Here is a 141,157-nt window from a genome sequence, read left to right on the forward strand (position 1 = left end):
GCGGACAGTGGAGGGTGGCGTTACAAACCCGGTGGATTTGGGGAAATAGCCGAGTGGTAGATGGTAAGCAGGGTGGGATGTGAAAGCTTTTGAAAATGAAGAGAAAGGACCTCATTTTTAACACGGTAAGAGGCAGTGAAGAGCTACTCGGGGAAGAGAAATCTGGGATTAGAGAATTTCCTGCTTCGGCAGGGGAGTTGGACTAGATGATCTTTATGGTCCCTTCCAACTCTAAAAATTCAGTGAAATTCAGTGAAAACGATGAAAGGAAAACGGATGGATATAATCAGGGCATTGGAGAAGGGTTTTGCAGCGACTGAGGAGCAGTGTGTGACAGCCTGGGTGAGTTGTCTATTTGATCGAGAGGAAAGCTGTGGTGTTAGGTATTTTACACAGCCGCTACCGTCCTTCCTGACGAAAGGGGGGTATATTCCATGGTAGAATTCTGCCCAGAATCTGTTGATAAGTCTCCACATCAGTGGGTTCTTACATCAGTGGTGCAAATTAAACTGTGTTTGGCTCAGAAAACATTTTTGAACTTCTAAATAGTCACCGGGAGCAGGGTTCAGATGCAGAGAGGAGAATTCAAGCTGGCGTGAGAAGGGGGGTGGTCGAGACAGGGATGCGGGTGGCAGTGGTGGCACTGGGTGAGAGGGGGCTGGTGGCCACCCCATGGCGACTGCCGACTGCAGGCAGTGAGGGGGGCAGCTGACGGCCCTGGCTGCCATGGGGTGGGTGACTGGGGCTGAAGGAGCCGTTGGTAGCAGCGGGAGAGCTGGTGGCGGTGAGCAGGCGGGATCGCTGTCGCCGGGGAGGCCACCGTGGCGGCCGAGGGTGAAGGAAAAGGGGGAGAACCGGCCTGAAGACACCCCGCCGCCATTTTCCTCTCAGGCGGACGGGGGGGGGGGGGGAAGGGAGGCGAGGGCGGGACCACGCCCTTTGGCAGCCACGGCGGGGCGGGGACTGCGCATGCGCCGGGGTGGGCGGGGCCGGCCCCCTCCCCGCCGCCCGTACAGTAGGTGGAGTCACGCGGGCGGGGTCACATGACCGGGGCCCTTTACAGTAGGATCCCAATATGGCAGCGGCGGCGGGCGCAGGGGCCGCCGCCGTCGGGGCTCTCCGCGCTTAGGGCCCCCCCCCCCCCCCCGCCTTTCCCCGCCTCCCCTCCCGGGCGGACGGAACCCCCCCCAGGGTACCTCGGAGTCAGCTGCGCCCCGTCGCGTCCGACATGAGGGAGAAGGGCCGCAGGAAGAAGGGCAGGACCTGGGCAGAGGCCGCCCGGACGGTACGCGGGGCCTGGAGGCCGGGGGAGGCCGCTGGGGCGGGTCAGAGGCCTCCAGGCCGCTCCGGGTGGTGCCGGCTCCCTCCTGCCGCGAGGGGAACGGCCGCTTCCGTGGTGCCCGGCCCCTCTGGGAGCCTGGGGCAGGCGCGGGGTGGGCGCAGGCCGGGCCTGCGGGGCCGCAGGGGCAGGCGGCGGGGTGGGAAGGGGCGAGGTGCCGCCCGGGGTGTACCCGCTGCTGGCCTGGCTCTGCCGGCAGCTTTGGTCCCACGCTGTGCACTCGCATAGGTGGGTTTTGGATATTTTTTTTAATTTATTTTTGACCTGTTCTCCAGTTGCTTAATGTGTCTGGGCACAAATTTATATGGGAAGGTTTGTGGGGGAGGGATTACCTCTTCGTGTCTGCAAAACGCTGTGCTTAATGAGGGTGTAAATGGTATTAGCAAACAGATGCAATGGTTTTTTTCAGTATTCTCAGTGTATTGATATCTTTCATGCAGCAGAACTTGTTGCAGTAGGAGGTGCTGAATTGTCTCAGGTCAGGGAGCGAGTTGTGAACCCTAAAAGGAGAATTTTTATTCTCCTAGTCCGGCAGTCTTTGTTACTGTAGTGTTTTCAAGATGTACTTACAGTAGTTTCTGTGTGGGGCAGGCACGTTAGAAGGTGGATAACAGAAAAGGGAAGTTGAGTAGCGGGAGAAGTGTGAGAGAGAGGAAACTAACAACTAAAACAAGTGCAACCTGTCGAAGCTGAGCAAAGCGTTGAGTTGTGAAAGTACAGCACATGCTCCTGCGAGATCTGCGTTTGCAGCACAGATTCAAATCCACCTAATGGAGAGGGGGAGGAGTTGGGGTTCTATCGTAACCGTTCTGAGAGGGGTATCTGTTAAAACAAGACTTGAAAAGTCTGGCTGGAAAGCAAATGTAAATAGGCAACTGCGGCAGAGACTTGCAAGCAGTATTTTCATAAATAGTAATTTATTTGAACTTTGTATTTACAGTTTGAAAGGCATCAAAATAGTTGCTCTTCTTTTGGGAGACATGCTGCAGTCAACTATTTTAAGAATATAAGATGCTGTTCTGCAGGTCGACACTCTGGTTTCTCTGTATATGGTTTTCTGTTTCTCTTTTTTTTTAACAATTTGTTTTGAAAAAAGAATGGCAGAGTCTCCAGTGTAGGGTGGAAGTGGGACCAGCTCTTTTCCAGCCTGTGTGCACTGCTGTTCATCCACTGATCTCTTCCAGAATCCACTTACAGGCTAAAACACTTACTGAGAAAAGCTACACTGAAAAGTGTCAAAACCGAAGGCTGTGCATTGCCCTGGGTTGCACACCTGGATTCGTGGCACAGGCAGCCCAAACTAGGAAAAGATGAACAAATGCTTACCAAAACCACAGTTTTGGCAAATATTTCTATTTGTGTATTCAGCGGGAATGTTAAAATATTCTGGTCCAAGTCCAACTCCAATCTTCAAAAAGCTTCCCTGCGTTTTTTGGTTTGAAATAATGCCTTTTGATTCCTGTCCCAGCCTGTGTGCTCATGTTGGCTTCTCAGCTGCCAGTGGCTGAAGTTTGTAGGGTTTATTATAAAGCCGTGCTAAGAAATGGCAGCAGCTCTCAGGTGCCCTATTCTGCTGCTCCTGAAAGGTAACGTAAACCTTCCCTCAAGCTGGAGAAGCCTTCTGTCTTGTCTCCAGCATGGTCTTGCATCTCTGCGCCCTTCTGCAGAGTTGGTTCATTGCTTGCTGTGGGGTGGAGTGGGCCCGGTAGTCACGGGTCAGCACAGAGCTGCAGGGGAAGGGGCTTGGGGCTGTGGGCTTTGGCTGTGGGACCTGTTTGTCCTGGCAAACTGCCCCGAACAGCAGCGTGAGGTCATCGTGGCTGAAGTTTCTGTGGCGATTCTGTCCCCTCTCTGCCTCCTTGCTGTCCCTGTCACCTCTCTGCTGGTGCTCCTGGGTAGGTCAGGGAGTCAAACCAGCAAAAAAACCATCGTTGTTATTAGGGTGCTGGTCTGGCTTTGTGCCAGTTCAGCCTTCCTTACCAGGAGTTTGGCATCGGGCGTCCCCCAGTGCAAGGGAGGCGATGGGAACGTGGGGAGGGGAGAGCACCAAGGTAATATCTACTAGAATTGGCTGAGTCTGGTGTAGCAGTTCAGCGTTCACTCACCACCTTGTTTCCAGCCTCAGAAACACGGCCTTTCTGTTTGCTGGAAGGACCTCGGGTAGGTACATGGGGGAAGGTGGATGCAGTGGGACACAAGCTGGGCTTGCTCTTGGATGTCTGGTAGTAATTGGAGCAGAATTGCAGTGTGAGGTAAGGAAAGGGTGCCCCATGCGGGCAGCGCGCTCAGGGAGGAAGTTACTGTTGATAAACAACCTTTTTCTTATTTCCTGGCTCATTCAGTAAATTTGCAGCTGCAGATGGCTGTTAACTAGTGACTTTTCTTGGGACAACGGCTGGGTGTCCCTACTGTTAAAGTAAAAAGCTTCATTGAGGTAAGAAGCTGAGACTATACACAAGTTTTAAGATAATAGTACACCATTTTAAGGTAAATACACTGTAGGTGTCTGCAACACGGAGTAAACTCTTCAGATACAGTTTGGAGCAACCGAACTGCAGAGACCCACCAATGGGACAGTGTGTCTAGAGAAAAGAGATGATTTATCTGTTCTGCTGAAGACTGGAACAGGCAGATCACGTCTGTGCTGGTAAACTCAAGTTTTAGGGCTTGTTTTCTGGCCCTGTGGCCACCTGGCAGAATCCATGTGTGCCTGTGCTGCTGGACCTCCCTCCGTTGAGCGGGGTGAGGGGTTTGCAGTGCCTTTGGCACACTGGCCCGTGCTCGTTCTGGAGCCGGTGTCAGGGCTCAGGTTGTGATGTCACATTCGGATCCGTGCCAGCGACCTTGTACTAACCCAGCGGTGGGGACAGCCGGGCTGGTGCTTCTGCAGAGTGAAACACGCGGCTGTGGCCGTCCAGGGGTTGTCAGACAACTGTAACCGATGCCTGTTCAGCTGCTGCAGGCGGGTGAGAATAAATATTCAGTGGTTCTTGCATTAGCCTGATTTGGGTGAACGCTGTCGTTGTAGCACTGAGCTTCCCAGGGGCTGCGGGTGAAGGGGGTAGATGCCACGTTACGTGTGGCATCAGGACTTTGGTTGTGCAGCAGAGAAGTTCTGCCCTTCTTGCCTGCTCAGGTCTCGGAGGCGTTATTAGGTGTTGCTTTTCCTCTTGCTTGTGTTCAACACAGTCTTTGCAAAACCAAGCGGGACGGGAGCATGGTGGCTCTGTGGTGGAGTGTGGCAGCAAACGGGCTGTTGTGCTACGTTAGTGGCCTTTTTAGACCCAGACAAGAAGCCCCGTCGCTGGACAGGAGCCACACACAGGCTGTCTTTGTGCTTTGTTTGCGGGGAGGAAAATGTATGCTGTCACGTGCCAAGTTTGAAGACATTTGGTGTTTGTTTTTCATGGGAAGTCCCCATGTGTGACCTGATGAAACAGTTTTCTGCTGTACAGCTGCCGAGGAGTGAGGTGGATGGTGGGGCTGGAGGTGGTGGCACCATGCCCGGGTCATCCAGGAACACAAAACACAGTCCTTAAATGCTACCTGTTTGTGAGAGGGAGCTGCTGCGGCTGTGTTTTTTCCTGTGTGCTGATTTCCTGTTGGGTCAAACCGACTTTGTTGGTTTTGGAGGGGGGAAATGCAGTGCGAGAATGCCCTTGGGAAGGCTCAGAGCCTGAACCTGGTGTGGTGGACATCCCTGAAGGTGCAGATGTCCCATGATGATGCTGGGGGCTGCTGGGCGGCTCTTGTGATGTGAACTCAGCTCCTCTCTTGCTGTAGGGGTTTGTTTGCATCCCTTGTGTCATCTGAGGAATTAAAATGAAAAGACGTGTCACTTCTGAAACCAATAGTGCAGAACACACCATCCCATCTGGTGTTGGCGGGCCCGTCTGTGTGGCCAACAGGAGCTGCTGTAGTGAGGTCAAAAGCTGAAATAGAGTAGAAGGGTTATTTGTTAGGGAAACAAACGGCCTGCTCTTGGAAGCTGACTTTATTAAGACTGTCCTTCCCATTAAGGTGCAGTTTTTGGGGAGGTGATGGGGTGAGGTGTCTGAGGGATGCCGTTTTTCCCTGCTTTCTGTTAAAAGATGTTCGCAGAAGAGCGGGTGGAAGGATCCAAGCTGTAGAAGCCGCCCGTTTGTCTACAAGTACCTGAGTCCACTTGCTCACCGTACAGACAAACTTCAAAATCTGCAAAGGTTCCAAGACTGCTGCAAAAATATGCAGAAATTCAGAGGATTCTGTAAGCCATCAGTTTGAGTGCCTGACCAGCCTAGTAGACGATGCTGTTATTTTTTGCTACTGCATATTTTGTGTTTCAAGTGTCCTGCTGCAGCTGTTCAGTGTCTAGGCTGGCGGAGCTGAGTGGTGTGTGCTGGCAGATACTTGGGTTAACTGGGTACCAAGTGCACGGGATCTCCCAGACGGGTTTCTTCATGTCACCAGTCCTTCAGGGGTCTGATGGCTCAGTCTGGAGGCTGATTTGGAGCACGGCAGACCCTTCCTGGTGAATCCCAGAACTGGCCGGTCATTTTTTGGCAAGGTATTGAATAAGGTGGCACTGTAGAAGGTTAAATGACTAATCAAAGCTTGTGAAATGAGCTGAGAGTTGAAGCTGGTAAGGCATCTTGTATTCTTTTTTTTTTTTTTCAGAGGGGTTTGTTGTTGTGTGTTAAGTGTTTTTTGGTGGTGGTTGTGGTTTTTTTTTTTTTTAAATCCCCAAAGTATTATCACAGCTTCCTGCACGGTTCTCAGCCTGTGTCCAGGTACAAGACCTGCTCTCACCGCAGAGACTCCTGCGGGCCAGGCGCAGTGCAGTTGGTAGCCACGGCTCTGGTGACCAAGCCATCGCCCAGCGTCCCCCTGCCACGTGAGGCATCTACGTGTCTGCCAGCCAGGAAAGCACCCTGGCAGGGTTTCCAGGGAGAGAGACTCACGGCTGCACAAAACCAAACAAAAGTTGGCACAAACTTTGTCACATGGTGATAGAGAACTGCATTTTTCTTCCCTACTTACTCATACACATCTCTTATTGACCACAGCGCTTGGATGTATTTTTCCTGCGTTTTTTCAAGGGTGTGGTTTTTTTTTTTTTTAAAGGACTTCATAGGAAATTCAGTAATTGCTTTGCAAATGTGAACTCTGTTTTGGCCCAGCACAGGCTGTATCCTCTGATGTCTGCTCTCCTGGATGCTAGAACTTCCAGTGAACTGAAAGTTGCCTTAAACTCCTCTTGGGAATCTCTAGGAGACAAACGGAGGCTTAAAAAATTCCTTCTGATACGGCAATAGAAGTTGGAAAGGCTGAGGTGGAAGAGAAATCCACTTCAATTACTGTAGCCAACCAGCAGACTACAGACTCTGCCCTTCTTCCAACCACAGTAATCCAATTATTTGCTTGCCATTTTAAAAGCGATTTCCCGAGTCCCAGCCCGTGTTCCTGCTTGGAGCCGGAGCCTTGGGTGATTGTTCCCCTTGTTCTCTGTTCCCGCAGGAAATTTCAGTGGTGCTGGAGGATCTTGAACGTGTTTTCTTTATTCTTGTTTAAAATAATAAATGCAGTTTAGATGTTAATTTTAATACAGAGCTTAGATATACTTTTGCTTGGTCTCTCTCGTTAATGTTGTTTTAGCAGGGAGAGGTTTGAAGGTGTTGTGCAGACTGCCTTGAGTGAGCTCGTCTCTACAGCTGCGAGAGCTTTGACATGGCTTCTCTGCAAAACCTGTGGTCTCCGTTTGAAGCTGCTGAGAACTGCAGATGTGCAAGCAGGTCTTGAGCGCTTCTTGTGCAAGGCTTTTCCAAGCGAGAACCTTCTCAAACAAAAGCCCGTTTTGTTTCCCGGATATAGTCTTTGTGGCATCTGCAGAAGGTGGTTAAGATGAAGGTAACCACTGTGTAACCAACGCCTTGTCTGGTGTCCTAAAGAAATGCAAGGATCATCTTTTACTGAAGTGCAGTTGGACTCTGGGCATCACACAAGCTTTTGCTACAAAAAGAGGGCAGTTCAAATACTTTGTGCTTAAACCCCGTGCTCTGCAGTCTGCGTTCCTGTGCACCAAGCGCTGTTCGCGTTAGCCAGTAACACGCAGCGATAAAATCGCCCTGCGGAGGGAAGTCAGTGGCGAGGAGGAGTCGATGTCAGCGCTGGGTCTGCTGCAGGGTTTTACATCGAAGTGGCTCTGCTTTGACCCACGGGGCTGGGCTTCTGCTGCTGTCTGTCCTGTGCTGGGTCTGCTCGGAACCCAAAGGCTTTTCACCCAAAGAGAACCCGTTGCCTTCTCTAGCAGCCGCTCTGCAGTGAGCCGGAGCACGGGGATGGAGCCAGCTGAGAGCCAGCATCATGAGTCCTCTCCCGAGCAGAGCTAGAAAGCTAGAATAACGTGGGTGTTACTGCCCAAATACGCCAATGCTGAATGAAGATCATCTGTCACTTTTTGGTTCAGTTCTGCATGTCCATCCGTTGTTTACAGTCCATCTTAAAACACACCAGAAACGGATGCTTGATATATTTGGTTTTTTTTTCTGTGATTGTCAGGTTCCCGGGTTATGTGGTTAGCTTAAACTATTTGGAGGGCTAAAACTAAAAATAACTAAATATTATAACTAAATATATAAATAAAAAATAACTAAATATATAAAACTAAAAATAACTAAAAATAGAGGGCCAAGAACAGCCAAGACATTCAGTGTAATTCTTCCTGTGCTTCTAAAACATCACTGCTGTCACCAGCCAGGGGATCTTCTCAGGGTCCATTTGCCAGCTCTGCAGGAGGTTCCCTGGGCTCTTGTCTCCAGGTACATTTAACTGCAAGAGCCTGAGAGCACGAGAGAGCTCAGTCAGACCAAGGAACAGCTCGTACCTGTGTGTGATGCTTTGATGGGAGCATGAGCTCTGCCTCACATATGGACGATATTCTGATTTGTGTGTGATTCCACAGGAGTTCCATCTATAAGTATGTCCTTGCTTAAGTGCATTTTTGTTCACTCCAGGCCAAAGTGATGTGGTGACTGGCTGCTTCCAGCCAGGAAGCCCTACTGATGCCATTGCAATGATGCAACTTTGGGGCAGGAACTGACCTTCTGAACTTCTCTCTTTGGAGCGGGTTAAATCTTTATTTTTAAAGCCACAAAATACTGCAATGCCACTGCAGATAATGATATGCTTTCCTAAAACTGTTTGCAGTGTGGCTTATGGATATTAGACACTGTCTTTCCTTCTAACGCCTGCACTGGCTCTGCTGGAGTCTGAGCACGCTTACTTGTGTTTTACTGCATTCTGAATTCAGAATTAATTTGATAAGATCACTTTGTAATAATGTCCTTGTACTTTTTCTGGCAGGTGATGCCATTTGTGTTCTGCTGGGAAGAATTCTTTCTTCTCTACTTTCTGTGTGGGGAAACTTGAATTCGCTCTTAACCCTTTTGCAAGATGCAGCAATAAACATCATTATCTTTTATGGTTTGCAGTTTTGCTGTTTGGAAGCTTTTTCTGAGCACAGTCTACACTCTGTCCCAATACATCATCCCCCGAGACCAGCAAAACCCATGTACTCCTCTTTTTTTCCCCTCTGCTTTCTGGCCCGCAGTGCACACCCGGAGCACGTTGGGGGCTTGCGGCCGCTGAAAAGCTGTGTCAGGCTGGTGTTCCTGGCAGCGGGGGCTTGTGCAACCTCACAAGCCGTCGGGGGCGAATGGTCAGTAATTCTCACAGAGCACAGTCTTTGCCTCTCCCAAGTGTTCTTGTCGGTGTATCAGTCAGAATTAATTCAGCTCTCCTTAACCCCCACCGGAGGTTAGATCCCATCCTTGCTGCCGGGAAAAAGTCAGTGTTTGTTTCGTGGGACTCTCGTAACATCACTGAAATGGTCTTTCAGCAGCCAGTGCTGTTCCGAGAGGTTTCCCTTCAGAAGGGACGATTAGCGAGATGAATCGCTTCATCATCAACCTCCAACTCAAGTGACGGCCCATAGTGTTAGTTCTCACCTTGGGTCAGTAGGATACGAATTTCCCACGGTGTCTCTGCTCCAGCTTTGTGACCAATGTACAAGCTGAAATTGGAAAGAGCACTTATTTTCGGCAAGGATAAAAGAACATAAAAGGTGGCAATTGTTTTACTACAGGAAAAAAGATTGATAATCCTGTCTTGGCTCTAGTTATGGGAGGACAAATTAAAAAGTTGAAGTACTATTGATGTTTTTCTGGTACTCTGATTTTTTTTTTTTAAACACTCTTAATTATTAGAAGAAGGTAGAGTTCTTAAAAACCTTATTTATAGTAACATTTCTCATGGTTGGTAACAAGTAATACTCAATTGGTGCATGTTCTGGTGACTTCAGTTGAGCTGGTGCATTTAAACAACCTCAAGTACCGTCGGTGTAACGATGTTCATGGCTGAGGACTCTTCTCACTTGGAGGCTTCGTAAATACCTCTCCAGCCAGACCAATCTGTGATGGCTTTGCCAGTGCTGTTCCAGAAGGTTTGCTGTCTCCCCTCTGGCAACCAGGAGCGTACGTGGAGTTGATCTTTCCAGATCCCCCCAAACGTGTGGTTGTTGGCCCTGAGCACCCGAGGTCTGATACACGGGGTAGAAATAGCTGCCGTGGCTCCCAGCGTGTTCCTTGTGTTTGAAAATCAGCCTGTAAACGTGTGTGTAAGATGGTAAATAGCGGTCGTGCGTTCAGACCTTATTGCATGGGACGGTAAAACCTGCAGAGAAGTACAGTATTCTAAATATTAACAAATCCATGGGACTACACCACGCAACGTTGCTGGTTTTTGTCTGTGCCAGGTGCTGTCATGGATGCTTGGTTCTTACTGTCCTTTGTGGACTCTCCCCGCTTTAGGAGAAGGATGACCCTGGGCTGGCACCCCCAGCAGGTGCTGGCACCCCCAGGAGATGCGGTTCCCTGCTTCCTGCGGGTCCCCTGTGATATTTGCAAGTCAAAGGCTGGATTAGGACTGTTCCCGGGAGGTGTGTGTGAGCTCTGCCCTCACCCCGGCCTTCTGCTGCCACAGGAGCGTGTGAAGCTGCTTGGCAAACTCAATCGTAAACCCCTTCGCTCTGTGTGTGTTGATTTTTTTTTTTTTTCTTTTTTTAAAGGTAAGACTATTTTTAGCTCGGATTAGAGCCCTGATCCTGTTTCCCACTTTGCCGGCACACGTGGCTGTGCAGCCTGGGGGAAGGGAGATGTGCCGGAGGAGCAGGACCATCTCTCGCCATCAGCCTGGTCGCTTCAGCTCACCCAAGTTCAGTGTTTCAGGACACTCGGTCACTTGAGACACACGCAGTTTCTTGGCAGTGAGTTAAGTAAAATAACTTGTCTAAGTTTAGTCACGGGTCTTGTTGGCTTTAACGCGCCCCTGCTTTATGATCTCCTGTGCAAAAGCTGAAGACTCTTCCTCGCAGCCTGGTGTGCTGCCTGATGGAGGGGCTGGCTGCAGCTCAGCTCTTTGCCCGTGGTGACTGTCCGAGGACTGTTTATCCTTGAGACTTCCTCGTTGGGCTGCGACACACGGGGTCTGGGACTCTGACCTCGCCGGTGTTTGCTCTCCGGGTGCGTCGCCATTTACCTTCTTGTTGGGAACCAGTGACCTGCACCACCTTGCTGTGGGTCCCACGCTCTCCCTTCACTAAGCCCTGTAGCCATGCCTACATTTCGCTAAACTTAGTAATTTAGTTTCCACAAATACTTATTGGGAGCTTAAGATAATTTATACTTGAGAAAAAGCAAATATATGCACATATGTATGTGCAAAGATGACAACTTCATAGTATTTTGCTTCCAAATCCTGAACTCTTGCACCGTGTGTGTGAGCCAAAATGTGCAGCCAGGAGAAGTTCAGCGAGTCTTGCTTAATTGTTTCTTGCTAATAACTGTAACTTTCTCGTGTCAGTTTTAGATCACGGCTGTATAACTTCAGCCTTCTCAAACCTTATCTCCATTCAGGGATATAAGCTTCAAGTCCAGAAGCTTTGAGTTATTTTGTAGGGATGTTGGTTATACCCACAAAAATCTGTCCCAGACAGCGAACTCCTCCCAGCCTTTGAGGCTGATGTAATTCTCTCAAGCTTCACTTAAACTCTTCTTTCTGTACTTAAAGCTGAGCTCATCGGGCATCCAGGTGGGAGCTGGTGGGAGCACAGGGTGGTCTGCAGGATGGTCCTGTCTTTCCTTGGACAAGTGTTTTCTCAAATCCAGAAATTATTTATTTGAAGCAGCACTTTTCCCTCTCAGCCGGATCCTCGAAATGAAATGGTCATAAATACACAAAATACTCAAATTTCGGTTCCCGTCTCTGTTGAATAGTGATACACAACTTTAGCCCCGTGTCCCCGTGACCCTTGGATCTCGTCTCTTCACGCTCCTGTTCAAGCACGTTTAAAAATGGTGTGAACACGCTGCAGTCTTAAATGCTGCATAAAACGATAGCATGCACCAGCATTTAATGGCACTTGGTTTCTTAATAACGTGGAATTGTCCATTCCTTCTTGACCTCATTTCTGGTTAAAACCTCGAATAGCATTTGGCTAATTGGATGAGGGGAGAAGATACTGCAATGTAGGTCAAGTCCTTCAGTGCCCCTCTCGGCTCCTCTCCTCGCTGCCCAAGCGAGTGGGTATTTCTCCCCCTGCCCCGGCTGCAGAGGAGTTCCACGTACACTTGGGGTTTTTATAGCTGACCTGCTTCTCTGTGCAAGGTTTGCACTGCATAAAGATTGTTTCTTGCTGAAGGAGCGTGTAAGGGAACTTGCAGCTATTGCTCCTGTGGCTGGAATTCTCCTCTGAGAATCATAGAATGGTTAGAGTTGGAAGGGACCTTAAAGATCATGGAGTTCCAACCCCCTGCCATGGGCAGGGACACCTCCACTAGAGCAGGTTGCTCAAAGCCCCATCCAGCCTGGAGGTAGGAGGTCCACGATGGATACGATGTTGAGATGTGACCCCATGAGCAGATATTGCCCCTGCAGAGCATGCGGGGCCTGAGCCGAGAAATCTCCAAGTTGCTGTGGATTCATGGCTGTCACGAAGTTTAAATCTTGTTTCCAGGAAGAAGCCCCAAGTGTAAGTGATGATTACCTTTACAGTGTTAGGTTGCCCAATTTTAATTCCCCCTTTCTATAAGGGAATAATCAATGGCAAGAATTCCAAAGTGCATATTTACCAAAACTTGCTGAAAACCTCAATGGATTAAGGTGCTCTTTCGTATCCAATCTGGGAGAATCTCTTGCTAAAACCTCAGTGGACAGATTGCTGTAAAACATAAACAAAACCACTCAAACAAAACAAACAAAAAAAATCCCAACAAAAACAAGCCAACCCCCCCCAACCACTTCAAAGACAAGTTTCCAGGAGGCTTTTATCCTATGTAATTTTGCCTACTGGTGTGATACACGGTCGCAGTTATTCGGGCAGAACTGGTCACTTAGAGCTTTCTTAAATTGGGAAGCGCGGCCAACTCTCGCTGCCGGGAAAGGGTGAGCTGTAAAAGAAAACTTAACAGTATGGCCCAGTAAGAGTCGTTTTGTGCTGGAGGGATCTGGGGGAGGGGATGTCTTCTTTTTTTAATTCCCTTACCAAGGGTTTTGGCTCCTGTGTTCATGAATGATTCAGTGCAGCCTGTGTTTCGGCGAGGCGCATGCTAATTCCCTGCCCTGAGAGTGCTCGGAAGCTGTTAATGAGCCTTCGACCTTGGTCCATACGAATGAAGGTGTTGATTAATTTCCTATGATAAATGGAGTGGGTTCCCTGTCATAGCATCCATCCGTCTTTGCCCAGCGATCTGCGCTAAACCCTTGGATTTGGTCAGCAGTTACTGAATTTCCTGAAGAGCTGGTGTGGGAACCAACTGGAAGGAGCTCGTTCCTGATGTAATCTGCTGGGGGGGACACAGTAGTGGAAGAAGTGTTCAAAGCCTTGGGTCCAGCTTGTAGTTTCTAACAGTTTGGTTTTCTATTAACTTTTCTCATTTTGGTGAAAAGCTGGAAAGATCACAGAAGCACAGAATGACATGGGGTTGGAAGGGATCTCTGGAGATCATCCAGTCCAACCCCCTGCCAGAGCAGGGTCACCCAGAGCAGGTCCCACAGGAACGTGTCCAGGGGGGTTTGAACGTCTCTGGAGATGGAGACTCCACCACCTCTCTGGGCAGCCTCTTCCAGGGCTCTGCCACCCTCACAGGAAAGAAGTTCCTCCTCATGTTTAGATGGAACTTCCTACATTCACGTTTGTGCCCGTTCCCCCTTGTCCTGTCCCTGGGCACCGCTGAAAAGAGGCTGGCCCCATCCTCCTGACACCCACCCTTTAAGTATTTACAGGTGTTGATCAGATCCCCCCTCAGGCTGCTCTTTTCCAGACTGAAAAGACCCAAGTCCCTCATGGATAACTTGGTGGTGTGGCATGTTTGGGGTGGGGGAAGCGGTCGTGTGCTGCTTCAACAAGCTGAATATGGGTGCTGTTAGTCCTTCTGAAACTTAACGTCTCTGTTCTGTCAGTAGAATACCAGACCATAATGAGAACCGTAGAAATTCTTCTTGCAGAAGAGTGTTGAAAGCTGAGCTGAATTGGGAAAATCCTATTCTTCCAGCTTTCGAGAGCCACAAATAGCGAGGCAGGGCAGTGGGGACACGGAGAGGCGGGGGAGGACTTGCTGACAGACGAGACTGAAATGGCTTGGCCAGAATTGCTTTTTTTCCTCTGGTTCCTGCTGGTGTTCATGGACACGCTCCCAGAAGCTACAGTTTTATTCTTGGTAAAATGTAGGGGCTTGTGATGTGAGATGTGGAAGAGGTAATTGGGAATCATAGGTTGCTTCTGCATCAGGTTTAGCCTAACTCCTGTCCGGTGGCTTTAGAGAGGAGGGAATGGGTGGTTGGCATCAGGAGAGCTTGAGCTCTGGTGAGTTCCCAGGCCTGGCAGTGAAGCAAAGGTGCTACAGCCCTTTGGAGCACTGACTGGTGTGGAGCTGGGTGACAGAGACACCTTTTTCTATCAAGCTTCATGTAACCATTGGGAATAGCAGTAATGGGAGAGTATTGCCCTGGGCATGGGACTACCTGACAGGACTTCTGCAAACCATGCAGCACAAGGAGGTAGGCCTGAACGTTGGCTGGTGCATGGTGAGATACAAGGCTTCCCACGTGGACATCCCGAGGGTCCTCTCGGGTTGTGCTGAGCTGTCCCTTACCCAGATAAGGGGTGAGATGAATATGGGTGGGTGTACCCAGAAACCGCGTTTTCTGCCCTTTGGTGCCCACCAGGTGCTCTGGTAGGATGAAAACCGAATAGTGTTGCACTGTCTGCATCTCCAGTGCCCAGAGCTCCGCTCACCCGGAGCAGGTGGAACTGGGAAGGGGAAGAGCAGTGGTGGGCTTAGATAATTCCCACCTTTTGTTAGCATGAGGAGCTTCACTGCAGTGTCTTTATAAGATCTAAAGAAAGAGTAATTTTACTTTTCCTAATAAGAAGCTGTAGGAGAATATAGAATGTAAGGAACCATAAATTTAGTCTGCATCTTTTTTAGAAAGAATCTAAACAAAATAGTATATGTGGCAACCCCTCCTAAGCTAAGCCTGGGTCTTCAGCTTCCAACTACATCTCCAGGTCACACCTTGCCCTTCCTGACAAGGGTAGGCTAAACTCAAAGGTGTGAGAGTTGAGGTTCTCATCACTTTCTTCCAAAGCCGTTTTTGGTTAATCATCGGTCGATCAATGTCATCCTTAGCCTTTGTCTTGCTCTTATGCTTTAAGACTGTCTTCCTGTGGTTCCCCTCCTCCTCTTCTGTCAAAGGATTGAAGAAAGGAATAAAACCCCAAAATGGGGAGATTATCTGGTCTGTCTTGTACTGTGTGAGAAGGTATCATAAGGCTTTACTCCCTTAGACCAAAGATGTAACTCTGTGTAACCAAGATTTCTACTCACTGGAGAGACTTGGGGTGCAGTTCAGAGGAGATAAATGTCCCGCTTCTTGGAGATACAGTGGCCCAAGACACTCACATTTCTCATTCCTGCGTTCATTGAACAGCCCTGGTAACACTGGTCGGTGATTCTGTGGTGTGTGGGTCAGTTTGGTGGATTTTCAGAGCAAAACCTTGGCTGTACCGGAGTCCAGCACCACAAATGTCACTGTGGGGACAGTCGTCCCTCTCGTCGGGTCTGTGTGTGTTATCCTGTGACTTTGCCCGTGGGAATCGCCCTGGCTCCGCGGAGTTCCCGCTGAGGACAGACTGCTCTTACCTGGGGCTGAGAGCCAGAGGGGTTGTTGACTTCATCTGGAAAGATTTCTAAAAACGAGGTGAAAGCTTTGATGTAGAGATGAGATTGCTTTGGGTTTGGGGTCAGCAATGCTGGAAGACACATGCCAAACTACTCCCAAAGCAGCCAGCCCCGGGTAATCGTGTTTAGAGGCTGGTTTGTTTGTTCTTAACTCTTAAACCCCTCCTGTTTGCACTTGACGCTGATACATGGGCACACTGATTCTTGTAAACTTGTATTGCGTGAGCTCTTTGATTTTGATGGTTCCTGTCCCGTAGCTCCATGCCGGGGCCACCAGCCTCACCGAAGGCATCGCTGCTGGTCACCACGGGCCCTCTCTGAGGTTCAGCACCTGGGGTGGACGCTGCTCCCAGCTCCCCCCGTGAGAAGATGTGAGCTGGGGGCTCCTCTGGATCCTGCTGCAGTCGTTCCACCTGGGACCTGGAAGCAGAATATGGACTTTGAGCTTGAGTTCAGCAAAACCGTAATGAGAGACACGAGCCTTGAAGTAGTTTCTATTGTCAAATTTGCTTTCCTTTTATAGCATCTCTTGCCTTGGAACATCCTCCACTTGGGTGTTTCCCTGGTTTTATCACACGTTGCAGAATTACCCCTGTTTTAAAGCGATACTGGAGCGAGAAGGGTTTCATGCAGCAGCAGGAGGCCCAGCTCTCCTTATTCCCTTGTGTGCGTTGGGTCTCTGGTCACCTAAACCTAACCCCCCCTCGGTTCTTTCCCTTTTGCTAAAGAATAAAGAAACGTGTCAGATACCTGCTTCAACAGCTTGGATGAAACTGAAGCCTATTCTTTTTTTTGTTCTGTAAACAGCCCGGGTAAAACGTGGTTTTGCTGTAGATTTGAGGTGTGACACCATCTTCTGCTCTTGCCAGCGCCTGTAGGTCAGCGACATCTGGGGAACGGGGAAAAACGGAGCTGCTTGGGAGAGCAGAGGTTGGTACTGTGTGGTGTGGGAGACTTCGCTCCGGTGTGGCAGGTTTACAGGGTAAATAGTGCGAGAGTAAGGGACCTGCCTTTCTTCCAAGATGTGAAATTAGGAAATACCCTTTCCCCCCCCGCCCCCCCGATGATCTTGTTTTCTTGGAAACCTTTTCAGAAACCAGGACAGCTTCAGGGCATAAAGCAGCACATACTATAAAATAGATAACTCTTAATGGATTTTGTTAACAATGAGCCAGCTCAAATATTTCAACACCTGAGGTGGCCTAATTCGAGCAGCCGAGACACCATCTCGGGTACACGGCTTCACCGATATTGAACACTGACACTTCTCTGCGGTAGTAGCTGGGCTCAAGTAATGAGGTTTTTTCAATAACTGGTATTGGCACTTGCTGCTTTGTTCTTTGCATTCTTCTTGACTAGTGCTGAGCATAGTATGGAGGTAGGTTATAAATCCTGACTTAATTCTAAAATGCCTCTCAAATTCGGTTCTGGTGCAGAGAGTAGTAGTAGTTTTTATTTATTTACACACGGTAACTAAAAAAGGACTCGGGTGAAGGATCTGATAGGGATTAAAAGGGCAGGAGAGAGAGAAGGTAATTAAAGTGTATTTTATTTTTTTTTAAGAGTGCCTTTAATCCTTGTACCTGGTTCTTCTGGATCAGCTGGTAAGGCAGCAGGGAGTTATTACTGCATCCCAAGGTGTGAACTGCTCTGCTTATCTAAGTAGGCTGAGAGATAGTATTAAACGAGTTTCTTAAAGAACCTGAGATGACAACTGTTACCGGGATAGTGCATGTTAATCTCTCCTGTGTAGCCCAAGCTCGTTGTTTTATTGGTGTCACTGGGGTGGTGGTTGCCCAGCACGAGAAACTTTGATCCCACCGTGCAGGATTAGCTAAAATTAGCAGAACCACAGGGAGCCACTGTGGCCGTGGAGCAACGCCGGGGCTAATGCCGCTAGGCTTATCTTGGCCTCTGTGCCTCTTCTTAAGGGCAGTGGTGGATAACAGTGTGCCAGTTGGGTTGTGGTGGCGTGAAAGCGCCCTGCCGTGGGATGGCTCCTGCAGACTGAGGTGTCCGTGGCCCCTATTTGGGGTATTTGTGGAGCTTGATGTGCTGCTTCAAATTATTTGGTGGGGGGGCTTTCATGCCTTTGGAAAAGCCGGGACTACTGTCTTAGAGCCCCCTGACCACTTCGAGGGGTGGGTTGTCCATCCCTTGAAGTCCCGAGTAGCATTCTCTAAGCGTTCTCATTGCAGTCCTGAGTAGCATTCTCTAAGCAATCCTGCTTCGGCAGGGGAGTTGGACTAGATGATCTATACGGTCCCTTCCAACTCTAAAAAAATTCAGTGAAATTCAGTGAAATCCTCTTCCTCTCTGGTTTGTCCTTGGGCCTTAAATGAGGCTGGACAGAAGATGCGTGTGCTTTCAGGTTTCTGGGAGGCATCTGACCACTGTAAACCAGTCTCAATTCTCGTGCAAACTTCCTGCTGTTGGAAGAACACGTGGCTGCTCAGCCAGAAAAGTTGTTTTTCCAGATGAGCTTGTCTAGACTGAGTTTAAGGATCAGGCGTGTTTCCCAAATCTTGGACCCTTCTCATGATTTTGTTCTATTCAAACCATAATCAGGGGATAAAATGTTTTCAGTGATCCAAAAGCCTTTTGACAATGACCTGTTCCTGCTCGTGCTTTTCCAATAGTGGTGGTGTTTTATTTTTCCTATTTGATGTCATCTTGAACTTGCAGATGACGGAAGGGTTTTCATAACCTATTTGATGGGTTAGGACTAGTGAACGTGAGCCCCCTTTTCTGCAGTTATTGCCTGACGTGTCAGTGTTGCACGTCGCCATTCACACCAAAATCCATAACACTCTGTACTTCTCTTCCTGGCCATAACTTGCTTTATTTTGTTAGATTTGCAACTTCGTGTGCTGGTTTTTCCATTATTTTGAGATGGAGAATGCTAAGCTTTTTGAATATTTTTTTCCCCTTCTGCATCCTTCTCTCTCTCCTTCCCACGTTTCCAGTTATCCTAAGTGAAAGTCTGAGATGCCTGTGGAGCTGGTTAGATTACATGGATCCCTACTTTTCTAGATACTTTCTGAAGGCTGTTTCTATCGTTTTAAGAATGTCTGTATTGTCTAATCAAATTCCTCTATCACAATAGTGTCTTGGCAGTAGGTAGTAACAGCTGACTAAGAAAAATTCTAAAAAAAGAGGTGAGTGTGGAGTGATTCTGGGTTTGTTTTGTTTTCCTCAAAATATTCTCCCAGTTTTCTGTGAGGGAAGTTCCTAAACTGAAGGTGTTGACTTTGTATGGACGTCTTCTGCAACGCTCTTTAGGTAGCTGGGAAAAGCCTTATGGACTGAGGGTTGGTTCTGGCTCTGCCCTGGCATCTGCTGAAGCTCCAGGTGATACAGGGCACAGCCCATCTTGGAGACCTCGGGAATTGCTCGAGGACATCTTGTTGAGCCAGGTGCTGGGCAGACTTGCTAGAGGAGATCTAGCAGAGCTGAGAGGGCTGGTGGGGAACATGAAGAGTGGTGCACAAGCAGCACCTTTGCTTTCAGTGGCAGTGAAATGAGAGTTTAAGGCCTTGTGGGAAACGGAGTAGAAGGATAGAAATGCCTGCCCAGGAGAGCTGGTTGATCTTCAAGAGTGACCTTCTGAAAGCTCAGGAGTGGTCCATCACGATTCGCAGGAGTGGCAGGAGGCCAGACTCATCATCCAGCTGAGCTCAGCTACGGGAAGAAGCCCTGTGGAAGGAGGACATGGGAACAGGTTACCTGGGAGAAATACTTAGAGGCATCCTGTGGGCGTGCAAGGGTATCATTAGAAAAGCTTTTCTTTCTGCTCTTAATGAGGAGCTTCTCTGGTCGAACTCGGTATTAGCTTGCGTTGTGGTTCTGCCTAGTGCAAAATTAATGAGGTGGTGTTGCTGCTGTAGGTATGAGTGAGATGGGACTTGCCAAGAGCGTGTCCCTGTAGTGAAAGTCAAGAAGAAAACACAATGTCAAAGGAGAAAAATGCACCTATTTATTTCTGAGTGTGAGAAATAGCAAATGCCCTAAAGTCCTTTTTTTAGTGGAATCATAGCAGTACTTTATTTTGCTCCTGATGTGTTCTGCTTGCTGCAATGAAAAGGCTGACACCAGCAGCAGGAACTGAGAGAGCCTTGGCTCTTCTTGCCCTCTCTGGGATTCCAGCACACTGCAGAAAAGCTTCCAGGTGTTGTCCCAAGTTAATGGTACAAGAGTGTACTGACTCCTTGGAACGGGAACTGGGAGCTGATAGAGATCTATAAACTGCGGTGGCCTGATTCTAGATGAAGTGACACTGAAAGTCGGGCTTTAACATCCCTTAACCAGACTGGGAGGCGGTGAGGACATCAGCTGGGGCTTGCCAAGCTGGGGGCAGTGCTGATGGGGGGGTCTTTGTTTCTCTGAGCAGAGAGATGCTGCAGTTCAGCAAAGTCTTCTCCAAGTCCTCCCCAGAGAGAGCTGTAGATCTGCAGCCAGCAGGGTAACTGGATGTTCCTGGAGGGAATAAAGGCCGGGGGGGGAGGGTTTAGGGGGAGCCCCATATTTTGCACGGCTTGAACAGAGAAATTAAAACTGGTAATTTCCTTCTGCAAAGTCACTTGTAGGTTTTCCTACTGAGCGTACTGCGGGTTTGTTCTCTGGCTGAAGCTGGGAGCCAGCACTCTGGGGTTGATGTGCTGGGCACGGGTCAAAAGCGGATGATTAAGGAGGAAACGAGGCATTTCCTGCCCAGCCCCCTCCCCCCCCCCAGCATGAATATTCCTTAAAATATCTAAATGACGTGTAGTAACTGGCAGCTTCCTTCAGAAGCCTTCAGCATCTCCCTGCCTGCTGTTGTGGGTTAGACTTTTGCCTCTTAGCTCTCTTGAAAGGGAGGTGAGTGATGGTTGGCACTGGGCTGTGCAGAGTGTGGGCTGGGGGAAGTGTATTTGGGAATTTAACGATTTTCATAGACCATAGTTATGAACTTTATGAACTGAATTGTGTGCAGAGATTTTCAAACAATCCTGGCAGCATTAAACACAACATTTCCTAAAACTTGTTTAATGCTTACAACTGAACTGATCAGTAGTTGGTTCAACTCTGCAAACGTTAAGGATTTGGATTTTGGAAGTTTTGTGTCTGAGGTACCTCGGCAATTCCTGCAGCATTCCCAAGGGACACTTGTGGCTGTGAAGCCACCCTGTTGCTGTGGAGCACTTAATTCTCTTAAAGAGGTATTATCTAGGGCCAGTGCTTTTGAAATAAAACTCGGGAATTACGCTAAAGCCAGCCCTTTGCCAGTCTCCTGGAGCCTCTGTGTCCTTCAGGGAAGGGGTGGTGATGGGATGAGAAGGCCGGTGGTTTTTCCTCGCCTGTATCCTTGGAGATGTCCAAACCATTAAATGTAGCTTTCTGTGCAGTCAAAGGTTAAAGTGAAAATGCAAATGAGTAACTTCCTCTCCATCTGCTTTTCCTTGCCAGGTCCTGGAGAAATATCCTAATACGCCTATGAGCCATAAAGAGATCCTTCAGGTTATCCAGAAGGAAGGACTGAAAGAAATCAGGTGAGTTCAGTGTCCATACCAGTAAAGCACATTCATACTTTGGTTCCAGCACAGTTTAGTTTACTGTTAACCCCTATCTCGTAAGTATTTTGGGGGACCGAAATGTTAAATACCTGCAGAATTGGGGTCTAGGACCCGTTTGGAAAGCAGCTCTCAAGTCACTGGTACTTTTCACCAAGTAAAGTAGATAGGGATCATACTCCCATGCTTACCTCCTGCAAGGTCAGCTAGTCCTGATCAGGTAGTTCAGACTCCAGGTACTGAAGTAAACTTAACTACTTTTTTTTATTTAAAAGTGGCTAGTCTGTAATGGAAATGACCTAAACCAAAATTGATAGCTGTCCAGGAAGTAAAAAAACAGTGTCACTTACAAATCCTTATTTTGAACACTTTATGCCTCGTGGTAGTTTCTTAGCCCTGTCTGGAGTGGTGTGTGGTCGAGCTGTAGCATCGTCCTGTCCCCTCGGGGAGCAGAGGGAGTGTTTGGTGCTGGGCAAAGGCGGGCACCGGCCCAGTGATTCTGATCTGCTTTAGAAACCCAGCAGCTGGGATGGCGGCTCCTGAACTGCTGTTAGCGTAGCTCGGTTCTTGAGTTGTGTGTTTCCCAGAGAGGGAGAGGCTTATCGGGTGAGATAGGGAACAAGTAGAAAATATTAATACTTCTGTTTCTTAAGAGCAAAGAAAAGTGTGGGGGGGAAGATAACTGGATGTGTCAGTTCATCTACGTGGAACGAAATAACCATCCTAAATAAATACTAGGGATATGGGAAAACTGAAACTATCCAAGAATGGAAGAGGCAGGCATCCTGGCGGAGAGCAGACAAGGCTCATGCTCCTGCTGCTGGGCTGCACGTGGAGCACGAGCCGTGGCCTTGCCCCAGCCTGGAAGGGCAGCTCTGCAAAACTCGGTGTGAGGATTTGCTGGTCTGAGTCTGCCGTGAGAGTTCAGATCTTGGGTTTGAATCCAGGAACATCATTGTACCTCCCAAAAAGCAGATCTTGAGATAACTCACTTCCTCTGTAACTTCTCCAGTTGTTCAGTGTTTTCACAAGGCCAGAGGACATGGAGAGTGGACTGAATCCTTCAGCAAACTCCATAGTGGCTCTGGGCACTTTTATTTGCTTTTGAGAAATGAAGCATTTCCATCAGCTCAGTCTGGTTCTGGTCATGACCTTATAGTTGAAGAACATGTATCAGCCATTGCCCACCTTTTCAATGTGCTTGACTAATATACACAATTATCGTGGTAGAATTTTTGATAATCCATTTGATAATTTCTTGTGGAGTAAGTCCAGAGTTTTGCCTTCATTCTTGATGTCTGGAGTCAAAATGCCAAGGAGACAACTCCTTGCTCTGCAGTCTCTTGCTGCCTCCCTTTAGTGAATTATCTGTGCACTGGCAGCTTGGAACTGTCTCTGTATGGCAGACGATGTATTTTACTGATGAGTTAACTGTATTTTGATGAAGGAAATCAGCTCAGATCAGAGCAACCTTCATGGTGTCGCTCTTAAAATGGCTTCAGGCCACTTGACGTGCCGATGAGCTCATCTTTAGTGTTCCCTCAGTGTCCTCTCCTCATCTGAGCTGTTGGCTGAGAAAGGACCCAGGAGGGGAAGGTTCCTGAGGTGGTGATGGGAGTTTTTGCAGGATTGTGTTTTCTGCTCACTTGTGCTGTCTCCTGCTTCCTCGCCACATCGGGGAGCTGGGAAACAATGTGTTGAAGTGTGAAAGCCAATTTAAAGCTTATTTTCCTGCCACTGCTGCATAGGGAGTCAGACGGGAGCAGGGTAGAGGAGGTGGGAATGGCTGAGGTAGGAGGACCTGCCAGAGGTACTGCAGGATGGCCCTACAGCAGAGCCTCCTCCAGAGGACACTTGTGTTCCTTTAGTGTCCGCTGACCTCAGCTGACCACGAAGCTGCTTCAATACAAGTTAAACACACCAATATTTTTTTTCTGGTGGCAAAGACTGTAATGTGTAGCATCTTCATGTCGTATGAGCAGGCTTTCCTGCGCATACGTTGTGTTGTCCAGCTGGTACTCCCAACGGGAGGTGTTTGGAGACTACAGTGGGACTTGTCCTCAAGGGAACTGCAGGGGAAAATACACCAGGCAACTCCTTCCAGTTCATATCACCCGTGCCCGTGTCACCTCCCCTAAAGGCTTCTGTTGGCCTCTGAGGACAAAATAAATTGTTTTGGTGGCAGCTGACGCCTGGGCATCACGGTCCCTCGCTTGCCCTGGACATCACGGCCCCTCACCTGCCCTGGGCTGCAGGACCCCATCGGGAGGAGACGCTGGAAGGAGTTGTCCTTGGTTTGTTACCAGTGTTAATTTATTCAAGCGAAGCTTTTCACAACTTCTTAAAATAACACGTAAGATCAGATTTGCCTGGTGGTAGCTGTGGTGTCACACAGCGAGGAGGCAACGCAATGTTTGCCAAAACCCCACTTTTCTTATGTAGCCTGGTGTACAGTATTTGAAGCTCCTTATTGTTTTTGGCAGCCCCATAGCAACCCACCCCAGGAGACTTCTCCTGCCGGAGCTCTTTCTGTGACAGTACATTTAAAAGCTGCTCTATCCAAACCTGCTGTTCATAACCTGGTGGCTGGCATTTCTGGTGAGCGTTTGCTTCTGTCCGTAGCCTGGACCCAGACTTGTGGTGGAGATGGACAATGCTAGACAGATTGGCAATAGATGCAGACTGCAAGATGGGAAATTCTGATTAGAATATGAGGGGAATATTTTTTTCCCACCATAAGGGTGATAAAACAGTAGCACAGGACCAGAGAGGGTTGTGTGACCTCCACTTCTGGAGATACTTAGGGTTGGACTGATCAAAGCCCTGAGATACCTGATGCAGATACTCCTGCTTTGAGCTGGAGGTTGGACTGGTGACCTCCAGAGGTTCCTCCCCATCTCAGTGACTCTGGGTTGTGGTTCCCAGCCTCATCTTCCTCAGCAAAGTGGCTTCAGGGCCTCTTGTGAGATTTTGAGTCCCTGAAATACCTTGAAGCCTTAATAGACATATCTGTGGACAGGGAGTACAATTAAAGGGGCTGCTTCTGGTTTGTGTGGCTGGGGTACGGTGTGTCAGACAGGTCACGCTGTTAGCACAACACACCTTTGGTTTTCCCTGCTCTCGGGGTGTGAAGCTGCAGATGATGACAGGGCTTGGAAGGTGCTGTAGGTAGCCGAAGCCATCAGCTGACAAACATTTAAATTGCTTTACATATTCTTTAATCCTCAGCTGCTTTAAATGTAGCCTTCAAATGAGCTGCAGGAGCTGGAGCACCTTGAGTTCATGTCTCGTGGGTTTGATGACACTGAGTGTGTTGGGGATGGACAGGGCAGGGGTATCCGTGCTTCTTATCTAAGAACCACCAGGGCTGGGTTACCTCAAACCTCTGCTGGTTCTAGTTAATTATCTTCATTCTGCTGGAAGATGGGTATTAAAATGTCCATAAAGGTGTTACTGACCTCCTGGGGTTGTCACATGCAGGACTTGGGGTTCTGGGGCTCTTTCCTTATGTTTTGCTGATGGGAAAGGGGCTTTTGTTGCAAGTAGGTGCCTTAGGGCCAGCCTCACAGGTCATGCCCATTTTAATTGCTCTGTTAATTACTGGAAGCCTTCAGGAGAAGGGGCTGGCAGCAGCAAAGGCCAATAAATGCTGATGCAGTAAGTTCTTGCAGTTTTTTTCCCTTTAGTCAGCTGAAAGTTGGATGTGGCTTTTTCTGCAGAAAATAAAACCCTTATCAACTTAACGTTTTCTACAGAAGACCGCAAGACCATGGTATTTATTCTCTTTGAGACCTTCATGATGTCTTCAGTGAGTGTCTCTTCTGGACGCTCATGACTATCCTGTTTTTCTGGATTTTCTGGTCTGAACCTGGCAGGGGCTCCTCACCAGGGCTTCTCCTGAAGAGAGGGAAAGCTGGAGATGCAGAGAGTCCTGTGTCCAGCCTTGGAGTCCTCAGCACAGGAGAGACATGGACCTGTTAGAGCGGGGCCAGAGGAGGCCACGGAGATGCTGGGAGGGCTGGAGCCCCTCTGCTGGGAGGACAGGCTGAGAGAGTTGGGGGGGTTCAGCCTGGAGAAGAGAAGGCTCCGGGGAGACCTTGGAGCCTCTTCCAGTCCCTCAAGGGGCTCCAGGAAAGCTGGGGAGGGACTCTTGATCGGGGAAGGGTTTGACACTGAAAGAGGGGAGGTTTGGAGTAGATATTAGGAAGAAATTCTGGTTTGTGACCCTGGAGACCACAGAACAAGAAGCTGATCTTTGCTGATCTTTTTTAGGGACACCGCAGGCCTTTTGTTTGTTTTTTTGGCTTCCTTCGCATTGACTCAACTCAAAGTTGCCACAGGTTTCTGTCCCACTCTGTGATTCTGTGTGAAAACATGGAGACGAGTTCAGTGGATGCCACAAATAACAAGCATAGGGGAGAGTGTTGGTTTGAAAAACTCCTAGTTACCATTAGCACGGGGCGTTAAATGCATTTATTGTATGTAGGAGAAACTCTGAGTAGGTGCCTCTTCCCATACCCCTTAGATAAAGGTGTTAAATCCGTAACTAACAAAATATTCCTCTTCTCTAATCCTGAGACTGCAGTACTAGTGGGTTTTGCTGTCTCCTGAAAATAAAATTACACACTGGTTTTCATCATGTGAAAGAGTGCGTTGGCTGTTGGCAGGAGGAATGTGGGGTGCAGTGCTCTGCTGAGAGCACTCGGAGTCCAACAGGTTAACTCTCTTCCGACCTATGCTAGAGCTGAGGTCTCAAAAAATACCTAGATGTAGGATTTATCTTCAGCGTGAACTGGTTCATGGTTCTGTAGCAGAAATAAAAAGGGGAGGAAGCCCAAAACTTTGCAGTTTTAACTCTGTGCCCCCAAAGCCTCAAAGGAAGGTACTTCTGTATAGATTTCTCCTTCCAAACCAGAAGATGCTGGTCTGTGCATAGTCCCTCAAGGCTGGGAGCAGCACGGGAACAACTGCCTTCCCTGTGGGCTCTGTGGAGCTAATCGAGTGCTGGGGAGCAGGAGGTGCTGCTTACGCCTGTAACCGTGTCTAAAAGTCAGGCGACTTCTCCGAGGGTCTCTCGTCTCACCCAGGGCTCAGCGTTATGGGGTCAGGGGCTGCTGATGTCCCCGCAGCTCACATTCAGTTGTCACTGTTGTCCCAAATCTGGGTTCTTTACCCGCTGTGCAAGCCAGTGACACACAGAGCAGAGGTACCTCCAAGTTTATTCCATTAATGCACAGGAATAGGGTGCCTGTCCCAAGGGGGCACACCTTAGTTCCAGAAATTTCAACTTTTATACACTGGTTATTACATATTCTAACAATTAATGCATATTCATTGTTATTCTCTTTAATGATTGGTCAAGGTTGTTTCATTTCCTGTGTAAATTAGTGCCCAGACTCTGTCTTCTTTGTCCCTTGTTCCCTCTTGGGTGGGTGATATCCTTTGGGTGGGTGGTCACCATCTCCCCCTGTCCAAATTCCCTTTCACCTCCTTCTCCTCTACTCTTGGCAGTCCCTGGGGGTTTGCTGGGTTTGCTGCCCAGGCCTGCAGCTCGTCACTCTCTTGACAGAAATACCTGCTTCTTAACAAAGCTGCCTTGTCTAGGAGTTAGGTGCTTAATTCAATCTTAGATTAATCATGTCTAGTTACTGTTTCTCTGTAATTAATGAGCTATGGTTGGGGCTGTGTGGATAACTTCCAGCAGCACCGGCAGGTTCTCTTGGTTGCTTTGATTCTGTGTCACATTTCATTTTTCTAGTTAATATCAATTTTACTACAACATCGTGGCAGCCCATTCATTAGAGCAGGAAGCGAAGCCCAATGGCGGTGTGTCCCCGAGAGCTGATGTCCTCCTGCTGATGTTCACCCACCCACGTCTCCTTGGCCCTGGCACACTGTGGTCCCAGTGTGGCTCCTTCTGAACCCGCGGTCACCGCTGGGCCACCACCACCCAAACTCCTGCTTTCTTCATCCAGCACAAATTCCCGAGGAGTTTGGGTGCTGAGGAGGGGGTGTGAAAGGGTCAAGAAGTTTGGGTGCTGAGGAGGGGGTGTGAAAGGGTAAGAGCAGGAAATCCCTGTAGCTGCGTGTGAGGTTTCCCAAGGAAAGATTCCAAGATCTCCAAGACTTCTCTAAAAAGGTCAATAACTGGTGGAGGGTGAAATAGCTGGATGTGGGAAGCGCCGGGGTTGGCAGAGAGTGCCAGCTTCTCTGGAAATAGACTCAAAAAATGTGATAGGTCTATGTCTTCCCCCCCCCATGTTTGTTTGATGGAACCTGGGCTCAGTTTTACTGCAAATCTGCCCAAAACGCTTTCAGTTTGGTTCTGGTGGATGGGGGGGAGGGTTCATATTAATGATTAGACGATTGTTTTGCTCAAGTTTTTAAAGGGGTGTTTCTCTCCTTTTTTTGGGTTGCACTCCAACTCCAGAAGGTAAGAACCACTGCTGATTGTTCTAAAGCTGCTCTTCTCTATTAACGCAAGCTGCCAAAGCCTTAATTAAGAGCAACTGCTTGTTTCACGCAGACTTAGAATCCAAGTAACGGTAGTATATCCAGCCTTAACGCTTCTCTTGCCCGCGCCTGCCTTTCCTGCATGCCCTCTGCGCTGGCGCTGCCCTGCCAACCCCAGAGCTCCCGTTGCTTGTGAAGTCCGTGGAAAATAAAATTTTGGGCTGCTGGCATGTGCTGCTGCGTGTGTGTGTGTGTGTGTGTGTGTGTGCCCCTAACCCCGCTCTCTGCACGCCTGCCTCGGGGTGTGGGGGGTGCTGGGGTTGCATGACCTGGGTTTGTGCACCGCATTTTGGGCGAAGCGAAATCTTAACATGTAGAACAAGCTGCTTTTTTTCTAAACGAACAATTTGTTTAACAAGCCTGACGTTGGTGTGGTGGGGTCTGCTTCGGTACCTCTCTGCTCTGACACTCCCCTCCGCCTGAAACTGTTGTTTTTTTTAAAACAGTCATATTTTAATACACTAATAAACAAAAGGTGTTTGTGTGAATGTCTGATTCAGCTGGAAAGTGGGGAAAATGGGAAGCCCCCTCACCCTTAAACCCAGTTCAGTTCATTGGGGCTTTTTTATCCAGTCCCATCAGCGTGCAGTCACCGTGGGCAACAGAGACGCTCGCTGGTGGGTGTGCTTTATATTAAGCTTCCACTTAGAGCAGAAGGCAATAAATAACTCTTCTCTGGTGCTGAGGCTGCTGGTGGGGAACCAGGGGCTTCCAAGCGGTGTCTTGTGCCCAGCAGCATCAGGAGCTGCCCCTCTGTCTGCACTGGGGTGGGGGTCCTGCGGTGGGGGATCTGCTGGGCCCACCACGCTGCTGTGCACGTGTGGAGAATCCTGTAAAATCTGCTAACCAAATAAAAAAATGGAGCTTTAGTATAAAACAACCTCTCCATAGATGAACACACCTTGCGTGATGCTTGGAGGGCAGAGTTTTTCAGTTCAAATACCGCACAATTGGAACGTTTCACTCCAGTGTCCCGTCCGCGTGTGACCCAACAAAAGTGGGTCCGGTGGGACTGGAAGCATGGGAGGAAACGCTCCATCCGCCTCCTTCCTCCCCCTCAACGGGCTCGGGGTAGAGAGCCCTGGCCTTAACCCTCTGCACCTTTAGCACCCTCACACCCTTCTTTCCTGCTCAGGCTGAAGGAGCTTGGAATTTAATGCAGAGTTTAAAATGCCGTGATTTAAGGATGGCTTAAATCTGGCTGTTCTCAGAAGGAAAACTTGGTGTGTGTGTGTCCCAAAGGTCAGGTAGCTCAGAGAAATCCTTTGGGGGGCAAGAGCTCAGAGTATGTGTTTCTTATGCCATTGACTGGCCTTACAACTACCTCTGAACTACAGAAATTGCTATTATACTATACTATATAATATTATATCATAGCCCTCTCAGCAATCCAATAAAATAGGTAAAGAACACGCCTGTCCTGCAGGCAGAGGGGGGCTGTCACTTGCCCTTGGTCACTTTGAGATCAGTTTTCTGATTTATTAATGAAGTGGAAGTGCAGATATGAAAAATTTCAACTTTCAGAACAGAGTATTTGGAAGCTACCAAAAGTCCTTGTTTAGTCAACAATGTAAAAAAAAAATAAATACATAGTTTATGTAGCAGTCATAGGCTTGTAAGGATAAACAGGTTTATAAGTTCCACTAAATCGGTTAAATTGCTTGTTTTCAGCTGGGAAGTCAGAGTGAAAAGGGAATAATCACCAAAACACCATTTTCAGTGGAAAGCAGAACAAATTCATAATGGAAATAGCCACTTCATGGGCACTTAATACTTGCCCCAACACAGTGTCCTCGAAACGTTCGGGCAGAGGCTCAGAAAGTCCCACATTTGGCTGAGTCTATTTAAGACGCTGCTGTCGAGGTGGTGAGTAGCTGCAATCATCGAATCACAGAATGGTTAGAGTTGGAAGGGACCTTAAAGATCACCTAGATCCAACCCCCTGCCCTGGGGCATGTCAGTGCCTACTCTGGTTATATCCAAGTTTAAGAACGTGCATTTGCTCAGCCTCTTCGCTGGGCGTCACCCCTCCGAAACAGCACCTGTAAATGAAAATATTCTTGATGCTGTGGTTGAAAACCTATGTCAGCACTTAATTTCTTTTGCTTGTGACAGAAGTAGCTCGGAACGGGTGGGGGTGTTACTCCCCAGCCCGTCCCAAGGTGAAACACGCTGCGGGTGAGGGAAACGCATAGGGGATGGGACAGGAGAGGGATTTAAAGCTTCAGGCAGTGAACAAATCGGTGTTTCCCAGTTTGCTTGGAGGAGCTCCTCGCTCTGGGCGCGGGAGCTGGGGCTGTGACCCTTGCGCTGGCTCCACGAGTCCTGTTTGTGCTGAGTTTGCTGCCCGTGTTTTGGCAGATCTACAGCACTATTTTTAGCTTTTGAAAAGTAAAATCTAGGAAGTTTCAGCGTGCAGTTGCAACACCATGGAATCCAAATTCATCCTGGTAAATGTTGTTACAGTTACCTTTCTTCTTCTAAACTCTTACAAATAGATTTTTATATTTTTTTTTCACTTTAATGGGAGCTCCTGCGAGCTGGGAACCCCTGAGCAGCTCTTCCCGAACCTGCCACCTCGGGAATTCTTATCCTGCCTCGATTATGCATAAGCCGAATGGGAAATAATATGTTTTTCACGCTATTTGTTAGCATGTGTGATGTAAAAATATTTATCTGGGTTGAAAAACTTACTGGAATGAGCACTGGAATTCTAAGCTGTAAAAATTCAGGGTGTGACATAATGTTTTAATAAAACATCATGTCTGGTTCTTGGGGGAAACCCCAGCAGTTCAGTAAAATCCTAAGCGTGCCCTGTCTAGATAAAGCTGCTCGATTCGAGTGCATTTGTTTGTATAAAAAACCTTCTAGCTGGGGGCCATAAAACTGAGTCTGGAGTTGAACCCACTGCTTATCCCAGATGAGACCATCCCAAACTCAATTAGTAGAAGAAAACGTTGGAGGTGTGGATGTCAAATCAAGGTCTGGATCAGTCGCTTGTGGAGGCAGAAAGAACATAACACCTCGTGAAGACCACGCATCTTATACCCAAATTAATACCACCCCCTTGGTTTTTTTTTGAACTTAGGCAGGACTTGTTAACTGATTTTTAGCTTCCATAATTTTCGCAGTAAGCTTTATGAAAGGCTCGAATAGCGTTCCGTTAGCGCCAGCTTTCTTAGAAGAGCCTGTAGAGGAAGACACGGATCTATAGATGGGGAAATGTGAGGAAAAAAAGAAAGCAGAGATAGCGGGTGAGGAGTTAGACAGCGGAATGAGTTCGGTGGGAGCCCCGGAGATGCCAGACCAGGGGGGGCTTTTGTAACGATGGGTCCTGCCAAGGCTTCATTCCTTGGTGAGCTCCCAAAGCGTGGCTCTGCCTGGACTCCTGTGGGATGCTTGGCTTGACACCAACATTCTGCTCTCATTCTGCCTGTGAAAAGCATGTCCTCCACCAGCCGAGGGTCAGGTACGTGGCAGAGCTCCCTCCTGCCCCGGAGCTCCCACTGCTCTCCAACGAGCTACTAGTGACCTGGAAAGAGGCGTAAAATGGCAATTCCCTAGACGCAGCGATGAGAGGAATGATGGTAAATGCTGCTGGGAGAAGGACAGGGATATTGTTTATATTTCAGGTACAGCCAGGCCTGTATGAAATATCCTTGTATTCACTTCGTGCAAAGTACTCACCAGCAGAAATCCCACCCAGGAGCAAGGAGGAGAAGAGGGGAAGGGTGTACCCCCGGGAACAGTGCCTTCGGAAAAGAATTGGGGTTGCTGTAGGAAATCACACTGAATTACGGCTTCCAGGGAGACCCTGTGGCTTTCTGGAGAAGAGGATTGTGAAGGCCTTGTGAAGTTAGTGCATGGCCGTGGTGAAGCTGCTGTGGGAAGAGTGGCTTCCAGTTGTGGTGATCATGTTTCCCTCAGCACTGGGGAAGGAGCATGGAAAAGCCATGGGAGCAGCAGGAACAATGAGCCAAGAGGTGGTTTCATTGGGGTCAGTCAAGGAGGTGGTGAAGAGAGGTGGTCTGATGTGTGCAGATGTATTTAGGAGAAGCTTTTCTTCAGGGGTAGGGATTCTGGCTGGGTTGTCAACCGAGATGTCTGAAGACAGGCACAAACTCTCAGCAGGGATCAAAGCGAGATGCTGACATTACTGGTTTCTCTGTCTGTATCATAGAATCAACATATGGTTTGGGTGGGAAGGGACCTTAAAGCCCCCCCAGTGCCACCCCCTGCCCTGGGCAGGGACACCTCCCACCAGAGCAGGTTGCTCCAAGCCCCCTCCAACCTGGCCTTGAACCCCTCCAGGGATGGGGCAGCCACAGCTTCTCTGGGCAACCTGGGCCAGGCTCTCACCACCCTCACAGCAAAGAACTTCTTCCCCACATCTCAGCTCCATCTCCCCTCTGTCAGTGTCAAACCCTTCCCCCTCCTCCTAGGGCTCCCCTCCCTCATCCAGAGTCCCTCCCCAGCTTTCCTGGAGCCCCTTGAGGGACTGGAAGGGGCTCCAAGGTCTCCCCGGAGCCTTCTCTTCTCCAGGCTGAACCCCCCCAACTCTCTCAGCCTGTCCTCCCAGCAGAGGGGCTCCAGCCCTCCCAGCATCTCCGTGGCTCTTCATGGTTGCCTGTCTCTCCCAAAGGCGTTTGTCGACCAGAGGAGTCTCTGGCTCAGTGTACGAGTACCTCAATGACACTGAGTTTTGCCACGTTAAGAACCAAAACAGGACGACTGGGGGGTGTCCCTGAGGTGCCTGAGGTTGAGCTGCTTCCTCCAGCACCACTGGTTTTTGCATGAGCATCAGGCTGAGCCCTCTGCTAAGATGGTCAGATGAGCTTTGGGCTGGGCTTTAGAAAATTCCTTCCTCATCACCATTTTCACTAGTATTTGTTAACAAATTACGCTGGCAAAAACTCAGGAAGCACGAGATCCTGCAGAGCGGGGATGCTGTAGAGGCTGTTTTCTGGCCTTTGCTTGAAATAACGTGGGTTTGAAGGAGATGTTCTGCTCTGACTGTGGGCTGCAGCCCCAGAGAGCTCTCTGCTGGTGGCATCTCTGCTGCCCAGGCTTGTGTCTGAGCCCTGGGGTATCCCAGCCACGACCACAGAGCTCCCCAGAACTCCGAGGACTTCTCTAAACCCATTTCTCGACCGAAGGAGCGAGGAACCTGCGGGATCCCAGTCTGAGGTGCTGTGGGCAGGGGGACTGGGATGGTGCCCTGCCAGCTCCCTCCCAGCAGAGGTCCCTCCAAAAGGGACCGGGGTCTTGCTAACAGTCAGCAGAGCTGGGATCGGGTCTAGCGGCATAAATCCTATCCCTCCTCTCCTGATGGGATTTCTCCTGCCGTTCCTGAGCCACCCTGTCTGGCCAGTGTTCCTTGTAGGGTCTCCTGTCCATTAGCTTGGACATGCTGGGGTGGAGGAGACCAGACCTGTTCCAGGATGTTGCCTTCTCCTGGTACTAGGCGTGGGAAACTCAGCTGGGCTCTTTTTCCTCTCTGGGGCAGAACTGGGAGCGCGTGTGCTCTGCCGGCATCGCCCGAGGGCTCTGCGCCTCCTCCCCTCAATTCCCCTTCCCTCCCAGGAGTGGTTTCACCGCTTTTGGTGGGATTTGTTTGAATGTTCATAGAGAAACAGCTGCCTCTCCTGCTCGGGGATTTCAGTCGATCAGTCACAAATTTAGGTTTGAATGTGATGGTTCTGGTTCCAGCCTTTGTGGCAGGGCGGTGGGAGGCAGAGACTCCATCTCACAACTGCTCTCTAGGGGTCGTGCTCGATACCAATGTGCTTTACGACCAAAACCACCTATTTCCTGGAGGGTGTGATGAGCCTGACCCTGCAGTGGGAGCGCGAGTCTCCTGCCAAGCCGTGTCCACCTGATTTTGCTTCTGCTACAGCGGGATGGGTCTGAAAAACCAAACAGAGAAACCCCCACCAGCACCATTGAAGAGAGATGGATCTTGTGTCTCGGTGCTCTGGCTGGGATCAGAGATCTCCGCTCTTTTCAGGGAGAATGACACAATTGGTTTCTATTATTTGTCCCACAACACTCATTTCAGTGTGCTCTGGGTTCTCTTGAAAAAAACCCCAATTTTAACTAGCTCTGCAGTCAGTCGTTAGCTCACACCAAATCTGCTGAGTTTCAGATGAGCAATGTTGATTATCTGGAGCTTTGAAAATGTGTGACCGCCTTGATGTTCTGCAAGAATGTATTGGAGAGCCTGAACTTGGGGGCTTTTCTGTTTGATTTTTTAATCCGGGGCTGGAGTGTGGGTGTGGATCCACGGACTGGTTTAACTGGTGCTTATTCCAGCAGCTTCAACTTGTATTCTCCTGGAGAGTAGAAGTTGGATCTGGACCTTTTCTGCCTCTGCATGCGTGTCGGTGGGGCGAGGGGCCGGGGTTGTGTCCCGGCAGGAGGAGAACGCTGAGCAGGTCCCTTCAGACACCGTTAACCCTGTGTTTCTGGTTCCAGCGGGACGTCTCCTCTGGCCTGCCTGAATGCCATGCTCCATACCAACTCCCGAGGGGAAGAGGGCATCTTCTATAAGGTCCCGGGGCGCATGGGAGTCTACACCCTGAAGGTGAGTCTCTCGGCTGGGGAATTCCGTTTGAATTGACTTTAATCTGTTTAAAAATCCACCAGATTAGGATAATCCTGAAGAGGGAACTATTCCTCAACACCATGAGTTGTAGCATCAACTTGCCCTCCAGATGCAAACACTGAATCTTTGTGTTTCTGCTGGGGAGCACCTGGGGCTGAAATACAGCTGACGGTGCTGGTTTTACTCACAGCAGTGTAGTTTGCTGGTATTAGTTATTATTCCAGAAATAAGAGTAGTTAAAATTGTAATAACACTTCAGCCCAAAAAGGGTAACTTCATCTTCACCAATGTCAACTCGTATCTAGAAATGAAAAATTCCCTTATCCTCAGTCTATTAATAGCAGGCAGAGAACATTTGTAGGGGAAAAACTGTGGATTCCTTGATTTATCTGATTAACATCTTTAAAAATAGTCTTTATTTGAAACCTTTTTCCCCAGCTATACTGCTAGAAGGAAGCCAGCTCACACTGCTCTTGATTTTCTGTAAGTTTTTCTCTGAAGACTGTGCCATGAGATGGGATTCCTGTCCCTACACACAGACCCCTCCAGTGTAGGGGTCTCTGCTGGAACCGCTTTCCTTGTCTCACTCCGTGCTCAATGGAGAGAACAATAGTTTCTAAGAGGAGATTCATCTCATCCTAAAATACTCAAACTATATGAGGAAGTGCTTTACAAGTGCCAGTTAGTTTACCAAGGAAATCAATTAAGAATTGCCCAGAAAAAGATGTCCTCATTGTCACAGTCAAAAATTCAGCCAGGTTGGATCCCGTTCTCACCATGTCCTCCCTCTGCCCTGGAAACTGGAAAAGCACATTATTCCTTGAGTATCTGTATATAAGGTGACGACAGAGGATGTCCCTTTGGGTGCTGATGGGCCATTGGAGTGAAACATCTCCAGAGCTTCCAAGAACACCATTGCAGGACACCCGGCAGAGGTGGAGCTGGTGTCACTGCGTCCACATGGACGTCCGTAAAACACCGTTCCAATAACATGTGCGTTTAGGGCCAGGGCTGTCAGAGAAGGGAAGTAGTTATCTGTGTGCTAATGAACCGGACTAATTCTTGTGTCGTTTGCTTCACTACAGGAAAGTGTAAAGTTGTACATTTTAGGAATAAAGAGTGCAGACCCTAAACCCGGAGCAGGGAAGCTGCGTCGTGTCAGAGCGTTAGGACTCGGGAAAACGTTTTCACTAGAAGGACTAAGTTCGCTTATTGAAAGAAGAAGAAGTGTAGTGTAGAGAAGACAGTTCTGCTGTTGAGAGATCACTTCTGCTTCGAAAGCAGAACTTGCAGTGGGGTGAGCTGCAGGTGTGTGCCGGGGGGGTGTTAGTTGGGGTCCCATACTGACCTCTTGCGTGGAAATTTTGAGAGAATGCGGCATCCACAGAGCAGACTGGACACTACATCGGAAGATACTGGTGAAGACCTCTCACTCCCAGCCAGAGGGAAAGCCATTGATGTTGTACAGGCTTTGTGAGCCCATGGTGGTGGGAAAGGACCTCTGGAGATCGTCTTGTCCAACCCACTGCTTAATGCAGGGTCAAAAACAGCACGTAGCTCAGGGCCGTGTTCAGTCATGGTCTAGTTCTGAATTCCTACAAGGATGGAGACCTCCAGCTTCTCGGGGAACCCATTCCAGTGTTTCACTATTCGTGCAGTAAAGAAGTTCTTCCATACATGGAGGTGGAATTCATGTGTTTCAGTTTGTGCCTGTTGCCTCTCGCCCTTTCTCTGGGCTCCACTGAGAAGAGTCTGGTTCCATCGTCTTTACCCCCTCCCACCAGAAACACCAAGTCCATTTTTTCCAGCTGCTCCTGTGTTCCTCCGTGCCTGGAGGAAGGCACCCCGCGCCAAGACTTCCTCCCCTCTCAGCAGCAGACTTTGAAGGAAACCTCTTGGAAAAACTGGAATAGATAAATGTGTAATGGCTGCGTCTTGGGTGCCTAAATCATCTTTCCCCATGTCAAGCCATAAAGGAGGTTTAGTGAAGGGAGTGTCAGCGTTAGGAAGTACATAAGCTTCATCTTTCTCAACTTTGGTGACACTTGATACAAATAGATATTTTTTTCCTGCTTTTGGTGATACCATTTCTTCTTCCAATGCAGGTTACAAGTAACTTTCCATGTGCAGTTAAAAGAGATTTATTTGTGAAGTGCAAGATGAAAATATAACTGGATACTTGAACCTATTGGCTTACCTTGCTGATGGGAGAAGTCTGGAATCAATGAAATGGATAACACTTGTGTTGTCTTAAGTACTTTTGGGCATTACGTGTGGAAATTGGTCATAGCTCTAATTCAGAGAAAGGCCAAGAGATCAGTTGTCTCCAGTTAAAGGGAGAGGTGTTTAAATTTTTCCAGTGGGTATTAACAGTAGGATTTTTTGCTGTCTGGTGCCCACAGACCAATTCCTTTGACCAGCTGGTACCAGCACTGTCCTGTTTGCTTTCTCCAATAACCTAACGAGGAATTCAGGATGAGAGCATAATTTCAGGAATGCCATATGGATTGGCCGAGATGATGGGACAGAAGCGGAGTGGGGATAGAATCAGAGAATCATCCAGGTTGGAAGGGACCTTTCAGACCACCAAGTCCAACTATCAACCCAACACTGCCCAGCCCACCACTGACCCGTGTCCCTCAGCACCACGTCTGCCCGGCTTTTAAATCCCTCCAGGGATGGGGACTCCACAACGTCCCTGGGCAGCCTGTCCCAGTGTCTGGAGAGTGGCCGGTCTCAGCTGGGGATGAGCTGATACCTCCGGCCACTGTCCTGCCCTCCTTGGCTCAGCCTCTGCGAGATGTCCCGAGCGGTTTTGGGTGGTGGGACAGCGGTGACGTTAAGGACCAGAACTGAAGCAGAAAACAGTTTGTTGTCGCTAATTAGCACTAATCTGCAGCGTAGGTACGGATCCGACTCTGGCGGGATGATCACTAGAGGGCAGTCTGGGTTTAGGTGTGACTGGGCCAACACCGCTGGGGTTCTGGGCTGGAACGGGGGGCGAGTGAAGAGAACCCACCACCCAGCCCTTGGGCAGAAACACCCCCCGGGTCTGTTTTCAGGAGGACCTGTGCCACGGGCCAGGCACTGCCAGGGACTCCGTTGGGAAATAACACTGCCTGGGACGGTGGGACACTGAGCCGTTCGTACCTTCTGTTAGGAAATTCAAAATGGAGTGGATGTTTGTCAAGCGAGAGCGTGTTGGAGTTGGTGATTAGGGATGGCAGAGACGGGTACAGCCTAAGGACGGGTGTATCTGCCGAGTGATGGCGAGGGTGCTGTAAAAGACGGTCAATATCTTATATGAACTCGCAGAGGAGTGTTTAAGAAGCCAGAGGCTGAGCAGTTCTGACATTGCAGCATAAAACAATCCACAGTCGGTGCTTGATAAATAAAAGCGCTACTTTGAAGTATGTTGTTAATTGGAAGGGTTTGTTGTGGAGTGGGTGACTCTGTCCGTTCCTTCCCTTTGCAGAAGGATGTCCCGGATGGGCTGAAGGAGCTCTCTGACGGCTCGGAGGAGAGCAGTGATGCCCAGTCCGACTCCCAGAGCTCCGAGAACTGCAGCAGCAGCAGCAGCAGCAGCGACGGGTGCAGTAACAAAGATGGGAAGAAAAGCAGATGGAAAAGGAAAGGTAATTCTCCTTTTCAGGAGCGGTGATTTTAACATGGTCTGTGTCAAAAGCGAAGCGCTTTGGGGTTTTTTTCCATCACATCTGGTGCCTTATAAAGGCAAGAGGCCTCTTCCAATGCTTTTGGATGCCGCGCTGACTGGGAATGAGCACGGGGGCTCTGGGTTTAAAGCCTGTTACGTGAACTGGCGGGTCCCGTAGGGTCTGGCTTGAGCCACTGCGCTCTTTTCTGACCTGTTTTGGACTCCTTTCCCTCAAAACCCAGGCAATGTTTAGGTATTCAACACTAGTGAGTATGACAGCATTTACAGGCACAGCTAATCCAGGGACGTGCTGGTTTGTGCCCCACTCCTGTACCTGGGTGGTTGCTGAAGCTGGATGGTTCAGCGATGTTTTGAGGATACCCAGATTCTGGATTTTTCTACAGAAGAATGGTTTTGGTTGTGCAAGAAGAGAAAATAGTGGATTTCACTCTGTTTTGTATCCTGGTGTCTTTGCCACTCAGCAGAGGCACTTGGTTCTTGATTTTGGTTTGGTTTTGAACTGTAGCTTTTAATACTAATTTCATCCAAATTAAAGGAGTAGCTGGAGGGGTTACAAAGATCGTTCCGTCCCTGCTTTTCACAGCGGTCGGTGGCTGGGAGGGGAGGAGAGGCACCGGAGCTGCTCCGACGGTGCGAAAGGCTGTAGCTTGAACCCCTGCTTTAGTGGACGGGTGGGAACACCCGGGGGCAAAGCCGCTGCCCCAGCTGCAGGAGAGACTTGTGCAGCTTCCCTCTCTGCAGACATTCAAATCAGTCGGTGCCAGGCCATAAATATACAGCAAATTGGACTTTCCTACTTCTAGGTCTCATGACTTAATTTTCCTGTGGTAGCTCTCGCTCGTCTGTCACTAAACGCAACACCTGGTTTATCTTCCCAGCGCCGTTTCTTGGCCGTAACATAACTTTACACCAACATTAAATCATCCAAAACTGGTTAATGAGAGAAAATAAGATACTGTGATCATAAATGGTTAAAAAAAAATGTTTGTGTGAAGCATTTTTAAATTCTAATGTTTGTAAGGCATCTCGTAGGTGACATCCTGTAACTCGCTGTTATTTCAGGGACAGTCACTGTCTCTGAGTGGAGCCCACACTTCTCTCCGTTGGTTTCTCAAGGCACAGACCAGCAGTGTCGGAGCTGACGGTCTCAGACGTATATAGAAAAGAGCTGAGCTGTGAAGTCCACGGGGAAGAAAACTTTCTTTCACTTTTAGTATTTCATTTACTTCACGCATCTGAAAAGATTCTTTTGGTTTCCTCCAGCAAAACCTGAAGTTTCATGACCTTGCTGTGTATAAAAACGGACTTGCGTGTAACATCCAGGGAGTTGCCGTGAAAGCCATAATGAAAGTAGAAGGTGCAAAGGGCTTCAGCCCACCCCCGACTGCGGCTCATCTCGGCATTCGGCGACCTGGGACTGGTAACCTGGTTACTGGGTGACCTGGGACTGGTAACCTGGTTACTGGGTGACTTGGTGCTGGTTCCGGGGAATGGGTGGCAGTGGCAGAACCTCCTGGCGGGGACAGTCCTGGCCCCAGGGGACAGGGGGACATGGGATGCTGCTGGCCCCTCTCCTCCTTGGTACCGCCGTGCCCTTTGCTGCTGTTTCCCTCTGCAAGAGCAGAAGAGTTTCTACATGGAAACAGGCTTTGTTGTCAGTCGGTGCGTTTGTCTGCTCTGCTTTAAAGTAACCAGAAGAGCAGTAATTTCCAATTAGGAGGATTCCTTCGGCGTTGAGCAGCGTAGCTCTGGAATGCAGCACTCCTACACGGCCGCTTCCTGGGCTGGCTCTGCCTATGTGAAACACACAAAAGCCTCCTTCCTCATGAAAAAAAAATAAACTAAAAAAAGCCTAGTCACTTAAATTCAAGACCAGCCCAAACGCAGCCAGAATTGTGGTTGGCATTGCTCGGCTGCTGGCCGTGTTTCCACCTGTGTGCTGTTTGGGATGGGGCTGTCGGCATCCACCCAGCCCTCTGGAATTCGGCCGATCCCGAGAGCCTCGGTAGGAAGCAGCGTTAGTGCAGCCTCTCTTTTTTGGCAAGGATTGGGGAGGATGGTTTTTATCGTGAGAATATGGAATTCTGATAAAAATCAAGGGAGTGAATGCAGGCTGGGGCAGAGAGCGAGCAGATGAGCTGTGCTCACATTATTCTGCTCAGAGGCTGTGACTGGAGCTCTTTGCGCCTGAAATTCCGCTTAACGTGACATTATTTTTGCTCATCTACATATAAAACAGGAAGCGCCTTCAGATAACATCAACAGCCACTTCCTTATATGTACAAAAATAAAGTGCCCTGACAGCAGCCAAACTGACACTTTGATTTTTAGAAAGGAGTGAAACCTGTGCGCGTTTGCAGACCCACATGGGCTGTTCGCGGCACCAATCAGGAGCGCGGGGGGAGAAGTTTAAAAACCAGCCCCGAAGTTTAAACACGAGCCCCGGGCGTCACGTCCCGCACCTCTGTGCCGGAGGGAGCCGGGAGCAGCCCCGCTTACGGAGCTCCAGCAGCAGCGGCGATGTTCATGGAGCAGCTCCGTGCCCTTCCCCTGCAAGGTAAGAGGCGGTTGTTCCCGGAGGCGGGTGTTCGCTTCGGGGAATGAAGCGGGTGTGTTTCTGGTGGGGTCCCTCTGTGCCCATCAGAGGTGACAGACACCTTCTCTTCGGCCCTGAAGCAGCTACTGGGCTCTTGTCTTTGGAGACCGGCGATAAAAACCAAGCTTTGTTTGGATACAGCACCTGTAAAAGGATGCTGCCAAGGCTCCTTGGGTTCTGCCTTGGTTTAAATCCTCCTGAAACTCAGTGGGAATGCCGCGCTCCGGATGCTTTTACCACCATTTCACCCATTTGCTTTGTAGGACAACTTGTAGTTTGTTGTAATGCGCTCCGTGAACGTGAAGTACAGGTGTCACCTGTATGCGCTCGGTGTCACTGTCTGTGCGAGCACCTCGTTTGTACCCTGGGGCTGGTTCTGAGCTCGGGGTCACTCATATCCTCTGTCCTCACGGTGTCTGGCCATGAACCATGTAGAAGTCTGTCGGGTTCCTGCAGGCAGCTGCAAGGCTTCGGGGGACTGGATGGAACTGCAGTCGGTGCCTACACCTGCCTTTGCTGGTAGGAATAAATAAATGCGTTTGGTTCCAGTGTAGAGCTGCCCAGACTTCATGGCTTCTGGCAATGAAAATAGCTGTCAAAAGTGGATTTTCTTATAATTTGTGCCATGTCCCTGGTGTGCCCTTTCTAATCCGAGTCGTCCTGAAAGAGAAGGATCTTGTTTGGCTTCTAGAACTGACACCTCCTGTGAGAGCCCCTGCAAAACCCAGCCTGGGGTTGCTGTGTTAGAACGGGGGAAAAATATCAGATGGTAAAGTGAACTTTAAGGTAAAAGGGGGAAACAAACTGGGCAAGATTATGAATAATCTTTCTGTATTAGCCAACCACCAACTTGTCTTGCATTTTTACACAGCAGACGTGTGCTGGTGGGTCCCTCGTGGGGGATTATGGATTAGTCTTCAAAGTGAAAAATAACTATATTTGGCAAAACGTCATTTACTGAAAATAGCTGAGAAGGTTTTAGTAAGGTTACAACAGGATATCACCAGTGCCTTAAATAGGGCACTGAAGGAATGTAACTGGAGTAATTAAACTTCTACACTATGTTCCCTGCCAATGGCGCAGGAAAACAGGAATAAGAACTAAAAGACTGTTCTGTACCTGAAATTTTGTGCATTATCTCTCAGTGCAGAGGAAAACCTTGGGAGTCTGGCCACAGGGAAATAGCAGCTCAGGATTGGAGAGTGTGATCAGCTCCCGTGATTAACCCCCGGGGGCTGATCGCCGCTCTGCCTTCAGACAGCGCTTTGCTGCCGCCCGCCCGCAACAGCTGCCGAACAAAAAATAATTTAAAAAAAGAATTGTGTTTGGGTTATGTCATTCTGTTTCTTCCTGCTAAAGATTTGGTAGAAATATCAGCTTTTCTAAATACAGCCAATTCCTGCTCGCGCTCGTGACTCAGGAGGAAGCTGTTTCCCAAGCACCACATTATGCAATTCACCGAGGAATCTGCAGACATAAAGCCAAAACCGTTCCTTTTTCCTCTATTTAGGTTAGTGTATCTTCTGTTTAGGCTGGTGTGTCACACAATCCGGACTTGGAGCGAGCTGCAGTGGTTCACAGAGGGCTGTACAGCCTCCTCTAGCCGTCACCAGGTTGCATTTCCATTACACTTCACAGCAAGCACTATATTATTTTTTTAATGTTGCGTGAGCCACAGTTATTAGGCTGTGGTCACAGGCGCTTCCGGTGGCTCTGCCTTTGAGAGGTGGTTTAGACGTGTAGAAAATGGGTTATAAACTTAAAATCTGCAGTAGAAGTATTTTTTGCACGAATTCCCATGCATTGTCCTCAGCAGCTAAAAATCTTCAGGCTCCCTGAGAAACATCAGATCCGTTTTCTGCAGGACCCTCAATCTGTGCTTTTACCGAGGGGACTGTTGGGATCCTTTCCCAGCACTTTAACAAACCCTCCCTTTGGGGGCTCAGCCCCGCTCCCGCTCCCCCTCTGCAGGTGACAGCGAGGTGTTGGAGTGGTGGCATCGTCCTGCCGTTCCCTGCAGGAACCGGAGAAAGCTTGGGCATCTCTCGTGCACACCGATGTGGGGAGGGCAACTGTTTTGGGGGGGTTATTCCCATAAGCAGAGTATTTTTAATACTCTACTAGTATTAAAAATGTACTGTATGTCCCCAAAATACATGTATTTTGGTACTGTGTGGCCCCAGAATATTGGGGAATTCCACTGAATTCCACTGAAATGTAGGGAAATGGGATTTGTGAGACCCTAATTTGTTCTGCAGAAAACTGAAGAGCGGCTCAGCCACTGCATAGGATAGAGAGCCCCTCTGCTGGGAGGACAGGCTGAGAGAGTTGGGGGGGTTCAGCCTGGAGAAGAGAAGGCTCCGGGGAGACCTTGGAGCCCCTTCCAGTCCCTCCAGGGGCTCCAGGAAAGCTGGGGAGGGACTCTGGATGAGGGAGGGGAGCCCTAGGAGGAGGGGGAAGGGTTTGAGACTGAAAGAGGGGAGATGGAGATGAGATGTGGGGAAGAAGTTCTTTGCTGTGAGGGTGGTGAGAGCCTGGCCCAGGTTGCCCAGAGAAGCTGTGGCTGCCCCATCCCTGGAGGGGTTCAAGGCCAGGTTGGAGGGGGCTTGGAGCAAGCTGGTGTGGTGGGAGGTGTCCCTGCCCAGGGCAGGGGGTTGGACTTGGGTGGTCTTGAAGGTCCCTTCCCACCCAAACCATTCTATAATTCTGTGATTTAATATGGGAAGCATTTTTCAGAAAAAGCCCGTTTCCTCGGGGGTTCTCATCCCCCCCCTGCCAGGTGCTGTTTGGCCCCAGAGGTGCCCATTTGGGAGGGCATCAGCCCTGCAGGAGCTGGGCCACTTGTGTGTGTCACTGGGAGGGTGCCTGGTCCTCCCACAGTGGTCCACTGCGCCCTCGGGGACATGCACGTGTGCTGGAGGTGTGATGAGCTGGAAGGATTCAGCCAAGGAGCTGGAGTGTGAGAGCGAAGAGGAATTGAAAGCTGCTGCGTGTGGCTGCAGCTGCGCGGGGCGGGCAGAGGAGCAGCACCACCGCTTCTCCCTCTGGCCTGAGCTTTGCTGTCCCCATGCTTTCTGCTCGCCTTCAGCAGGTTTCTCAGGGGCTTCTCTGAGCCAGAGGCTTAGGGAAATGGGTGCACGCGTGTTTGTTAAGAGTCACCGAGTATCTTCATCCGGACTTTCCAACTATATTGCGTTACAATTAGAAATGCCTTTGGTACCAGCCCTGACGGCAGGCTCCGGTGAGTGCACCCTCTCCAACTCCCTGAAAGGAGGGTGTAGCCGGGGGGTCGGTCTCTTCTCCCAAGGAACAGGCGATGGGACAAGAGGAAACGGCCTCAAGTTGCACCAGGGGAGGTTTAGGATGGATATTGGGGAAAATTTCTTCCCCAAACGGGTTGTGAAGTCTTGGCAGAGGCTGCCCAGGGCAGTGGTGGAGTCACCGTCCCTGGAGGGATTTAAAAGCCGGGCAGACGTGGTGCTGAGGGACGTGGGTTAATGGTGGTTTGGGCAGTGCTGGGTTAATGGTTGGACTCAATGATTTTAAGGGTGTTTTCCAACCTAAATGATTCTGTGTCCCACCTCCTGTCACCCGGGGTACATGGATACATGAAGGGGAGCACGTGCAGCCCTGTCTGGGCAGGGGCTGCCTTGTGGAAGAGCCTCCCCAGCTGGGTTCAACCTCTCTGACTTGCCTTGCGGATTTTTGCAGTTCGTTCTGTCATTTCATGTCAAACAACGTCTCGGTGACTTTGCCTTTTAGCCCCATGTACAATGTGATGTTAGTTCTTACCCGCAGAAGCACATCCCGGGTGCTTTTCCTCTCTAGGAGAGAAGGTGTTCTGGTACCTGCTGCTCTTCTAAGCTCTGTTGTAGGAGAAAGAGAATACAAACTGGGAAATAACAAACTTCCCTCCACAAGGAGCCACGTGGAGAAGACAAGGGGAAGCGAGTACAAGTCGGACCAGGAAAATTTTCATTTCAACATAAGAAAAACATTTTTTTAAAGTAAGAACAGTCATTCACTGGAACAACCTCCGCGGGGACGTGGTGGAGTCCCCGTTGCTGGAGGCTCTCAAGGTGCAGTTGGACCATGTGCTGGGTGATCCCATCTGACCTCCAGGTGGTCTTTGGAGGTCCCTGCCAGCCTGGGTGTTCCTGTGGGTCCCTGGAAAGCTGCCGGGGAGTTGCGCATCGTCACTGCCGGGTCATCGGAGAGGCTCGAGGGCCACTCACCGGGACAACGCGGCAGGAATTCCTGCTGTGAGAGTGAGGGGTGGAAGATCTCCTGGTCTATGGCTCTTGGCGCCTCGGTGCCTCTTTTGCCAGCTGAGGACCTGTCTCATGCAATGAAACGGCTTCTGCCTGTGAGCACCATGTTGAGGAGCAGTCGCACCGTCTCTTTTGGGGCAGAAGCTGCCACCCCTGAGAGCTCTGTGTGTTTCCGTCGGGCGAGGGGTATTTTAGGCGGCCGAGAGTGTGTGTGTTTCATGCTGCCTCCGGCCTCGGCAGCAGCGCCCGCTCCATGCAAATGATGTGTCTCTATGGGACACGGCCGCGGGGTGGTGTTTGTCAGAAGCACACTGAATTTGGTTGAATTTCCTGTCCAACCCTGTATAAACTGTTTATGTATATATAGAGAGACGCTATTGAAATGTAGGGTGAGAGGAAGCTTCCGAACCCCCGGTGGGTATTGTACGGTGTTTGCCGTGAGTGACCCAAAACATCCAACAGAGGATAAAAATGTTATTTATTTATTTATTTAATAAGAAATTTAGATTTTAAAAAATGGATATCGTATTCTCAAAGCCCTGGGTGGGCAGCACCGCCCTTGGCTTAACCTACGGCACAGGAGCCAGCCTCTCTCCTCCACTTTGCTTGTCAAATGAGTCCTGGCCACGTCTCTGCCTATTTTCAGCGTCAATAGCAGCAGAGTTCTCCCTTGCGGTGATTGCTGCCAGCTTGTTCCTCACCCTGGGAAGGACTCAGCAATACGGAGTGCATTTTTTATTTTATTTGCTTCCTTTGCTTCTCCTCCAGCAGCAGCATTTCCCTGTTCCCTATTTCCGATGGGTAACGCCGTTACCTGGGACTGACCGGCGGGCTAATGAGCGGCTCCGTAACGACCTGCAGTTCCCCGCTGTGCTTTCTTGGCAACGTTTTTCTCGCCGGTCAGATTTGCTCATGTTGTCATCACTTGTGGGAAATGAGATCTTTTAACATGAAGTAGGTGTGTCAGTGCTTCCAACCGGCCCTGGCCCTGCTGACAGCAACACGGCCGCGCTCCCTGTGCCCGGCTTCTAGTTCAATATTTAATTTTTTCCCCCTCAAAACGTGGTGCAAAGTAATTTTCTAACTTTTTGAAGCATTAAGGCTTTTGCTGACGCTCTCATACGGCTGCGTGGGCTGATGTCTAAAACTCCACAGTTTCTTTCCATATATTGTAGTCTTTATTTATTATTTCCCTCCGTTAGGAGATTTACCCCCTGGTTACCCCCTGGATTCACAAGCAGGCGATCACTCAATGGAAAGATCTGGGCAGGTGGGAAGCAGATGGTGGTGTGTGGTGAGGACACTGTCCCTGCCTCCGTTCTGTCCCTGTGCTTGTCCCTGAGGTGCTGGTGGCAATCAGAGGGTCGTGGGGGACTTGCCCGTCCCTCTGGCCAGCAGCCACGTCCTCCTGGGTGCTGTGGGAGGCAATGGGAGGGGGGGCTGTAGCACAGGCTGCCCAGCGAAATCTGCTTGTAAAGACCCTTTTCACTCACCAGACTTTAACTTTGGAGCCTGGTTGTCTGTCTGTCTGTCTGTCTGTCTGTCTGTCTAGGGAAGGGGGAGTGTCTTCTACCAGCAGCAGGATCTCTTCAGCTGCTGCTGGGAATGAAGTGTCGGGGAATTATTTAGATTAGAATTAGAATTATTTAGATTAGATTTAGAAATTGTCCACCCTGAGGGTGGTGAGAGCCTGGCCCAGGTTGCCCAGAGAAGCTGTGGCTGCCCCATCCCTGGAGGGGTTCAAGGCCAGGTTGGAGGGGGCTTGGAGCAACCTGTTGTGGTGGGAGGTGTCCCTGCCCAGGGCAGGGGGTGGCACTGGGGGGGCTTTAAGGTCCCTTCCCACCCAAACCATCCTGTGATTATTTTTTTGGGTTGACTTAAAAGCTTTATTTTGTCAGTGCGATACACAGCCGTGGCAGTGCCTCAGCCCAGGACTTTAAATTCGACTGCGTAGTTTCTTGCTGGGGAAAAAAAAAAAAAACACCAAAAAACCCCAACAATTCTTTGTTTCCACAACATCACGCCTGCACTTGTGAGCGTGGGGGCCTCTGGGCCGAGCCGCTTTGCAGCGAGGGCACGGGGCAGAGCGACAGCAACGGGGAGCGCAGCCGATGGAGAGGCAGGTTTTTACGCGCAGTTTGTTTCCCAGCGGAGCTGTGAGTATCGGCGCTTTCCCTGGTTTCAGCTGGGAGCTGTGGGATCTGCCGCTGGAGCCGCGGTTCTGGCTGCGCCGCTGCAGCCCCTGCTCCCGCCCCCCGAGTGCCCGATGCAAGATTTAACGTTTCTCGGCTAATTTTCGTGTAGGTTTGCAAGTTAATGAAAATTGGTTTGGGGTGTGAGCTGGCGGCGCTGCTGACAGTTAGTTCCACATGCGGATCCTGCCGTTCCTGAGCGATGGTTCCCGTACGGAGTGAATCGGGAAGAGTTAATCACAACCAAAGTTTCTGCTTCCCTGGTGCCTTACTGATGCTGTGCTTCAGTTCCCGTCCTTGCTTGTGAGTTTGACTCGGGAGAAGCCTCACTGCAGCCCGTCTCTCGCGTGCACAGGATGCCGGGTGTTGGGTGACCGTGTCTGTAGAGCTGCCGAACACTCGCTGTGCCGGAGGTGGCCGTGACCTGCCCGTGTTTCCTCTCGCAGGCCTGAACCCGCCGAGTGAGTGTACTCTTGCACAATTAATCTCTCTCTTTCTTCACACATCTGATGCAGAAATACCTCTCATGCTCCTTTTTTTGATTGCGGTGCCTGAAAAGTGAGGGAGAGGAGATGCGCTGCTGCTTCTGCCCTTGTATGTGTCCCTGCACGACGGCACGGCAAAGTCCACGTCCTGCCTGACCCGCAGTTACTCACCTCCATCCCTGTTCTGTAGGCTGGAAATTCTCCTCCCAAAGGACTCGAACTCAAGGAACAACCTATTGAAACGACAGTTGTTCTCGGGCTGTTGCACATCACCCGGAGAGAGAATACCTGCAGGGAACAACAAGGGTCACCTCAGAGGCCCCTCGAAGCAGGAGCTGTCTTCAAGCTGAGCAGTAGAAGGACACCAGGAACGTGAATGATATCGGTTGGGTCTTGCTCACGTCAAAATTGGCTGCTGAATGTCAGTGCTAGAAGCTTTTCTGGTGTGAGAGCATAAGCTATTGGCCTTTTTCAAAATAATTCTTACACTGGTGTGCTCGGAGGAAGGTTTTCCAGTCTTCCCTTGCTTTAATGTAAACATTTCTCTCCACTTGTATAGCATCACATAAAACCATCCCCCTAACAAGATTTTTTTCCTTGTGGGGCAGCGCATCCTCCTCACTCTCCGTTTTGAGCCATTACAGTAATGTTCTGAGCCCGCTGGGCTGGGCACTGCTCATTGCTTTGGCACAGACGCTCTCTGCAGCGGGGTCTCCAGCCTGCGGCTGGTGTTCCTCCAGGTGCTGCCGGTAATGAACCTGGTTGTGTGCCCTCCCCGTGCTGGGGCTGAAACCAGAACAGTTTCTCTGTCATTTAGGTAATTCTGGGGTTTGTGAGCCGGGAGATCTGCGTCGCTGATAGGGCTTTATGGCAGAGATGGTGTCGGAAACGTTTACAGTGCTGATGGTATTCCCTAGAGCTGCAGAGCTGTGTCTTTCCTCTTCTCTTTCTTAAGGTGTTTGTTAGTGTTTAATTGGTGTCCTTTCCTGGAGGGGAGGAACTCCAGTTCCAGTGTAACCAAGAAATCACATATTAATAAACTTACTCTAAGAGAGCTTTATATGGGGAGAGAAAGAGGGGAAAGAACGAGCTTGGGTGGGATCATGGAGCATGGAGATGGATGAGCCGTCAGACACAGCCTTGGTGAGGACTTCAGTTTGGTTTCTCGGAGCTGCCCCTGCAAGGTACACCCCAGTCTCTATATGAAACAAGCAGTTGATTATTTTTTTTTATGTTTATAAAACCACAGCTGGCTCACAGGAGTGTGGGATCCCCGTCCCAGCAGTACCCAGGGTCAGTGCAGGAGGGGGAGTTCTGGGCAGCTGCAATTGGACAGTATTTTGGGGCATTATTTCTTCCTTCATTTTAGCAAGGAATGGTCATGTGAGGGAGAACTTCTTTGGAAATGGTTGTCTCGCTTTTAAGTTCGATGTTGTTTTGATACAAATTCAGGGTCGAGTTCCCATTCTCGTTCTGGCAAACGCGTACCTGTAGGAGAGAAGGGCACTGGATTAGCAGGAAACATTTCTGTGCTTCTCAAAACGAGTTTTAATGGCTTTCAGTAGAAGCTTTTCATGTAATACATCTGGATCCCATTAGCTGTTTAAAATCGGGTTATTTTAAGCTTATGACTGCACATAGTTGAAGGGGGGGGGGTATTGTATTTTTAGTTCAGCTTGACTGTACTTTCTTTCCAAGTGAGCAAAGTGCAGCCTTTTCTTCCCGAACGTGTAGATCTCAGGGCAGCCAGCCCCGTGGAAACGCAGGCCACCCCTCCAGCAGGAGCTCCGCATCTGCTCTAGCCTTTTCTTTTCGTATTATACTCTCCCAAGCCCAGACAAACTCAGAGACAGCCCCCCCTGCAGAGCTCCTACCCCCGAGCCCCCGCCGGGACGCAGAGGTGAGTACCGGGTCCCTCGCACCGAGCTCGAGAGGGGCTGGTGCCAGCGCCCGCCCGTGGGACCCGTCTTGTATCTGGATCCTGCTGCATTTTGGCCCTTTTGGAGGCAAAGAGTGAATACCTCGTGCCTGGAGGCTGTAGGGAACAGCGCTGCTTCGGTGCCAAGTAATAAATGAGATTTACCCTGGCAGCAGGGTTACAGATTCCAGCCTGCTCGTGGGGGGAGTTAATTGCCGGGATGCGTTACCCATTCATAAGGCGGCATCCATTCCTGCAGCCGGAGGTTTGTTCGGGGGCGCTCACGCAGCAGGTACCCAGCAAAAGGCGTCTTAGCCCTGGGAGGTTTTATTTTTTATCTAATGCTCTGAGTATAAATTTAGCAGAACAATTTCAGTGCTCAAAAATAGTTTGATTCCACTTACCCAAAGATGAGAGCTTCCTTTATTGTGTAGTATATTTGAGACTACAATCAGCTCTGATCTTTAAAAGAGGAAGGATGAAAGATCCAGTAAAACCCAGGTTCCAGGGGCTGTGGTGTGAGCAGTTGGAGGGCCGTGCCCTCGGCTGCATCCCTGAGCCTGTGGCAGTGGCGAAATCCCGGGTCTGTTCGGTGTTGTGGTGCTGTATTCGGTGGGTTGGCTTTGCTTGTCTCCAGCAAAAGACTCGTCATACTCATTTTAGTTTCACAAACTGTTACATCTTTTTTTTTCTCCTCCTGCTTTGGAGGTATTTTGCCTCCCAAACTCTCCCCGCAATTGCAGATGAGTATTTCCTTTCCTTCTAGCACATTTTCAGTGGTTCTGTTTTGTTTCGTGCTGTCAAACAGCGTATCAGTCAAGACACCCGCACGCCAGTACTCTGTAAGTCGACCTTAAGCCGAGTGACCCTAAAAGTAATTTTCTCTTGGAGCCACCGGAATAAACCTGTTGTGTAAATGCAGAGTTGTTCTTTATGCTCGCTTTCTTCGGCAGCGCCCGCTGCGTCTCCTCGGAAATGAGCCTGAGAAACCCCAGCGGTCATTTCTGCTGCATCGGTTTAAGAAAATCTTCATCTTGGTTTGGGAGTTGCCTGAGTGCCTGCCAAGGAAGTGCGAGTTCTGTCATCGTCCCCGTCCTTTCGCTGTAAGATCTGCCTCCGCTTTTCCGTTCCCTCCTCTCTGGCTCGGTGCTGCTCCAGGTGTTCTCCTGCGTTGGCTCGAACCGCTGGGCTCCGAGTAGCCCGTCCTGCAGCCGGCTACGAGCCAGGCAGGGACAGGGGAGGAGAAGGCGATCGGTCAGAAAGTAAATTAGTGGCTGAGTGAGCGAAGATCTCTCTAGTTCTGTCTAAGAGACGGGTTGAGCTTAAAGGGACGTTTCAGTCCCGCGGCCGGTTTTGCTGCCCCAGAGCAGGATCCCTTCTGTCCGGGGATTTTCTTGTTGTTGTTTTCTGACACTATTTGTGAAAGACAAACATTAGCCAGAATATTTTCATTAAATATCATCTTAGGTGAGCCAGCAGATGTGTACTGGAAGCTGGTGGGATTTCGAACAAATATCTCGCTGCTTTCACGCCCTAAAAGGTGAATAACCGGTGCAAGATGGGACATCCAAGAGAAAAAAAAAAAAGATACAAATATTTTGGGCATCTTCACCTTTCCATTCTTTTCGGTCCCATGCAGTGTGCACGACTGCTGGTACCTGGCACCCCCGGAGAATTACGAGTCTTGGCCCTTCTTTTGGGGGGTGACACAGCGTGCGTGGACGTGATGAAGCTGTGCTGTCTTACTGTTTCTCTTGGACGGGATCCCTAGACTACATCCCGCGTTTAGTATTTGCAGCAATTTACTGCAGTTTTTCTAAAAGAATTAACCACTCATCATCTAGAATAAATGATTGTTAGATAAATCTTACTACTTCTCTCTGCTGCTGTTAGCACAGTTTCTTTATAAATAGAGAAACTGATATATGGAGAATTGGTATAAAGAGAATTGATTGACCAATGGTTTAGGGTGTGCAAATCTTAAGGGAACCTTGTAGCATGTCATCAGACCTTGCCAGACTGAGATTTCCGGTGTAATTGACCTCTAACATAATTAAAGTTCTGTTGTAATTTCATTTCTCAGAAGAAATGCTCTTGTGTCAGCGACACTCCAAGCAAGAAGTCTGAAGTGTGAAGGAGTCTCTGTCCCACGAGTTCCGGCTGTCGTTGGCTGCAGACGAACCTTCCTCCAGTATTTATTCTTCCAGCTGGGCCGTGGGACCGTGTTGGCTCCACTCTTAGTTTATCTAACAAAAGGGGTCTCCTGAGGTCTGGCTGACACAGGGTCACTTTATCTCATCGACATGACTCTCAGCCAACTGTTGGCGTGTCACCTGGCAGACCCCTCTCCCAGGAGGCCACGAAAGCCCATCAGTGACCCGGCTGGAGCAGTGACCGGGGCCAAGGGTGTAGAGCTCCTCCTTTTGGAGCTATCCTGGGGATGAGTATGTTTAATTACTTCTCTGAGCCACCACTCTCACATACCCAAGGTTTTTGTCACTGTGCTTTAGTCACATTTGTGTCCTTACCGCTTATTATCCAGATGACGTCTCCATCCCATCTCCCATGTGCCTCTTTGGGACGAGGGGAATCTCCTTACTGTTTCTAATTCACAAATTTGGTTCTGCCACGTGCTGGCCCACAGTCTTCCCTAAGCTTTAGCTCATCCAGGACATCCTTATTTACACAGAAACAGCGCAAAGCGACTCATTGAGTATTTTAAACCCGGAGTGTTTTATGGGATGCACCGCTTTCCCGGCTGTCGCTTTACGTTCTGGAATCATTTCTGCAGCTGCCCTCCAAAAGCACTCTTAGGATTTAAGGGTATCAAGAGGTGTAATCTCAGCTCCACACACGTTTCCAATCACAGGAAAGCCTGAAGTGAAGACAGAACTAACTTTACGGAAATTCTGCTCCAAGAAAACAAACTCCACTGGTCCTTCTGGGAGTTGGGACGTTTCCCTGCCTGTGCAGCCTTTGTGTCCTCCTCCGCTTGGCTGTGTGCAGTGTTCTCAGGAGGATGGAACCTTTCTGAGGGCTTTTGGGTCCAGGACAGGTTTATCCTCCCATCTACCCCCCCTCCCCTTCACTTTGGGGGCCTGCAGCTGCCACTTGGTCGCCTTCCTCAAGTTCTCCTCTTTGTTCTTGAGAAGGTGGTGTGGTTACAGCTGTCAGCGGGACACAGCAGCCGTTGTGGCACCGAGGGCTTTTGCACCGTCAGAGAATGCACGAAACACCCTAAAGCGGCTTTATTCTCTCTGCTCCGCGGCTGAGTTGCCTTCCCAGGTGTGGGGTTCAGCCTGGTTTTAAAATACTGCTTTTCTTTATTCAAAGACGGCATAAAAATTAAAACGTGAGCAGAAGGTGAGGCCGGAGCAGAGTAGCCTGTTGGGCTTGGTGTTTCTGTTTCACGCAGAACTTGCAGCTTCAGCAGTGATGGGCTTCGAAGAGGATGTGGTTTATGTTCCTGCTGTTCAAATGTCTCAAACCCAGCAACAGGCTGGCTGTTCCTCTGCCCGGGTTTAAACGTGAAACCAAACTTGTGTTTTCTTCGCGTCTAACACCTACAAGCGAGGATTAGGAGGACAGTGGAGGGAGCGTTTGTCCAGGCGAGGGCTTGGAATGTCCCAGGTTTGGTGGGAGCGAGGGCGATGGCTGGGCTGTGTCTGGGCTCAACGGGAGCTGCGAGCACCCTATTTTGGTGCTTTCCCACAGAAACGGGGCGCCCAGACACGAAACTACATCATTTCATTCTGTCTGCCTCACTCATGGTCCTGCCTTTGAGAGTAATATCAAAGCCCTCAGTATCCCTAGTTTTTATTGTGTCCTTAACCGTTTTCCTTACTTTCCTGAATCCCACCAAGTTTTGCTGACGTCGTGTGACCAGCACTATGGTACGTGAGACAGTCAACCTGAATTCCCCGTAAGAATTTTACATACTTCATCTTCCCATCGTTACACACAGCATCGTCTCGCTGGCCGTTTTCGGGTGCTTGCCAGCCAGAGTGGATCCCTCTCCTGAGGTGACCCAGTTAATGTAGATTGCTGCGGGTTCCATGAGCATCTTGGGGTTTTTTCCTCCAAAAATTTACTTCTTTGATGTTTTACTTGGTAATTTTGGTCTTTCGTCCTCTTTGTTATATTTCTCTGAATTTCCGCACAATTCGCTCTGGTCTTAACTAAACGGAATATTGACTATTTTACTGTTTCCTGCCTTCCCGTCTGTCACTAAGCACTGAACTGCTCCCTCCTCAGTACGTGACCAGGCAGAATTTTGGCTGATTTCTTGCCCCGTTACCATTTGATTCTGTTCTTTGCCTTCTCTCCCATCCAGCATCACAGTTCTGCCAACTCTTTGGTTTTTAAACAATAGCCAAATAATTTTTAGAAGCCTTTTGTTGAAATTCTCTGGAAGCGTGAGTGAACTCGCAGCAACAAACCGTCTTTTCTTCCCGTTCTCTGTATCCTTGCGCTCAGAGAATTGCAATGAGCCTGTGGGACCTGCTGTTCCTCTCCGGTGCTGCTCCCGCTCTCCCCTCTCCAGCTGCTTCTTGTTCTTCAGCTGCAGTCTCAACCGAACTGGGGGAGAAATGCAAGTTTACGGAGGTTCTTGCTGCTTTCCGGGCCTTGGTATAACATCAGGGTTCTTTTTTTTTCGCCTTTTAAGCGGTATTTCCGCTTGCTGTGTGACAGCGGCACCTTTCTCACGTGCGCGTGTCACCTGGGTATGCTCGTATCACCAGGGACTTCGAAATCGCCGGTTTCTTACCACACCTTTTTATTGCTGTTCTTTTTAATGACGATCCCGAGCGTGCCGTTCCCTCACCTCAGTGGTGCGTGGCTTCTGAAAAGCTTGCTCTTTTCCTGTGGTGCCCGTGCCAGCTGGGAGAACTCTAGGTTTTATAACCTGTTGTTACTAATTCTCTGCATTTTATGGCAGTGTTGCTCTCTGGTGTTTTCTTCGGGACCTTCCCTTTTTTTCTCTATTGTTTTTCTCCCTATTTTTTCTCCCTATTGTTTTCAGGAGCTTCCCTCCTCTGTGGCTGCTGAGCGGGATCACACTGGGGCTGTTGGTAGTGAGGAGCTGTTGTCCTTATCTCTGAACTCCTTTCTGGTGCAGAAGGACACTAGTTTAGCCTCCTATTCTGGAACTAATTGCTTCAGGAAGCAGTAATTTAAACAGTTTACACGGGAATGTGTTTATTGTCCTTGATGGTAGGGGTTCTCACTGCCCCGGCATCAAACCTTCTTTTACTCTTCATTTTGTTTCCTTGATCTTACAATGGGCGTTGTTATCTAGCCAAATCCACCTGTGGTTATAGAGAGACCAGTATTTGCTGACTTGGGGTGTTTCCTTCCCCCCCCCACCCCGGCTGCCTCCTACCGGGTGCCGCAGATGGACCCTTAGATCTGGCTGCAGGTGCAGCCGCATCTCGTCGATGCTCTGGCTCTTTGTTCTCCGGGGCCACGGTGCGGTGTCAATGCGGGGCCTTCCAGCTAACGGCGTTCTGCCTTTTTCCTGTGGTACGGTTTCGGTCCCGGCAGCCAAACGGGGGTGACCGATGTGGGGTGCAGGTCCGTGCGGTGGGTTAACCTCGGCTGCTGCCCGGGACGGTACAGATTTGCCAAGGCAATGTGATTTCCCCTCCCTGGCTGGCTGGTTGTAATGAGAACATTTCAAACTCTAAGTCGTCTGAAACGAGCAGCCTTGCCTGAGGACTCCACGTGGCTAGGGCTAGATTTCCTTAAGCGTCTAGGCTCTTCCGCTGGGAATATACGTCCATTTACTGGGATATCCTGCGTATTCCCATATTTCTTTTTAAAAAGGAGCGAGTGATGGTCAAGTTCCACTTCCTTTGCTTGTCATTTATCTTCTCGCTCTTGTGTGGGGTTTGGATTTCTTCTGGTCAGAGACTGCTACCAGTGAGGTGTCTGAGCACAGGGCAGTCCAGATGAAGACAACTGTTACCTGTGTCTGTATTTCCAGTTAAATTTCAATTGGCTAAACCCGTGTGGACCCGAAGCTTTTTCTCCGGCTGCAGTGGTGTTCGGTAGCAGCTATTTACTAGATGAATAAGAGGAGAGATGGACGAGAGATGAAAAATCCGAAGCTGGTGGTAGGAATTGCTGTTGGCTTTCAGAGGAAAGCAGCTGCCCTGGCGGGGGGGGCGAAATAGAGATGATTCTTCATGCAAAAAGTAGCATTTGCTGGAGGTGCCGTTTTCATGAGCCTCCTGGGATGATCCGGAACGGTGAGGGCTGGCGAACGTGCTGCAGGCAAATGGATCGAGGTGGCATTATGGTTTTTGTTTCTTTTTGCAGTGTCATCTAGACTGTCCCAGACATCCTCCCCGCAGTCAGCCTGCCCGTCACCTTCCATCCAGGCAGGCAAAGTCATCTCCTCATCCCAGAAGCACAGCAAGAAGGCGCTCAAGCAGGTGAGTAGCCTGGTCTGGAATCTGCTTTGGGCATCGTCGCAGTCGTTTTATTTCCCGGGTAAGTCGCCTTTCCCAGGGCAACTGCTCTCTGCAGGGAGGTGAGTCAGGGCTCCTGGCTGTCTCACAGAAACAGTCTCGCTAAAGCACCCCTCTCTCCTAAAGGTGCAGATTATTGTGCTGTCTAGTGCTTTGCTTTTCCCTAAGTAAGCGTCTAGAATTTATTTTTTTGTTATTGTTATTAGAGAACAGAGAGGAGATGTTATTTCTTTTCTCCCAACCTTTTGCTGAGTGCTTAGCTTTCTACAGTCTGTTTTACTAAATGGAAGGTCTTTTGGGGAAAATAATTAAATCCCCTGACTTCTTCCCCTAGTTAGCGGCATACCTCCCCTTCCAAGGAATTCTGTGGGTGCCGTGTGTGTGTGGCTGGAGGGAAGAAGGGGAAGGAGAGCACACTGACTTCGCGTTGCACCTCTACTGGGTGTTAGGAGAGAAAGAGGAGGGATTATTTTCCATGCCTGGGGAATACTGTTGTGCAGACAGTGTTAACTGTGTGCACGCAGGATGGAATGGGTGAGGGTTTGTACTTCAAATCATTTGTTCCTCCTAATGAAAGATGCAAGAGGAATTAGTCCCCTGAGTGTGTTATGTGCAGGTGTTTCCCCAACGGCATTGTTTAGTTTTCCGCGATCCTTAGAAAGGAAATGCTTTATCAGGGTTAGATTTACTCCTTAGTAACGTAAAAACCTGTAAGGATTTATGAATGGAGTTGCAGAGGAGGTGCTAGTCCAGGGATTCCGGAGGCTTGTCCCAGGCAGATGAACACCTGGAATAGGGTGTCGGGAGGAAGCTGGGCCTTTCCCAGTACTTATAAGGAGGTTATTGAGAAGACAGAGCCAGACTCATCACAATATGGTGAAGGAAGTGGGAGGAGAAGAAACAGTGGGCATAAGTTGGATGGTATAAGGGAAAACAGGACATGAGGAGAAGCTTTATCCCCACGAGGACAGTCCAGCAGTGGGGCCCAGAGAGGTTGTGCCGTCTCCAGCCTGGGAGGTTTCCAAGACTTGACCAGCCAGAGCCCTGAGCAACCTGGTGGAGTCAAACCGACCCTGCCCTGACCTGGAGGTTGGACTGGAGACCTCCTGAGGTCCTGTCCCACCAGAATTACTCTCAGCGGAGGGCCACGAAGATGATCAGAGGGATGGAGCACCTCCCCTGTGAAGACAGGCTGAGAGAGCTGGGGTTGTTCAGCCTGGAGAAGAGAAGGCTCCAGGGAGACCTCACAGCAGCCTTCCAATATCTGAAGGGAGAGCCGGAGAGGGACTCTTTGTCAGGAGATGTAGTGACAGGACAAGGGGTAATGGTTTTAGATTGGAAGAGGGGAGATTTAGATTAGATATTAGGAGGAAATTCTTTACCGTGAGGGTGGTGAAGCACTGGAACAGGTTGCCCAGGGAAGTTGTGGCTGCCCCATCCCTGGAGGTGTTCAAGGCCAGGCTGGATGGGGCTTTGAGCAACCTGCCCTAGTGGAGGTGTCCCTGCCCAGGGCAGGGGGGTTGGAACGCGATGATCTTTAAGGTCCCTTCCAACTCTAACCGTTCTATGATTCTATGATTATGACAGGACCCAATATAAATTAGATGTATTAAAGAAGCCCCCAAATACTTGCAAAAGAGAACATAAGTGTGAAGCTGACATGGAATTTACAAAGAGGTATCTAATGAATAGTTGTTTCCTCCGCTTCCCACAGGTGCCTCAGCCACCATTGGTGTGGGCACTGCAGGACTGAGAGCTGAGGTGACACAATGACCAAATGCAGAATTCTATTACCTAAGCCGAGGAAAATGCAGCAATTAAATGGCATACAGAATAGGTGAACTGAACACACAAACCGTTAAATATTTGAAGTGATTTACATAATGGCAGTATGGGATTCAGACACCCCCCTGAACACATGAGAGGTCTTCATAGTCTAATACTTTCCTGACGTTCACGGTTGCCTGCGGTTCATCTTCACACCAACGAAGAATTTGTGAAAGCTTTCTTGAACATTTATATGGGCGTTTGTTCCTCGTATGAATTCTAGGTCTCTCTTTTATCTTTCTGGGTTTTTTCAAAGCTTTTGACCTCAATAACAGGAGGTTAATTGCGCGTTGCAGAGGGTACTTCCTCTTACTGATTTTCGATTTTGCTGTGTTTCAGTTTGGCTGAATGGTTCTTTTAACCTGTGGCAGAAGTGGCTAATTTAGAACTATTTAATAAATTGGAAAATAGGAAGCTAACATGTCTGTTCACTATCTGTGTCCTTTTGTGGTCAGTCTCCCTCATTTGGGTCTTTGCAAACTGGAAGTGTGTCTGTCTGTCTGTCTGTCTGTCTGTCTTCTGCTTTCCTCGTGTGGCAGATTCTGCAGGTTTCTGCAGTTTTATTCTCTCTCCTAGTTCTAACTATTTTTATTGCTGTTGTCGTTATTTCAGATAGCAGTGACCTCTACTTAACACTCCACTCATTTGTATATATGCAGCATAATATTTCCCATTACTTCCTATCCTGAAATTCCACTGTGTACCTGATCCGTCATAACTTACTCTGCTGTTAAGTTTATTTGGGTTTGGATTTCGTTTTTTGAAAAGAGACACTTTGGTTTGGGTAAATGCTGCAGTTTAACCAAATGCCTTCTTACTTCCTTGTCGCAGTCGTTTGTGCCTTTTAGGCTGTGTTAGGGTTGCTTCAGCCGTCTGCTCTGAGACAAAGGATTTTATTTTCTTCCCTTTAGTGTTTTAATTGTTGTTACTCTCCTAATTAAAAAAGTCCTTCCTAATGAGAAACATCTCTGTTGAAGGCTTAGTAAGTTGCTACTTGCTTCTCCAGGAGATGGAAATTAATTATATTATGATTCTTTGAAGTTATTTATATAATTACTTCGTGAGCCAACTCTGGATTTGGAATCCTTTCTCTGCATTCTCTAGAGACTTTTTTTTTTTTTCATGAAAAGACATAACTTAAGATACTCTGCAACCACTCACTTTTTGCTTTAGGTGCACAGGTAGGAATCTGTCGACCTGTAGTAATGTATTTAAGTAGCCAGTGTCAGGGTCCCCTGTGAACTGAATGTGCTTCAGAAGTTGTCTTGAACTTTTGACGTAGTTAGAGTCAGAATCCAAATATCAGTCGCTGTAAAACAAGCAGTTGTTTGCTAATAATTTCTAAGAATATTTTGGATTTCCCTTTGCTCACGTTCTTCTGCCCTCTTCCCCAGGCCTTGAAGCAGCAGCAGCAGAAGCAGCAGCAGCAGCAATGCAGAGCAGGCATGCCCGTCTCCTCTAACCAGCACGTCCTTCTCAAGGCTGTCAAGGCAGCCGGGGACTCCACCCCGGCCAAACCCGGTACGTGGCACTGACACTCCTACCTCTTCTTTCACTGTTTTGTCTCTCGAACTTGCCTTTTCTTCTTCTTAGGGGATGAGAGAAGAAAATGCTCTTTTCATACGACATTCTTTTTGTTGCTGAAATAGCCTATCTTCTGTTTTCCTGGCTTTGATTTTATTAGGAATGCATTGGGTAAAGAACAGATCTTGACTAGATCTTACGGTGCCGTTGTCTGGGTAAAAAGCTGCTTTCTGTGATAAATGTCTTCCCTGCAGCTGCCTGGAGCTGTGGTCAGGTACTTCTCATGGCTAAGCAAATTAAGGCGGTGTTTCTCTTAGTATTCATTTCTTTTCCAAAGTGGCTCCTCATTCTGTAGCGTGGCTTTCATGTCTTGGTCCAAAGAACCTGCTGATCTGAAAGATCCCCGAGTGGTTTCCAGCATTTGTGCTGCAGTGGAATTCGTGAGATCACTGCTCTTCCCTTGCTCATTCATTACCCCCCTTACCAGCAGCAGCATTTCAGTGGTTAGCAGAGATTCCTGCTAGCAACTTCTAGCTGGTTTTCTCGAAATTCCTTTCAGTATAATTGATTCCCGTTGTAAGCTCCTGGTTCTGTGAGCGTGACTCGAGTTGTTGTCTTGTAGCTGCGAGTTGTTGTCTTGCAGATGCAAGAAATGCCTCTGTGTTTGTACAGATGAATTTTCCTGTTGTACAAATAAATGACTTTGTAGACTAACGCCAATATTATTTTGTCAGTCCTCAGCTTCTCCAGTGGTCTGTAAACGTTCCCACGCTCTAAAAACTACTCATTTTTGTTTGTTTTGAGCCAGGCTTCTTACACCTTTATTTGATTCCTTCTAATTATCAAACAGGCAATGAGCAACTGTTGTTTATTCAGCAGCTTCTTGCCGCTCGTGGCTTTTGCAGAGATCTCTTTTTCAATCCGAAGAGTCCTGCTGTATCACCTCATCCCTCGTAGGGAAGGCTGTGTGCTTTCTGCAGGGAGAACGAAAGCTGTACACAGCATCCAGGGTGCAAGATGCATTCCGAATTTGGATAGCATCATCTTGCTGTTCTATATTTTGTTCATCTTCTCTTAACAACTCCTAGCATTCAGTTTGGCTTTTTTGACCCTGCCCAGAGCAGGCATTTTCCTAGAACTGTTGAGATTCTGAGATGCTTTCCTGAGTTGTCATTTTCTATGGTAGGACCCAACACCACGTATTTAAGGTTAGGGGAGGTCTTTTTGTACATCACTCCGTGTTTCTGTACAGTGAACCCTATCTGTTCTTTTCTCACTCAGCCGTTCATCATCATTAAGTCCTTCTGCAGCTGTAATGGGGAGGGGAGGAGTTGGTACTTAAGAAATAAACAGAATTTAGGTGTGCAGGGTGAGTATATGTGGTACGGAGCAGGGAGAGGCAGGAGCGGGATCAGCAGCATTTGGTACAAGAGGAAGAGAGGGCTGGCTTTTTGAGACTGAGGTCTCTTCCAAAAAGCAACGATCTCTTGTGTTCACAGTCCTGCTGATTCCGATCCTGCTTCACCGCCTTCTGCAACACCTGCACAGCCCCTCTTTAACCTGTGTGTGCTTCTGAGGTCCCGACCCTCACACCCCATCTGTTACACTAATTCCATGGGTAAAATGCCGTGCTGTCTGTCAAACCCAGGCACTTCTACGAGATGGAAATTCCCTCCCCCTTAATAATTACCCTGTTTCTCCATCCTTCCCCCTTGATTTACTTGACTGGTCCCGATTCATCTCAGATGATGATCACGAAAATGAGGAAGGTCCAGCAAGAAATCTCACTCTAAAAGTCTTCTGTCAGGTGTTCCCTCACAGACGGAGTGGCTGAGACTGGCAGTCCTGGAGCTTGCCCAAAAAAAGGGAGTGAGAGCAATCAGACCACAAAAAAATTAAATTTCCAACCCCGAGTCCCAAGCTATTTTCAGTCTTTAAAACAACTTTTTGGTAAAGCCTGATACCATTGGTGCAGGAGGTGAACACGGCCAGTTGTTCTTAGGGCCAGGGGAATGCCCGATGTCACCGTTCTCTTCACTGGTGAAGAAGTAGCCGGAGAGGATTAGACAGCAGCAATAAGACAGTATTAGCATGAAAGACATTTTGCTCTTGGCTATTCTTGGTGTAATTACAGGAACGTTTAGCTGAAATTCACTGGTCAGGTTAAGAGATTTCACAGAGCCATCAGAAGCTGGGCCCAGGAGTAGCCTCCAGAGCTCTTCTAGTCCACGTCCTTCCCTCGGGGCAGGAGCTGTGACACGTTCCTGACGGATGTTTTCTCCAGTCTGCTCTCAGAGATGCCATTGAGGCAAACTCCCAGAAAGTCTTGCCCTTCCTGCTTTGTGAACTTTATCCTTAAAATGTTTTTCTTAGCCTCTAATCAGAATCTTTTCTTGCTTCCTTGTGTTTAAGCCCAAGATTTCCCGTCCACCGTGGACACAGAGTGCAGGTTGTTTGGTTTCTTCTCCCCGCCGCCTTTTACATAATTGGAGATGTTTCCTCATCTCATGCCCATTTTCTTTAATATAAAATTCTTCCTGTGTTTTAGCGTGTTTGTTTATTCTCCCTTTCCAAATAGCTCTAAACAAATCCAAACCAAAACTAGCCCAATCTGTCCTGGCTTGTTGGTTGTACGGCTGGAATGTTGCTTGTAACATCTGCTCAGACATATGAAGGTGGCGGCTGTGCGCCATAGATCCCGGGGAAAGGAACAGGCGTAGTTATCAGCTGTACCTCAGGCGCCGTTTCAGAGCGGAGTAAGTATTTAACAGTTGATGAGGCTGCCTGTTGTTCCCAGGCAGCTTTGTAGTTCAGACCCCTTCAAAAAGTTTAAGGGGGAAAAGGTTCATGGAATCACGGAATTGTCAGAGTTGGAAGGGACCTCTAGAGATCATCTAGTCCAACTCCCCTGCCAAAGCAGGATTGGCCGGAGCACAAGGCACCATCTTGCTTGTTTGAAATTCAGTCCTGCGCTGTGCCTGTGCCCGTTACAGCCAGGCGGGTGTGGGCTGAGGGGGGAGCCAAAATTCACGCAGCAGAAAATTGCACATTTCCCTTGACGGCGTTAAGGAAATGCAGTGCCAGGTGGACGAAGTCTTTAGCATAAAATGATAGTTTAAAAGCCTTTTGCACTTTATCTGCTAACTAGGATTAATGGTTCGTTAGCACAGCGGGCAGCTATCGTTGCTGGAGGACCCCATCTCCTGAGCTCCTGCCCCAGGAGGAATTCGTCTTCACTTAGGGAAGTAGGAACAGGGGAGACCTAAGAGGGACTCAAACAGGTAGGATACTTCATCAGATTGTTAGCTAACATAGAGTAATTATTAAAATAGACTAATGGAGTCAGTAATCCGAACTCACGTTACTCAGAGTACTTAAAGGATTGTTTGGTGTCTCTATTTTTTGTGATCCTAATGAGGCCCTTGCCGTTGCTGGGCATGGCCAGAGTCGGGGGCCGGAGCCTCCTCTCTGGCCCTTCCCAGGCACTGCCTGTCGGGCCTCTGGGGCAGGAGGTCACAGCATATCGATTTCTCTCCTTAGTTTGGTTTCACGTTTCCCAAACTATTGCTACATCCACTTTAATCACAGGTGAACTATTTTCTTCCAGCATCTCTATTTAATTTTTGTTGTTGGTTGTTTTTTTTCTCTCTGACTTCCCCGTGTTTTGCTGCTGCGTTACGGTTGCAAGGTATCGTACATTCTGCGGTCAGCTTAGCCAGCCTTCCTAGTGCTATCTGAAAATGTTAGACTCCTAGGACTGTTCATGCTGGTAGGGACCTCAGGAGGTCTCCAGTCCAACCTCCAGCTCAGGGCAGGGTCAGTTTGGCTCCACCAGGCTGCTCAGGTCTCTGGGCAGGTGGGTCTCAGAAACCTCCCAGCCTGGAGATGGCACAACCTCTCTGGGTCCCTGCTCCACTGCAGACTGGCCTCATGGGGGTAAAGCTTTTCCTTGTATCCTGGCTGATTCTTGCCTGTTTTTTCTTGTCCTCCTGCCGTGTCCCACTGGGACAAGCCTGGCTCCATCTTCCTGCTGGCCTCCCAGTAGGAACAGGGTGGTGGCTACCAGTAGTTTGATCACAGAAGGCAATCAGGCTGCTCAGGCATGATGTACCTATGGTCAGTCCATGCTGAGTGCCTCTAGTCATCATCATCTCCTTCATGAGAAATGTGCTCCAAGAGGGGTCACTCCATGATTTTCCCAGGGAGAAAAGTGAGGCTTAACCAGTCCGTATTTCCTCCGGTTGTCTTGTTGGCCCTTTTTGAAAGCGGGTGCAACGTTTGATTTTCTTAGTTGTGGGGAATCTCCTGCCATCTTCATTCCTTTTCAGAGATGGTCAAGAGAGGCCTTGCAGGGACACCAGTGGGCTCCCCCAGGACCCTTGGGTCCAACTCATGCTGTTCCATAGGCTTGTATGGGTAGAGACAACCTTCTTGACTCATCTCCCTTGCCCGGCTGTCCTGAAGAGATGGTACCTATCCACGCCAGCGTCCAGCCATGTCAGCTTTCCTGCCTTAAAAGTGGTGAGGGACAGGTTGCACTCATTTCACGTGTGGTCTCAGGAAAACCATATTCCTCAGCTTTTGCTCTGGCCTTGCTCGACTGATGTGGGGTAGGAGCAGTGTGTGTTTATGCAGCCCCCAGTTAGATCGTAGATTGATCACTGTAAAAGCTGTGGAATGTTCCTGCAATGTGACTGGTGTTTGTATGTTTTTCATCAACATCCGTGGAGTCCTTTTTTCTCTCCTGTCCACGTGGTGGTACATAGAAATAGCTCACGGCCCAGACAGTGGGCTATATTGAGATGGAGATGTAAATTAAGCAAAGAAGTGGAGAGAGAAAAATATTCTTATAGAAAGCAACACACTATTCCACAATTTCAGGGATGTATTTAGTCAGAGCTGGCACAGCTAGCGTAAGGAAGAGAAAGAAGGGGAAAGGAACCAGGCAGAGAGGAGAGAGAGAGGCAGATGGGGAGCAAATCTGGCACAGACTCGGGGAAGGAACTGATTAGTGCCAGTTGTTAATCAGAGCCAGCACGCGTTCAGTTTGTGAGTTGATCTCATGTATTGGGGAGCTTCTCTTTCGAGGAATGGGACCTTTCTGTGCTTGAGGGAGTACCTGTTACTGCACACAAACCTAGAGAGAGCAGAGGGGAGACCAGCTCGTGTTGTCAATTCGTCTCACTTAAGACGAGGAGGGGAAGGAAAGCAGGGAGAATCTAGAGAAGAAGCTCTTCCCACCGGCAGAAAAAATACTGCTGTACAAAAGGGAATGTGGGTGGCAGTGATTTGTAAGGAGAAATCACGGTTTGGCTAAGTAGTGACTTTGGAGGAGGACGTGAAAAAACCTCTTGAGTATTTGAAAGAGGAGGAGGAATTACTGAGGGTGGTCTAAAAGAACAAAAGCTACAATAGTAGGTCAAAATTTAGAAAGTACACATAAAGTATGAAGAGGTTTTTCCTAACGGTGAACTCTAACAGAAAAGTTTTAACAAGATCACTGTTGGATTTGGATATAAATGGGAAATAAGATGGGACTAACGGGGAAATAGACTCAAGCCATAAATAAAACGGCTGTAATCCCTTAATTTTGTGATAAGAAGACAAAGGGGTCTTCTACTGTCGGCCCCTTGGGAACTGAGTGCTACAAGAATAAAGGAATATGAGTGTCCTAGAAGTGCTTGTCCCAGAGCTGCTGGGATGAGGGTTTGCATGTTAAAGAATCTTTATTTCAGTCCAAACAGATGTCTCGTGTAATATTTCTTTGTACGTCCCGGTGTTGAAACGTTTCCATTTCCTGTGCAGCTTGGGAAGGCAAGCAGTCGGATGGACAGTCGGGCAGCCCGCAGAACTCCACCTCCAGTTCCTCTCCCTCCGTCAAGCTCGAGAACTCCTTGCCAGGGCTGGGGAAGAAGCCGTTCCAGAGATCTGACAGGCTCCATGCAAGTAAGAGATTTATTGTTCTGCTTACAGAGATCTGGTTGCTCTGATGACAGAACAAAAGCCTAAATAGCAAAACTGAGTAAAATGCATAATTATTCCATTGCTAAAGTGACTTCTGGAGAGCTCTGGAAGGGGCTGCTTGTGTGCTCTGTGAACTGGGATAAATAATTCAAACCTTACATATGCAAATACGCCTCTTCTCATTTCTCATCATCGGGGGTTTCTACCTGTGAATTTGCAGCTTGCTGTTTGAGAAGCACAAAAGGACTTGCATTATTTAGCAGGCTTTTTAACGTACTTAAGACACTTTGGTAACGTTAAAAAGAAAAAAGAAATGCCTTCCCAGATCTTTATACATCAGACCCCACTGTATTTGGCTTCCTCCCGTTCACTGAAGTTGGGTCTCAGCCCTCTTGACCTTTTGTGGTTTCTCTTACAGATACCAGTGACGGGATTGACCTCGGTGAACTTAGGGCTATTCTGAGGTCCCTGTCTGTGCTAATCATCCTACGTTTTCTTTAGCACTGGTGAAAATAGGCACTTTCCAGGGCGTGTTTCATTTGTCCCCTGTAATTAGGAAATTCTGCAACTTCAGTAGATTATAAACCTGCAGAGCCATTTTCTGAATGACTGTTAATAGGGCAAACTTCCCCTAATGGAACAAGCCTCCGTGGCGTTCACGTTGTAAGGTGCTGTTACCTTAGAAATAACGCTGTCATCCCCGAGGTCAGGGGGAGTCAGGGTCTGTCTTAATATTGCCCGTTTCGCTAATACTGCACCTTTAGTCTAAGCTTCAGAACACACCGTGTTTTGCCAGTAATAGACAGCGATGGATCCAAAAAATAGAGTACACAATAAAATGCTTTTTCTTCTTTTTCATTTCTTTTTCATTTTTCTTCTCTGAATTTGCAGCACGCGTGAAGCTGTAGCACACGGGTTAGTGCCGGCCTCGCTGGCTTGCACACACAGGAGAGCAAAGAGAGCAGTTCCTCGTTTTCCCTGCTTTCTCTGGTGCTGTGGTTTCTGCACAAGCACAACGAGCTGGTGATTTTTTGCTGAACCGCTTTTGCTGAGAGCAAAGTAGGAAAGTCCAAGAAGAAATCCCGAGGAACAAACTGACCTTAACTAGAGGCTTAAAATAGAAAATTGACGTGGCTCAAAGCTGCTCTAGAAACCCTCCTGAGAAAGACTCCTTGCCAGTCCCAGGTGGCCAGGATTGCTGCAGAAGTCAGGTGAACTGACACAGGCTACACTGTATTAGGTGTGGAAATTTTCTGTGCTGGAAAGCACCTCCACTTTTTTTTTTTTAACTATATGTTTAAAGGTAAAATGTGCGTTTCAAGTCAAGGTATGAAATGGATTGCTGAAGTTGCATTTTGAAAATCTCAGGCACAGTGAACTCCAAAGGAGCCTTTAATCCTCTCTCAGGTGAGACGTCACTTAACGTCTTTGTGGTTCCTTGCAGGGCAGCTGAAGAGAACAAAGTGCGCTGAAATCGATGTGGAAACTCCCGACTCCATCCTGGTGAACACCAACCTGCGGGCTCTGATCAACAAGCACACCTTCTCCGTCCTGCCCACGGAGTGCCAGCAGCGCCTGCTGCTGCTGCTGCCCGAGGTGGACCGGCAGGTACGTGGAGAGAAGCCGGGCTCTTGGGCGTCACAGGGAGCATCCGAATACTGGTTATGTCTAATGGGGTAGACTTTTTCTTCTGTGCACGGTGTTAAAAAAAAATTGGAAGATTCTTCAGCGATTCATTTGGGTGTTTGTTGCTGCCAGAAAAAAAGAACTGAGGTTGGATAAACCAGTGGCTTAATTCTGTTTAATCAACTCCATGTTCCCAGGCACAGCGAGAGCAGCGTTTCTGTTACGTTGGGCTTGGCGAGGGCCAGGAGTGGTGGGAACGTAGCGGTGTCAGCATCTCCTTCTCTCCTGCCCTCTCCCAGACACTTCAGGACGGGATTAACCCTGCAGCCCCTTAGCCTGGCGCCTTCCCCCAGAATACCCGAACACACGCAGCCGTTCGGTTCCACCGCTCTCGTTTCTCATTGCCTGGTGTCACTGCTGTCAGGTTCTGAACTTGGTAATGTGAAAACTGAGTTTTCTGTCGCATGTTCACACTGTCCAAGTTGCGGAGTAGACCCGACCTGTGCCAAAGAGCTCGTGTCCTGCCCTGAAACACACGCTAGATGGAAGGTACAAAGCAGCGCGGGTCAGCCTTGAAGGTGGTTTATTTTTGTGGATTGTTTGTCTGAGACCTCTCTGAGTGAAGAGAGGGGCGTGAAAAAGCAGAGAAGTTCTCTAGTGGGGAGGAACTAGGTGGTCTTTAAGGTCCCCTCCAACCCAAACCATTCTATGATTCTATGAATTGGGTCTATCTGCTCTGGGAGTGGCCCAGAAGAAACTGTGAAGGTTTTCTCTGAGCTCTTTGCTAAAGAGTTGGCGATAGCTGGAACAATTAACCTGAGTGACAAGGGGGTAAGAGCTCAGCCTTCGGTATTGGAGGAAGAGCTAAGGGACTCTTTTGAGAAGACAGTTATTTTCTGCTGAATTCCATCCTAAGGGTACAGAAAAGAACTGCCTGAAGGAACCTCACCGTTTTCTTCAGCAGCTTGTGGAAGACAGGGATGATACAAAGAGAGGAGAAAAGAACAAATGCTGCATTTGCGTGTAAAAGGAGGAAAAAGCAACGAGTTGAGGAAGTGAGGTTCAGTCTGTGTATGCTCAATACCAGAAAAGCTGTAGATAGAACAAGGAAGCTTCCTTCCTTTTGCCACATTCATACGTTACGTCTGTCTTCAGCGTTCCCACCTCGACTGGCGGGGAGCTTCAGAGCCAAGTGGGGCTTCAGTTGTAGAGGCATTAATTCAGCTGCCTTCATAAATGTGCCTAGAGCCGTTTCAAATGTTCTTCAGATACCAAAGCTGGCTTCAAGCTGCCACTCCAGATGGAAATCTTCTGTACATCCTGTCTCAGATCCACGTGTCCCTTGAAGACTCTTTCCTGTATGGTGTTCAGATCAGTACTAGATGCCCGTGTTTGCCCTCCGCAGTCACCTCCCAGGAGTCTGCATCTCAACTGGGCTCCTTCTATAGAAAGTGGAAATTCAATTGGGACCATCAAGAGCCTGTGACCAAGCGCAGGTGTCTGCTGCAGGACGAGGTGAACCGAGTCCATACTCTGGGCTGACTCAGTCACTACAGACTGTGAAGGGACACCGGCTTAGGCACAGACACGTAGAGCACAGACATCCCTGGAGTTAGATCCATCTTCACGGCTGGGCTGCTCTTCTGGTTCTCCCAGAGTGTTCATGACACGTACGGGTCTGGCACCGCACTGGGGTCTGCGCAGTGGAGGATGCTGTGCTGAACAGAGAGCGTCCGTTTGGAGCTAGGGCGAGTTCGAACATTTTATATGGTCTCATAAATTCTAATCCTCAATCACCATTCACCAGGGACTTGTTAGTCCAAGGCTGATCCAATAAATATTTGAAGGAATTGCTTTTTAAGTCCTGTGGCCTTTGTAATAATTAGGTATGTGACAAAATATGATGTGATGGAGTTTGCAGCTGGAGTTCACTGGCAAGAACCTCGCAGCAGATGGCAAGACATTTCTGTCCTGACTTTTAAGTTTAATTGTCCTTAAATTGAATTAGAATTTGACTGAGAACAAATTTTGACTAAGTAAGTAATATTGCCTGGCTCCAGAGAGGACAGATTTTGCATTTCACTGTGGTAGATCTCCTGGAGCAGCCCACCACGTCGAGTGGTGAGCCGTGCTTTAAAAAACATCAGGCTTTCGGGAGGAAACGGGAGAAGAGGTGAAGGCATTGGACATGCTCGGTGTGAAGGGTCGCACATCTGTTGTGTTTCACTTGGCAGTGACTCGGTCCGAGCTGTTACAGCCGGTGCTTCTGCAGAAGGGGGCACTTTGGTGCAGCCCCGCGGTACCTGTCTGTCCTCCCGCGCGAGGAACGGGCAACACCGAACTGTGAATTCTGCTCCCTCTACTCCATCGATGGAGATTTAGCCTAGAAAATAAATCTCTGCTGTGGTAAATCCCTATAATCGCGGCTCCTAACTTACAGCTTAAAAATTTTTAACTAAATCTTACCTAAAAACCCTTCTGTGAGGTCACCTCCATAGCTGTAATTACCTGTGTAACGAGTGCCGCCGCAGGAAGAGCAGTGTTTCTCTCCATAAATCCTGCACCGTTGAGCGTTGGCTGCGCACATCTCCCACTGCAGTCGTGTCTCTGGCAGTTGGATTCTGCTGCTTTGTCCTGATTTATTGTTTATGCAAGAAATGGAAACACACCAGTTTTACCCACCGCAAGGTTTTGTGACTTACTGAACGAAACGTGAATTTTTGTGTTTCTGGCCGTGAAATTCCACATTTGCTTCTGGGGGACAAAGCAAAAGCAAACCTCACATATGTTTTATTACACTGCTTATAATTTCCCCCCGTGTTATGTTCCAGTCTCAGCCTCGCGCTTTCTCGCTTCTGTCCTGCTCTGTAGCACGGCTGCCCTGTTTGCTCAGCCGTGTTTTGAAGATGGAATGGGTTTTGAGCTTCATTTGTCCCTGTTTTTCCTGAATCGTGGATGGTTATGGTTATATACATTTCAAAGTTACTTTTATATGATACCTTCTATGTCCTTGCTTTTTCTTCACGCACATTTCTATGCTCAGGTAGCTCAGGCGATGTCGTGCGTTTGTTTTGCAGGGAAGGGGCATCTGAAGAAGCTTTTCCGAGGCTGCTCCGTTCCCTTGCGCCGTCCCTGCCCCCTGTACCGTCTGCTGCCCACGCGCCTTTGGGCAGCAGCGGGGCCACAGAGGGCTGGGCTGAAACAAGGAGGAGGAAAACTTGCCACAACCTCCTGCATCCCAGACTTGGCTCCGCACAGCCTTAAGAATGCTCTTTATTTTCTTCTGAGTGAGCTAAAGGCAGCTTCCAGAGGGATTTGTGGCCACGTTGGGACTCTTGCTCTGCTTTCGGGTGCCGTGTGACACCACGTGGTGTTGGCCTTCCCCACCGGTTGATCCTGTCCCCTTTGTGGTGTGTTCCAGGTCGGGGCGGATGGTTTGATGAAGCTGAGCGGCTCCGCGCTCAACAACGAGTTCTTCACTTCTGCTGCCCAGGGCTGGAAGGAGCGGTTGTCAGAAGGTAAAACTTCCCCAGGCAATGAAGCACAAGGCTAGAAGGTTTTCAGCTAGGGAGTGTTTTGGGGAATGTGTAAAGGATATTTGGTGGAGGAGCTGAAGCACTGGAGTGACGTGCTCGGTGAGGACAGCTGTAGTCAGTGCGGCCCCGAGAGCAAGAACTATCTCATCCCGAGGTCACAGAGGGGGCTGCAGGAAGGAGTTCTCTTTTGAACTTCACATGTGGAAAAATGAGCGAGTCTCTGGAAGAGACGAGAAAAGAAGGAAAAATGTGTTTAAAATCTTGTTGTGGTGACAGCAGAGCTGTGCTATTCTCCAGCTGTGGTAGCGAAGATCAGTAGAGAAGGTAAATTATATTCCTGGAGTAATGCGCTTTGTCGTCAGCGAAGTCGTCAAACCACAGCTGGCACGGTCAGTCCTTACAGCTGTAGCTTTTGTGTAACATCAGAACAGCCATTTACTAATCCACAGGACTCTGCACCTTCCACATTCGGTGGCATCTGGAACTTAGAGGTGCTTAATTACGTGATTTGATCAAATCACACCATCAGAAGCGACTCGCTTGTGGGCAGGGACTGTTTCCTCTACAGAACTCAACCGTACAGCCTCTCACCTGAGGTTTTATAGAGACTATAGCACCAACCATGACTCGTTTAAGAAGAAGGGAATATCATTTACTCACAGCCAGATGATTGACTCTTAAGAGGCTTTTCCATAGAAAATTCACCCAATTCTGTATGGACCTGCCTTGGCAGGGGGTGGGACTGGCTGGTCGTTAAGGTCCCTTCCCACCCAAAGCATTCCTTGGTTCTGTGAAACACGCTGCAGCTCAGGAGAGAGGCCGAAGTCCCACGGGCAGGGCTGCCGTGTCACAGGCTGCGGAGGGGACTTCTGTGGGATGGCACTCACACCTGCGAGTGGGAAGGCTCCTGTGGTTACCCTGATTCATTTTATCTGCAGCCTTCTTGGAAGATAACCTTTATTGCCTTCTGCAGGTGAGTTCACACCAGAAATGCAGCTAAGAATACGGCAAGAAATAGAGAAGGAAAAGAAGGTCGAGCTGTGGAAGGAGCATTTTTTCGAGAGCTACTATGGCCAGAGGTAAGACGTTCAGCCGTCTTTTTACTCCTGCACCTCCTGTCCAGACTGGTTCATCAGATCTTAGGGGTTCATGTTTGGGCTGAAAAAACGGATTTAATATTTCATTAGGAGGGATGGATGAAGTTAATCCTAAACCAGACGTCGCTCTGGGAATTACAGTCCCATCTTACTCATTTCTTTCACAAATAAGGATGGGTGAATAACCCAGGGAAGTAGCCCCAGCTCTTGGCTGGTGCAGAAAGGCAGCAGTGTCGGTTCTAAGCTGAGGGTGCGTCGGTGGCTCTGGCACTGGCCGTGTCCCTCTGGAAAAAACGATGGGACGCTCTCAGTGTCCCTTTCCACAAATGCCACCGTATGAGCTTACGTCAGATGGGAGCTGTGCAGGGTGGCTCATGTGCTGCAGATATGTCTGCGGTGGCTAATAAAGGGAATACTTACTGGTGGCCAAATTCATGGGGTTTGCAGCCTGGAAAATGTGTATCTGGGTAGATGGAACCCGTGTTCCCCGCGTCTCGGTTAGTTGGTGTAAACTTTGCTGGTAAGTTTTGTTTCATGTGGAAGTTCTACCAGTGCGGAAGGTTTTCAAAGATTGTGGTGAGAGACATTTCTTTAGGGTGTGTGTAGAGAATCCTCGCTGTTTTCGTAAGGATTGTAGGCTTTTTGCAAGAGTGTTTTACAAAATAAAAATGCTGTTTTCATTGACAGTTCTGGACTGAGTCCTGAAGAGTCCAAGAGACTGACAGCAAACACCAGCCCTGCCGAGACAGAGCCTGAAAGCGCAGCAGCCGAGCAGCCAAAATGCACGGCAGCCTCTGTGGCACCGCTCAGAGAGGAGGTGTCTTCTCCCCTGGAGTCCAAAGCACAAGCGGCCGCGGAAGCACCAGCGATGAAAAGAGGGGGAGAGGAGAGGAGAGAGGACACGCAGCCCAAAGCAGCCAGACCCGCGGAGGCCTCGGTTTCCCCGGGTGCAGTGAGACCCGTCGACCGCTCTCTGTCCGTCAAAGAGAGGGTCCTGGGAGAATCCAGTCCGGAGAAACCCCAAGCTGCCGTCACCCAAAAGCCTGAAGAAGCGAGGAAGCAGCCTGCGCCGAAGGGAGCGCTGGCCACAGAGACTGTCAGTGCCTCAGCTTTGGCCCCCAGCAAACCAAAGAGCCCCGAGGCAGGTGAAGTAGTCGCGGAGGTGAAAAGTCCGGTGATTGCTCCAGAACCACCGGAAAAGAAGCCCCCTGCAAGCGAAGAAATGGAAGTCAGCGTTGAAGCCCAGAAGAGGAAGTCGGAGAGTCGCGAAGAAGCTCTGACGGCTCCTGAGAAGAGGCCGCGCATGATGGAGAACTGCCAGCACCGCCCGGCGTTTCGGGGCCAGCCCCAGTCCTTTCCTGCCCCGGGGACCCCGGTGCCGCGGGTGCCCCCACTCAAGGTAAAGAGAAGTGAGGACACATCCCCATTTCCTGGGTCACTTCACCTGGTGGCTCTGTCCCTTCAGTTCTGGTTCCGTATGTAAATTGTGGCACCTGATTATTGCAGCGATGGAAATATTTGTTCCAAAAATGCAAAAGCTCAGCTGTCGGCCAGAGGGAATGCTGGCTGATCACCCTCCCTGCAGCGTAGGGTCTCCCGTACACAGGCGGGTGTTAAAAGAGCTTTTGGGCCAGAAGCTCAGAGAATTGTGCAAAAGCCCCAGAGAGAGCGTGAGAGGGAGCTCAGCGGTTCTCACTGGGAAGGGGAGAGCTGCGGGGGAGCTGTGAGACGGTAACAACAAAGCCGGTCGTAGCCCAGGAGCGCACAGGGCTCCGCAGAGGCGTGGGTACCCCCAGCAGTACCCTTGAAACGGGTAGAAAGGACTTCTGAATAAAGTATGGAACTTGAAATAAGGGCCGGTAGGTGTTGAGTTCTGGAACAGCCTTACGGGTGTTCCTGCAGGAGCTTGGCACGTTCTGAGTAACGGTGCTGGATGCTGTCGCCTGCGACTGCGAGGGCTGAGCTCCCGCTGTGAGTCCCTAAGATGGTGACAGACTCTGATGGGGAGCGCCAGGCATCAAAGGTGTACGTGTCTTTTATTATTTAGCTCAGGTGAGGGAGATAAGGGATTTCTCCACAGGCATTTCTCCAAAACTACAATTATTTCTCTAAGCCTACAGCTATAAGCGCAGAAGTTCCTAAAGACGTGGGTTTCCTCATTAGGAAATTAAGGAAGTGTGGGCTAGAGGAGGGGGCGGTGAGGTGGATTGAGAGCTGGCTGTGTGACAGGACTCAGAGGGTTGTAATTAATGGAGCAGGATCAAGTTGGAGGCCTGTAACCAGCGGTGTCCCCCAGGGGTCAATACTCGGCCCAGTCCTGTTCAACGTATTCATCAATGACCTGGGTGAGGGGACAGAGTGTATCCCCAGCAAGTTGGCTGATGGTACCAAACTGGGAGGGCTGGCCGACACTCCAGAGGGCTGTGCCGCCATCCAGCGTGACCTGGACAGGCTGGAGAGCTGGGCAGAGAAGAACCTCGAGGTTCAACAAGGGCAAATGTAGGGTCCTGCACCTTGGGAGGAAGAACCCCAGGCACCAGTATAGGTTAGGGATGGATCTTCTGGGAAGCACTGCTGAGGAGAAGGATCTGGGAGTCCTGGTGGATAGCAAACTATCCATGAGCCAGCGATGTGCCCTTGTTGCCAAGAGGGGCAATGGGATCCTGGGCTGCGTAGGGAAGAGTGTGGCCAGTAGAATCATAGAATCATAGAATCGTCCAGGTTGGAAAAGACCCTTGGGATCATTGAGTCCAACCATCTACCCTACACTACAAAGTTCTCCCCTATACCATATCCCCCAACACCACATCTAAACGGCTCTTAAACACATCCAGGGATGGTGACTCAACCCCCTCCCTGGGCAGCCTGTTCCAGTGTCTGACCACTCTTTCTGTGAAGTGGTAGGTGGAGGGAGGTCATTCTCCCCCTCTGCTCTGCACTGGTGAGGCCGTAACTGGAATACTGCGTCCAGTTCTGGGCTCCCCAGTTCAAGAGAGACAGGGAACTACTGGAGAGAGTCCAGCGTAGGGCAACTAAGATGATGGAGGGATTGGAGCATCTCCCTGATGAGGAAAGGCTCAAAGAGCTGGGGCTCTTTAGCCTGGAGAAGAGAAGGCTGAGGGGAGACCTTATCTATGTTTACAAGTACCTAAAGGGTGGGTTGAAGGAGGATGGAGCCGGACTCTTTTCAGTGGTTCCCAGTGACAGGACGAGGGGCAACGGGCACAAGCTGGAACACGGGAAGTTCCATTCAAATATGAGGAAGAACTTCTTTCCGGTGAGGGTGCCAGAGCCCTGGAACAGGCTGCCCAGGGAGGTCGTGGAGTCCCCTTCTCTGGAGATCTTCAAGCCCCGCCTGGATGCAGCCCTGAGTGATGTGCTCTGGGCAACCCTGCTCTAGCAGGGGAGTTGGACTGGATGATCTCTAGAGATCACTCCGACAATTCCGTGATTCCGTGAATGTCCCCGTATCTCAGCTGTGCTTTTCTCCCCCTCTGTTTCAGATTCCCGTTTCCAGGATCTCCCCGATGCCATTTCCCGCGGGCCAGGTCTCTCCCAGGGCGCGTTTCCCCGTCTCATTTCCCAGTCCGGGAAGAACAGGGGCCAGAACTTTGGCGGACATCAAGGCCAAAGCCCAGCAAGCCAAGGCTCAGAGGGCAGCCGCCGCCGCTGCCGCCGCCGCCGCCGCCGCCGCCTCGGCCGGGGGGGCCGTCCCGGGGCCGGGACCGGGGGGCGGCGGGGCCCCCCCGGGTGGCGGAGGAGAGAAGAGTAACGCAGCAGCCGGCGGAACCGACCGAACTGGAACCGGAGGAAATGCACTGGAACTGGCAGGAACTGGAAGCGGGGGAAGTTCGAGAAGGTTTCTTCCCCCTTGTCCGGGGACACAGACCCAAATGGAGACCCAGCCCCCGGGCCCGGCACCGCCTCACGGTCCTTCTGGAGCACAACTACAGCAGAATTCCACGCTGCCGCCCGGAGCTGCAGCCGGCAGCACGGGCACCGGCTCCCCGGCAGCGGTGTCGGCATTAGAGAAAACCACCAGGACAAACCAGAGCCCCCCCAGCCTGGCCGGGAGTCGGGTCTCGGGCTCCCCGTGCCCTGGCAGCGGTGACAAACGAGAGAAAGCACCTTCTGCTCCGGCAGGTCCCAGCCAGGCCTGTGGGACGCCGGCCCTCAGGGACGGAACCGGCTGCCTCACCGCGTCCCCAGCAGGCGCCAGCACAAACGGCACTAAGGTGGCACCTGCGGCCTCAGGAGGGACCAGCTCAGACATCTCTAAAAGCAAATCTCCTTCCCCTCCCACGTCTTCGCTGACGCCCGCGAGCTCAGAAGCCCAGGCTGGAGCTGGGGTCGCCTCTGTCCCACCCCCAAATGCCCCCCCAGCAGCGCCCGGCCTTAAAACTCACCCGGGTTCCAGCTCGAGCGGCGCCCTCCCGAAACCAAGCTCCAGCATTCCTGCCAACAACCCTTTGGTCACCCAGCTCCTCCAAGGCAAGAGCGTCCCCCTGGAGCAAATCCTGCCGAAGCCTCTCACCAAGGCGGAGGCGAGGCCGGTCCCGGTAGCCGCTCATGAAGAGAAAGGGGCAGCGTCCGGCGCTCCGAGCGCAGCCGGGAGCGGCGCCGGAGCCGAGGGCGGTGAAAGACAATCGAGTTTACCCCCGCAGCAGCTCGGGAAGGTCTTTTGCCAGAACAGGCCTCTCCCTCACATTCCAAGGACCTTTCCGCTCCCCTCGGGGAAGGACCCCGGTCCTGAGCAGCACCAGTGCCACGAGGCGCTCAGCAAAACAACCCAAGAGCAGATCCTTCAGACTCTCATCAAGAGGGTCCAGAGGCAGAATTTGTTGCCGGCCCTTCAGCCTTCGCAGCTGAGCCTCCCCCCCTCAGGTTTCCAGTTAGAAAACGGCTCCACCAGCCAGCGGTTTATGCTGGGTTTCATGGGCAGGAGGACCTCCAAGCCTGCGATGTCTGGGCATTACCTGCTCAACATCTCTACCTACGGCCGCGGCTCAGAGAGTTTGAGGAGAGGCTTCTCCTTGAACCCTGAAACCCGCTTGAGCAGCCCTGCTGACGCTCCCAAGGCGGAGCCTGGGGAAGGCGAGGAGACGGCCGGGCAGGGCAGCAGCAGCGACGAAGGGGACGCAGACGATGAGAGCACCGGTGACGAACGGGAGCGTGCGGGCGCGAAAGAGGAGCCCCAGGCTGCCCCGGCGTCTGCTCGCTGCGACAGAGACCAGGGGTCGCAGGGCGCCAGTCCCTCGGGTCGCAGCGCCCCGGCGGGCAGGGGGGTGAAGGCAGAGGCGGCGGGCGCCAAGGAGAACGTGCAGGCCTTCGACGGGTCTGCGTTGGCACGGGATTTTATCCAGGCGGCTCAAGAGCAAATGGCCCACGCCATGAGGGGGAAGATGCGCGGCAACCCGGAGCTTTTCGTCCCCCCTGTCCCCTCCTCGGACTCGGCGCAGCAGCAGCCTCCGCTGCTCGCTCCCCAACACCCGGCCAAGCTCCCGGGGAGCGCCGCGGCGCAGCTCATCGGGCCCAGTTACAGCGGGACAATTAACGTCTCCACCTCCCCGGACGTCAGCCAGGGGTCCCTGATGAGCGGGCTGTCGGAGTGCAATCAGTTGTCCAGTAGCATGGGGAACGTCATGTCCTTCTCCGTCACCGTCACCACCATTCCCACCAGCCAGGCCATGAGCTCCGGCAACCACGGCCAGACCATCCCCGTCCAGGCCTTCGCCGAAGACCACGGCCTGGAGGACTCTCCTTCCAAATGCTACTGCAGGTTGAAAGCCATGATCATGTGCAAGGGCTGCGGTGCCTTCTGCCATGACGACTGCATCGGCCCCTCTAAGCTCTGCGTCTCCTGCCTCGTGGTGCGGTAACCGGGGGGGGGTGGCGGGGGGAAGAGGATGGCTTCGTTGTGGGGTTTGCTTTGGGAAGTACAATGGGAAGAAACAGGAAATTTACTGCCTTGCACAAGAGACACGTTGCCCAATCAGGAATCCAGAGTAGAGTCCTTCTTTCATTAAAGAAAGAGCACCTTCTTGTACAGTGAGTCTAAGCTGAGCTCAACCACGGGAATTGTGACAAGAGTTTGCACTTAAGGAATTATGTAAATATGTCACATTATTTTGTTTAAAACTATTTTTTCAATCTTTTAGGAGATAGCGTTTGACTCGTGCTGCAGTTTCAGTAACCCCGGCCTGCCCTCCGGCGTGTTCCGCTGAGCTCTGCTCCGGGGGGGGAACCAACCCCCGGCAAAACCGTAGCCCGAGGTCGGTCTCCCCGTGGCAAAGGGGAGAGCCGGAGAATCAAAGAACGGAGAGGTTTGTGCTGAGCGACGGGAGCACCGAGGCAGGAATCCGTCCCTGCACGGGCTGGCCTCGGGGCTCTGGATTTCGGTGTGGGTTTTTTGGGAGCTGGAAGGCGTTGAGGCTGCCCCCGCCTGTCGGGTCGGGCCGTTCCCAGCGGCGTCCTGGGCTGTGCAATATTGGCTGGAGTTTCTGAGCTGCGTATCCTCTCCTCGTCAAGGAGGCACTTGCAGTAACCTTGTTTTAAGGCAAGTAGTGTCTTGATTTTGCTACTGGTAAATACTGAGACAGGCAACTCTACGAACCATAGGATCGGGGACTTTCAATCGCTGAACCCGCTCGGTGTCGGGGGGGGGGGGAACCCCGGGAAGCGGAGATCACCGGTACCTGCTGAACCGCCTCCTGTCTGGGCTGTCGGCACCCGCGGAAACCTGCTTGCTTTTTATGAGGCGTTTGAGGGGGGGGAAGCGCCGTCCCGCAGTCGGGAGCCATCGGCCGTGACCCCCCCGGGACGCGAGCGAGGTGTCTCGAGCGTCACCCTCCGTCCCGCTGTTTCCTAAGGAGCTTCTGCTGCGCTCGTTGGGGTCCCCGACAGTCAGACTTCCCATTGCTGGAGGTTTTGGACTTAGCTCAGTGTAGGGACAGGAAAACAAGTGTCTTGTTGGGCCTGAGGTGAGCCCGCTGGGGGGGGCTGTGTGGTTTTCGATACCAAATGCTGGGGTTCTGCGGGGCTGGGGAAGGGGCCGCGCACCCCCCGACCCCAGCCCGGGACACGGCCGGGGACCCTCAGCCTCCCTTTCAGCCTCCCAAATCCACCCCCTTGGATTAATAGAAACTAAAGCAGTTGCAGAACAGTACTGGGTTGTGAGGAGCTGCCGCCCGGCTGGCTAACGAAGCACCCGCCCAGCTGGCTAACGAAGCACCAGCCCGGCTGGCTAACGAAGCACCCCCCCGGCTGGCTAACAAAGCACCCGCCCGGCTGGCTAACGAAGCACCCCCCCGGCTGGCTAACGAAGCACAGGCCGAGCTGCGGGTATTGCAACGTCCCATCGGGGGTTCCTGGGGTGTTTCTCTACCAAAACCATGGGGTTCACTCGTCACCTCCGGTCCCGGGTTGTCGCTGGGGGTAGGGGAAGGGGGGGTGGGGGCCATCCCGCATCTCGGACAGGTAACAGAGCGTTGTCTCTTTTTGATGGAAAAGCACTGAATTCACTTTTAATCCAAAGGCCTTTTTAATCTGAAGCAATATTAACAAACTGGGGGGGACGGCTGCTCCGTGGGGGGGGGTCCTCAGCCTTTCTTCTTCTCTCCTTTCGCCTGCACCGACCCCGCTGCCCTCCCCCGGGGACCCGCCGGCTCTTGGGAAGGGTCAGAAATAACCTCCTGGGAAGCAGCGGGGGGTTCCAAAAGGTGATTTATTGGGGAATGACAGAGTTGCAGATTTCATCAAGGCGTTTCCTTCCCTGCCCGGCAGAGCGCGGACCCTCCGGAGCAGGATTCCTGGGGGGGTCTCAGGGGCTGCAGCGCATCTTGGTCTCCGTTCTGCTCATCCTAAATTTACTGGGGAGCGGCGGCCCCCACTTTCTGACGAAGCGTCGCTGCTCAGACACCCAGTACGAGAGGATTTAAGTGTTAGAAATGACTTCACATTTTTTAATCTAGAACCGAAATCTCAAAAAACCCACTCAAACCCCTCCACACAAATTCCCCCCGGTTTGTCCGTGGTGCTGCACAGGCGGTGGCGGTTGTAGCCCCAGAACCACCCTCGGCCTGTGCCTTCCCTGCTCGGTGTGTGCGGAGGGACGGGGCTTGGCTTTTGGTTTCTCCCGTTAGAAGCCGACACGGGAACGGGGGGAATCCTCTCCCGCCCCGGGCCGACGGGTCCGTCAGCCCCGGCCGGGCAGCAGCCCCCAGCTCCCGCTGAGAGAGGGGTTTCTGCCGGTGTTCAGCTCGGGGGGCGCAGCGTGACGGGGGTGGAGGGTGGGTGCCCCGAGGGGCCGGGCTGGGAGCAGGGTCTGTCCGCTCCGGGGTAGCTCCAGCCTTGTGTCTGGACGTGGAGAAGCTCCAGCAGCGTCGTGATCCTCAGGTCCACGCGTTGGTTCCCGGCTGCGACACATCCCCAGGGTCATCCGGTTTAGAGACTGTTGGTAGTTACAAAATCAACCGAAAAAACCCATTCTCGCCCCAGATACGAGCGAAGGGGTTTTCTGGGCGTAGCGGGGTCCATTCCGTTCGTGCCCCGGCTTTTATCGGCGTGGTTTTCCGAGGCTGAGGATGAGAAGGTGGGGAGGGAGCAGCCGGCCGAGATCTTGCTCTGATGGCGGTTGTGCCCGGGGAGGGCTGTTCCGTGGCTCCTCTCGGCGCTTCCCAGCCCAGTCCCTGCCCTGGCTGAGGGTCCACCTTGTTCCTCCCGTGGGATTTCCCACGCGGCCCCTGTGGTGGGTGGGTTCGGTTTCCCGTCCCGCAGACGCCTCTTGGGAGCCCTCTCTGGAAGGCGAGAAGCCGCCGCCGGTGCGTGGTCCTGCAGGAAAGGCTCGGTGTCACCATCCCGGGGTGGGACCTGTGGCCACCACGAGGGTCTCGGTGGCTCCAGACCCGCGTGGGACGGGGTGGGCGTCTTGCGGGGTGACCTGGAAGTTTACAACTCCCTTCAGTGCCTTAGGGATATTTTAATGGATCAGCACTTTTCTCGGGCTACTTTCATTCTCTTTTCTTTTTAAGGAAATCACTTCTTTTTAACTGCCCGTCGGTGACTGCAGCGTGTGCGACGTGTGCGACGGGGCGCAGCTCGGTGGGGGAGCCTCCTCAGGGCCGCGAGAGGGCATTGAGTCGTTAGGGCATGATTAGATGCAACGGGGCTGGGTGTAATTACCACGTCCAGGTCGACATAAAGCCTTGGAAGCTTCGCCTGTTTTCCATTGTGGAATAACGCATTCCAGGGGGGGGGGGATCCTGCAGCCCGGGGGAGGAGTGTCTGCTCTCCCACCGCCCGACCTTCCCGCTGCTCCTCCAGCGGGACCAGGAACCTGCCTTCGCACTGGATTTACGGATCAGAGGGCCGTGGGGACGCAGCTGAAGGCATTACATTTGGGTTCCCCGGGCACGAAGTGCACGGCGCTGCAGCAGATGCTGTCCTAAAAACACGGGAGGTGAATCGCTGGGAAAGCCTCCGCCGGCCTGGGGCTGTGGCACCAGCAGCTCCAGTAGGAAAAGTTCCTGGGGTTTAAATTCCCCCTTTTGGGCCGTCCCCGAGTCCTGCAGCGCCGGGACGGGAGGCGCAGAGGGATGGATGGGGTGTAACCTCCCGGCGCAGCCCCCGGGGGGGGGGGGGTTTGGGGCAGGGGGAGCAGCTCTGCAGGAGTTTGGGGGCCCGGGGGGGTCGGGGGCCCGGGGAAAGGGGTTTGGTGGGAAATTGTAATGTCCCTCCTTAGATCAGAAGGAAAGACCAAGATGTTCAGCGGCTCCGCTGGCCCCAGGAGCGTGTCCTGGTCGTGGTGATGAGAAACAGCTGATGGTGGGGTCATTAAGAGCTGGGTCTGAGGGGTGTCCTTCAGCTGCTGGACCCTCCGGGGCCCGGTCCCTGCCCACAGCAGGAGACTGGAGCTGGACTCGGGCTTCTCTGCTCCGGGGGGAGGTGTCTGTCTGACCCCTCATTGAAACCACTTGGCCATGGGTGGCCACCAGAAGGCTGAGGAGAACCAGCCCTGCCCAGGTGTCCTCCCACCGTCTCTGGCGGTGGCCACCCTTCAGCATGGAACAGCCGTACCAACGTGGCCGTGGGGCGATTGGTGGTGGCCACACGTGGCCAGTGGTGGGGCTGGAGGCAGAAGCCACCACTGCTCTGGTGGCCTGGTCTTACTGGAGAAGAACTGGGTTGGGGTGTTCTCCAGGGAAGTGCCTGGAAGGTCAGGAGCTTCCTTCACTGGAACCGTCTCACCGGGGGCACTGGGAGCACTGGGGACATGGTTGTGTTTCTCCTGGGAGCTCTTTGGAAGCCACCACCGGCCCTGGTGTCACCTCCGTGGCTCTGTTGGCTGTGGAGGAGGGTACTTGGGCTGGGCTGGTTGGACCTTCCATAATCCCACGTCTGGAATTAGAGGTGGCTGCTGCAGCGGTGGGAGGGAAGGATGGGGTGTGCACACTGAATTACCGGGCAATTAGCAGGGATTAATTACTGGGGGGGGTGCGGGGGGGGGGAGAGGAAAGCGTTCCCGGGCCATTGCTACTCCGGCACCCGCTGCCCCGGGACGAGGGGCTCCCGGGGAGGCGGCTCCAGCCTTTGCTGGGATCACGGAATCCAGAACTTTCTTTGTTACCTGGGTTGGTTTTTTTAATGCTATACATTTGATATAACAGGAGATCCATTTTAAGAGCTTACAGTAATATATTTTAAGTAATATATATTTTAGTATCTGTTAAAAAAAAAAAAAAAAAACCAATAAATAAAAAAAGAAAGGCAGAGGCTGATTCGTGGGGCGGGTGAGCGGGGCAGGGAGCGTGCGGCTCCTCGGCGAGGCCAGGGGGAGCGCCAGGGGAACTGAGGAGACTCAGCTTTTTTTTTCCACTAAACGCAATAAAAATGGGAATTCTTACAAAAGAAGAACTCCAGTGCTGTTTACCACGGGCGGGTTGGAGGATACTAAACCTTTGTCTGTCTTTTGCCTTTTTAAAAGGGACTTAAATTGGCCTAGAGGGTATGTACAGAGAAATCGAGTTGACACCATTTAAAAATGTATTTTTACACAAATAATATAGAAAAAAAAAAAATCATATTTTACATAAGAATTTTAAAAAATATGTGTGTATATATATATATACTGTATGTACTTCCTATATTCTTTATTTTACATTTTCAATGTATTAAAAAAAAAAAAAAAAGAAAAAGTATTTGAGCTGGTTGGATTTGAGCATGTGATAATGTTTAAAAAAAAAAAAAGGAAAAATAAAAAAAAAAAGAGGGGGAGAGGACGGGGGTGCCTGAAACTGCCCAACGCTCCGGAACCGCCGGTCCCGGCGGTTCCGGAGCGTTGGGCAGTTTCAGGCACAACAGAGAGAACGTTCTCAGCCCCGCGTCCCCCTTTGTGTTTCCGTTAATAATTCGTCTTATTTTTCGGGTCTCTCCCACCGGCGACGCTGCCGTTGGAGCCGGAGAGATCCCCCCCCTCCCCCTCCACCCGGCTGGTGCGGAAGCGCCCGGGTTTCGCCGCGCCGCTGACGTTTTGAGAAATGGCTGGAGTTTTAGCGCGAGCGCCTCGGGGGGAAGTCGGACCCCGCACCAAAAGCCCCGGGATTGCAAGGAAACACGAGCGAGGCAGATTTTATTTATTTTATTTTTTTTTTGAATTTGTAGGAATTTGGGTGAAAATCTCGCTGTAGAGGGCGATAGGTCTTTGCAGCTGTTGGATACGGGGCGAGTTCTCGTCGGGAATGGGGCAGGAGGCGCTCCTGGAGCGGTCTGTGTGACGCTGTGGGGCGGCCGTGGGGCCGGTTGGGCGGCAGCGGGGTGTGGGTCGGGGGACGAACCCCAGATACGGGGCGCTGCGTGTCCCAGAATAAACAGCAAATGCCGCTTGTTCTGTCTCTGAAGGAGGAGGGGACCCGCAGCCCCCGTCACTGCTGGCCCCGGTCTTCGCAGAGATGGAGATACAGGTATTTGTATGTAGATAGAAAGAATACAAATCTCTGCTGGGAGAAAGGCGGCCGTGGCCCCGCGGCACAGGGGGGGACGCTGTCCTCGCCCCAGCCCCTCTTGGTGATGCCCGTTTGGGCTCAGATTAACCTCCGACGACATTTACACAATTGTACTTACTCCAGGAGCAAACTCCTCCGACAAATTGGAGGAGTTCACGGCAGTTCTCTGTCAGTCGGAGGAGTTCATGGCATTTCTGTGTCAGTTGGAGGAGTTAACAGCAATTCTCTGTCAGTTGGAGGAGTTAGAGCAATTCTCTGTCAGTCGGAGGAGTTAACAGCAATTCTCTGTCAGTCGGAGGAGTTACAGCAATTCTCTGTCAGTCGGAGGAGTTAAGAGCAATTCTCTGTCAGTCAGAGGAGTTACAGCAATTCTCTGTCAGTCGGAGGAGTTACAGCAATTCTCTGTCAGTCGGAGGAGTTACAGCAATTCTCTGTCAGTCGGAGGAGTTACAGCAATTCTCTGTCGCTGGGACTCGCAGGGAAGGAAACTGGGCGTGGGGAGAGCAGCAGCGTTACAGAGTCGGGTCTCAAAAGTCCAACTCTACAAAACGAGGCGGGAAACTGGTATTTTTCTCCCCCCGGCTACGACTATTATTGGAATCTCTGGAAACAGCAAGACCAAGCACCAAGGCCGTGTCAGAACTGGCCGTGGCCGCGCTGGGGGGGTCTCCCTATAAGCAGTTGCACTATAAGGAAGTCCCGCAGTCGGGGGGTGTATGTACAGGCTGTGGGGGGTGTGCGGGGGGGTGTGCGGGTGTGCACACGGCTGTATTTTAGCTACCTGTACGCAAAGACCAGCGTCGTCTGGGGCCTCTGGTGAGGTCACACCCTGCAGAGTCACCGCGGGGCCGAGAGGGAATTACAGCTTTTCTCTCCGTTTTCCTGTTTCGGCTGCAGGGGTGGGACAGGACGGGAACTGCCACGTGTGCTGAGCTGCTGCACTGTTTGATTAATGAACATTCCTAATTCCCCTGGTTCTGCCGCACTTCCCCCCCTCCCTCTCCTGACTCAGCACAAACCAGTTGCCCTCCTGTCCCTGCATCAGAGGCTTTATGCTGGGGAAACTGGGCCAAGAGTTGGATTTTCGGAGTCCTCTGGGCCCAGGGCAGCCAGTCCGGGTGTCACCTGGAATCTCGGGGACGGAGGGGGTCAGTTACAGGTTTTTACCTGGTGCCTGGAGGTGCAGGGGGTGCCCCCGAACAGCCCATCTCCGGCGCCTTCTCCCGTGCGACTGGGAGCCGTGGCCCTGGCACGGCCCGGCTGCAAAGGCGAACTTAAATAAGAAACGTGGCGAGGGTTGTGGGGAAAAACAGCAATTGTAGGTCAGCGCGGTGACATCTGCGCGGTGACAGCCGGGCCCGTCCCAGCAGCGGAGCTCTGTCACGCCAGGGACAGCCGTCACGCCACACTCTGCATTTTGGCAAGGGTTGTTTTCTCAAGGTTTTCCCTCCTTTTGCCGTGTAGGATTCCAGCCGAGGCTCTCGGCAGCCTCAGGGAGCGCTGAGCCAGGCAGGCTCCCACCCCTCCCTGGGAGGTAGCCCTCGGGCAACCAGAGCCTGCCCCGTGGCTTGTGTCTTACTGCGGAGTCTGTCCCTCTCCCTCTCTCTTCTTTTTGCCGTGTAAAACTACCTGCTTTATAAATGAATGTAAAATACAGTAGTTCTTCAGCACATGGACAAACGTGTATTTTATCTTAATGTTTCATTTTATGTTAAATAAAAGGCATATGATTTGCTGGTCGGTGGTGCGGCTCCTGTTTCTCAATGACACTGACGTTTTTTCTTTCAAGGGACCCAGATAAATTATAGGGAGCTACATTTTTCTGGCTTTATAAGCTGTGGACATCTCTACTTTTTTTTTTTTTTTTTGATATATTTTAAAGGGAGAACTTTGGTTTAATGGTAAGCCTTAATAACAAACACCGAATGCACTTACCAGCTCCGGTAGAGGCAGCAGGAGCGAGGGGCCTGGGGCGCGCAGGAGCCGGGGATTCCCCTCACTGAATCCATTAAAAGTGTCACCGATCCCCGTTCCGCCTGTGGAAAGGTGCTGGGACGGGGCTGGGAACCTGCAGGTGACAATAAGCGCATCGGAAGTGTCAAGAGTGAACGGAAAACGGAGAAGGAAGGATCTGGGAAGAAATTCCTGTCTCTCAGAGCACAGAGACATCAAGAGTCCAGCCCAGTCCACAGCTGTTAGCACAACCCCCACGTTGTACCCGCTGGTGCAGCGAGCGAGCACAAAACGCTGGACTGAGGAGGAAATGCCGTCAGTGGGGTGGGAGGCTCAGGCGGTTCGGATGTGGAGACCAGCTGAAGAGAGGGCGATAAAGGCGACAGAAAGCACCCCCACCTCTCCAAAGGTACGTGCAGACTAATCCCGAGCATTGCGCTGACAAACTGTGTTCTGGTCAGATAAAATAAGGTTATTTCTTCAGTAATAAAAATGATAAAAGAGACTGATGGGTGGGAAACGGGTAATAAAACGTGAGAAGATGAGGATAGAGTAGCTATAAAGTAAAAACTGGTTCAAAGGTGCGTAACACACGGGGGGAGATGGGTTCGGCTGGAGAATTCTGCTGAGGGTGTCGCGAGGATCAGGCTGGACGTGAAGCTTTTCAAGATTTCCATCAGTGAGCCCAGCACCAAAATTCATGGCTATCCCAGGAAAACGAACTGGGATATCTGTGCCCACAGACACACCCCGACACCCGAGACTCGCGAGCTGGTAAGGGAAATCCAGCAGCGCACGCTGGTGTCACGGGGGACAAATACCACAAGCTGCTGCTGGAGGAGCGGGCACACGGTGAGTGGAAGGAGAATGAGAAGGCGCTGGATGCATTAATTAATCACACCCTGTGATTAGACGCTGCCGGTGGGATTTAGCTGTGGGAAGTCTGGCCCGTGCAGCGCCAGGAGCGGTGACACGGGGGTGAAGCGCTCGAGGCAGGAGGATGCTCCATGGGGTCTCACTGACCCGTGGGACAGAGAAACAATTCAGGCTGGAACAAATGCCCTGAAAGAGCTCTAAATAATAATAGTTATTATTATTACTATTTTTATTATTACTATTTTAAAAAAATAAGGGAGAGGCTCCAACATGGTAAGAAGCCCAAAAGTATAAGTTAAACCCCAAAAGGTAAAAGGCTCTCTGTCACCAAGGTAAACATTAACGGGGGAGAACAGCTACGGAACACCGGGACGAGAACGGACGAACTACCAGGAGCAGTGAAAAGCCAAACCTGACGCTGAGGCCGAGGGCACGGGCGTCAAAAGAATCCATAAATGGTGAAAGATCCGGAGCAAAACCCTGCTGTACAAATAGAAATGAATTAAAATCAAGGTCTCAGTAAAATCTAAAGCACTGAAAGCCACCAGCAGGGAAGGGGCACGTTTAGGATTTAACACCTAACACCCACACGAATGAAGAGGTGAGAGGAGAGAACTAGAAGAACGAAGAAAAGGCAAACTAGAGAGAACGGGGACTGGACAGAAGAGGCAAGTTCTGGTTTGTGCTTCATACACCATTTACTGGAAGCACCAGAGCAAAGAGTCTTCCTGTTACCTCCCGTGTCACTCAGGAATCCCGGCGAAAAGGTAGGCTGGGACCTACGCAAACAGTGTAGAGAAACTTCTTTTTCAATTTAAAAAGTCATACTAAAAGTGCTTTTTTTCTTTCCTTAGAGCTGGTAATCAGCCGTCATTTCTAAGGTTAATAGGGCACGGTGTGAAATAATGAAAAGTGAGCCAGGGTTCAAAGAGGAGCTTCAGCTTCCAGCTGGAGAAATGAAGTAAGAATGATGAAAGGAACGCAGAAAGTCTGAACTACTGGAGCGCAGCAGCACGGAAGGACGTCACACAGGTGAGCCCGGGCTGGGGCAAACTGTTCCCAGACTGGGTGTGTAGGGACAGGAAAAGCCCGTGGAAGGAGACAGGGTTGGTGGGCAGGTACCACCGCAGGAGCCGAGCCAGCGGAGCAGCCCGTAATCCCGTCTCACCGCTGGCATTTCAGCAGGGCTACAGCCGTTCCTAGCGTTCTGGGCAGTATGGCTATTTTTAAAGAGAGAATAAAGAAAAACAAACCTGTGAAAAGGTTGGTTTAAGCCATCTGAAGGAAAAATTAAACTCTGCACTATCAAATCTGTGCACGACAGAAAAATGCTGCAGAGCTCCTTACCCGCAGAGGCTACAAAACCCACAGATGAGCTCAAAAGTAGCCGTCAGGAAGTTTAATTTTTAGAATTTTTGACATAACTAACTATAAATAAGCAACTGTAACGAGTACTAGCACATTGAAGCGTAAGAGCAGTGCTCAGCTCTGCGCAGCCGCAGCCCGGAACAGGGAATTCAGAGCAACAGGGGCCACGACAGCTTCTTGGTGACACCGGGGAACAGAGAACCTGCTGTTGGCAGAAATGACACCAAATGCGGGTAGATCCTATTGCTCTTCATGAAAAAAAAAACAAAACAAAACAAAGAAACAAACCCCAAGAGGAAATAAAATAACCACCGGAGCTAAAGAAACACCGGCACAGGACTGGAGTGCTCTGAAATTTGAATGGAAGTTGGAAAGTGGCTTCTGTCTGCACAAAAGCGGGAGTTTGGAGCCTCTCCTGATAGAGGGGCAGGTGGAAAATCCAACAGATTTTAAACCTTAGGAATCCATGAAGCGAATTACAGCCACGGTGCTAGTGACACCAGGGAGCTGCTCCTGGTGATCCAGGAGACTGGTTCCAGCTCCGTGTGTGTAACCATTAACCGAACTCAGTGCCCTGTGTCACACTTGGCGAGGTCAGGTAAAGGCGAGGGCCCGGCTCTGCCTCCCAGTCACCCCTCGCCAACATCTTTCTTCACCACGGGTTTCACCACCAGTTTAACAGAAAGGCACCCGGCAGCCAACGACTGGGCCGAAACCAAGCATCTGCTGAAGGTCTTGAACTCCCTGGTTATCTCCTGAAACCTCTTACCTCTGGTTTCAAGACATGAGAAGCTGCAAATGAATTTTAAGCAAATTTGGCCACATTTTGCCACGAAAGCAACAATTGCAAAAGGGGAAGGACACAAAAGATTGTGCCACTGTCTCTCCCCTCTCCACCCCCACATTTTTTTCTCTGTTTTGCGCAATTTATCCTTGAGGAAACGTTTGCCCTCGGAATGACTCTGGTTTGCGTTTGCTGCCTCAGCAGGAGCTGAGATTTCCCTGCCGACACCTCGCAGGGTCGGGGTGGGCAGCTCCTACCGCCGCCCTCCTCTTCTCTCACTGTGGTTCTTTGAGACAGAAGCCTCAATACTCTCGTGCTGGCGAGAGAAACCACACGGAAGACAACCACAGCCTACGGAAAATACTTCTTTTCACTTCAGAATAATGGAAAAAGTAAGCTATTTACATTGCTGTGCAACTTCTGCTATTACTGACCTGGCAAATCCTTTACCCTTTCTCCAGATAAAGCTTAAACAATGGGTTTTTTTCCGTTTTCACTTCTTCTTCACCTCCACTAAACTCAGCATAGCCCTCTCCCATCACACCTTCGGAAAACCTTCCCCTGCACTGCCTGAAGCTGGCCCAGACCATGCCTTCTTGAATTGGACGTGTGGGGAAATGGAGTGGAATGGTCCTAATAGGCATTTTGGTTTTAAAATCCCATTTAGCGCTGGAAATTTAGTAATGGGAAATAGAATGAACACATGATATTCTGCTGGAGGTCTCTGAATACATACAGAGGAGTATTGTTTGTGAGTACGGCCAAGTGGTTCTTTCAGGAGCGCAGTGTGAGGGTGGCACGGACTGGGGTGCGGTATCTCGGTTGGGTTTTTCCCCTGGGAATGGCTTGGAGAGGCTGTGACCGAGGATGGAGCAATACTGGGCTCGTTGGCATCTCGGAAGCAACTGTTCTGCACAGCCAGGAGGGAATGGAAAGAGTGTTGTGCAGACCACATCCATCAATCCCCCCTCCCGGGCAGCGACTCTGGTTTGGGGCACAGCCCGGGCCTGGTTTGCCCTTTGTCGAGGCCGGGGTCCAAGCCCAGGGAGGGAGTACACCCTGGAGTACACCCTGGAGTGACTGCAGTGTCCTCTTGACACCCAGCACTGCAGGAGGGAAGAGAAGAGCCTGCTCTGCCTCCCCCGGGAGCTGGTGCCCGCTCGGGAGGACGGAGGGAGGCAGTGCCAGGCCATTCCCAGATATGGCTTGAAAGATCACGGTGATGGGGGAATGTCCCTAAGGTCTGGGCAGAAGCAAAGGTACCTTCTCTCATCAGGAAGGGCGAGGCAGATCCAGCCTTACCTCACTCCCTGGGGAAGTGATGTAGGAAGGAGGTCAGGAAATCATTCTGAAACATAAGGACAAGAAGGTGATGAGCAGCACTCAGTGAAGACAAAATCATGCCTGACCAACCCTATAGCCTCCTGCGGTGCCATGCCCAACCTGGCAGCCATCTGTGACGAGGGAAGAGCAGCGGATGTTCACCTGGACTTCAGCACAGCTTTTCAAACCCTCTCCCATAACATACGCACAGAGAAACTGGCAACGTACAACCTGAGGGGACAGTGAGGTGGGCTGAATGCTGGCTGGACTGCCAGGCTCAGTGGCACCAAGTCCAGCTGGAGGCCAGTCACTAGTGGTGCTCCCTGGCCTTTGGTGCCGAGTCCAGACATTTAACACCTTCCTTAACGATCTAGATGATGGGACAGTGAACAACCTCAGCAAGTCTGCAGAGGACACAAAACTGGGAGGAATGGCTGATCCTCCAGGTGATTGTGTTGCCGTTTAGAGGCGCCTCAACAGGCTGGAAAAACGGGCACAGAAGAATCTCATCAAGTTCAAAGGGAAATGGCCGGTCCTGCACTGGGGAGGAACAACCCCCTGCACCAGTAGGGGCTGGTGGAACAACGGGCTGGAAGACAACTTGCCAGCAAAGATTTAGCAGAAAAGATCACCAGCAGGTGGAGGGAGGGGATCCTTCTCCTCTCTCAGCACTGGTGAGACCACCACTGGCATAATGTGCTCAGCTCTGGGCCCCCCAGTACAAGACAGGGACTTACTGGTGTCAGCCCAGTGAAAAGCCGCAAAGGTAATTAAGGCATTGTCATAGAAGGGGTGGTTACGATCTGATCGCTGTGCTGCACACCCTGCAGAAAGCCTCAGGTAAGCCATTCCATACCCAGTGAAATGGGCAACTCCGTTTCGACCAGTGTGTGAAACCTGCCCGAGGGCTACGAGACCGTGTGGCACGGAATGGGGACATGGCCACAGGACCAAAACCTGTCTGACTGCGGTGATTGTATCCAAACTGCTTCCAGGAATGGCTCCTGTCCCAGGCAAGGTGCCCAGGATTGCCCGGAGGATGTTTGGGAGAACAGTACTTGGGCTGGAGCTTACATATACACACTAAAATACACTGGTTGCTTAACTGCTGCAGCAGCTAAACAGTACCATCAAATTCCAGTGCCGATGCCTACATCCTGCTGGTACCTCATTTACGAGCGCAGACACAGCCAGCAGCAGCAGCCCTCCACATCACCTCTGCCCAGTCTGGTCCCACTGCTGCTAGTGGGCCTGACTCCAGGATTCGGGGAAAAAAACCCATCTACTATCACTTGCACGTATATGGCTCAGAACAAACACTAGCGCTGCAGGAGCTAGAACGTCCAAGCAGCGCTTTTTCTCTCTTGTTTTCCTGTTCCCTCACGACAGCGTATCTCACTCCCACACACGCGAAATGTTAGTAGTCCCTCCTCTCCACACACAGCCTAAGAATCCTGTTCCCTTCCCACAGGCCCAGAACACATCTTGCAGGGGGAACCGTGGCATTTCCCCAGAGGGAGGCTGCATGCACAGCCGGGAAGCAGATACCCGTCCTGTCCAGTCTTCCTCAGAGAACACTCACGGACTCATCATCGCTGCCACTGTTTGTACGCCAATGGGTTGCCAGCGAGCCAAGCTGTAACACAGCTGATTGCCATGCAACGGCGTTACCCAGCCAGACACAGATGGTCAAAGAATGGAGCAGGGGACATTGGCATTTGAAAAACTCGCTGTTCCTCTGGCGGGGGAAGCTGTGAGACACAGCAGGGTGCTCTTAGAAGACTCCCCTGGTGCACAAGTGACACATCCTTGAAGTGCACAGTGCCCTGCTGGCCACGCTGCTGGGGATGCAGCCCAGGGTGCGGGGGGCTTGCTGGGCTGCCAGCGCACATTGCCAGCCCATGGCCAGCTTTCCTGCCCCCGCCCCCCCCAAGCCCTTCTGGGCAGGGCTGCTTCCCATCCCTCCATCCCCAGCCTGGGCTGGGACTGGGGGCTGCCCCCACCCCGGGGCAGGACTCTGCGCTTGGCCTGGTTGGACCTCACGAGGGTCACACAGGCCCACCTCTCAAGCCTGTCCAGGTCCCTCTGGATGGCACCCCTTCCCTCCAGCGTGTCCAATGTATACGTGCACCACACTGTGCTTTTTGGGGTCACAGTAACCCCACGGAGCGCTCCACCAGAGCCCTCCCGTGCCGGGCCTCCCCCTGTCCCACCAACAGGTCGCCCTCAGGCCCAGAGCAGCGTCTCCGCAGGTACCTCCAGACGTTTAAATGGCTTTAAGAAGCCGCCTCCCCACTCCACACAGCTCTAGCGGCACCGGAGCCAGACGCGGAGCCGGCGGGGAGCCCCGCTCCTGTGAGGGCCGCCCGGGGCCGGCCCCTCCCCTCAGCGGCGCCCACTGCGCCTGCGCGCTACCGCTGCGCCCCGCCACGGGAGCGCGCGAGGCGGCGCTGGCCGCTGATTGGCTGGAGAGCACGAGCGCCCCCGTCGGCGCACGGCGAGCGCGCGCCGGCGGCGGCACGGCCTCGGCCGCCGATTGGCGGAGGGGCAGCGGGGAGCGCGCGGGGTGAGCGCACGCACGTCCGCCGCCGGCGAAGCGTCTGCCCCGTGATTGGCGGCCGGGCGGGAGTCGCACGGAGCGGGAGGGGCGGGAGACGGCCGGCCTCCCCGCTGCTGATTGGCTGGCGGCGGGCGGAGGGGAGGCGGGCGCGGGCTCAGATTGGCGAGAGTGCGCGCGCCCCTGCGGAGGCGTGTTGGGATTGGCTGGGCGGCGCGAGGCGGCCGGGGACCGTTGGAGCGGGGAGGCTGAGACGTTCGGCCGCCCGCGTCCGTGGGGCCGGCGGTGCGGCGGCCGCAGCCCGCCCGGACGGCGCCTCCCGCGGCCGGGCAGCACGGGGACACCCCCGACCGGAGAGGTGCGTGCTCGGCGGGGCAGGGGCAGAGGGTGGCGGCGCCGAGGCGGGCCCGCTGCGGGCACCGCTACCGCCCGCGGGGCCGGGGGGTGCGGGGCCTTGTGGGGAGGAGGGCGCCCCTGCGGCGGGCGGGCTGCGGGGACCGGCGGGCCCGTCCCGCCCGCGAGGTCTTACGGCGGCAGCGCCAAGCCGGAGCCCCCCAGCCCCGGGAGGTGCGGGGGTTTGGCGGGCTGCGGGCCTGGCGCGGCGGTGGACGGGCCGAGCGGAGCGCCCTGCGGGAGGCCGGGAGGGGCGGAGGGCTGCGCTGCCGCCCCGGGTGCTCCTGGACGGGCCGGGCCGGGCCGCCTGTGCCTTGGAGGGAGGCTCGCAGGTTCCCGGCCCCGCTGTCCCCGCTCTCTGTGGAGTCCGTGGGCTGGCAGCGGGGACACCCCGGCACCCGGGGGGGTTCGGCCGTGCCGTATTGTTTCATCTCCCAGCAGACAGCTGCTCGCACAGACACAGCATCCGCAGGCTTCATTGCCTTGTAATTAACAGGAGACGCAATCAGGGCAAGAGTAGCATAATCATAGTTATAACTGCAAAATGGGGGGGGGGGGAGGTGTTATTTTTCTGTGGAAAACCATGTCTTTCTTGGAAAAAAAGCTTGTCGTCCCCCCCCATCTCTTTAGATTGTCTTTAAATGTCTGAAGAAGGAACTGAGCCCGGGAAAGTGGAAGTTGCCCTGAGAGACTTCTTAGTGTGAGTCAGGTAAGGTGACTACGGGTGGTGGTGAACTTAAAACCTTGTGTTATGTAGCAGATTTCAGTTGCCTGTTTGTTCGCAATTACATAACTTACAGAAACTTTCCATTTATGACAAATTTCCAGTATGAAGTAGTGATTTGTGTGTTTTATGTGAGGCATCGGACATGTAAAAATATTCCCATGTGAGATGCAATCCTGTATTTACCCCCCCAGCATTACATTCTTGTGGAACAGATCCCTTAGCTGGGGAAGGAGAAGCCGATGGATAGTGTTAGGGAGACCCTCGGTGTCATGCGGGGCACCAGTGTAGTACTCCCCCCTTTCAGAGGGTCTTGCTGAGCCGCTGAGAACAGGCTGGAGGGCACAGGGGTACTTTGAAAGTTGTTTCTGTGCTGCTTCAAAATCCCCGTCTGGTAGAACCTGAGTTATTAGGGTTTGGTCAATGGTTGCGCGTGACTGCGCTTTAAAAATGCTTTGTGCTTTCAGTTTTCTTTTCTTCCTCTGGTTCCTAAAATGGACTTTATAGTCTGATGCTCTGTCCGTGTGGCTGCCCAGTGCTCCCTCTGCCTGAGCATGGAGTGTCAGAAGTCTCAGTCCCAGGTTTTAAAAGTTGGGAAGTGCTGGACTGAGGAATTGATTTTTTTTCTTCCCTCTTTCCCCCTCATCCCTCCCGCTTCTTTCTCTTCCCTGGTACGTGGCGTGATCCTTCCCGCTAGATGGTACCATAAAGTACACCCAAGGGAAAGGAGGGCACTCAGAAGCATTGGGTTAAGACACTTGCTTTTTGTGTTTTCTCTTCTCCTAAGGATATTTTGGATTAATGGGAATTCAGATAAAAAGGCAAACATGCTACTGACCTGAAGCCTCCCTTTTTAGGGAAGCTGGAAAGAGGAGAATGAATTGCTGTAGACGGCATGGGGCAGATTGAGTCTCTCTCACCAGAACGTGTGCATTTTGTGAGGGCTCTCTGTGGCCTACGCTGCGGTCTTTTCTGAAGTTCTTTTCCCAATTAGTCACTTCATGTCGTGTTTCCAGCAGCATTGTTCCTTTAACCCTTACGTTCTTGCTAGGCTTTCATCTGTCCGGGATGCTGCTCCAGGGATGGCTTGCTTAGGTCATTGCCTTGACCGTATTGTCCTATTTAAATCCTCTTTGGGTTTCTGCTGCTCATCATTGGCACGCCCAGGGTTCTTGTCCTTGCTTTGGGGCTGTTTGATGATGTACCCCCAATCTGCTGCTGAGGTTCAGTGCCGAGAAGGGAGCTCCCCGCCCTGGCATTTGGGATACCAGAGTGTGTTGCCTACTTGTTGCCTGCCCTCACATTTAAGAGGTCACATCCGGTAGCTCTCGGTGTAAGTGCCTTGTGACACCCCCTCCTGGTTCATTACGGGTTTGTTGTGATGAATACAGAAGCCATGCCAGGATTGTGTCCAACTCCCTTGTTTTTTGCATCATACTGCTTCTTGTCTTAGGCTGTAGGTTATTTAGAACAGTAAATTCCTTTATATGCCATCTGTGCTGCAGCTAATACACTTAGGCTGCTGGTTTCTCACTGAACCTAGATGTTTCAATAATGATATAAATTTTAAGAAGTGATGAATGGTTTAGAAAACTAAGGAAGACGCTGTAATGCAAGAATGAGGGCTTTTGCAATATCATAAAGGCATCATTTGTCCATCAGTTTAATTCTGTTTTACACTGGGTACCACAGGGTGGCATGAGGAGTGGCAACTTGGAATTCTTTGTAGCCGTGGTTGTGTGTTATCTGTGGTATGTTGTGCGAGCTGACAGGTTCTGCAGCGGGAGAATATCAAGTCTTGAAGTTTAAACCAAGGACTTGGGGACTAGTTGGCGCATTAACCGGGGCACACAGCCCTTCCTCTGCGAACTCCAGAGGGTCTGGCTCCGTGTGGCTGGTCCCTGGCAAGCTGTTATAGAACCTAAATGATGTACTCAGACAAGGCACTTCTTGCAAATAATTTCCCAGACCTTCTATTAAAAGGAAAGGTAAATAATTCTCTGAGCTCAGGTGTGGTGGTGCTGACACTGTGGGTACGGAATACATCACCTGATGGAAAGGAGGACAATTTCCCAGCTGGTGGGAAGGGTTTCAGCTCACTCCCAGCACAGCCTGATTCTCCTAACGTTATCCATCACTGCTGCTTTCTCTTACTTTGTGGTTTCACAGTCATGTTATCTGGTGATAAGGATTTGAATTCATAATATTTGTATTAAGGTAATCTTTTTCCCCCCCTTGAGTACCAGGGAGAAGAAATCATGATTGTATTGTGTGTGTTTGGTTTAGTGCTCAGACAGGTTTCCGCTGATAAACTGGGGCTAAACTTGAATAGTTTCATGGGTCCTTTCCAGTCCTCTGGGCTTTCAAGGTTGCTAGAAGGAATGAAAGTATTTTAACTTCCAGCTGTGCTTAAGCAATACCGATTTATAAAAATACCAGTGAAGATTTTTGGGCAACCTAAATCTGGAAGGAGTGGTAGGAGATATCATAATGTGCTATCTGTTGTGGGGTTTTATTTGGTCGGTTGTATCTCTTTGAAATGACAGCAGGTACTGACTCATATCTCAATTTTAACAAGATGGGATGTATAAAGTGGGTACTGTAGTTGCAAAACACTTAAAATCAGAATAACTCTGCTCTTAAGTAGTTACTGACTGGCTACAAGTGTGAGATTTTTTTAGTCCTTATCAGTCTGGCTGCTTTCAAGGGCAGCTTTTTACTTCATTGAAGAGGTGTTGTGTGTGTGTTAGGGACACGTAGGTGGGTACAGGGATAGAAGACCATGCAGAGCTGGATGGCAAGGACTGGATATTCTAAAAGGGATTCTTTGAATACAGTCTGCAAAGAGAAGCTAGATGGGAGGCGGGGTGAAGCTCCCAGCTGTACTATGATGTATTCCGTGTTAATCCTCCTAGGTGGGGTTCGTATAACAGCTGAGCAGGTTTTGAGAAGAAATTTAAGGAGCAGTAAAGATGAAGAACACGAGGCTGGGTCGTGGTTTGGGCTGGCTCAGTGAGCTGGCTGTGTCGGTGGTAGGGCAGAGCAGAGAGCAGTGATTTGGAATAGGTGTGCTATGAAGTGCTCACATTAAAGCGTTTCTTGCCCTGATTACCCGGTTTGGGGTGGGGGGGTTAATGCCTTGCAGTAGTGGTGAGAGGCTTCACCTGGGCTGCGTGGGCAGAGTTACTGCAGGGAGAGAGAGGTGCTTGGGGGCCGGGCACGATGCCACGTAAAAACCACACCGGTATTCTCAGAGTTGGTTTATTTATATTACTTTTTTTTTTTTTTTGCAGTGCTTATGGAATCTTATCTTTTTAATTATCGTGAGTTGTTCTTTTATTTATTTTTTTTTTTTCATAGAATGATCACATCAAAGGAAATACCAAGGCAGCAGGGAGGCGCTGGTGGTTTTGCCAAGTAGTTTGGGTACAGCTGAATTTTTGAAGGAGAGATATTGTGTGTTTCTGGCAGCTCAGGCAAAAGGAAGGTTTTCTTGTGCCTGGGACTATATACGTGTTCACTTTCCCACTGACTGTGGCAAAAGGCAGGTATACTTCTAAGTTTAGGTTAATGTAAATTCCTTATTCTATACTCTTAGACCCTTTTAATGCTTTTCAAAAAAATGGTAGCTTTGTAGACTTGTGGAACTGATGAAGGTGTTACTACGTTTCAAATCAATGCAGGAGATAATGCTAATTTTATGTCAAGAATTAAGCTTGGGTAAACTGTTTTTTTTTTCCCCTAATTCACTTGTGATAGTGCAAGTAGTTGGTGTTTCCAGGTGTTTGTCGCTACCCCTTGACTGAATTTTCCATCTCTGCAGCTGTGCCAAAGGAGCCCTTTGTGCCAGCTTTCCCTGATGTGCTGGAACTTTTCACCTGAGCTGATCCCACCTGGAGGGAGCTGGGAAGGGGAGCTCTGGATGGATTACTATTGACTGGTGAAGGTGGTAGCAGGTGATAGAGAACTAGAGGTGACGAGAGGCACTGAAAATGGTATTTTCTTCTGCTGATGGGGCTGGAGGAGAGAGGTGTTCAGCTTAGTCCTCTCCTGCTCCATCTCTTAATCTGCGTTAATAGAGAAAAGGGCAAAAACATTACTCAAGATGCTTCCTAATAAATATTCCATTTTGCCGAAGAGGCAATTTTAGAATTCTCTCTTGCGCCCTAGTAAGTGGTTCTGGGAACCCACAGCTTAGGATGGCCAGAAAGGGGTGGTGAGTTCCCGTCGGAAAAGCTGGGAAGCGCAGATTGCACAGAAATCCCCTCCAGGGTTAGAAAGAAGACGAGCCTTCCCTTCCCGAGAGGGAGAGGTAAGCTATTAATTAGGAGACTTCCAACTTCTTATTGTGTGACAATCTAACATTAACGCTGCTTTATTTTAAGGAAACACTTTTAACTGCTGAATTTGCTCTTGTTTGCAGGCTCATGGTAAATCTTACGTATAGACACCACTTTTAAATTCAGCCCCAAAATCAAGAGGGCAGGTTGTAAAACCCCGTTTCTGTTCCCCAGGCTTTTGGGCAATAAAGGAAACCCGGAGTTTGTGCTGGCTCTCCCGTTGTTGAAGAAAAGCGTTTTTGTGTTCTAGGTGCTTTGTGCCCTGACCCCTCTAAGTTTGCTGGCAAACACGTCTCTCTGCGTGGTAGGTGTCGTCCTTAATCGCTTGCGGTTTCCCTGTTCCCCAGGCTTAACAAGTCCCCGTTTACTAAAAATTAATATATATTGCTATGTACCTAAAATAATACATTGTAGTATTATTTTTTTAAAGCTTTCTTTTTTTTTTTTTTTCATTGTGACTTAAACTTCAAAGAAGTAGGGTACTGACACGGGGTGCCTGCTGTCGGTCTCCTCGGCCTTGCTGTAGACTTACACCTCAGCTGGGAATCCCTGTGAAAGTCAGGGATTTCTTCCTGTTCTGGGCGTTGAGACAATAGTACAGACACGGAGTGAGATGTTGTGCTACGGTGATTCAGGTGGTTTGCAACTCTACCCAGATTGGAATTTTTTCTGGTTTGCCCTAAATTAATCTGGAGCTTCTTTTTAGGTTAGCGTTAAAAGCTTTTAAAGGCTTTGAAATAAACCCATGATTACATATTGTTGCTGGTTCCATCTTTGTTTAACTTCTGTGTAGTCAAATCTCTCAGTTTCCTAGGGGGTGGGAGGGAGTATTGCTGCTCTCGTGCTGGGGCTTAGGCCAGCGCTCTGGCTGTTTCCTCTAACAGTAAATGAAGGTGATAAGGACTGGCTGAGGACGTGTTGCTGCACACCGTGTCCTGTGCAAACAAATCAGCATTTTATACCTTGGAAAAATATTACCGTTTAGGCAGAAGTGGCGAGGCATGGAGTGGGGAAATGCTTAGTTCTTAGTCCTGAAGTTTTTTCCCAAAGTACTTGATTGCCCATCCATTTTCAAGAAAGTTTACTGTATAATATGTGCATGTTTTTCCAAAATCTTACTTAAGAGTACCTTTTGATCCACTGTATTCTTTTTTTTTTTTAAAAAAAGGAGCCATTGACTTGTATAGAATTTCACTGCAAAGTTCTAATCCAGTCCTTTGGTCTTATTCTAGTGGTTGGGTTTTTTCACTTATGCCCTTCTAGACTGAAGTCGGGTTTGGCTTGTAAAGATCTTACCCAAGCATTTGAGTTCAATACTTGTTAGAAAACTTTATCTTAAAGATCTGAGAGAGATCCAGACCTTTAAGTTCTGAGGAAATTGTGCTACTAGAAGTTGCGTATTATTTTTGAAGATGCTGTTACTCCTGTTGCTGTAGAAAGAGAAGAAACCTTTTAAAGTATTTTTAATACTTCTGTGCACAATTGCTTATGCTTCAGTTACTGACCCCATAGAGTGGTGGGAACAGAGTTTGAAAATTCTCCTGGTTTAACTGAAAATATCAGAAATGGTTGAACTGTACTTTAAAAGATGTTCCCAGTCTACTTGCATAAGTAGAAAAGGCTTATCTTGTGTCTTCCTGGGGTTTGCTCTAACTGCGTTCCACCTCTCCCCCTGAAATGAACTCTAGGTCGCTTTCTGTTCTCTAGGAAGAGGCAGAGGGGAAGGAGAGCTTTTCTTTCAGCCACCTGTGAAGATGTCTGCCTTCTATTTACACAATTGGCAGAAAGTTAGTAAACTTCCTTCTCTGGGTATCCAGTACGTTTAAGATCAACATATGCCCCAAACAGGTATTCTGAGTTTATTACAATTTATTTCTGAACATAAATACGTATAAGCACAATTTACACTCACGCAGCAACTGCAGTCTTCTTATCAGTGATATCAAGTATTATTACTGCTAGTAAAATGCAACATCAAGAATCTGGACCAACTCAAATATAATAAGTTAACTTGTATTTCTGTGTTCTGTTTGGCTGGAAATGGTTATAAAATCAGAAGGATCAGAACTTCCTTTGGAGTGTATCTTAAAGGTGGAAATACAAAATAAAACAAAATTGACTTTAAGGAAAAGAAAATCTCTTATTAACCGATTTAGTGACTCAAAAAGCAGTGAGGAAGCCCCTGAAATTGCAGATATGGAGCCCAAGTGATGAAGTTTCTGGTCCCTAACATAGGAGTCACTGTAATAGCAGCGAGGGCAGGTGTTCTGAGGTGGCAGCTGGAGTTAGTGCAGGAACACAAGGCTGCTGCATTACCTGAGCCGAATGACACAGGCTCTGTCCCCCTCTGATCCGAAGAGGAAAAGCTGTTTTTTCAGGCCGTTACCTACAGCTGATGAGCTCCAAGAAGAGCGAAACCTGTTAAGAGAGGTCCTGTAGTATTGGCCTGACACCCCAGGGGCTGGCGGTCCCTTCTGCGCTGAAGTCGCATCGGGATGGAGAATCCCCAGAACTTGTGCTCCAGGGTCAGCGGGAGCTCCTGGAGCACACCAAGGGGAAACCAGGCATTAGCTTTTACTGCTTATTTATAGCACTGGATTTTATCCAGCCAGGTGTCCGTACGTAACGCATGCGTGTGTTGGGGGGCGGGGGGCAGCTTTTAAAGGTAAGGAAAAGAACTGTGGAACCCAAGAATGGAATACAAACAGGAAAAGGGAAAAAAATGAAGACAAATAAGAGAAATGTTTGAGTTGATGGTGCTATTTAGATGGTGAGTGACTGTAGAATTCTCCGCACTTACTGGCATGGAATTTATAAATTAGCTTTGCTATGAACTCTGTCATGGAGGCTACCCGTGAAGCAATGGAACGGTGTTATTGTGGCTATTGAAAGAGGGAGAAGGTGACGGGATAAAAGGAAATAGTAAACTTTTTGAGGATTTGCATCAAACATCCTCATGTAGTTCTGTACGGTCCTGTATCTTACACAATTTTCCTGCTTTAAGGTGACCATTACTTTGCAACGAGAATATACAAATAACTTAGCATTTAATGATTATTTTCTAATATTATTTAGTAATAATCAAACTCTGTTTCTGTAGTGACTATTTTACTGCAGTGGTGATAATTCCTTGCTGATTCTCAAAGTTATGAATTTAAATAGTAGGCATCTTGAACTAAAATCTCCCATGGGACTTGAGGTTAGCCTTCCAATCGCAGGAAAGAAAATCCTCTTTTATATATGTATATAGCCGTAGGGATGTTACACATGATCGTTATCATATTGGAACGCCTCGGCAGCGTTCAGCAGTTCAGCCTCTAATCGGAGCAGTCAGCAAAGCGAGTGGAGCACGTGTGTTACGCCAGAAGAGTTGATGGGAGCAGGTCGTGCCTGTTCGCACTCGCTCTGAAGTTCCATCCCCAACCACAGCTGCGTGGGGACAGGAGCTGGTGGCAGCGGGGACCTCGGCTCCTGAACTTCTAGCACATAAAAAAGATGAACCCTTGGGCAAGACTGGGTCCATCTTGTTGCTCTCAGCTTTTCTTCTGTAAAGGTGCTGCCTCTTGACACAAAGCAGAGCCATATCCTGCGGAACCAGCCCGGTTCTTACTGTAAATTCAGCGCCGCGCTGTCGCTGCGGGCAGGAAACGCCGCGTCTCACTGGCTCACACTTGGGTGCTCTCTCGTGAGTCTTCTCTACTTCCACCTTAGGTGGTGAGTGTGAATTAGCCCTCGCTGTTAGAGCAGGACCTGGTGGGAAGACCAAAACCCGTGGAACCAACATTTCCTTCCAGCTCTCCACGCTTATCGAGATCCTTGAAGCTTTGGGAGACGTCCAGCAGGAGAGCTGCCGTGAAAATCCAGCTGGGCTTAGCAGCCTTTCAGGAAAAAAGCCGTAGGTTGAACCTACTCTTAGTCCTTGTTCTTAAGTGAACCTGGGGCTGTCGTGATGCAGGTGTCCCTGGTTACAAAAAGCTTTTGGAGGAAGAAATACCTGTGGAAACCCTCCAGCACAGACCATGTAGATTCGTTTCCCCACAGCTGGAAGCAGATTAAGTTATTTGGTGATGCTGCCTTTGCAAGAAGAGCAAAACAGGATGTTCGCTACCAAACACTCCTGCGTGCGAAATTCACGTCTTTATCAGATTTTAGATTTTTCCCCTCTGATAAAGGTTGGTGGCAGAAGAGAAGGTTTGTGTCCGGGCAGTTTCAGCCCTTGGTTGAACTGAGTGTTATTAAAAGTAAAGAAATGAAACTCCAGTGTTGTTATTCGGGTACTTACATGTGCACCAATTCTATACGTTTTGAAACTCCGCGAGTCTCAGCTCTTGAAGCAGTCTGTAGATCGCTGATTTACTGTTTGGTTCAGTCACGAGTGTTTACTCTGACCATGACTCCTGGGTCTTTTTAGAAAGAGAGAAAATTGGAGTTTTTTGATATTACATGACATAGATTTATTTTTTTTAATCTGTATTTCTATAGATTTCTAATTTGGAAACACCAGAGTGGGGAAAGGGAAAGGAGAACAGAACCAGACAAACACATTATCTTACCGCTGAGAGTGCCTCAGAGCAGGGCAGAGGTGAGAAAAACATCCCTCTGCTCTAAGCGCCGGGTTATGTTTTGGGTCAGAAAACCAATATAGCTAAAGAGTGCGAGATGAGTTCCTCGTAGTGTCACCGTCCCCAGGATAACTCTGTCACATAAACAGCGGTGACTGATCAGCGGGGTGGCTGCTGAAGCATATCCCATTAAAAACACGAGCCAGTTCTGAAGCAGGCGAGAAGGACTCTGCTAGCAATGGGTTTCGGCTCCTCTGTTACTGTCCAGCGTGGAGGCACGTAACCTTGTGCAAATAAAGGGCTGGGAGAAGAGGAACAGGCAAGTCCAAGGCTTATAGATCTGCTCCTTGGCTCCAAACTGTCCCTCAGGAATGGCATCCCGATGCTTTAGAGTAGTTCTGTGAATGCGTCAGACAAATGCTCAGTCATGGTCCGACAAATAAAAAAGCCAATAGAATCTAAGAGTCTTCTAAAAAAGACAAGACGCCAAGGGTGGTGTTATTGCTGCGGTGTAACGCGGTGGTGTGTCTGCATATTGAACACTCTGTTTCTCCTCCATCTCCAAAAGCAGATGAGGGAAGAAGAAAAGGGATGGTAGAAGATGGTAAGGAATAAATCCTGGGCGGTGTCTGTGCAAGGAACAGCCAGTCTCCAAGTTCTCCGGCCTGGAAAAGAGACGCTGTTCCTGTCTCATCCCGGACAGAAATGGGTGGGCGCAGGAGGGGGCATGGGATGGAACCTCCAGTAAAGAGTCTAAAAGAAGCAAAGGCTGATGAGGAGCCATACTTTTGGGCTGACACAGCGTGGTCGTTTTCATGTTTCTATTTAAAATTTAAAATAAGCAAACAAAACCCCACCCCTACAAATCTCGGAGCGTGCAGAAGGGAGCTGGGTGTTCTCAGTCATGCAGAAGCAGCCCAGAGAAGACAGCACTCAGGGCTCCACATTTAACCCTGACCTTTAAAGCAAATTCCAGCCTTTTCCCAATAATTAAAGCATAACATCTCTGAACCCGAGCAGAAATATTTTGAGAGTTTTCCGTGCGATTCAGAGGGTTTGATTTCTAGCTGCATACAAATAGGGAGCAGGATTGTCCGGATCCCAAGGCGCTTGGCTTTCAGAAGCTGGAGCATCTCTGCTGGCAAGTGAGACTCCTGCGCTGCGAGGGCTCCTGGGGAACCGCGCTTTGCCATGTCATTATTCTGAGGTTTCATGCTGATTTAGAGCGGGGGAAGGAAGGAAGCAAATTCCTTAATTAAACACTACTAATCCCAGGTCTTGGTATCTTCATGCACAGACTCTTTTGATGAACTTTACCTGTGAAGCACTCGAAGGGTAGGCGGCAGGAAGCCGAAGGGAAGGAATAAGGAGTCATTAGGCTGGGTCTATAGCAAACAATGGCTCTGCCTGGCGTTAGGGCTCTCAGGCTGGATGGAGGAGCACGTTGTGCTGTGACCAAAGCCACAGAAAGCTAAAACTGGCATTTCTGGGATTGTTTATGCAGCTTAAGGCCGTGCTTAAAGAAACGCTGAAGTTAGGATTTAACGTTTCCCTTTCAGGCTCGGCCATTCCCCTTCCAATATATGCACTAGGATACAGCGTCTACTGTTGCTTTTATAAAAACCTGATTAATACTTAGGGTAGTTTTCCATTAAAACTCCCTCCTAATTTCATCTTCTGAATTGGTACCGATTCCTGCATGGGTTCTGCGTCTGCAAGTTCGGATATTTGCAGGATTTGCACCTCCAGGTAGGATGTAGCCACACGTACCCAAAGCTACAGGAAAATGAAATGCATTTTAGCATTATATTTCATGGATAGCGGAAAACTTAAGTTCAGTTACTTTATTTTGGAAAAGCTGTTTTTTTTTCTGCTGCCTGTAACAATTTTGACCCTCACCTCTCATCTCTCCGTTTGTCCAAGTCCAAGAGCGTTCTGTGTGTTGGGCGCTGCGGCCGGTCTTGCTTTCTGGTTCTGGGCGCTGTAATTTGCATCCTTGGCATAATTGCACTCATTCTGGTGGTAGGTGGTAGTTCTTTCCTGGTTTGAACTTGAGGTGGGTTTAAAGTGCAAAGGTGAATATAGACTTTCCATCTTTCTTCTTCCCACCTTCGGCAGCGAGGGGGATCCTGCTGTAGCTGATTGTTGAGGCTTTAAGAGCGGGTTTGTCAATTATCCAATAGAGCTCATATGACTAATGTCATTTCCATGACTTTCCCAAATATCTGCCAGTTTGTCTCTTCTCTTTCCACTCTATTTGTATTTAGAACGTGTAACTCTGTGGTCCGGAAAGATCATTTCCTAGACATTTCCCCTCTTGCAGGTAATAGCAGGGAAGAACCAGCACAGAGAGAGAGCCCGTGAATGGGAAGGGTAAGGTTTGATGGGTTTGGTGAGCAGGTACGTGACGGCTGAGCTTTCACCTAAGGAAAACTTCACATCTTTTGCTCCCTTCAAGAAAGGCAAAAGACTTGGAGGAGATCCTGGAGCAACGCTCCTTAGACATGATTTTCCTGAGAGCATACCTGAGAAATCTGGGTTGATGAGGCTTGGTTGGTGTGTCCCTGCAGCACTTTGGAATCCCAGAGAGAGCAGTTTGCTCATTCAGATCTCATGTCGAGGACAGTGCCGAAGAGGTAATTCACTCGGTTGCTTTGCAGAGAGCACCAAGGGTGATGCTGGCTCCTTTAAAATGTTAAAAGTCTGTGTCTTGGTCAATTTGACCTATTTAGCAGTGAATTAGGGATGCTGGTGTCCTACGACTGAGGTCCAGGCAGAATTAGGGATGCTGGTGTCCTACGACTGAGGTCCGGGCAGCTTCAACGACCCCTAAGAAATAAGTAGTATGACTCCACCTGGTCACTCCCATGTGAGACACGTTCCCTGGGGACTGGTTGAGCTTTGCAGAAAAATGGGGTTGAGTTGGGAGCAGGGGGTTGGGAAGGTGGAGTGAGGAATGTGAGCACCCAAGGACCAGAAGATCTAATATCATTATGACTATTTTTTTGGTGTTGCAGCAGATTCAAGTGATATTGTCCCTTGTGTCTTTAAAATAGTCTCTACTCAAATCAATTTAAAAGATCAAATAATTAATCTACCCCTTGGAGTCCATCTGTCGTGGAATTTAGAGAGGCGCTAGCACTTGAAATGAAGCTAATTATGGTACAGCAACTGGTGTTCTTCGGGATGACGTGCGTGTTTTACGTGATGAGGAAATAGAGTAGTAGTTGGTTCCAAAACCTCTTGGGCTTGGGGGGGGTATGAGGAAAGCTGAACTTGTCGGGGAACAAAATGAGTCGTGTGGGCAGTTTCCCAGTGCCTGGCTCTTTGACCGCCTGCTCGGACACTCAGTTTGCCTATATTCATTTAATTTCATAAAATGCATTTATTTTAGAAAGCTGAAAAAAAAAAAAACCAACCCAAACTTTTACACATCTGCAAAAATGCCAGGGAGGTTTTTTCCTTTAAAAAAAAAAAACCAACCAGAAGCACATTGGTTGGAGTCTTTGATTTTCTAAAGCAGGAAAAAAATAAGGAGATAAAATATATTTGCAGATTACTTTGTACCACCGTACGCTGCTTCTCCTTTTATGAACAGGGGAGGAAAAAGGCTTTGGTGGCTTCCCTGATGAACACGCGCAGTGAGATCTTCACCGGAGAGCAATTAGCAGGCAGAGCTGCGGAGGGAAGCTGTTAATGAGCGAGGGGGTGAAGTGCCAAGACAGCACTTCCCTGGGTTGCAGTTTGAGGCTGGTGCTGCCTGAGGGGGGCTGAGTGACGCCCTCACGGCTGCCTTCTGGGGTCACTGTAGAATAATTGTTGGGTATTTTGGCCTTTTTTTTTTTTTCTTTTTAGACATTTAAGAAACATATTAAGTTAGTTGGTGAATCTGTTAATGGAAGAATAATATAATATAGTAATTTTAAGTGAAATTTTACACTAATACTGAATTTAGTTGCTTTTTTTTTTTTTTTTCCCCAGTGGATTTGAGCGAGATTTAGCTCCTGTCTTTTAGCAGCAGAGAGGGCAGTGAGCTGTAAGGGGCACTGTCCCCGTGCCTCCCAGCCTTGTTATAAGCTCCACTGAGATGCTGTCGCTTCTTTAATCTGCTTTCCTAGAAAGGGAGGCTGGTGGGACCAAACTAGACGTTTGTGGGTTTGTTTTTCTTTCCACCTGAATTATATTTGAGACTTTTACCTCCCTGACAAATATGGTTTGAACTCCGGCGTGACGTTTCAAAGTGAAATGAATTCTTACAAGTTGTGTTTAAAGGTGCCACGACAACCCTCACCCCCAAACCCAGCATCCCCCCCCAAACCCCAGGAGGGGAAGAGGAGTGGGAAAAATGGGATCTGCTTTCTCCTTTTGGACAGGTACGCGGTTCCGTGGGGCTCAGCTGCTCACGGAGAGGTGTTCCTTTGTGTTTTCCAAACAAAACCCTTTTGAGCAGAGAGGAATTCTTTCCAGGACATTGCTATATGTGTGTGTGCAGCTCCGAGTTCCGCAGGCTCTAGTTCCAGTGTATCTCTCTGCTGTGGAGGTGTCAGTCTTTCCACCGGGCTTTCCATTTACCAAATATAATCAAACTGTTTCAACTGAGGGATTAAAATAATGTTGTTTGCAGCAAGTTGCTCTTGTAACAGAAATTCTCGCACAAACAGTGTTTGCCGCTTTTTGTCCCCAGGATGATTGAGGAGAGTGGGAAGAGGAGGAGGACGATGGCGGAGAAGAGACAGCTGTTCATGGAAATGAGTAAGTAACAAATCTGAAGGCATAATGTCATTTATTCTTCGCTGAGAGCGTCACTTTGAGAGCTTTCCCACATCATTTACATCTCGTTTCCATGAGAGCGTTGCCTCATCCATTGAGGAGCGTCCTGGGTGCTGGTCAGGAGGAGGGTGCAGGAGGGGGATCGCAGCCCCCCAGAAGGTCATTCATTTCTAGGTTCTGTGAAGCTCCTGTTTAAAGGAACGTACACATTTCCCATATATGACAATATCTAAAGTTTGTGGACAACTGTTAAAATAAATAATGACAACAGACAGATCACCCTTTATCTTAAAAAAAAAAAAAGTAGATAAAAATATCTCTCTAATGGCGACACAATGCTGCTATGACTCCAAAGAGAAGTGGTTTGAGGGGTCTTGGGGGTTTGTTGTGGTTTTTTTTTTTTTTATACAAGACCATTCGCTGAAGGAGAGGCCATAATTGTTATTTGAATAACATTTAATTTCAATAATGTTATTTGAATAACAATTAATTGTTATTAGAAATGAAATGCCTCTCCAGAGAGAATATAATTTTAAGGACTGAGGTGTAACCTTTTAAAAAGGTATGTGTGGTTAGAGGTAAAGGATTGTATGTTTGCGGGGCATCATGTTATTTTCCTTCCCTATGGGAGCACGGGACTGACTGAAATTCCCAGGTTAGGCGAGAATTCCCATTACAGGCTGGTGAAGGTCTGTCTTAAAACAGATAGTGTCATGGTATATTCATGCTATTTTATTAAAGGAATCCTGGAGTAACATTGTTACTGTGTTTATAAGCACTCTCTGTTTCAGGAAGCGTCATCCCTGGCTAGTGTGGGTTTGCTTCCTCTCCCCTGCGACCTGGCCTGGGTGGTATTTCTCCCCCCTTCCCAGCTCGCTTGGTCTCGGGGGTCAGAGTCGGGCCCCTTTTTTGGCTGGCTCGGCACACGGCAGGGGGCAATTCCTGCAGACCCCACCTCCTGGGCTCCTCTGCCGCCGCTCGGTCTCACTGGAGCCAAGGCCGCTGAACTGTGTGCGATATCCTGGTGAAATCTCTTTAGGACCTTGGGAAATGGCAATAGCGCTTCTCCACTCTATTTTTGGCTGGTGCAGCAGAGCAGGACCTTTGTCTCATCACTTCAAAGTGTTGTCTCGTGATCATTTAGTACAGAAATTGACTGGCTGGTTTTTACCTTTGGCTAAATTGGGATAAATATTCAGAATTCTTCTGATTATCTTTGTAGGAGGTGTCTGTCTTTGCAGCAGCGGTGGTTGCGGTTGTTCTGGAGGTTGTGGTTGTTGGTGGAGGTGTGGGTGCACAGCCATTCTGCGAGGCTCGTTAGGGTATCACTATGAGAAATCAAAGGTCTTCAAGCTTCTTCAAGCTGTCCTGTGGTGGAATATTTCACGACAGAGTGAACAACACAGAAACGTTTTCCTTTCTAGGTGAGCTTCACACCCAGAGCAGATGTGTGATGTGTACAGTTGATGCTTTCGGTGACCATTGGGTGTTGGTCAACGACAACACACCTTTGCTGCAGTGTTGAGATAATTGCCCTTGGCATTCACTCCCGCTGGCCCTGCTACCCTCGGATGTGTTCCCAAGGAGGAAGGTCCTTGGGTTTGCGGTGCTTCTGGAGCTGACAGGCACAAATTCTCTGCGAGGTGGTCTCACTTCTCTGAACGGCGGATCCAAGGGCACTCAGCCTCGTTGAACCTCGTGAGGGTCACACAGACCCATTCCTCCAGCCTGTCCAGGTCCATCTGGATGGCATCCCGTCCCTCAGGCATGTCACCAGCTCCGGGGAGATGCACCCAGTGGGAACACATAGGGGATTTATCTTCTGGAAGGGTATACAGAAGATGGAGCCAGAGTTTTCTCAGCCCAGTGGCAGGGTGCGAGGCTGTGGGCACAAACCGAAACAGAAAATCCCGTCTGAATGGGAAAACCCCCTTTTCCTGTGAGGGCTGCGGGTGGGAGCTGCAGGGGCTGTCTGGGAAACGCCTCCCATTTACCTTCGGGTGGCTTGGAAGAACAACCTGGTTGAAGCTTTTGTGGCAGTGGGACACAGGAGGACAAGAACTGAAAATGGACAAGTTTTTGGTTTTGCATGTAGCTGTTAAATGACCTTTTCTGTGTGTATATATATACACACGTATGTTTTATATAACTTCATTTTACACAGACATAGCATTTTGTGAAGACTCACGGTCTGTGGAAGTGCTTTCTGTGGCTTGAGAGACAGAAGCATTCACACCCTAATTGAGAGGTTTGAAAGAATATTGCATAGAAAATACGAAATTACCTATTTTTGTTGTAGCCTTGGATCTAAACACTCCAGCTCCCGTTACTTGGCCACGCACTTTCCTGAAACATAGGAGGGACTAGTGTTCTAAAGATGGTGGTGTGAAATAATCCACCGGAGTTTGTTGTACCGTTCTATGGGGCAGAACACTCCCCAGGTGTTGGCTTGTCTTAGTCACGGGGAGCCTTGGACTGGGAAATCGGCCTCCTCACTGGTCTTACCGGAGTCTTTTCAACTCCTGATGAAGAAAAATAGTCCTTGTATGTCGTTTTGAAGACACCACGCAGGTCTCTGAGAACACGCAGATGCTTTACCGTTGTATTTGCGAAATGGTGGTGGAATATCTCAAAGACAAGAATACTCTCGTCGTTAACTTTGCAGCTGTGAGTCAGGGGGTGCGTACACAAAGGTAATTCAGATGAGGTATTTGCAAGCTGGTTTCTGCGTTCAGGGTGTAGGAGAGAATGTGTTGCCGCCTTTGAGCAAGTCCCATTGATAGAGCAGTGGGATGCCTTCGTCAGGAGGATGGGGGTTGGATTTTTTTGCTGTTGTTTTAAAGTATCTTGTATAAGTCAGGATTCTGTAAGTCCCAGTTACCCCCATTTCCCAGTTCTCTGCTTCTCCAGGCTCTGGTTTTTGAGAGGAGCAGGAAAGGCTGCAGCAGATCCTGCTTTTGTGCCCTGCTGTGGCAGGAGGAGCGGCGCAGGAGCCGTGTCCCCGTGCCATTGCCCAGGTGCCCTGGGGTTGTTTCAGCCTGCACCTTCCAACTGTATTGATTGTAGGATGTAGCCGCTAACGCTGGGTAAATGTGAGCCGTGTAAAAGGCTTTGGTTTGTGATTAATGGGATTTTCAAGACTTGCCTGGTTGGCTGCTTCCAAATTAAAATGATCAATACCGGACTTCAAACCAGTATCATTTCTCATCCCTACATCGTTTATCCCATTTGGTCAGTGTAGGGGGTGCACGGGTGTGTTTGGCAGAGGGGTAACACAGCTATCCCAAACGGCCCGAGTCGGTGATGATCAGGGCAATTGCTGGAACTGGTAGATGTGGTACCACCTAGTGATGGATAATAGCATTCAAATAATTCATGATGGGGTATTGTTTGAAGGTTGGGGAGGGACTCTTGATGAGGGAGGGGAGCCCTAGGAGGAGGGGGAAGGGTTTGACACTGAAAGAGGGGAGATGGAGATGAGATGTGGGGAAGAAGTTCTTTGCTGTGAGGGTGGTGAGAGCCTGGCCCAGGTTGCCCAGAGAAGCTGTGGCTGCCCCATCCCTGGAGGGGTTCAAGGCCAGGTTGGAGGGGGCTTGGAGCAACCTGGTGTGGTGGGAGGTGTCCCTGCCCAGGCCAGGGGGTAGCACTGGGGGGGGGGGGGGGGGCTTTAAAGTCCTTTGCAACCCAAACTATCCTGTGATTCCATGACTCTATGATAACACACATCTTGAAGTGGGAAGCTGTTGGTCAAGATAGGATTTTTTTTCTTCTATGCTTTTTCTTCTGCTTCTGACCTGATTTGGACCTGTTTGGGAGGCCAAAAGCACATTCCTGATGGGGCTGCAATATGGCTGGTGGTAGGAGTTCCAACCCCTCCTCTTCTTTGTCCCTTAACTTTTGTGTATGTGTCTTCCAACACCAGGGCAATCCTCTTCCGTACCCAGTCACCGCCTCATTCTTGCTTCCTCTTAAGGTGTTCATATCAGTCTCAAACGTAGGTCAGTTTATAACCCAGCGCTGAAAATCACTTTATCATGAGATACCAAATGAAAATCTTTGTCATGTTCGTGTGACAAAGATGATGTATGTGGAGAAACACTCCTGCCGGTTTTGCAGTAACTCTCTGATAAGCCAAATGTTACAGAGGAAAGAAAAACACAAACTTTTTTTTATTCATAGGAGCACAGAATTTTGATGTCATCAGACTTTCAACGTATCGAACAGCCTGTAAGCTCCGGTTTGTACAAAAAAGATGTAATCGTAAGTTATAATTACTCTTTATCTTCAAAAACTTCTCCTGCATGATTGTTTCGAATATTCTACCCATGTGAATTTTTAGCATAGCAAGAGTGAGCAAACATTTTGTCAGGCGATGGTAGTTGTTACTTAAGCTAAGCAGAGAGTAAATATTTAATTAAAAAGAGGTAGCAATCTTGGTCCAATACTCTAGAATATCATCAGATTTATTCATCAGTGTTTCTAAAATTTAAAATATATGGGCCAGCTTGTCGTATTTCAGTCACCCTAAGGGTGGGATGCAGGCAGTCTCGAGTTCCTCGAGCTCCTGTTCCATCGTGGTGCCCCCCAAACCAGCTGAGAGTTTGGAGATGCCCAGTACAGTCACCCGCATGGAAGCACCTGGATCGGATCGCGGTGGCATATATGAAGTGTAGCAGCAGTAAAGAATATAGTCTTATATATAATAACATATATAATGGTATATATATAATAATGCATATAATATTGCGGTTCTGCTGCCGGTGTTGAACTGGAGGGAGCAGAGAGCGGAACAGAGCAGTGTAGGCAGGATTAGGTCCCTAAAAGTGGGACTGGTGTGTGTCTGGTGTGGCAGGGGACAGGAGCAGAGCGGAGGAGTCCTGCAGAGGACGTGTACAGCTGCAGGCTGTAGCTCCTCCCGGGGCAGGGAGTTGGAACTGGATGATCTTTAAGGTCCCTTCCAACCCAGACCGTTCTGTGATTCCATGTGCCTGGCTCCTGTGGCAGCACCCGCAGGGCTTTTAGTTTGCCAGACAGCTTTCAGCTCTGTCATTCCTGTGGAAAAGTGTTAGTTCTTGTCTGCAATTCATGCTCTTGAATTAAAAACCTCATTTAATCAGTAGAGAGAGGTTAAGTGATGCTAATGATAGTACATTGCGCGCTTTGGGCCCGGATGAGTGATGCCACGCGTGTGCCTGGAGCAGCCTTGCCCGTAGGTGTGTGCAGAGCTCAGGCTGCGCGTTGCCCAGAATCACAGAACAGAAGCAAATGTAAATTAGCGATCTCCGTCTGGCCCACACGGTGATCCCGGGGCACACGCTTGCTGTGGCAGGTACCTCGGCTTTCATTGTTGTGTGGTTTTTATGTGTCAGAGAGAAAGACAAGTTTTATGTAAGAAATTTTACAGCTGACGCTCTTACTTCAGAATTTTTTTTTTTTATAATTCAAGGAAAATATCAGAAGTTGTGAAGTCAGCAAATAAGCCTGTCCGTTGTAACTGTTGGAGCACATTCCGTTTGGCCTGATGGGTTACCGTTGATCCCGAGATGTCTCCTCCCACTCTCACACATACTTTTCAAGCTTTGAAACATTTAATAATATTATTTAATGTGGTTCTGCAGATCACTGGCTGTGGTTTTGGAAAGCTTTTTCTCTACATTGTTAACACTTCTTAGATATGCACTCAGATACGGCAGGTAATTCGGGGAAAGGCTTTGGAGTTCCAGACCTGTGTTTACAAAGCATTACGCTCTGGGCTCACTGGATCAACTGGAAACAGTCACAGTTTAACTGGAACAGTAAGTTCCTCCCTCTACTCAACTCCTAGTCAGCGTGAGGACGTTCAAAATGATTGTAAACCCATTTGTAGAGGGTTTAGAATATGGCTGACCAAAATGAAAATACCGAACCCTGCTGAAACGCGCTGCATGATGATGGAAGTTCCCTTCTCTCCTCTATGAGGTTTTCCTGGCGGAGCACCCAGGCGTTGAAGGGTGGAATAAAAGGCGCTCGAGATGCCTGGGCACGGCTCTGTTACCTTAACCGAGCTGACACCAGCGATGGGTGTGAATATCAAGAGTCTCTCTCTCACTTGCAATACAAATAAGTAACTGTTCATTCCAAAATAAATGCTAACATAGTATTCGGAAACAGTACCATAAACGTGAGCTTGCATGCCTTACACTATAGAAGTTAATTTTGTTTCCTTTATTTTTAGTTCATCTTGTTGATATCTGGAATATGATTGAAGCCTTCCGAGATAATGGCCTTAACACTTTGGATCATAACACAGAGATCAACGTGTCTCGACTAGAAACAATCATTTCATCCATCTACTACCAGCTAAACAAACGCCTTCCTTCTACTCACCAAATCAGTGTAGAGCAATCCATCAGCCTCCTCCTCAACTTCATGATAGCGGCATACGACAGGCTAGTAACTCCTCCACTTGTGTTCTTAAACTAATTTTCTCTTCTCGTTAGATGAAAGCAGCCAGCAACTGCATGAGCCTCTGCCAAACTGTCCGCATGCTGTTTCTCGAGGTTGTGAGACTGTATTGCACACACACACACACACACACATATATTTAATACCAGTGGTGCCTGCAGAGATGCACGTTGCTGCAGCAGCAAAGCTTTGTCTGAAAAATTGCTCTCTTAAGATGGTTGGTGCCTTTGGAAGCTGCAGACTGCTGTAACCGTGTGTCTGAATGAAGAGAAACGGTTCTGCAGACTGTGAGACGCACAACGTGATGGCGACGGTGGTATAGCACTGCTTCAAAAACCCAAGGTGTTCTATTGAACCTTGATCAACGAGACCATGTCATAGTGCTGCCTGGGTCTGACAGCCAGCTTGCGTCCCATCCTAACGTGCTGGGAGAACAGAGGCTACTTCTCCTTTCCTGGCTGGAAGAGGTTTGATTTCTTGCTCAGGGCACTCTCTGGGCATTTCCCCATGTCCGGTTTGAGTTTTTCGCAGCCTCTTTCTTTGGGGTTCGGTCTGTTAATCTTCTTGAGTAGGTGTGTCTCTGGGGGCTCTCTGAGTAGCAACTGCAAATATCCCACTCTCGTTTAGCGCTTCTTTTTGTCTTGTCTTTCGCGCAGTCAGCTTTTATGTCAGTCTTGCCTTCCTTCTGCTCTCGCCCTCTCTCCCAGCGGCAGAGAGCTGCTCGTGGCCAGGACGCCCTCACACAAACTGAGGAGTTGTACCCAAGACAATCTGCAGCACTGAGTGTGCCAAATAGTCATGCTGTTTGTAGTATCCAGACTTTGGTCCTTTCCTAACGTGACGACTCTTACTGTCACCAGACAGAAGCTAGGTTACCCCCCAAAAAAGTTCAATACTTCAGAACAATCTCTGTGTCAGTAAAATAAAAACAGCCTGGAGCTCAGAGCAGGGACACTGCTGTGACAGCAGAGACACATCGGTATTTTTCTGTTTAGTTCCCATTTGGTATTGGTCGTGAGACAAGGGTTAGCTGATGGGGTTACTTATTCCGGGATGGATCACACTAGAAAATACAGCATTTACAAATAGAAATAGTCACGTTTTGGGGAGCTGGCTCAGAAGATCGAGGCTTTAGTTCAAGATGCGTTTTTCTCCCCCGCGGTCCCCAGCCCTGCAAGTGCTGCCTCCCCTGGGACCCGAGCAGCACGCTCCATCCCAGCACGGAACATCAGCTTCTCTTCTGCTTCCCGGGCTGGAGAGGGAAGCAGGGATGCTGCGCTGCCTTCTGCACCGGGAGAACCAAGAGTAAGAGGAGAGGGGCTGAGGCTCCCTCTCCTGGAGTTCATCAAAAGAGCAGACATTTTTTTTTTTTTTTTTTTTTTTTTTAAAATAAGTACACCTGTGAGCTGGAGTGGCATCCCTGGGGTAGCAGTATGTGTGCTGGAGTAGCTTTGTACAACGTGGGGCTGGGGGTACCATCACAAAGTCATTAATATTAACCGGACAGGTACAGGAATCAAACATCTACCCAGTGTGTTCCTGTGGAAGGATGTAAGTGAGAGCTGGTGGTAGGTGAGTGCGAGCGATGCTCGGCTGTGGGTCCGTAGGGCACCGCTGATGCAGCGTGAGCCATCGCATGTCCACCAGGGCTGAGCTGTGAGGAGGAAGGGCAGTGGTACCACGTTCTCCACTGCTCTCCCACAGGGAGTTTTTAACAGTGTATTCCTGGTTTGTTTTTCCCGATCATTGCCTCCCATGGCTTTCCAAAGCCCCCCGCCCATTTCTGGCACCTCAGAGTAAGGGATCCTTCCTGATTCCATTTGGCTCTTTCAGAGCAGTTGGGTTTTAATTTCATCATTTCTAGAAAACACGTTTGATTTGTCAGTGGGTTTAGTTGCTCCAAATTCTTTTTAATGGTAGGTATGAAGCCAGACCACGTGCTGGTAACAAAGCAGCGTGCAGTGACGGGGAGGGAGAGGGTGCCCAACAAACGAGCGAGGAGGGGAGCTGCCGAGCCCAGTGTGGAGCGATGTGATGCGATGAGGAGGAACCTCATCATCAGCCTGGCAGAGCTGGCAGGGACGTGTGTGTACCCGGGAGGAAATGCCCACGGATCAGCGTGGTGCAGAAAGCTCTGGGGTGCCTCTCTGAAGTGACTCCGCACCGTTCCTGCGGCGTGGGGAGCGAACGGGAGGAACCGGGGGACGTGGTGGGAGAGGTGACCCGACTGCCGCGGGCGTCTGCCGCGTCCCGCCGGGCTGGGGGGACGGAGGGGATGAGGCTTCCATCAGGCAGCCGGGAGAAGCCCCATGTCCCCAGCCCCCCGTCTCTTTCAAACAGGTCCCCCGGTTCTGTCTCCAGTCCCGAGAACTCCTCATCGTCAGAGGGGTTTCAAAACCCCACTGAAAATCTTGCCCTTTTCCCTTCCCGGAGGGGACGGGGCAGATTGAACAGCGGCGCCGCAAAACTGCGTTTGGGGAAGTTGCTCAGTAACTCCACCTCCTCCAGGTGGCGGGGGTGCCGGTATTTTTCTAGATTAATAAGCAGGCTGTCAGCAGAAGCAGGGCTAATATCTGGAGGCACCATGAGACACGTTTGCAAGGACAGGTCTGTGTCCTGTGAGGAGATAGCGATGGCTTTAGTCACTTGTTTTTTCTGGAGATTGACTCAAAACTGGACTCTCTTTTGAGAGAAAATGAATGTCTATTGAAAAGGCGAGGGGGGCTGAGACTATAAGGTCTGGAGATTTGAATTGGCGAGTAGGATTTGCTCGGATAAAGTGGGGTTCAGGGCTTGAAGGGAGTGAACTTTTCAGCCAACCCGTTTCTGATTTAGTCAAGTCTTAACTTATTTTTCCCCACAGAGGGAATGTCCGCTTACTCCTTTGAGAAAGCAATTCAAGGCAAAAGTCAGAAACAAAATAGGATAGTTGAGATCTTTACCTTGTTGATAACTTTATAGGCTTTATGTAGCTTGAAATAAATATCTAATGTGTTTAGTTTTGTCCTTTTGTGTAGTTTCTTCAAACAGTGATTAAAAGGCTACTGGACGTCAACAGCCATGGCCCCCGAGTCGCCGTTCCTCTGCACAGAGCTCCCTGCAGTGTGGCTCTAGCAGAGACCCCCTCTCTTCTGCAGAGGGAGTATTGGAAGGATATATTAGAGTCTGGACGGGAGAAACAGCATGTTTATTTCTCAGCCTGAGAAAGGTTGAGAGCCTTTACCTTACCGTGGTAACCCTCCTGATGTGATGCGGTTGCTTCCTGATGTCTCCATCTGGCTGCTGTCAGTGGCTGATGTCAGACCCTGTCACTGCTTCAGTGCCACTGATTTCAGACCCTGTCACTGCTTCAGTGCCACGAGCCGATGTTTGCTTCGACTAATTCTACTCTTAACGCTTTCCAAGCACACATGCTTAATGTGCATCTCCTTCCCACTGAGAGGTCTGGAGTTTTTCTAGGTCTCTTCCGACACTCATCATCGTATTTTCCCCATCATCCTGTTTTCCGTGACAGTACACGTGATCTGTCCAATACATTTAATTACAATTACGTGAACTTATTTCAGTTCTTTTTCTCCTTTAACTTTCTCCCTGGGTCATGGGTCTCTCCCACTGTTGCTGTCTATAGTTGAGGGTAATGGCTCAGTATACGTTCATGGCAATTCCAACACTTTACCCACGTTGATGCCCGTTTCTTTTGCCGCATGCGCCACTGAACCAGCTTCATGACACCAGTGGGTTTACACCGAGATCTCCATGCTGTGGCTGCCTTAATGTCCTCTGTTGGAGGTTCTCTGATCCCTCTTTGGTACTGTGAAATCGGAGGAGTTCAGAAGGCGGGATGCAAACTGTTACGGGTACCAACTGGGCTGTGCTTTAACCCAACCGCCTTCTGTGCTTCTGGTGACTTAATTCCCACGTAATTTCACCCTTCCCTTTCTCTCTGGTCCCAGAGTAACGCACGCCGCTGTTCGTACATATACCATTATAAATGGGTTTTTTCATACTTTGCGTAGAGACCGATTCATTTTCTCTTGCTGATACTGGAAAATGGTTCCCCAAGTGTGCCATCTGTTCCGAGAGCACAGCAGCCTTATTAACTTAAATTAGAATAAAACCCTGTTGACATTATTCCTGTTCTGTGTGGTATTTTCAGAACATCATACGGTGTCTCCATTAGCTGTCAGTTACTGTACTGTTCTTAGAACGAAATGGGTATTTGAGCATCAGAGTTTAAATCAAGGACTAAAAATCTAAAACAACTAACAAAGGGTAGCAGAGGAAAAACTGAGATGTTTTACAGTGAACAAATGTATTTTAATGGAAAAAAATTCACGTGTTACTTTTTTGTGGGACAGTTATGGGGTGAGCAAGACAAATGGCAGCCTCTTTATCTGTGCATTTTTCATAATTCTACAAGAAAATTTAATTTGTGATTAGAGACTTGTTAACTCTTCCAATATATTAGAAATGCTGCTGTTGCCGCTGTCTTCATGTTATATTAAATACTTTTGGCAGATCTTAGTAGTTAATGGAGGGCTTTTGTGCATTTCCTTCCTAGGCCTGGAGTATTGTTGTTACTTTCCCTTTTATGCAGTAATTACTTACCAGGTCACTTTTTTTCACAGCGAGGGCCACGGGAAGCTGACGGTGTTTTCGGTGAAAGCGATGTTAGCAACCATGTGTGGCGGCAAAATACTGGACAAACTAAGATGTGAGTATTTTCAAGCAAATCAAGCCACTTGATGAATTATTTTGTTCCCATGACTGACCACGGGTGCTCCGTTGTATGAAGTTCTGGAAGGTAACTTTCCTGCTTGTTCAGCGATCTTTACACTGGAATGAAGCCTGCTCTACTCATGTTTTTGTCAGGCATGCCATCTGCTGGCCATAAACCAGACCGAGTCTGGTCTCGGGAGGGTTTGCAGGGACATTTGGTGATTCTGAAATGCTTGGGCACTTCTTTACTTGTAGAACTTCAGGTCTGCCGTTTCCCCTGGCCTGAGCATGTCGGGGGGTTCTGTCTATCTCCCGCATCATCTGGGGCGCTCTCTGCAGCTGCTCTTTCTGCATTTCCAGCTTCTTGGTTCTTACTTTTTTAACTCTCTTTTTATTCTCTTTTCATCGATCTTACTTCCTTTTTTTTCTTGTTTCCGTGAGCCCTCTGCTGTATCAGTAGAGAATCGGTGATACCCATAAACATTGGTTTTGTCCTTTACTGGTAATTCTTGTTCTTCTCTCTCTTAGTGGCCACGTGAACAGTTGTTGTGGGTGTTTTCTCTTTTCATTTCCACCCTGCAGAGCTGTGGAGTTCACCTCGCTGTCACTGCCAGATTTTACTGTTCGGGTCTTCTCATTTTCACCTCACCCTAAGTTTCTTTTCTGAAAGTTCTCTGGTAATAATCCATTCCTCCTCATCTCCATAGCTCTCCATCTCCATAGCTCTCGTTCCCTGGAAATGATTCTTCAGACTCTTCTACATCATTAAGCTGCTTTGCTGGTTTTAAAGCACATACACTAATGTGAAATACTAGTGTGCTGAATTAAACTCCGTGACAAGGTCTGAAAAATAGATAGTGAGAAATCTTCACGTGCACACGTTAATATTTAGGCTGCACGTGTTTCAGTACCGGGAAAACACTATTTTTTTTATCTGTTGGTGACTGAAATGAGCAGTGACAGCCAGAACCAACAAAACCCAACACTCCTTTAACTTTACCAGAGGGTGTTGTCGGCCTCAAACATTCACAGCACTCGATTACTCCTTGAACGGATTCCACTGGAGGCAGATTGATCAGAGGTTGCTGGGTGCAGAGGTGCTGTCGGTGAGCGGGGGGACGTTGCGGGGAAGGTGTCTGAGCCATCTGCTCTGGGGATCAATGGGCTTTTGATCTCACCCACCTCAGCTGTTCTCCTGCTCTTCGTGGCTTCTCCTGGTCGTTATGGATGTGCTGTCTGGTGTTTTTCCCTTCCCTGCCTGTCCCACCTGTCTCTGGTTACTGACCCATTTCATCACCCAACTTCTTCTGTTCCCAGTTTACTTGTTGCCCTGACTCCGCTCCCGGCCCCGGCTGGGCTGGAACACCAGCCTTTCTGCAAATCCGGGAAGTTGTCGATATTGTTTTTCTCCTCACATCATAATTTATATGGATGACAGTAACTTGGTCTCTGTACTTCCATATGAACAGGCTCGTTTTTTTAAATTCTGAAAATGTGAGCAAACAGTGTTTTTCAGTGGCTCCTCGGCTCCCTTACCCCCCCAGCTCCTCTCCTTCCTCCCGCCATCAGGCTCTGATAAGCCTTCAGCGCTCACTGAAGATCACCCTAAAAATTCATACAATAACATACACTAAATACCGGGTTTCAGAGAATAAAGGCCCTGAAAGTTAATCTGCAGTAGAGGAATTGCCCTGACTGTGGGATTTTGACTTGGGGGAGAGGGTGCTTTGTTTTTTGGAGGAGTGGAGGTGAAAGGGAGTTCGTTGTTTTGGATGACAGTAGTAGTGATAGCACGTGGTTTGTTGCGGTGTCACATCTACTCAAACTGACCGAGCTCGGTGTGCGATTTTATACAGGCTTTTGTACATCTCATGTGTCTATGAGAAACGTTAGAGTTGCCTGTTAGTGGCATAAATAGATTGATATATGCACATCCCTGTACAGTATGGATCCCTCCAGTGACTGGCCTTGGGTGCTCATCTGTCCAGTAGCTGAGCCTTGGAGCCTCTTAGATCCTTTGGTCTTTCTGGTATCTGTCCCAAACTTAAGACCTCTCTGATACCCAGCTCTCAAAGTCTAATCACTAAATTTTCCTCCAAAAACATCTTCGTAATCTCCTTGTAGGTGCTTGGGTGGTGTTCTTGGGTCTTCTCAGTGTCTTCTCTTCTCCAGACTGAACCGTTGCTGTGTCCTCAGCCTGTCCTCACAGGGTAGGCACTCCAGCCTGCTGAGCGTCCCTGTAGCCCTCTGCAGAGCTCACTCCAGTGTCTTTCATATTCTGTATCTTTCATGTTTTGGGATTCTCAACAATTCTTTGATCCTAGGAGGTCCCAAACTGGACAGAGCACCTAGAGAAGGTCTAACAAGTGCTGAGTGGATGGGTCTCTTCCTTCGCAAGGGCAGGACTTTGCCTTTGTCCTTTTTGAGTTTCATGCAGTTCCTGCTGGCCCCTTCCTCCAGCCGGTTGAGGTCCTGTTGGATGGCCGCCCTTTCCCTCCAGGGTATCACCTCATCTCCCAGTTTGGCATCATCTGCGGACTCTGGCACTTCTCCCCCGTCACTGATGGACACGTTGAGCAGGACATGTCCCAGGACGGGTTCCAGCAGTGGCCTCTGCCTAGAATTTGACCCATTGTCCACTACCCTCCAAGCCCCATCATCCAACCAGCTACTGGCCCGTCTGGTTGTTCACCCATGCAGACTGGGACATCCCAGGTTGGATACTGGAATATTGGGGGGGAGGGGCGGGGGGAGTAATAAGCCTTGCTCGAGTCGAGGTGAATGATACCTTCAGTCATCGCAGAAGACAATCGAGCTGGTCCTACTGTGGCCTCAGTAGAGCCATACTGACGGATCTCAGTCACCTCTTCTTCCGTGTGCCAAGGAATGGGTGTCGAGAGGATTTGCTCCATGATTTTCCCAGGAGCTGAAGTGGGGCTGATTGTCCTTTTGACCTCAATACATACCTTGGGTTAATGCCAAAAGGTCTGCGCACACCACCCCAAAACGCACAAACTAATTCACCTGTTAAATGTATTTCCTTGGCTTTTACTGATATTAAACCTGGTATTTAACAAATATTTTATGAATTCGTACGATAAAAATTGACAGCTTCATAGGAATTGTGAGAGGGGAGGGTACACCCGAGGTCAAGACTCTGGAAAATGAGAGTGCCGAGTGTTTGTTGCTTTGATTTTAACGTACTCGGAGAAACGGCCGAGGCTTCAGCTGAGCCCCGCGGAGCATCAGGCAGCGGCCCTGGTGGGAAACCCAGACGGATCCATTTTGGCACTTACAAGCCGCTGGGAGCAGGCTCTGGAGGTTTAACAGGGTGTTATGGGCTCTGTTCTGAATGTAAAATTCTACTACAAAGATTTAAAAAAAGGAAATGGTGAGTTACACAAGTACCATTTTACGCTGGTATCCTTGGAACTGAGCAGTGTTTTCTCTGGTTCTAAATTTGTGATCCTCTCTGGTTTAAAAATACATGTTTATAGCGCAGTAGCATTGACCTGAAATTTTATATGCGAATTAAAATATAATACCTTGCCATCGGGAACTGTTGGGACGTGCCTGTTGTGACCCTGAGGTGAGCTCTGGATAGTGACACTGTTAGCCCCTGGTTAGCTGGAGGTTTTCTCTTTGAGGGTAATTTGCTGCCCTTTAAAAGGGCAGATGACTTTATAATTATATCCTCCTAATCTGTATCTCTTCCAATTTCACTGGTAATTTCCCATGTGGAAGTTCCTGCGTAAATGAGTTCAACTTTACTTGGGCTATAAAAGCAGTTTTTAATGACTGTGAGATATAGGTTAGTGGGGTTGGGGGTTTGCTTGCGGGTTGTTTTTTTTAATTTACCCTTGATAGAGCCTGTTCTTTTTTACCTCATTCTCAATTTATTTCCATAACTTTAATTAACTTTCTCCTTAAAGTCGTTTCAATCTTGCATACTGTTGAGTTCAGATTAATAGACTGTATTTACCCAGAAGATTTCTGTCGTCTTTTAAATACAAGTACTGTCATGTTCCAGTTGTGCCCCACCAGTCCCACCTTGACGGGTTCATTACTAGACCTTCAGTTCTCCTGCAGCTGCCGGATCTGGAGTGGTTCTGATCTGGAACGGATTGAGATTCTGGAAGTTGGGCTCTTTAATTAGTTTTAGTTGTTTCCACAGTTTTCATTGGGGTGCAGGGATGTGTCCCTGTCTCTGGAGGGGTTCAAGGCCAGGTTGGAGGGGGCTTGGAGCAACCTGGTGTGGTGGGAGGTGTCCCTGCCCAGGGCAGGGGGTGGCACTGGGGGGGCTTTGAGGTCCCTTCCCACCCAAACCATTCTGTGATTCTATGGTTTTGATCCTGACTTTTCTTCCACGTTCAACTTTCAGGTTAAATTTATTTTTTGTGCTTGGCTTAATTTTCTAAAATACAGCATTCCCTCTGACCTCCATTTATCTTTTTTTTTTTTTTAATTGTTTTTATTTATTTTTTTTTCTCCCGCTGTTATTCCTAATGTGCCTTGTAAGATTGTTCAACAAGGGCTTCAGACCTTCACTTGAAGCTTGTCTCTCTAGCCAGTGCTACAAATTGCAGATAGCCTTGTCACCCTCAGCTATTGGAGGCTTCTTCATGTGCCGGCTCGTTCAGGAGAATGGAATAATTTCTCTAATTTACTAGAAATAAGCCGTTCTGAAATAGTCTTTTTTTTTTTTTTTTCTCTTTTCTTTTACAGACCTAGTTTTGATCACTTAAATTTAAGCTTATTTTCTGTCAACATATCCCGTTTGATGTTTAATTTCTGGTGGTGTCCTAAATAACCGCATAGGATTCTGGTGTCTGTCACATCTTGCAAAGTTTTAGGTCTTGCTAATATTAGTGTTCTTGTTAGAGAAATCTTCCCGCATAGCGTGCTCTGACTCTGCCAGCGCCTCAGAGACCCGGGTTTGCTGTTTGGCTGGGGGGACACCCTTCCACCCGCACACCCATCGCTGGGAGCCGGGGAGGGACAATACCTGCCTTCCCCCCAACACCATCCCTACCTCCCCTCTGCCACATCCGCACAGGGCTGCTGGGCATCCTGCTCCATCGTGGGCTTCGCAAACACATTTAGCCCCACGCAGGTAATTAAAAAGCACACCTCGTCTATCGCTAATGCTTTTCTTGGGTCAGGACAGAAGTGCTCGTCGGTGTGCGCAGCGTCTCGGACAGAAGATTAGATCAGATTTATTCTTCCCCACCCGCTCAGCTGCGTGGTCCTTGTGTCTGGTCCTGGGGTGGGGGTCACTGCCCCCCCTTTCCCACCCTTTATTCCCACGCTCTGACGCTGTGTTACTGAAATCCAGCACGCCCTCCACGGGCACCACCTTTGCCCACAGTTTTGCCAGTTTTGACTTGGTGATTCTTACAACTTTTTTAAATTTTAGGGGTCTTCTCAAAGGATTTTATATGGTTTTATTTTGAAGGTGTAAACATGAAGCTGTGTAACGTTCTCCGAGTTCCCTAAGGCCTCCCGGCTCCTGTCTCTGCTGCGGCAGTTCGTGCCCCCGCAGAGTCTTTGCTGGAGACGTGGTGGAGGACACAGGAAGGTTTATATCGTAGCATGCTTGAACTCAACCACTTCTAAATTTTATCTTGATAGCAAGTGATAAGAAATTATGTTCAGAATAAAACAAAAAAAAAAAAAGCAGAAATTTCTCGGGGTTTAAATGGGTCAAAATATATTTATTTTTTTCTTTTCTGTAGTAAGCATGTACTTACTGTAGGGTTTTATTGTATTTTTCTTACAGATATTTTCTCTCAAATATCAGATTCAAACGGACTAATGATATTTACCAAGTTCGATCAGTTTTTGAAAGAAGTTCTAAAACTTCCGACGGCGGTGTTTGAGGGGCCTTCCTTTGGATACACGGAGCACTCCGTACGGACCTGTTTCCCACAACAAGTAAGAGAGAACGAACCAGGGTTTTGGTTATTAACTCTTGTGAACACAGTGCTTTCTCCTGCCGCCCGCTGCCTGCCCGGGGGTAGTTCGTGTGGGGCTGGAGGGAGGGGGGTCAGTACTGTACACTCTATAACCTAAGCACTTGTAAGAAAATCTGAATAATTTAAAATAATACATCTAGGTCTTAGGCAATTAAAGGATTTTGCACAATTTTAGTTTGTTTCCCCTCCTGGAAGGGACACTGTTCCCCATCAGAAGAACAGCAAGGATGACCTGTTTCTTTTCTAAAACATGAAACACAGCATTTTTACTATTTTCCCTTTATTCTTTTTTTTTTTTTTTTAAGCTTTCTCAGTGTGTTAAGAGTATTAGTTTCTCCAAATCTCTCGCTGGCTGCTTGGCCTGTACAAAACACAGAGTTTGTTTTTACATCCCTTTCACTGTTGTGCTTATTGCTGTAGCTGGTGTTTCCAAAATATTTTCATTACGTGTGGTGTTTGGAGTAGATGTTGCAGTAATGATTTTAAAAGAGCTTTTTACATTTTAGTTGTAATGTAATTGTTCCAGGGATTTGTTTCTAATTTGAGATTATGTCAATAGTATAAATAATCCTTAATTCAACGGTAAACATGAACATGGATAATCTTAGGCCTGAAATGAAATGTTCAGACGCTGGTCATGATTGTGTTCTGGAAGAAATTTCTGAGGTGTTTAGATTTTGTAGTCACTTTTACTAAGTTTAAGTTAATCAGCAATTAGTGTATTTGAAATACAACACAGTAGGAAACAGCCTTTGACTTAGGAAGCAACGAGGGCTCCAGCTCATCTGCTCCTGAGGACAGAGCAAGCCTTGGCAGAGGCTGCCCAGGGCAGTGGTGGAGTCCCCATCCCTGGAGGTATCTAAAAGCCGGGCAGACGTGGTGCTGAGGGACATGGGTCAGTGGTGGGTTTGTCAGTGTTGGGTTGATGATTGGACTCCATGATCTGAAAGGTCTTTTCCAACCCGGCCAATTCTATGATGTGCACGTGGCTCCCCTGCAGCATCTCTTAGCGCCCTGACTTTGGCTCCCATGCACGCAGCACCTAATTCCTCCTATTGATTCACTTTTAGCAATTCTTTTGCTCTAGTTTTATTTGGCAAAACACAATCCCTAGCGAAAGGCCGAGTTTGTAGGGAGTGGTAATGTGTTTGGTTGTTTTTTTGTTTGTTTTTAATTAATCCAGATACACACCGTACCCCAAGACAGTTCTTTCATTTATTTGAAAACATTAAACCAACAGCTCCTGGGGAGAAGATGGATAATCCGTCTGAGATTTCAGTTCATTTTCTTATGCCTCCCAGATTTGAAAATAAGCTTCCCAGAGGTACTTCCATGATATTGTCCTGTTACAGCCCATCTTTTTGCTGAAATCCTCTCTGGATGGCGTTGGTGAAGCTGTGGGGTGTCAGACATCGGGGTTTACATGAGGGACACGTGAGCTACATCTGTTCTGGTGAGCTCAGTGGTGCCGTGAGCTGTTCTGGGCTCCTGAGGCCAACTGGAAGAATCCAACCACATCCAGGCGATTAAACTCTCTTATTCCCTCAAGCAGGGTGGTTACATGGACACAGTTTATTGAAAATGATTCCGAGCTGATGTTAACACCTGATCTGGGTGTTGGAATCATCTGGGAGAGCAAGCGGTTGAACCCGGCATGGGTTTAACAATATAAAAGCATCTGGGATTGAGTTTTAGTGCCAGGAACGTCCCCTGGTGTTACTTAAACTGCCAAGAGACAAACCCTTCCCGGCCAGCTGTGGTTCCTGGCTGCTCATGGAGGTCCTGGTTCTGGGAGCCTCTTCTTTGAGGTGCAAAAGGCTCATCATTTACTGCTGTCCGAGTGGTGACAGGGCAGTGTCAGTGGCTGTGTTCCCTTCACTCCTTGGGTCGCAGATGGAATAATTCAAACTTGTTGCCCACGTGAGATGGAGTTTATTGGGGTGTTTTTGGCGAGAGCTGCATTCTGTGTGATGGCTTCCAGATGTGGAAAGAGCTTCCAGTAATAATTTAGTATTCTAGGTCAAGTGGGGGCTTCCACAGATGTAAGATATCATGTCATACTTCTCTTAAGACGTATGGTCACCTGGCCACAGTCTGAATATTTGTCATGGAGACACTGCATCACCGTGACATGCTCTGCCTCAGTCAGAATCTGTCCTTCTGACCCAGCCTGTCCTGTCGCTACAGAGGTGGGTCCCCTTCGTGTCTCATTTACAGAGAGGTTTAATTGCAGTGTTTCTGCTGAGCTGAGACATTCCCTTCGAAGTGCTGGGCCCTTGGCTTCTGTAGGGTCAAGCTGCACGTCTTGTTAAAGCGAGTAATGAGGATGTATTTATTAAGGAGAAGGTGGGCTTGTGTATAAGGGATGGTGGGACCGTGCTCTGATGGAGCTGCAGCTCCATCCAGCAGGACAGTTGGAGATGGAGGTGGGGTCTGACACACACTGCAGGGTTAAAAATTGCATATCTTTGTGTTGGCTCAGGGGAGGGGGGGTTTGTGCCAGTATTTTGTGGGGAAATAGATGCATTAACGTCTTGTTGGAACGAGCACGTTGGCAGTGTGACAATAGAAGCGGCTGAGGTTTTGCTGTTGAAGCAAACCCATGATATTCTAAATATAAGAACAGCATTGCTGTGACCTGCCACTGCAGCCACCTGCGAGATCTGAGCCTGGAGAGCCAAGAGGACACGTAAGGATGCTAAGAGCAATCGGTGAAAACACTAATTAATACAGGATAGAGAGTGCACAGGTGATTACAGAGAGTATCTGGGCAGAAATGTGTGTGTTCTCCTGGGGAGCGTTTGACCCCTGTGACAGGTCGTGTCTTCACGTTTATTTCAGTTCATGTTCTTGGAGTTTGGAACCCGCTGGCGGATTATTTGGTTGTTTTGCATCACAAATGATGCCTGAGGGATGTTTCTGTGGTTGCCCCATGGTTGGGTTCTGAACCCAGCAGGAGATATTAGATGGGCTCCAAGAGAGGGCTGTATCTAGGCTCCTTCTCTGACACCTTCATCTTCTCCAGGAGACGGCTGTTTGCTTTCCTCTCAGCTCTGCCCTCACCGAGAGCCTGTAACCGGACAGACCGGGTGTAGCAGTGATAATGCTGAGACATTCTTTTTGGTCAACTGGTTGCAAAATTTCCTACCTGTAACAGTGGGGAAAAAAAAAAACCAAAGCCCGTGTCCCTGCTGCCCTCTTGTGAAGTACAGGGAAGTTGCATCACTCTGTGCACGGGCTTTGACAACTCATAGAACCATCGAATTGTCTGGGTGGGAAGGGACCTTTCAGATCATCTAGTCCAACCATCAACCTAACTCTGATAAAAACCATCACTAACCCATGTCTCCAAGCGCTATGTCAACCCGTCTTCTGAATGCCTCCAGGGATGGTGCCTCAACCCCTTCCCTGGGCAGCCCGTTCCAAGGCTTAAGAACCCTTTCTGTGTAAAAATGTTTCCTAATATCCAATCTGAACCTCCCCTGGTGCAACTTGAGGCCGTTTCTTCTTGTCCCATCACCTGTGACTTGGGAGAAGAGACCGACCCCCACCTCTCTTCAGCCTCCTTTCAGGGAGTTGTCATAAGTTCTCACTGCTTTAAGACAACCAGTTTTTAATTTGAGGAACATAATTGTCTGGGGCAGAAGGAAGCTTTAGTTCTTCTGCCACTGTGCATATCATCTATCGCTGTCTGTAGAACCATAGAATGGTTTGGGTTGGAAGGGACTTCTGAAGATGGTCTAGTCCAAGCCCTTTGCCATGGGCAGGATTGTCTTTCACTGGATTAGGCTGCTCAGAGCCCCATCCAGCCTGGCCTTGCACACTTCCAGCATGCTTCTCTTCTCTTCTCTTCTCCAGGCTGAACAGCGTTCTCCGCAGCAGAGGTGTTTCAGCCTCTGACTGTTGTTGTGGCCTCCTCTGGCCCCGCTCCAACAGGTCCATGTCCTTCTGATGTTGGTGGCCCCAGAGCTGGAGGCAGCACTGGGGGGGTCTCCCCAGAGCGGAGCAGAGGGGCAGAATCCCCCCCCTCTCCCTGCTGGCCACGCTGCTGGGGATGCAGCCCAGGGTGCGGGGAGTTTCTGGGCTGACAGCACATGGTGCCAGTCCATGGCCAGCTTTTCCCCCCCAGGTCCTTCTGGGCAGGGCTGCTCTCCATCCCTCCATCCCCAGCCTGGGGTGGGACCGGGGGTTGCCCCCACCCCGGGGCAGGACCCTGCTCTTGGCTTTGTTAAACCTCACAAGGGTCACACAGACCCACTTCTCCAGCCTGTCCAGGTCCCTCTGGATGGCATCCCGTCCCTCAGGCATGTCACTGCATAGAATCATAGAACGTTTGGGTTAGAAGGGACCTTAAAGATCATTGAGTTCCAGCCCTCTGCCATGGGCAGGGCAGTGGTGGAGTCCCCATCCCTGGAGGTATCTAAAAGCCGGGCAGACGTGGTGCTGAGGGACATGGGTCAGTGGTGGGTTTGTCAGTGTTGCGTTGATGGTTGGACTCCGTGATCTGAAAGGTCCCTTCCAACCTAAACAATTCTATGATTCTATATTTCTTAAAACTTTCCTTAATGGTAACTGGGATAGATAATTATAATTCCATATTATGTCTCCAGGGTAGTGTAGCTGCAGAAGTATTAGAAGAATATATTCAGCACTGATCACAGAAATATTGATGCTCTAAATATAAACCTTCAATTTAATTAAAAACAAAACAAAACCCAAACAACCCGCAACCAAAACAAAACTGCAAAACAAAACCCACCTTATTTTCTGGCGTGAAAGCCCCGCTCTGTCCCTCAGCTCCGCCAGAAGCAGCCTGGCTCTTCCTCCGGCTCCACGCTTCCTCCCGGGGAGCTGCTTGGGGGGTGACACTGTGCTCCCCATCCAGTTCTCCCCTTGCCTCTTATTTTTCTTATTATTCTTTTAAAAAGAATAATCACTGTGTGGATCGTGTATGAATATTAGTTGTAATTACTTTTATGTGTGTCTGCTTTTTTCAGCGCTGTCTGTTTGAAATGCTGTTTTCTACACTTTACCTCCGCTCGCAGTGCTGTATCCCTCTTCAAAATAAAAATATTTAACTGCAGCTCAGGAACCAATGCTGGCTTCCCTTTCTGGGAGTCTTCTGTTCATCTCTTTATCATTTATTTTTGTACCATTATAGCGTGTCTCTACTAATACCTTCGTTGTGGTGTTACTGTTTGCCTGATACGGACTGAAACTCCCTGAGCAAAGCTGTGATTTTTATCTCTCTATAGCACACGAAATATTCCTGCTAGACAGAAGTTGACTCATAGGGAGATTTTAAGGCTGAAGTAGTTTTTCGGTATAGAAAATTGAAATTTTTCATACAATCAAGTTGTATTTCTCTTTTCTTTGCAGAAAAAGATCACGCTAAACATGTTTTTAGACACATTGATGGCTGATCCGCCTCCTCAGTGCCTTGTGTGGCTGCCTCTCATGCACAGACTCGCCCATGTTGAAAATGGTAAATGGAATATTTTCTTGTGTGAGACATCTGGTCGGAGCAGGGGTTCTGTTCGCCATCTGTAAATGTGCACGTAACGAGGCACTTTGTGCCTTCATCCTTTCCACCATCTCACCCCCAGAGCATTTCAGGCCAGACTTCTGTTAGAGTGAAAACGCTGCTGGGATGGAGACTGCTTCTTTATGAAATCAGCAGCAGCACTGCAAAATGAGATCACTTTTAGAGTTCTAGCATCGTTAGTAGCGGAAGACGGAAAAACAAGCAGCAGAAGACCAATATTCTCTAAACGCTCATGTTTATTCTGAAACTTTATTAAAAAACTTCACTTGAACCATGCTTTAACATACACTTTCAACCGTGAGCTCCGGAAGGTTTGGTACCCCTTCGAATGTCTTGTCTCGAGCAGCGGTTGAGCACGTGAGTCACCAACCCTCGCTACGGGAGGGAAATGCTGAGCTCTATCACTTCCAGACCTTTATTTCGCTAAAATGTCCCAGGTTTACTGCCCATGGAAAGTATTCCCGGAGCAATACGGGGTAGAAAACTGAAGGGTAACAGTGAGAGCGAGCGATGAGAGGATGAGAGAGACATCTGGCTGAGGGGCTCGGGGGAGTTCAGGGAGCAAAGAGGTTTGCTGCAGAAGGTTGTGAAAGTGTATCGAAACTATCTGTTGTTTTTAGAGGCCAAAAAGATGGTGTGTTTAATTTCTTTTACAGCTGCACACAGTATATACGTATGACTTGTTGTATGTGAATTCTAGAAAAAAAACAACCCTCCTTTTTTTTTTTCTTAACCCATAAACTAAACTTCATCTTTTGTTTCCTTCACCACAGAGTAAAATTGTGTTATCATCCTTCAAACCCCCACCCCACTATTTGGTACCTCCTCTTATGGTCATTTCAAGGTGCAAGGACTTCTTCCTTTTAAGGGGCAGGGGGACAAACTCTGGCCTCCGGGTTTCATTTGGCAGTTCCCAGGATGTCTCTAGCCCAGTTTCCGTGATTTATATTCCATCCTCTGTTTCTTGACATTTATTGCTGTGATTATCACATCGCCCGATGTGACTTTGATGTGCTGTATCTCGGCATTTGTTGCATTGCCTTCTCTTGAGCCTCTTGCAAGGCGTAGCTGGCTGTGAATTTTGTCTGCGTTTGCTCAGCGCTGAACAGGGCTGGAGCCGAGATGCTCGATGGGCCTCTTCTTCCTCGCAGCAGAGGAGGAGGTGAACCTCCCCATTGCTCTGTCTGTTTCCAGACGTTTCCTGCCGGTCTCATCAAAAAAAAAAAAAAAAAAAGATTTTTTTTTTTAAAAGAATTTTGAGGGGAGCAATTTCATGGAGACAAATCTTATGGGAAAACTAAAAAAAAGGAGGGGAGGTTGATCTAATTAAAATACGAGGTGACCTGCAGTGTCCCTCCCACCCCTCTGTGACAGGTTGCTCTAATAGAAAACCAGCAGCGACTTCTTGCCTTCTCCCTCTTCCTTCATCCTCTTGTCCCTGTAAACCTGTACTTCCAGAAGAGCACACTGTAAATACAGTAAGGAAACCGGCAGTAAACATGTTTGAGAGTTACAGGTCAGGACAGAATTGCGCAGAGCTTCGGCAAGGGTAGGATGTTTAAACCTCGTGTTTGGGCAGCCGCGAGATGGTGGGAAGAGCTGGAGATAATCCATAGTCAGGTCTCTTTTTTTCTGCTTGAAAATACCTGGGGGAAATTACTAGATCCCCAGACTAATACCATCCTCATGGATTAGTGCTGATTCCCGTGGTACCCGACAGCTCTGTGCCCTCGCTGGGGTTGCTCCAGGGCGCGCACATCCCAGTCTCACCCTCTTCACTGGGACCAGTGGCACGAGCACCCCTTCCCCTGACACCATCCATCCATCTGCCGTCGGTGCCCACGTTTGATCCTGCGTTACGCATAGATTTCACATTCAGATAACTTGACAGGATAACTTTTAATGTTTGTGGCGTTAAAATTATGTTTCTGATTCTGATCAGCCTCTTGCACAGCAGCCTCCCAAGCTGCCCGCTGAACTGGGCTACCATCGACAACTTGTGCCAGTTCTTGCCCTCTAACTTAATGCAATTTTATTTTTTTCCTCAGAAACGTTTATTCTGTTGCAAGTGGTATTTTTTCCCCAGAGCCAGGGAGCAGTTCCTCTGCTTACAAGTGCTGAGTAGAAATGGTTGGAGCTGATGTAGAGAGGGATGTGGTGACCCTCAGCAGTGGGGAGATCGGGTCTGGGTTATGTCTCTACAGCCAAAGGAGTTAAGGGCGGCTTGATGTTGGGGACCTGACCGTGGGAAAGGAAAAATAGCAACTTGGAAGGATGGGACCAGCGGAAGGAATGAGTTTGGGATTACTGGGACATGGGTAGGAAGAGAAGTGTTGAGGAAGGCACAGCCCTGACCACGGATGTGCCCCCTGAGGAAAACACAAGCCAGAAGCTTTTCTAGTGTGAAGTCGGGACGGGGCATGGGCAGGAGTTCATTGTGGCTGTGGGGCTGGAGTGAATAACTCCCATTAAACTGTCATTTTCCATCTTTAAAGAGCAGAAGATGGAAGATGCGAAGCTTGTGCTGACAACAGGCTACTGCTGTGGATTCTGTGACTATATTAACATGAGGCTACTTTGGAAGCGTTGTGTATGTTTTGATATCTGCATATATTTGCCTTAAGTTTTGTTGAAATGAATGCTTGTAGGAGGTTACAGGAACGCCTGTCTCCTTTCAATGAAAGACTTTCCCAGAACATAGGCAAAACCATCTCCCTGTGGCGATCTTGGAGCTGCGGTCTGAGGCACTAGCTTCCCAGACAAAGCCCTGGAGCAGTGTCCTGGTGCTGCACAATGCCTGAAAGGGCTTAAGTTTCAGACGTTGATGTGGGCCCTTAAGGCAACAGGCACAAATGGAAATACAGGAAATTCTGTTTAAACATAAGAAATTCTTTTATTGTGAAGGGTGGTCAAACCCCACATCGGGTTGCCCAGGTTGCGGGGTCTCCATCCCTGGAGATATTCAGGACCTGATGGGACAAGGTCCCAAGCAGCAGCTGGGGATGACCCGGCTTTGAGCAGCTCCAGGAGCCGCTTCCAGCCTCAGCCCTTCAGGATTTTGTGATTCTTGCTCTGATTGCAATGAAAATCCCGTAAAACCAGTCCCTGAAGTTCTCCTCCTCCACCACCAGGCTGTGAACAACGTTTATCTGATAAACACGGGCTCGGCCCGTGAAGATCCATCCTTTGAGTTTGTGTTTTGCTTCCACTACCTTGAACTCCTTTCCGTGCAGTCTGTAGCAGTCAGCTTGTTCCGCACTCAGCTGGTCATCTCCCCCCAAGTTATTTTTCTCTGGATTGCACTTGTCAGAGCCTAGAGCTTTTGTTCCCTCCCCTCCCAACCAGATGTTTGTCTCCTCCGCAGCTTGGAAATATTCTCATTAATTACTCTGGCAATCGCTGCTGAGTTACTTCAGAGGCACTTGAATACCTTGGTTGACACCTTTAAAAAAACCAAACCAAAACAAACAAACAAACAAACAAAAAAAACCCCAAAACAATAATCCTGCAATTTCCTTGGTTGTCTTTTCAGCTCTGATATAAGCAAAAGGCAATTAAGCTCTGAACCGAGCTTGTTTTATTGGCGAAATAACATTTGCAGGTAAAAAAATAACACATTTTCTTTCTCAAGGCATCAGATAAACTCCATGGATTGGGAGCATCGATCTAAACACATCGGGCAGCACCTTGTTTCCGAGAGCCATCGTCCCCATTTGCATGCCGTTGTGAGCATCAGAACTGTCTGCTTTTGTGCCGCCTTCTAATCCCTTTAGTTCTGCTTTTGTAGAAATAGGATCCTTTGTAAATGCGAGTGGAAGAAGTCTTCAGGCTACGGGTTTTTTTACCTCTCCTATAACAAAGGGAAAATATAGAGGAAAAAAAAAATATATCTGGCTTTTAAGCGTGCCATGGCTGTTATCGTAAGCTTATATTAATGTTTGTAGAAATACTTTGCCAGCTCATCACTCTCCAGGGCAAGGATTGTATCTTACCAGAAATACAGCTATTTCAAAAACCCAAAGGTGTGTGATACGGAGAATGCAGCTGCTGTTTAGGAGTTCCCAGTTTAAAAATGCCCCATGGCATTATTTACCCGGGTCGGGTCGTCGGGTGTTACAACTCCAGCTTTGCCCGCCTTCTGCCACGAATAAATCTTTAACTTTCCCAGAAGATCAAAATAGCTTCAATAATTTCTGAAAGGGGTTGAGAATTTCTGCCTTTCCTAAAATCATGGAATGGTTTGTGTTGGAAGGGACCTCATTCAGGATGCTGTAGCGCTTTTGCCCCCTTTCCCTCAGTGGGAATCTCTCCTGGATGCGGAGGAGAGGGGAGATGTGTGTGCAGAGGAGGCGGAGGTGCAGGGGGGCCAGAGCTGCCACCAGTTACTGCCTTTCCCTGCAGCGGCTTTGGGAACCTGTGGCTTCATCCATCTCCCTTTCCAAAGGCAAACTTGAATGTATGCAAACATTCTTGAAAGATTTGACTCCCTGCTGCTTTAAAATCCTCTATCAAAAAGTTTCGACGCCTCCTTGGACTCGAAGCTGGGGTGAGATCACGGTTTAAATATTCTCAGGGTGAAAAAGTTGGGATTTTTTCTAATATTCCAGCATGAGTTTTTTTCTTATTGCAGTTTAAACCCTTAAGTACCTGCTTTTTGGCCCCTGGCTCTGGAGAATGTATTGCTATTTTTCTAAGTACCTCTTGCACGTTTGCTGAAACCTTCTCCTGCCCGAGACGTCTGCTCGGTGTTCAGACAACTCCATGGCTTTCTCCCGTACGGAGCGTTAACCTGCCTCTGCCGGGAAAAGCGATGCCCCAAATTGGACATTTTTGATGATCATTCAGTGTGAGAAATATTGACCAGGGAGTGACCTGGAATAAAGCCCTTTGCTTATTAGATCTTTCCACTTTGACAATTAGCTGCCCTCTGGTCTTTTCCCAGTGGGACTCCCATCCAGGTTCCAGTCCTCTCATCTCCTGTGTGTCTCCCCCTGTCACGAGGCTCTCACGGGAGACTGATGTTGTAAGGAGCGCTGCAGTTAAATGAAAAATTGATGACATTTGATGCCTGTTTCCTATTTTCAAGGTCAGTTACTCTGTCACGGAAAGACATCAGGTTGATTTGGCAAATCTTTTCCACGGCTCATTTCTCTGTTGTTCTTCAGATGCTTATGGTACTTTGCTGTAGTATTTGTTCCCGTATGTATTCTACAAGTTAAAACAACATGAGAAGTCAGTAGTTACGTATGTATAATTACACACCCTTTTAAGGATCGTAATTACGATTCTTGTAATGTCCCTTTTAAGTCCCTTGCTACTTTTCCCTTGTTCTGTTCTTCTGACTTCAAATATTTGAGTTACTCTTTTAACCCTCATTAATAATTTGTCCTGGTTTTTGCTTCTGTAGGCTTCCTTTGGAATTTTAAGTTGTTGAGGAACTCCTAATTTCAGCCACATTGGTCTTTTACTACAGTCTGCTCTTTCCTCTGCGCCGAGAGAGTTCATGCTGGTTTCTGTAGCATCATTTCTTTAAGGAGCTGACAGTTCTTCAAACTCAGTTTTCCTGGTGAATTGTTTCTTCCTGTCACTTACCTCCTCGTTCCCGTGAGTTTGCCGAAACGTGCTGCACTGGAGGCACGTTCTCTCTCCTCCGCTGCCTAAAACTCACAACATGGCTCTGTTGGCACGTTGACTTCAGGTCACTTGTCATCTTTTCCAACCAGTTCTTTTCTACTGTTTGGTACAAATCTAGAAGTCTTTCTTTTCGTTGCTTTCTCTACTTTTTGTATTTAAAAAAACAAGTCACCAGTTCCTCTGCAGTCCGTTCCCACTGGGCGTTTGTGTATGGAGATCGCTTGCCACCATCAAGTCCTTGCTTCATGCAGCATTGATTTGTGCTGTCATAAAGCGTCATCCGCCTGATCATCCGGGCTTAATTACCCACGGCGTTCCCCACCGGGTCAATGCTCAAGTTGACTTTGCTTTAGCTGTTCCTCATGTGTTTTTAATGGTTCTGGCGTGTGCGTCCGCTCTGGGGGCATCGGGCACTTCTGTTTCTTGGGGCAAACCTTCCCGCAGAAGCCGTGTCTCTGCAGGAGTTTCATTGCCCTCTGCAGAATTGCACAAGTCTCATTGGAACAGCTGACTCGTAGTTTTTGTCATAGACCAAAACTTCAGGCTCTTTCTAATTATTTCTCTCCCATCTTTCAGTCGTTTATAACGGACATGTCTCAGGGTTTCAGCCGACTGGGCAGTGACCTGCTGGTTATAGTTATTTACACCAGCCTGTAATTACTGTCACTCCGACCCACAGCAATGCTAAACCCTTTGCTCCTGTAATTCCCCTTCATCCCTCCATTCCGTTTCCCGTGCCTCGCCTCCGAGATGCGTTTCACACAGCGAGAGATCTCCTTTCCCTCATTCTCACCTTCCTCTTTTGTTTGTTCCGAAGACTTATCTCTTCGATGGAGCAAGTCTGTGGCTGTTTGTTCATGGGGAGAGGAACAGGGAAGAAGCATTTCTCTATTGATTTTCTCGCCAGCTCCTGCACATCACACCACATTTAGTTGTCCAGTTCTCGCGGTGTTAAGATGCAGAAGTGTGTTGGGGATGTCTCCAGCGTAAGCTGTAGGGTACAAGAGGCAGCTCACGGTCAGGGAAGAGGGAGGGAAGGTCCTCGGTGAGAGGAGATGCAGAGCAGGAGCCCATCGTGGGGCTCTGGGCTTGTCTCTTCTCAGCTGAGCCCAGGGCAATGATCTCCTCGGGCAGGAGTTAGCCGGGGTGAATAAAGCCTTTCTGCACCCCCTGCCCACTCACCCGTTGTTGGACTTTCATGGAGACCTTGGGGTCTCAGTGGATCGGAGGAGGGAGAAATCAGAAGAAGAAATACTGAACTTGTCAGATGGAACTGCTGTGTTACCATCAACTTAAATTTATGGTTGATCTTACTGAAATTGCCTGCTCTGCACTCAAAATCCACGACTTGTCCAGGATAACAAGTTGGTTTAGAGGTTACAAACCTGGGGCGGGGGTTGGAAGCTCCAATGAAACTTGACAGTCGAGGTTTTCCTAAAGTTTGCTCATTACTTTTTTTTCTTGTTTGTTTTTTCCCCTCTTTTCCCATCTCCGGCAAGTCTTCCATCCCGTGGAGTGCTCGTATTGCCGCTGTGAGAGCATGATGGGGTTCCGGTACCGATGCCAGCAGTGCCACAACTACCAGCTCTGCCAAAACTGCTTTTGGCGCGGCCACGCCAACGGGCCCCACAGCAACCAGCACCAGATGAAGGAGCATTCCTCCTGGGTAACTGCCCCTCTCTGTCCCGCTGAAACACCGCCTCGCTGCTCATTTGCTCTGAAAGTTAACGGTTTTTATAGTAGAACGGCACAGCAGGGCTTTTAAAGGTTTCTGAACAGCAAAAGCGTATAAATAGGTAAATTGTACTGGTTTTATGCCAAGTCGTGTTAATTTATTGATGGTTGTCACTGTGCTCAGTGCTGTTTAAAGCACACGAGGCAGCTAGGTCCTTCAGCCTTAACACGTGTGTTTTCTTCCCCTCTCCACATCAATTCTACTTTTCCTATATTTTTCCTCTCTTTGAGCTTAAAAAGACCTAAAGGTCGCGATAGCTCACCTCCCCAGAAAGGTAAACCAGCTGGCGTGAATGCGGTGCCTACAAAGGGATTTCATCCAAGCGGCATCCTTAAAGACAGTATTTCTTTAAGAGAAAGATTTAGTATGGTCATTGTCCTGACAACTGTAAATATATGCACTAAAAACTCTTACATACAAAGCCTTAAAGAAATTATGAGAAATATCACTCAGATGACTGTGTGATAATCACATCTCAAGAAATAATAGATAATTTTAGATATAAAACCCCTATTTTATAGCAAAAGATTAAGCCAAAAATTTTGCTTATTCAAAGAGAAGTTCAAATGATGATTGGATTATAATTAGTAATTATCTTCTTGAAGAAGAGTCATTATAGTATTACTGTTTAATTTGGAAAATTGGGGCTTAATACCAGTCGGTAGCTGGAAGGCAAAGAGAGGAAAATTCGGTCTTAAATATTGTCCTTTTTTAACCATGTGGGTAATAAACTTCTGGAATGTTTAATCCGAACTACCGGTGGATTATTATCCCCTTAAGTATACACAAAGCCAGCCTGCATCTTTCAGTACAAAGCCGTAGATCTGTTATAGAACAGTAGCGCTGTTTCCCCCCGAGGTCCCCGAGCCGTGGGTCGGGTCAGACCCTGCCCCTCTGCTGTGGGTCTGTCACCCCGGCTCGGTTCGGGGTTCGCTCTCAGCCGTTTGGTTCTTACTGGGCTGGGCAGAGCACGTTGGTTTTAAGGTGTAACGTGAATTGGAGGAGCAGGAAATGGAAAGGGAAACAGGAAAGTGGGAATCTATGGCTCTTCCGGTAACCACAACAGCGCGGTTATCGCGTGGTCTGAGCCGTGGGAATGTGGGAGCAATCCCTGGCTTTGGCAGGGCCCAAACAGTGCTCTCCCAAGGGAAGGTTTAGGAGGGAGGAACCACGAGGAACCGTGAGGAACCAGGTCTGCTAGACAGCCTGGGTGCAGCCACCGCGCTGCGCAGAGCAAGAATGCGGATTATCTGGCCCCAGGACCCAGGCAGTGGCTCTAGAACCATTTCCTTCCGTGCCCTTCAGTGGAAGGAGAAGAGGGAATTGGACGTACAGAAGGAACACTCAACAGTGGACAGATCTGGAAGCAGAAGATTACTGGAAACAGTACCGGGAAACAAGAGTTTTTACAGAATGAATTGAAAGAATGGCTGAAAGAAAATAGCTAGAAAAGAAGAAAATAGTTGGGAACCTTGAAACAGGTTAGATTTTAATATCTCATCTAATAAAAACATCGAGGCATAAAAAGCAATTGGTCCAGAAGCCTGCAGGAGGTGAGACGGCAGGAACACGTGTACAAGGTGTGCTTGTGCGAGGGGCTGTGCTTGTGCGAGGGGCTGTGCTTGTGCGAGGGGCTGTGCTTGTGCGAGGCTGGTGTGGCACGAGCTCGGGGCTGTGCCTGGGCTGGAGCCAAGGCAATAAGGGCATGAAGAGCCAAGGGGATATTTACATTTCCCTTGCTCAGCACAGGCAGAATCCACATCACAGAAAGGTGACGTTCAGAGGCGAAAGGTCGTCCCAAGGTGAGACAGAGACAAAAGGTGGAAATGAAGGACCAAAATGGAGAAGTTTGAAGGATTTCAGTAAACAATAAGGCAATCACAAGACGCATTTATGTTCCTGTAGTTTGAAGTAGTATTTCTGGCTCTAGCTCTAGAAACACATATCTGAGCCTTTCTAACCATTTGCCGGGTTTTTGTAAGCTACAAAGTGTTTTAAATGAACAAGAAATTCAGGGATACGTGAAGTACTACAGACTGGGATGTCTCCTGTGAACTGGGCATGGAAGAGGGATCTTTTAAGAGAGGTCTCTCACATATTTTTGCATCTATTTTAACTTTTGCAAGTCTTGTGTGCTAGTTTTATGAAAATTAAAAATGAATCTTTCTTAATTTTTAAAAAATAGACCATAGTTTTGGATGTGGACTGTGTTGCTAGTTCAATGGCAGACAATCAGTTGGGGAGGTCAGGGCATCTGAAGGGTCTTTGTCACGTCAGCCTTCAGTGGGACGCTTCTGCCATCACCTGCTGGATGACGAGTACAGCTGGTAAAGGGGGAAAAGCCGGACCTCTAAAAGACGAAGAACATCCAACAAAGGGAATTAATTTAAAGGTGTCTATTCTGGATCAATTATGTTCTCAAAACAACGCAGTTGAGTGCAGAGAATTGCAAAGTTCTGAGGTGGCACCTCCAGAGCTCCATGGAGGATCCGTGGCTGGGGGATGCTTCGCTTCTGAGCTGAACACCCCTCAGCGATGCCGGACCCTTGGGGAAACGCTGTAGATCGGGGTTCCGACAGGACGACGTGACCGCAAAGTGCGCATCGTAAGGCTTTGGTCCTGCTCAGCTCTGGAATAGCCTGACCTACCCACGTGTGTACTCAACGCTACTGGCTTCATTCCCCCGACCACACCTGCAGAGATCGGCTCCTTCTCCCATACAATAGAAAAAGACATTTGTTTTTCCTGGGTTTTCAGTCCGGCCAGGCCTAGTTCAGTGGTGTAGGGTGTGTTTGCAGAGTTTTGGAGCCCTGAGACCCAGAATAAGCATTAATAGCAAGTATTTTCATAGGGTTCTTTCTCCTAAGTTCTGAAGTGCCTTTGATATTTTTTTGATACTATAAATCACGTAGTATAGTGATTTATATGTATAAATATACATATTACTACGGTGATTTTATAGAGATACATACACACACACATAAGTTCAGGTAGAAACCTTTTCTTGAAAGCGGTTTTGCTGCAAGAACGCGCTGCTTGTTGGGGCCTGTTTGGGGACGGGGGGGGAAACTTCAAACACTTTCCAAATTCTTCCTTCTGTCCTATTTCAATTTTGGTTTTATTAAATAGCCTTAAACAACGATTCATCTCGTTATGCACACGCAGCAGAACTGAAAATCCGATTGTTCATCTGGAAAGCCCGGGGATTAGTCCGTGTTGGTTCCGTTTGTTTATTTTTTCAGTCGGCTGAACTTCAGGGGTCCCCGTCATCCCTAAACGTCAGGTGAAATGTCAAAAGAGCCCAGTTACCCACAGGGGTAACCTGGGGAATGAGTTTTGGTGGCCTGTTATCAACCGCGCTTGGGTTAGAACGTTCTTCCTCCTGTAACTAATGGAATGTTTGTTATTTATAACCACCCAAGGTGGTGGCTTTGGAGGAGGTACCACCAAACCCAGCACACGTGTAGCTGTTTCTATAGCGATCCCATCTCCGGCTTCCGCTGGGAAGTCATTATGCTGGGGACTAATCGAATCCAAAACACCAGACAGGCCCTTTTATCTTCCCGGTTAAAGGCTGGCGATACCCTAAGTAGCTGTTAATAAGATTTTTGCTCTCAGAATTACATCTCTTCTATTTCTGGTTCATTTAATTTCCCGTTTAGTCCACCTTGAAGGTATGAGAAATTTTTGAGCGTGTTTGTGTTCAGTCCCCCAGAAATGAGCCGAGGGGGGACGCGGTGTGAAATCACGGGCTCTGTGTCCCTGTCACGTCACCGTCCCTACGTGGGCTCCCCCATCGTCCCCAGGGCTCCTCTTCCTGCAGGAGAAGCTCCTTTCCCAGGGTGGGTTTCCCAGCAGAGGGCATGATGCCCTCGCACACGGGTTCTCCCGTGCCCGGCGTGTGCTGAGCTCCCTTCCGTCACCCTGGTGGCTTCTGCTGAACCCGCCTGGCTGCTCACACCCTTCTGCTGCTGGAGAAGAGGGAAACTT

General features: G+C 49.3%; 2 protein-coding genes across 2 annotated transcripts in view; both read left to right on the top strand.

Annotated features, from left to right (window-relative positions):
• The first annotated feature begins 1,043 nt into the window (after positions 1 to 1,043).
• On the top strand, positions 1,044 to 77,345 carry ASXL2 (ASXL transcriptional regulator 2). Its single transcript, XM_074153968.1, has 12 exons — positions 1,044 to 1,285; positions 21,061 to 21,143; positions 34,152 to 34,260; positions 37,757 to 37,916; positions 55,741 to 55,856; positions 59,114 to 59,240; positions 65,049 to 65,189; positions 66,652 to 66,815; positions 70,255 to 70,351; positions 71,343 to 71,448; positions 72,154 to 72,865; positions 74,970 to 77,345. Exons 1-12 carry the CDS (start codon positions 1,229 to 1,231, stop codon positions 77,343 to 77,345), a joined length of 4,248 nt encoding a protein of 1,415 aa, XP_074010069.1. The 5' UTR covers positions 1,044 to 1,228.
• Positions 77,346 to 107,030: 29,685 nt separating this feature from the next.
• Positions 107,031 to 141,157, top strand: part of DTNB (dystrobrevin beta) — a 138,338-nt gene continuing 104,211 nt past the window's right edge. Inside the window, exons 1-7 of the mRNA XM_074153671.1 lie at positions 107,031 to 107,097; positions 111,295 to 111,375; positions 113,330 to 113,543; positions 118,188 to 118,273; positions 124,058 to 124,212; positions 129,633 to 129,738; positions 136,932 to 137,098. Of these exons, the coding sequence (XP_074009772.1) occupies positions 107,031 to 107,097; positions 111,295 to 111,375; positions 113,330 to 113,543; positions 118,188 to 118,273; positions 124,058 to 124,212; positions 129,633 to 129,738; positions 136,932 to 137,098 (876 nt within the window). The remainder of the gene's footprint in view (positions 107,098 to 111,294; positions 111,376 to 113,329; positions 113,544 to 118,187; positions 118,274 to 124,057; positions 124,213 to 129,632; positions 129,739 to 136,931; positions 137,099 to 141,157) is intronic.

This window comes from Numenius arquata, chromosome 9 (assembly GCF_964106895.1).
Source record: "Numenius arquata chromosome 9, bNumArq3.hap1.1, whole genome shotgun sequence".
NCBI classification, from domain to species: Eukaryota; Metazoa; Chordata; class Aves; order Charadriiformes; family Scolopacidae; genus Numenius; species Numenius arquata.

What these genes read in the sequence shown, in the direction of transcription:
- ASXL2 (XM_074153968.1), top strand. Translation starts at nt 1,229, where the DNA reads ATGAGGGAGAAGGGCCGCAGGAAGAAGGGCAGGACCTGGGCAGAGGCC. An exon ending in GGGCAGAGGCCGCCCGGACG is followed by an intron (nt 1,286 to 21,060) that starts GTACGCGGGGCC and finishes TTTCCTTGCCAG; the next exon opens with GTCCTGGAGAAATATCCTAA. An exon ending in AAGCAGATGGAAAAGGAAAG is followed by an intron (nt 37,917 to 55,740) that starts GTAATTCTCCTT and finishes TTCTTTTTGCAG; the next exon opens with TGTCATCTAGACTGTCCCAG.